We start from the raw sequence: 144,179 nt of genomic DNA, 5'->3' as shown, positions 1-144,179 counted from the left end.
GGAGATGCCAGGTCACTTTCAGGGGGTTCTGCAAGATATATTTTCATAATAGCACCAAGTTGCCTTTTGCTTATTAAAACACTCTGACTTTTCCAAACTACATAGCTGTCTGAGGCCAGATTTTTTTTCCACAGAAAGTTTGAACCATCTCTGAGAGCCTGGAATGACACAATACTCAATACCCAAAGAAGAAAACAACAAAATCCACACGACCATTCCTTCCAGAAGTATGCAGATCTTGGTCAAAGTCAGAAAGTAGGCTGGAAGGCTCTATCTGGTTTCTCCATCATCCCAGGTTGCCTTCTTTCTCTATCAGCCACTTTGACAGTGAAAATATCCAAGTGAGTAGCAGAAGTAAAGCATCCCCCATCACTGCCTAGTCTGACTATGGCTAAATCTCATTATCTCACTAACTCTCATTTTCTTCAACTGCTCTGAGTGCCTACTTTAAAGCATGATGTAAATATGAGCTCACTTTGGTCTTACAAGCCCTTCCTTTAGATGGGAAAGAGAGTCTGTTATATCAAAATCTCTTGTCAAGCAAGGGAGTCCTCCAGGGTGATAGGGGAGCTGTCCCAAGGGCTTCTGCATCCTGTTCTCAGACATATTTGCAGCTGTTTCTGCTGACTCAGTATTTCAGCCTATAAAATCCTGGACACCTTAGATGTCCTTGGATAAAAGGAAAATATTATTTTTTTAGTGGATTCAAAGCTCTGCATCCATTCCTCCACCCCCTCTCCACAATTCTTTGACACTTTTATTTGTTTATATGCTTCTTAGATTCTTAAAAAATGCAGCAGTCATTGCCAAAAGGCCCTCCAAAGAAAAATCACACAAATGCCCTGTAGAATTTTTACTTAGAGCTTTTATAGGTGGGGAATTTATCATTTTCAAATGTTGGCAGGTGTGTTACCATCCGTTCTACACAGCCAGCATTATACTTATAAATGATTCTGCATTTATAAGGGCTTCCCTCCCTTTTTTCTGTTGCTGTTATCAAATACTTTTCCACATTCCTCAGGAAATGCTAGATTCCCCAGATTACAAAAGTTCTTGCTATTTCCTAAACAGCCTGCAAAGTTGTTTCATAATCTTTGAGGGTAGTGGGGTGGGGAGGTGGAAAGATAGACAGTACAGACCTTACAAGTATATCTTAAAATACTGAAATGCAGACAAGGATATGGAAATTCAAAGTAAATTTATTTTAGTAAACTGGAGAGAAGGGGGAAAAAAGAAATTGGGCCATATGTTACCATCAGCCTCATTTTACATATTTTTGGGGAAAAATCTGAAACCAGGTCTTTACAGTCCACAAAATGTATTCCAGAGCCACAAGTTTGTAGAAAATTGATAAAAGGTAAGTGTCTCCACTTCTGAATTCAGATAATATTTGAAGATGTGTTTAGAGGGTAGAAGAATGTTATGCAGAGAAAAAAATCTTTCCCAAGAGGAGAGAATTCTCCCTCATGAGAGCAATGATAGCTCCAATCCACAGATCCTGTCAAGTGACAAATCAAACAGTAGAGGTCAGAAGAAGAGTTGATTAACAAATAATGGTGGTGGGAGCCTCTTATCTGAAAGGTACTGAGGTAGAGATTTATTGACCCCATACATTAACTCATTTAATCCTCCTAATAACCTAGGGAGGGAAAGGAAGAAGGAAATAAGCATTTATATAATGCCTAACATGTTCCAGGATCTCTGCTAAGGGTGAAGAGCAATCATTTCATCCTCACAACAACCCTGGGAGATAATTACACCTGAGGAAATTGAGGCAAACAGAAGTTAAGTGACTTGCACAGGATCACAAAGTTATTAAGTTTCAGCAGTCAGATATAAATTCAGGTCTTCCTAATTTCAGACCCAGCATTTTATTCATTGCCCATCTAACTGCCCTATTTGCTGGGTCCAATTAAGAGGAGCAAAATGCTTGTCCATCCACAATGATTCACAAATTGTGTCCAGTCCTGTGAGAGGTGCCTTAGAGTTTCTCAATTGCCTCTGCTTCAAAAAAAGTATTCTGAAGGCACCTGGATGGCATGAATGTGTCATTATGCCAGTACAGACCAAGAAGTGATTGGACTCACTGGGTAAGTGCCTTGGGGGCGAGTCAGATAAGTTGAACTAAAGGTTAAATGAACTAGTGTTCAGATGAAGATCTTTACTCACGTGCCCTTAACAGCTGGAGAATTCTCAAACCTAAAATCCCTCATTGCATTTTAGAATTGGTACCCTATAGACTTTTACCATGAAAAAGCACTTTATTTCCTTGAATAGCAGAATCTATGCTTCTTTTTTAGGACTTTAATCATTATTCAGATAAGCTGGGCAGGCATGATAACAGATCTGTCTATCATAACACCCCCTTATCAAATCCATTACTAAAGGTGGATGACTGAGACTTTGCCCCAGAGTTCCAAATTTAGAGATACTGATAGCACTTACTGTCCTTTAGCAGTGTCAAAATAAGAGAGCTTAGAACTCAGCAAGAATATTTGGCATAGGAAGATAAAAGATGTCAAATGAGGGAGTTCCTCTCCCTCCACACTTTGCTCCCCACCCCAGAAAGAGCACTCCCATGCAGCAGCCTTCAGAAAAGTAGCTTCTCATACTCAGGGTCCTTTGTTCTCTATTTCTCTGCCAGTGGGTTATGTTCCATTTTTCTTATTCCATTAAGGACATCTTTGCTCTGGTTAAAAACAACAACAACAACAATCAACTGTGGTTTGCTAGATGAAATAATATTTCTATTAAGTTCAATTCATTAAAAAAAACTTTTTTTTTCAACAACCTACTATGTGCACAACACTGTGATAGGAATTGGAGATAAAAGGATATATGTGAAATGGAAGCTATTTTCAAAGAGTTAACAATCTACTGAGGCTGGTGTGAGAGAAATGTGTTCATGAAAAAAGTATGAGAGCAATAGGAAGGAAGAGGAAAAGTCCAGAAAAAATGCTCTGAGCAATTTCAAGAGTGAGAAATGATGGATCATGGATGGATCATGAAAGATTTCATATGGAAAGTCTCATTTGAATCAAATCTTGAAGGATGAGATGAAACTTAATTTAATAAACAATTTTCAAGTATACCTTCTAGGCTATGTGATATACATACAATATACAAATGAACCAGACCCTCTCCTCAAGGAACTTATATTCTACTTTATAGAATTAAGATAAAAGGGCATCTAAGACATAAGGGATGATGTGAAGAAATCAGGGAAATAAAAAATGAAAAGATTTGCCTACAAAGAATAAAAGACAAATATGTCTCTGTGAATGTATAATATTTTAATTAATTTATTTAGTCAATTTAGAACATTATTCCTTAGTTACAATAATCACATTATTTCCCTCCCTCCCCATACCCCACCCTCTCCGCAGACAATGCGTAGTTTCATTGGGTATTACATGTGTCCTTGATCAAAATCTATTTCCATGTTGTAGGTGTTTGCATGGGTATGTTCATTTAGAGTCTAGATCCCCAACCATATCCCCATCAACCCATGTAAACAAGCAGTTGGTTTTCTTCTGTGTTTCTACTCCCACAGGTTTTCCTCTGAATGTGGATAGTGGTTTTTCTCATAGATCCCTACAAGTTGTTCAGGATCACTGCATTGCCACTAATGTAGAAGTTCATTACATTCGATTGTACCACAGTGTATCAGTCTCTGTGTACAATGTTCTCCTGGTTCTGCTCCTCTCACTCTGCATCACTTCCTGGAGGTTGTTCCAGACTCCATAGAATTCCTCCACTTTATTATTCCTTTTAGCACAATAGTATTCCATCACCAACATATACCACAATTTGTTTAGCCATTCCCCAATTGAAGGGCATCCCCTCATTTTCCAATTTTTCATCACCACAAAGTGTGCAGCTATGAATATTTTTTTTCTTTTGAAATTCTTGGAAGAGTTTATTGAAGACACAGAAATAAATGTATCCATTTTTGAGTCTTTTTCACTTTCCTTAGAATATTATTATTATTATTATTATTTTAGAGACAAAGATCATTTTCTTCTCCTCTCCCCCCACCCCCCATAGCTGACACGTGATTCCAATGGGTATCACATGTGTTCTTGATTCGAACCCATTGCCATGTTGTTAGTATTTGCATTAGAGTTTCCTTTAGAGTCTCTCCTCTGACCTGTCCCCTCAACCACTGTAGTCAGGCAGTTGCTTTTCCTCGGTGTTTGTCCTCTGCTTATGGATAGTGTTTTTCTCCTGGATCCCTGCAGATTGTTCAGGGACATTACACCACCATTAACGGAGAAGTCCATTATGATCGATTGTACCACAGTGTATTAGTCTCTGTGTACAATGTTCTCCTGGTTCTGGTCCTCTCGCTCTGCATCACTTCCTGGAGGTTGTTCCAGTCTCCATGGAATTCCTCCACTTTATTATTCCTTTTAGCACAATAGTATTCCATCACCAACATATACAACAATTTGTTCAGCCATTCCCCAATTGATGGGCATCCCCTCATTTTCCAATTTTTGGCCACCACAAAGAGCACAGCTATGAATATTTTTGTACAAGACTTTTTCCCCATTATCTCTTTGGGGTACAAACCCAGTAGTGCTATAGCTGGATCAAAGGGTAAACATTCTTTTATTGCCCTTTGGGCATAGTTCCAAATTGCCCTCCAGAATGGTTGGATCAGCAATGAATTAATGTCCCTACTTTGCTACATCCCCTCCAGCATTCAATGCTTTCCTCTGCTGTCATGTTAGCCAATCTGCTAGGTGTAAGGTGATACCTCAGAGTTGTTTTGATTTGTATCTCTCTGATTATAAGAGATTTAGAACACTTTACATGTGCTTATTAATAGATCTGATTTCTTTATCTAAAAACTGCCTATCCATGTCCCTTGCCCATTTATCAATTAGAGAATGGCTTGATTTTTTGTACAATTGATTTAGCTCTTTATAAATTTGAGTAATTAAACCTTTGTCAGAGGTTTCTATGAAGATTTTTTCCCAATTTGTTGTTTCCCTTCTGATTTTAGTTACATTGATTTTCTTTGTACAAAAGCTTTTTAATTTGATGTAGTCGAAATTATTTATTTTGCAGTTTGTGATTCTTTCTATGTCTTGCTTGGTTTTAAAGTCTTTCCCCTCCCAAAGGTCTGACATGTATACTATTCTGTGTTTACCCAATTTACTTATGGTTTCCTTCTTTATGTTTAAGTCACTCACCCATTTTGAATTTATCTTGGTGTAGGGTGTGAGGTGTTGATCAATTCCTAGTCTCTCCAACACTGTCTTCCAATGTTCCCAGCAGTTTTTATTGAATAGTGGATTTTTGTCCCCAAAGCTGGGATCTTTGGGTTTATCGTATACTGTCTTGCTGAGGTCGCTTGCCTCCTGTCTGTTCCACTGATCCTCCTTTCTGTCTCTTAGCCAGTACCAAATTGTTTTGATGACTGCTGCTTTGTAATATAGTTTGAGGTCTGGAACTGCAAGGCCACCATCATTTGTGTTGTTTTTTTTTTCCATTATTTCCCTGGATATCCTTGATCCTTTGTTATTCCAAATGAACTTTGTTATGGTTTTTTCTAAATCAGTGAAGAAGTATTTTGGGAGTTCAATGGGTATGGCACTAAATAGATAGATAAGTTTGGGTAGGATGTTCATTTTTATTATATTGGCTCGTCCTATCCGTGAGCAGTTAATGTTTTTCCAATCGCTCAAGTCTAGTTTTAGTTGTGTGGCGAGTGTTTTGTAGTTGTGTTCATATAGTTCCTGTGTTTCTCTCGGGAGGTAGATTCCTAGGTATTTTATTTTGTCTAAGGTGATTTTGAATGGGATTTCTCTTTCTAGTTTTTGCTGCTGAGCTGTGTTGGAAATATATAGAAATGCTGATGACTTATGCGGGTTTATTTTGTATCCTGCAACTTTGCTAAAGTTGTTGATTATTTCAATTAGCTTTTTGGTTGAATCTCTAGGATTCTTTAAGTAGACCATCATGTCATCTGCAAAGAGGGATAACTTGGTCTCCTCCTTGCCTATTTTGATGCCTTCAATTTCTTTTTCTTCTCTAATTGCTACTGCTACTGTTTCCAGTACAATATCAAATAGTAGAGGTGATAATGGGCATTCTTGTTTCACTCCTGATCTTATTGGGAATGCATCTAGTTTATCCCCATTGTAGATGATATTAGCTGATGGTTTTAGATATATACTGTTTATTATTTTTAGGAACGACCCTTCTATTCCTATGCTTTCTAGTGTTTTTAATAGGAATGGATGTTGTATTTTATCAAAGGCTTTTTCTGCATCTATTGAGATAATCATGTGGTGCTTGTTGGTTTGTTTGTTGATGTGGTCAATTATGTAGATGGTTTTTCTAATATTGAACCAGCCCTGCATCCCTGGTATAAATCCTTCTTGATCATGGTGGATGATCCTTCTGATCACTTGCTGGAGTCTTTTTGCTAGTATCCTATTTAAGATTTTTGCATCTATATTCATTAGGGAGATTTGTCTATAGTTTTCTTTCTCTGTTTTTGACCTGCCTGGTTTTGGAATCAGTACCATGTTTGTGTCATAAAAGGAGTTTGGTAGAACTCCCTCTTTGCTTATTATGTCAAATAGTTTGTATAGTATTGGGATTAACTGTTCTCTGAATGTTTGAGAGAATTTACTTGTGAATCCATGGGGCCATGGGGATTTTTCCTTAGGGAGTTCTTTGATGACCTGTTGGATTTCATTTTCTGATATGGGATTATTTAAGAATTCTATTTCTTCTTCTGTTAGTCTAGGCAGTTTGTATTTTTGTATATATTCACCCATATCACCTAAATTGGTGTATTTATTGCCATATAATTGGGCAAAGTAATTTTTAATGATTGCCTTAATTTCCTTTTCATCGGAGGTGCTGTCCCCCTTTTCATCTTTGATGCAGTTAATTTGCTTTTCTTCTTTCCTTTTTTTAATTAGACTGACCAGTACTTTGTCTATTTTGTTTGTTTTTTCAAAGTACCAGATTCTTGTCTTATTCATTAAATCAATAGTTCTATCACTTTCGATTTTATTAATTTCTCCTTTAATTTTTAGGATTTCTAGTTTGGTTTTCTGCTCGGGGTTTTTAATTTGATCGCTTTTGAGTTTTTTTATTTGCATTTCCAATTGATTGATCTCTGTTCTCCCTAGTTTGTTAATATATGCACTCAGGGATATGAATTTACCTCTGATTACTGCTTTGGCTGCATCCCAAAAGGTTTGAAAGGATGTCTCCCCATTGTCATTTTCCTAGGTGAAATTATTTTTTCTATGATTTCTTCTCTAACTAAATGATTTTGGAGTATCATATTGTTTAATTTCCAATTAGTTTTTGATTTGGTTTCCATGTACCATTACTGATCGTTATTTTTATTGCCTTGTGATCTGAAAAGTCTGCATTTATTATTTCTGCTTTTCTGCATTTGTATGCCATGTTTCTGTGACCTAGTGTATGGTCAATCTTTGTGAATGTGCCATGTGGTGCTGAGAAGAAGGTGTATTCCGTTTTGTCCCTATTTATTTTTCTCCATATGTCTATTAATTCTAATTTTTTCTAAGATTTCATTCACTTCTTTTAACTCAGCTATGAATATTCTTGTACATGGCTTTTTCCTTATTGTCTCTTTGGGATACAAACCCAGCAGTGCTATGGCTGGGTCAAAGGGCAGACAGTCTTTTAAAACCCTTTGGGCATAGTTTCAAATTGTCCTCCAGAATGGTTGGATCAATTCACAACTCCACCAGCAATGCATTAATGTCCCAACTTTGCTACATCCCCTCCAGCATTCATTACTTCCCTTTGCTGTCATATTAGCCAATCTACTGGGTGTGAGGTGATACCTCAGAGTTGTTTTGTTTTGCATATCTCTGATTATAAGAGATTTAGAACACTTTTTCATGTGCATATTAATAGTTTTGTTTTCTTTAACTGAAAATTACCTATTCATGTCCCTTGCCCATTTATCAATTGGAGAATGGCTTGATTTTTTGAACAATTGGTTTAGTTCTTTATAAATTTGAGTAATTAGACCTTTGTCAGAGGTTTTGTTATGAAGATTGTTTCCCAATTTGTTGCTTTCCTTCTAATTTTGAATGCATTAGTTTTGTTTGTACAAAACTTTTTTAATTTGATGTAATCAAAATTATTGATTTTACATTTGGTGATTTTTTCTAGCTGTTGCTTGGTTTTAAAGACTTTCTTTTCCCAAAGATCTGACATGTATACTATTCTGTGTTCACCTAATTTACTTATAGTTTCCTTTTTTATATTCAGGTCATTCACCCATTCTGAGTTTATCTTGGTGTAGGGTGAGAGATGTTGATCCAAACCTAATCTCTCCCATACTGTGTTCCAATTTTCCCTGCAGTTTTTATCAAATAGTGGATTTTGGTCCCAAAAGCTGGGATCTTTGGGTTTATCATAGACTGTCTTGCTGAGGTCATTTACCCCAAGTCTATTCCACTGATCCTCCTTTCTGCCTCTTAGCCAGTACTAAATGTTTTGATGACCACTTCTTTATAGTATAGTTTGAGATCTTATACTGCAAGTTCTCCTTCCTTTGCATTTTTTTTTCATGATTTCCCTGGGTGTATATATATATATATATATATTTTTTTTTAATGGGACCCTACAACACAATAAGGTGAAGCTATTTCTCTCCTAATGGAAACCACATGTCCAGTGGAAAGTCCACTGACTCTAGAGTTAAAAAAAAAATTGGTCTCTGTCTCTAAAATTTCCTAACCACGTGACATTAGACAAATCATTTCCCCTCCCTTGGTCTTCATTTCATCTTCTGTGAAATGAGTGTGTTGGACCAGCTCTCAGTCTATGATCACATAAAGTTTATCTCTACTCTTACTCAATCTATACTGTAAGATTTTAAAAGTTATCTGGGCAGACCATCTCATTTTACAAATGAGAAAACTGAGCTGCAAAGAATTTAAGTGATTTTCTCAATATCACACCAGGTGCAAGTGTCAACGGCAGATACAAGCAAGGGAAATGTCCAAAGTCTGGAAGGATGTCATCAAAAGATCACTATTGAAGGGAAAAGAAGGGAGGGGAAGAACTTTAAAAGAATCTCAAATTTTCAAAGGAAGATTTTTAGAAATAGCTGAAAAATGACAGTGAACAAAATTATCTACTGTTGGCTGATTGTAGAGGCTAAAGTGAAAGGAGGTCAGGAGTATGGTGCTTCAGAACCTTTAAGACAAATTCCAGTTCATGATACCACTTCTCTCTTAGTCTTCAGTTAGCTGAGCTGTGGTATTGTGGCAAAAGAAAAGATGTAAACTGTCCTAGGTTCAAAATGCTGACAGGTTCTAGCACCAACAATCTGAGGCAAGATTTATATAATTTTCTGCAATGCATGACTTTGTTGTCAATGATAGCATTTATAATGATTTAATGGAGTAGAATTACCCAAAACTGAGAAGAGCGCGAAAAGGGGCATGGCACCATAAGCCTTCTCATAGTGAAAGCCAGCTCTTTGACTCCATTAAAGATATACTTGAGAGTACTTGCCAACAAGTGCCATCTAACAGGAGACCAAGGTTTCATTAGTATGCAGCAGTGTCTCACGAGTAAAGGGGCTTTTAGGCAAAGGCTGAAACTATCCCTTTATTTAGAGGGTTGCTGTGATTAATGTGGATGAAGAGCCAACCTTCAGATAGGCCTTAAAATCTCAAATTGGGTGATATAAATTCGATAATTATTCGTTTTTCCTTTCATTTTCAATTTATATAGAAGACTTGGACACAACAGAGAGATGGCAGAGAAAATGCTAGCATATTAAGTCACCAGAGGCAGCCTTTGTATCAGGAATATATTTTTGTCTTTAAATGTAATATTAGAAAATCAATTCTAACTGCAACCCCCTCCTTTCGTGAATTTGTGAATTTTGGCAGTCACCTCTTTAAGGCTCCAGGTGGAAGGAGGTTTAATCCCTTTAAGCAAGGACGGGATACAAAATGCACTAGAGGAAATTAAGGCATCTGGAGTATAATCATTTGACATAAAGTCATTTCCAGAAGCAGAATTTGAACCCTACCCGTGCTTCCCATTGCATTGTGGAATTTTATTTTAAGAGGTCTTCTCTGAGATCCCTTCCCAACTACAAATCCATGATTCTATAATCTTCTATCCAATCAACCAACAAACATTTATTAAATTCCTGATACATGACATGCTGTGACAATGGGAGATATAATCATTAATGATCAGATAGCTTGGTCAGTGGAGGATCAGACTTTTAATCTGGAGGTCTAGATTTTAGGTCCCTGGACAGTCAAATATCTCTTCTTTGAGGCAGCATAGATTGGGCATTGGACGTGGATTCAGGAAAGTCCAAGTTCAATTCCCATTTCAGACACTTACTAGCTGTGTGACTATGGGCAAGTCATTTACTCTGTTTACCTCAGTTTCATGTTCTGAAGAAAGAATGGGTTAGAATACAAGGCTGACAAGGTCCCTTCTGGTCCTAAATACATGGTGTCTGTACTAAAATAAATGGTGTTTGGACTCAAAGAAATATTTGCAAATAAGCTTATGAATTAGATACACAGAGATGGCAGAGGACATTAAGTATCAGAGAGATCAGAAAAGGGCTTTTGAATGAGGAACCATTTGATGTGAGCCTTTAAATTTCCAAGAGGGATAGATGAGGAAGGAAAGCATCCCAGGCTTAGGGATGACATGGAAAGACACAGGTTGTAAATGGAACATGGTATTGTATATTATTATACATTTACATACATAATATTTTTATATTCTGTATTTATACCTTTACATTTTAATTATTTTAAATATTTGCTTATATCAATTTTATTATATATTTTAAATATCTTATATAATTTTAAATATATAACAAAATAAAATATATATTATTTTAAATATTTATATTTATCATTATATATTCATACAATATTATATATTACACAAACATTAAGACTTTCTTGGCTAAAATATAAAGTGCATGAAGGGGGATAATGCCTAATTAGCCTGGAAAAATAGTTTGGAGCTATATTGTAAAGAACTTTAAATGACAAATTAATTTGCATTTTATCTTAAGGGCAATTAATTGCTTTTGATCTTCTTGAAAAAGAAATGGCATGGTCAGAGCTACCTTTTAGGAATAGCAATACATAGAGGATAGATTGAAGAAGGAAGAAGCTGGATACAGGGAGACAATCAGGAGATTCTTTTTTTTATTTTTTTTGAAAAATGTAATTAGTCAATTTAGAATATTATTTCTTGGTTACAAGAATCATATTCTTTCCCTGCCTCCCCTCTGCAACCCCTTCCCATAGCTGACATGCAAGTCCACTGGGTTTTGCATGTGTCCTTGATCAGAACCTATCTCCATTTGGTTGGTACTTGCACTAGGATGTTCATTTAGAGTCTGCATCCCCAATCATAGGCCCATTGACCCATGTGATAAAGCAGTTGTTTTTCTTCGGTGTTTTTACTCCCACAGTGTTTCCTCTGAATGTGGATAGCGGTTTTTCTCGTAAATCCCTCCAAGTTGTTCTGGATCACTACATTCTCACTAATGGAGAAGTCCATTACGTTCGATTATACCACAGTGTATTAGTCTCTGTGTACAATGTTCTCCTGGTTCTGCTCCTCTCGCTCTGCATCACTTCCTGCAGGTTGTTCCAGTTCACATGGAATTCCTCCAGTTTATTATTCCTTTGAGCACAATAGTATTCCATCACCAAATTATACAACAATTTGTTCAGCCATTCCCCAATTGAAGGGCATCCCCTCGTTTTCCAATTTTTGGCCACCACAAAGAGCGCAGCTATGAATATTTTTGTACAAGTCTTTTTCCTTATTATCTCTTTGGGGTATAAACCCAGCAGTGCTATGGCTGGATCTAAGAGCAGATAGTCTTTTAGTGCCCTTTGGGCATAGTTCCAAATTGCCCTCCAGAATGGTTGGATCAATTCACAATTGGTTGGATCAATCCAAAAGCAATGCATTAATATCCCCACTTTGCCACATCGCCTCCAGCATTCATTACTTTCCTCTGCTGTCATGTTAGCCAATCTGCTTTGTGTGAGGTCATACTCAGAGTTGTTTTCATTTGCATTTCTCCTGTAATAAGAGATTTAGAGCACTTTTTCATGTGTTTATTAATAGTTTTGATTTCTTTATCTGAAAATTGCCTATTCATGTCCCTTGACTATTTATAAATTGGGGAATGGCTTGATTTTTTGTACAATTGATATAGCTCTTTCTAAATTTGAGTAATTAGACCTTTGTCAGAAGTTTTTGTTATAAAGATTTTTTCTCAATTTGTTGATTCTCTTCTAATTTTAGTTGCATTGGTTTTGTTTGTACAAAAACTTTTAATTTAGTGTAATCAAAATTATTTATTTTACATTTTGTGATTTTTTCTAACTCTCACTTGGTCTTAAAATCTTTCCTTTCCCAAAGATCTGACATGTATTCCATTCTGTGTTCACCTAATTTACTTACAGTCTCCTTCTTTATGTTCAAGTCATTCACCCATCCTGAGTTCATCTTGGTGTAGGGTGTGAGATGTTGATCCAAACCTAATCCCTCCCATACTGTCCTCCAATATTCCCAGAAGTTTCATTTTTTAAAAATCAAAAATAGTGGATTTTGGTCCCAAAAGCTGGGATCTTTGGGCTTATCATAGTGAGGTCACTTAGCCCAAGTCTATTCCACTGGTCCTCCTTTCTGTCTCTTAGACAGTACCATATTGTTTTGATGACCACTGTTTTATAGTATAGTTTGAGATCTGGGACTGCAAGGCCACCTTCTTCGCATTTTGTTTTTCATGATTTCCCTGGATATCCTTGATCTCTTGGTCTTCCAAATGAACTTTGTTATATTTTTTAAATTCAGTAAGTAAATTAATTTGGATAGGATTGTCATTCGTATTATGTTAGGTTTTCCTACCCATGAGCAGTTAATGTTTTTCCAATTGTTCAGATCTAGTTTTAATTGTGTGGAGAGTGTTTTGTGGTTGTGTTCATACAGTTCCTGTGTTTGTCTCAGCAGATAGATCACCAAGTATTTTATATATTGTCTAGGGTGATTTGAAATGTAATTTCACTTTCTAGTTCTTGCTGCTGAGATGTGTTGGATATATATATATATATATATATATATATAAATGCTGATGACTTATGTGGTTTTATTTTGTATCCTGCAACTTTGCTAAAGTTATTGATTATTTCAGCTAGCCTTTTGGTTGATTCTCTAGAATTCTTTAAGTAGACCATCATATCATCCACAAAGAGTGATAGCTTGGTATCCTCATTGCCACTTTTAATACCTTCAATTTCTTTTTCTTCTCTAATCATTACAGGTAGTGTTTCTAGTGCAATGTTAAATAATAGCAGTGATAACAGGCATCCTTGTTTGACTCCTGACCTTATTGGGGAGGTTTCACTCCTGATCTTATTTGGAGGGCAATCAGGAGATTCCTGCAGTGATTCAGGCAAGAAGTGATGAGGACTTGGACTAAAGCCCTACACTTGAGTACTTCCTTAATGAAGCTAGTCTGTTTGTAGAAAGTTTAGTTATGAAAGACAGATTTCCTAGTATATCCATGTACTGCTCTTAGACTACTAGGTTTCATGTGTATAATACAGGAAAAGAGAGTGAAATATTCTATCTGAAATATCCAAGTCTCAGAAAATTAAAGATGATTTCAAATCACAAAATATAAAAGCACCTCACTTAATGAAATCAATATGGTGTTAGCATTATTTCTATATGTCAAATATTTATGTTTCTAATTTTCCTGATTAACCTCAATTTCAAAATTAAAGAAGTTTTCCTAAAACAAATTTTGATTCCAACACTTAATAAAATTGTATGTTCAGATATGCTAAAACTTTTAAAAATCCCATATTTTCAAAAATAATAATATTCTCATTAAATATTAATGACAATGTTCAAAATAGATTGCAAGTTATCATTTCTATTCAGTATAGTTTATTTTTAGGTTTGTTTAAAGATCTAAATTTAAAAAAAAAAAACAAACAAGATTGTTTGGGCCAAATTTTTTTTAATTGGACCAAAAATAGTATACCTATAAGGGCAGTTAGGTGGCTCAGTGAATAGAGAGGTGAGACTACAGTCAGGAAGACTCATCTTCCTGAGTTCAATTTGGCCTTAGACACTTACTAGCTGTGTGAACCTCATTAAGGATTTTAAAACTGTTTGTCCCAGTTTTCTCACATGTAAAATGAACTGGAGTGAAAAAAATCCTGAATCTTGGCCAAGAAAACCCTAAATGAAATCACAAAGTGTTTGAAATAACTGAAAAGGATTGAATAACAAGTTCATCCAATGTTTAACAAACCTTAAATGCTTCCCTGGTCCCTTGACTTGGGGCAACTTAACCCCTATCTGCTAGCCTGAGCCCTTGTTTAGGGAGAGGTTGAGAAGTCTCAGGATAATAGCTCTTGTTCTAATGCCTTATCCTAGTATGCACATCCTCAAGGGACCTCCTGCTAAGAAGGTCCAAAGTCTGAGAAGTTTTCCTCTGTTGGAAAGACTTTGAGGACTAGTCCAACAAACACTATGCCTGCTGCCTCAAGAGCATCCTCACTTATTACAGTTACCTATTGCTTCCCCAAATGTGAGATTCTTATCTAGTGATCAATAAACAGATATTCCATTGGATGTGCTGATTCTTATTACTCTTGACATTATCACTAGAGATGAGATGAGAAGACAAAAAGAAGCTGTAGCTAAATTGAAAGGACATTTAATAGGTTCGCCCTGGAGAGGCAAATAAATTAATTGGCAGGGTTGGTGTTTTCCTGCATACAGATTAAAAAATATATATATTATTTTATGGGGGCTTTGGCCTTCTTGGACTGAAGTTCTTATGACTTACATCATCAAAATTGATACAATGGAAGGAATTGCAATTGATGCCCCAACATCTGTCAGAGATAAATGAAGCCAAAGAAAATGGATGAAAAGTTGACATTTTTTCCAAATTAAATCACAATATATTTTACTATTCAATAATGGCAATGGAAAAGCAAAGGATGACAAAAATATTTTGCAAAAAAAATTCAATAATAAGAATTGTGACATGCCAAAAATTTGTAGATTACATAGAAGGTTCATACTTAGAGCACTCACTTTGGCAACACATATACTAAAAAAAAATGGTTTGCACCTATATATCATAAATGCTTTCTTTAAAAAGGGAATCATGAGACCTTGGTTCTAGTGAGCATCAAAAACATTTTCCTTCTCTCTCTCTCTCTTTCTCTGTGACTGTGTCTCTGTCTCCTTCCCTTCACACATGCACATGTTCACACATCTTCACAAACAAATGAATTATATTTCAAAAGATAGGAAATATCTACCTACCAATGTGAGAGCTATTTCAGATAAAATGGCCACATTTAGTTGAACCCCAAAATTCTTAGAACAAGGATAAAAAATAAAATTCAATGATAAAAATGAAAGTTTGTTGACACCTAAACAATCATCATTTTCTAAGAACATCGCTTCAATTTATATTTTTCAGCACAGGGAGGAAACTACTTCAGCTGATAAATACATGAAGAGACCAAGCAGAGAGAGATGGCAAGGAGGGAAATTTATATTCACATGATCTTGACCCAAATCATACAAGAAATCTACTTTGTTTTCTTTTCCCTTCCCTTTCTTCCTTTCTCTTCCCCTCCCAAAGGAGTCTCCTGTTCACCAAACTTCAAGATTTCCTGAGTCCCTGAGTCCATACCAATTGTCCAGGGGGTGAAGATTCCCACAACATCACACTCCTCAGAGAAGGAAAACTGCCATGGTTAGTAGGAGAATGTAACTAAATGAACAAGTAAACTCGACTTGTGCATGAAGACCTGGGACCTGATGAGCTAATGAGACAATGCAGATTTGAGATGAAAATCAAATGTATTTTGTATCTTGTAATTTTCTGGGACTGTATTTGCCTGATAGGTTGTTGTTTTATGTTTTTGTACTTCTGAATATATATCTGTGAGTCTTTCATGTTTCAAGTATTTTCTGTAGTGGGAGAAATAAACTACTGCCCTGTGCCTCATGTCCATACTTCACATTTAGAAGGCTCTCTCACATATTTTTAGTCATATCTTACATATACGCCATAATTAAGCAATTTTTAAAAGTTTTCATGAATTTCTACTCCAACCATTATATAATTGGCAAATGAGGAAAAAGAGGACTCTTGTTTTGAGTTTGGTTTCTCTACCCCAAACCCATAACCTATGATTACATTCAGAAAGTATGAATCCAGAGCTGAAGATTATTGGGGGAGAATGGATCCCCACATAACATTCTTTAGGTTATGTATGGTTTTGATCTGAAGAACTGAAATGGAGAATCACCCAAAGGGCAATAGAGATGTGTATGATGGGTATGAACAGGTTACAAAATATTACAGATGAGAATTTGCACAGGTGAAGTTATATAAAGGATATTTTCAAATGACCAGAAAAATGATGGGCCAGTCAGACAGCTAGAATGAGGCATGACAGATGACCAACTCATTTGCTCTATTAATATTCACATAATGCCAATAGATGCACAGGAAGGTCCCCTAATATGTTGTGAGTTTGTGGAAGAATGTTTTGCATTACTGGTTTTTAATTTGGATCACTGAGGGGATATATACTTCAATAATAATAGCCAGACTTTTTATTGAACTTTCAGGTTTGTGAAAGATTTTTGAACAATTATTTTGTTCCTCTTAGAAATCCTGGGAGGCTAGTATTATACCCATATTACAGATGAGGGAAGTGAGGCAAATATGAGATTCTTAAGTGATTTGCCCAGAGTCACATGGCTAGTGAGAGGCTAGATTTAAACTCAGATCTTCCTGATTTTTAAGACTTGTGCCCTATACACTTTGCCACTTTGGAACACTTTATATCATGTTTAAAGAAGAATGCAAGTCTTTTTTTTCAATTAAACCCTTACCTCCTGTCTTGGAGTTAATACCATGTATTGTTTCTAAGGCAGAAGAGTGGTAAGGGCTAGGCAATGGGGGTCAAGTGACTTGCCCAGGGTCACACAGCTGGAAAGTATCTGAGGCCATATTTGAACCTAGGACCTCCCATCTCTGGGCCTGACTCTTAATCCACTGAGCTACCTAGCTGTCCCCAAGAATGGAAGTTAGTTTTAAAGAGAGCTGAAGAACTTCATAGCTTGAAATATATTGCCAGCTGGTCTTGCTCTAGTTCCAGTGACCAAATTTGGTCTTTGTAACCAAAGCCTTTGACTTATCCCTATAACTCACTGGCTGCCTAAACTCCCACTGGCGTTAGCTGACCCACTTGAATATACCAATTGGATTCTCTTCCCTGATACTGACTTCCTACCTGATGTTACTTGAATTTGTTTGCTAGTGAAGACTGCCCTGCCAAAGTAGACTTATAGAGTGTTGGGAAATGTGTGAAGGTCAATGAGAAAAGAGTTTATGTGAAATAAGTCTGGAGTCCACACCATAAAAGGATCAGGTGAAAAAGTTGGGGTTGTTCCATCTAAAGTTGAGGAGATTGAGAGATGATCACTACTTTCAAGTATGTGAAAAACTGTTATGTGGAACAGAAATTAGACTTGACCCTGAAGCCATAAGCAGGAGTGAGTGGTAGATGGGAAAGGAATAGTAGAATATGCAGAGAACTTATTTTTTTTTCTTTCTATTGAAATCTTTGTTACAAAGGAAATCTCACTAGGGAGGAAAAAGAAGATGATGGCATATTTTTATAAACTAAGGAGTTGCCCACCAATTAGAGAATGGCTGAAATTATTACAGTGAATGAATGGAATGAAATACCAGGAGAATGATATGTCATGATAAGCCAGTCATCCAATCCATTCCAGACTGTCACCAGTGGTCTTGATTTTTGTCTCACCACTGGACTTCAAGAATGAGACTGATTTTGTATGACTCTGATTCACTTAAATACAACTTTTGTGTGAGTCAAAAGATTCATTTTGGTCCTTGAGTATGAAGGATAACAACCATGCCATGAGAAATTATAAAAGAGGTAGTTTCAGAGAAACCAGTGGAAACTTGAATAAACTGAAGCAAAATAAAGTGAATACTACTGGAAGAATAGTTTCTACATTTAAATCAAGATTGTAAGAATGAACATATTTGAAAGATTTAGGAATTCTCCTTAATACAATGACCAACCCTGATTCTAGAGAACTGTTATGCCAAACTCCAAAGATAATGAATTAAATTTGCAGAATAAGACATATTTCTGGTAATAGACTCATTTAATCTGGAAAGTGAGGAAAAGGGAAAGGCTTGTTTGCATTTTGTTATTTTTAAATTACCCTGAAGTTGAAAATCTAAGCCACTTGACTTGTCATGTCATTAACAGAAAACAAGAAGCTTAGAGGAAGGAGAGGTTTAGGAGAAAAGATAATGAACTCAATTTTGGATTTTTTGTTAATGGGACAACTAAGAGATGATAAAGTAAATCAGGACAAAACCTCAGAGGATACCTAGTAATAGAATATTGGAGATAGATTATAATCCAGCATAGAAGATTGACAGTGTTTAGGTGAGTAGGATAATGAGGAGAAGACAGTGTCACAAAATCCAAGGAAGAAAGAGAATATATAGGAACAAAATTAGCCATATTAACCAAAGAAAGAGAGGAAAAATATTAAGAGGATGAAGACTAAGTGAGGAGCATTGGATTTACCAGTTAAAAGATTTGGTTTGAAAAAGAGAAGTTTCATTAAGTGAATGGAAGGGGGAAACCAGATAGTTCAGTAAATAGAGAACTAGAAAGCATGGATTCTGGGAGATCTGGGTTTAAATCTGGTCTCAGGGCAAGTCTCTGGACTCTGGGCAAGTCACTTAACCCCAACTGCCTATTCTTCACACTGATGCTTAGTATTGATTTTAAGACAGAGGGAAAGGGTTTAAAAACAAATGTGTGTGTGTGTGTGTGTGTGTGTGTGCAGAAATGAAAGATAGAATTCTGAGTCTTTAGTTCTGTAAAGTTTTAGAAACTTCTCATTTTTAGTAATAAAAAAGTTGATCTGAACTGTGGTGAGGAGACACAGGAAAAATGATTCAAAATGAAATTGTTATTGAATAAGTAGGATAAGAAACAACCTGGAGTAATGGGAAGAGAAGAAGCCAGAAAAGCTATATGATCCTAGGAAAGTCATGTAATTTCTCATTGTTCTAGGTAACTCTTAAAGACTAAAATTCAGAGAAAGACTCAACCTACTTTGACAAAGTGTGTTTCATATTCCAGGAAATTTCCTATATGAATGAAATTACATGTCTGGTCTCTCTTTGAATGAAAAGTTTAAAGAAAATACATAACAAAGACATACCAAGATGTCTAATGGCCCCTGAAAAACTCAGCTGAGAGTCCTAAAAATGCTATAAATCAAGCCAAACAAATTTGTTTCCTAATTTAAGAATCCTAAACATTTGCAATGAGACACATCAAATATATTTCTAATAATGCATATCAATGCATTATCTGACTTCAGCTTGGTGGTTTAAAAGCTCCTTTGTCCTTTCAATGCCAGGACTAGGTAGGGAAAGGAAGTTTAGCACTTTTTATTCATTCCTAATTATGAAGCCAAGTAGTTTTGTTTTGCTTTTTTCTCCTAGGACCAGATGTATTGCCTAAACTGCCCTACCTGACAATTTAACAATTCACTTGTCAATTAGTGACTTTCTAAATGAATTAGGACATAAAAAAAAGCAAATGCCATAGCATTTCAAGCATTTCAGATTACTGACAACCCCTATTTTGCCTCTGAATTTTTCAAAATCCAATATTCCTTACTAAATCTATTGTTATACAGGGTAGGAAAGTCAAGTGATAGTCTCTCTTGGATTGTCTATTTCACCTCCTAGCACCATGGCAGAATTGACTTTATTATTTCTAATTTATCTCTGTTGGATGGATGTCAAGTGCTACCCTGAGTAGCATCAGCAAAGGTGATTTCCCGATTTCCCCTGACAATTTACACCATTGCTAAATTGTTCTCAGAGTCATACAATTTTCCTTATACTTAACCAAAAATTTTCCCCAGTGCTTTTTAAGTGAGCCCATTACTTCCTTCTCTTCTCTCATTGACTAATGAAAATTGGTCCCTGTTCTCTTTATTACATCCCTTAACATATTTGTAGGAAGTTATCACATCTCCCCTCAGCCTTCTTTTCTCTAGACTTAAAATTCCCAGCTCTTCTAACCTTTTGTCTTGCATCTTACCATCCCCACCTTTGTCATTTTTGTAGGTTCCCTCTGAACTCACATTAATTTGTCCTTTCTCTTTTTAAGAAAATGTCATAGCAAGCTGAAACTTCAGCACTTGCCCAAGTAATAGCAGAAACACAAAATGGCAGGCAGCATTAAGTGTGCTGTGATTGTTTTCTGTATAATCCAATAGATTTTACTTCTTGAGGCTCAGAGGGGGCCAGGTTCACTTCCAAATCTATGTACTTGAACACTGTATACCAATAGATTGTCCTCATTTGGAGTGCCCCTAAATCAATGAAAATACATATTTACTTCTAAAAAACACCTACCCAACTGAGAGGTTTATATTATTTCATGATTCTAGGTGTCCTTTATTCTAACTTCATATATTTTAAAATCCAGGGGGCAGCTGGGTGGCTCAGTGGATTGAGAAACAGGCCTAGAGACGGGAGGTCCTGGGTTCAAATCTGGCCTCAGACACTTCCCAGCTGTTTGACCCTCGGCAAGTCACTTGACCCCCATTGCCTAGCCCTTACCACTCTTCTGCCTTGGAGCCAATATTGGCTCTAAGATAGAAGGTAAGGGTTTAAAAAAATCCAATATTCTCTATTCTATAAACTGTTGCACAGAATGCTAATATAGTAGATAACACTTATATGATTCATTAAGTTCTATGAAGCACCTTATCTCATTTGATCCTTACAACGACCTTGTAAAGTAAGTACTATTATTGATCCCATTTTAAAGATGAAGAAATTGAGGTTCATAGAGGTTAAGTTTCAGAGGTGGTATTTGAACTGAGGTCTTCCTGACTCCAATTCTATTTCTCTATCTACTATACTATCTAGTTGCCTCTAGAATAATGGCTAGAGGGCTGACTCTGGAATTGAAAAGATCTGAGTTCAAGTCCTGCCCTGATCCACACTAACTATAAATAAATTATTTACCTCAGTCATCCATTTATGCATCTAAAAATTTGTTTTTAAGTTACAATTTCCAATATGAATAGATGGAGGAAAGTTTCTTATGAGAGTTCTCTATATTGATAAAAATCACAGATCTCATTCCTCCCCCCAAAAAACTAAAATGTTGACATATTGAAACACATTTTTATTCCTTGTGCTGTTCAGCAAAGTGTTTTGCACATAGAAAGCTTGTTGAATTGAATTATACTTCAAGGATCTATGATTCCATTACTGTGGGAACACTTTCTAGTGGCTCAAGTCTACAACTTACTCTACAATCCTTGTGAGTTATTGGAGGAGGAAAAACACATGCGCACACACACACACACAAATCCCCTGGTAGTCTTTAGGTGGAATTCTGTAGCCTGTAATTAGACTGGTGCTCAGCCAAAAAAAAAGTCTTATTGAGCTCATAACAGAAGTTCCTTTATCTCTGCATAATAATTTTCAAGAATCCATATCATCCCCACACACCAGAATGAGGTAGTAGAGGCATGTGAGTCATTCAACAGATATTTTTTAGAATGAATTCACTTGAAAGAAAGGATCTCTGTCTATGAATTCCCTAATGAACACACTCCACAACTCACAAGTTGGTCACAAAGCTGCACCTAATTAAAGATATCCTGTGGGTTGACATCTTAGAACCACAAGACCCCACAAATGTTTTTATTTTTACCAATCATCCTGAAGTTACATTTAGTTCAAAGCTAATGAATAAATAAACCAATGAATAAAAAAAAGGTTACTGAGTGATTACTGTGAAAAAAGTTCTAAACCATGGAGATACAAATAGAAAAGGAAAACAATTCCTACTTTCAAGGAGTTCACATTTTAATAGGGAAGGATAATATATATATATATATAAGGATAATATAATATATATATATGAACTGAAAGTCAGGCATAGTCCTCAGGGTATGGTAATAAAGCAGATGATAGAATATCTGCTTTCCCATTTCCATTGGGGTTGGGAGAACATTTCCATCTTTGATGTTGAACCATTTGGCAGAACCAAGGATTCTGGGCAAGAACTTCCTTTTCCAGGTCTTCCTTAGCTGTAACTGTTGAGAAGACCAGAGCTGAAGCACCTAGAAAATAGTTGCTGGTTGTACCTCCACAAGGGATGATTCTCTAAACAATGGCTGTGCGGGGCTGGGCAGTGGTCTAGGGAAATTTTATTATTCCTGAGGCTCTTGGTCAGAGTCAGAGTGCTGGACTATCTCCATTTGAGTGTGAGGGGAGGTAGTTGGCAGCATTTGACTGGCCTCCTTACATCTCTCCTTCAGGGTCATTTCATGCTTCATCTAATCTGCCCTGCTTGCCCAGCAGTTGATCAGCAGTTGATGGGGATGGCAGACTCCATCACCAAAGGAATTGCTCTCCTTTATGGTTAGACAATTAATGAAATGGCAGGAAAACCTTTCCCTCATAAACTTGGGCTACACTTTCTCACAAATCTCACAACTACCTATATGACCTTGAGCAAGTGACCTGTCATTGAGCCCTGTGAATTTTAAAATTACTCCACCCTACTCAGACAGTACTTTAGGGGAAGATAAAGTTGTAAACTCCAGATTGAACAATGGAGGTACTTAACTCATACCTTATAGTGAAGCTAGAACCTTAAGCTGTCTATTTTTAGATCTAATACAAAAAAGATGTTAAGTACCTATAACGGTTAAATAAATCATAAAAGGTCAAGTAACTCACAAAAGGTAAGCTTAACAAAGAAGTGTGAAGTACCTCAGAAGATATAATCTAACCAGAGAAGGTGAGAACTAAAAGAGTGGACAGTCCTGGAGAAAATCTAATCAAAGAAGGTGAGAACTAAAGAATGGGCAGTCCTGGAGAAAAGCATCTATTGTGATTGGTAGACATGAAAATTTAGGAGAGGTGACATAAAATAAAATTTCTTTAAAAGGAGGCTAAAAAGTCAGTTCAGGCAATTGGATTCAGTTCAGATTGAATTCAGTTTGGAGTCCAATTAGATTCGGTGTTCAGTTTAGGAACTCAACCTGGAGGATCCCCCTCAGACAACTTCCTTGGAGATGGTCTAGTGGTGAGTGATAAGACTGACTCCCTTTCCCTTAGGCTCAGGGAGGCCACTTTGGCCAAGGCCTCTAACTACTGCCTGGTTCAGCCTGAGCCAGAGCAGTTTAAATTAATTCTCCTCTCTCTCTCTCTCTCTCTCTCTCTCTCTCTCTCTCTCTCTCTCTCTCTCTCTCTCTCTCTCTCTCTCTCTCTCTCTCTCTCTCTCTCTCTCTCTCTTTCTCTCTGTCTCTCTCTCTGTCTCTCTCATTTCCTTCTCTCTATATTAATTTAAATCACCATAATTCCCAGCTGATTTGGGTATTTTATTATTGGGGAATTTTCCTTGGTGACCAATTATTTAGATTTCAAGTCACAAGGCTAAAATTATCTTACAGCCCTAAACATTACAGTGTATGCATTTGGATCACGAACATCAACAATCAAATGGCATTGTGATAGACTACTCTATTAATAGAATTAGGGGCTTCCATCTATAGTTATTATGAAATACATGATTCCATTGGAATTAGCTTTGTTGTGAGGAGAACTGATCTGGGACCTAGCAATGGGCTATCTGGACAAGGAGGATATAAAGACATTTAGAGGTTTATCAAGAGCTCCTGAAACTCCAAAGAGTTTCTAATTTCTTTGATGGATGCTTATAATTAATTTGCATGAAGCTTTGACTTTCTGAAACCATTTTGTCTTTGGAGAATTTTGACCTGAGGATTGTTAAAAATGTTTTATTTTTTAATCCAAGGAATCATTTATCTGGATCCCAAGGCTCTGAGCTTGTGTTCCATTATAAAAGACATGTAACCATAATGGTGACATGTGGACAAAGAGAACATATGTAACTACAGAGCATACATAGATGGGTTACAACTCACGCCTATGACACAGAAAGGTTGCTGATGTATTCTGGGTATATCATTGTGCTGTTTTCTTTAGGCTACTTCTGGTAGCCTTGTAGTCTCCACTGGACACCCAGTCTCTAATGAGCAAACCTGTTATATACTTTGGTCCTTATTGTCTGAAAATCTCCCAGGGATACTATTTGATGCTGACACTGTGGTTGTTATTTTGTTGCTGCCAGATGCAGATATGCTAGGTGTACAAGTGGATTATCTTCTTTCTCCTTCCACCTGATAGATTTAGCTAGATTTCTTAGCTAGACAACCATGGTTTTCCCTAAGAAAATTGTTTTATAATCTTTCAGCTTAAATTACAAATGTTTTCTGTTCTATTTGAGCTTTTAGAATGTAGAAGCCCATAGTACACACAATCTTCCAATTAGAGAATTGGAGTTTTTTTTTTTTAAAGGAAAAAATAAACCCATCTTCCCAGCTTTTCTTGAGAGGCTCTTCTACTTCTTTCAGAGAAGGAGATTATTTTTCTCGGATATCTTTAGAATGTAGGACAGGGCCACTCCTCCCTAGGTAATGCCCTCAGATCTAAATCCATTTTTTTTCAATTGTATTTCCTACTCACTAGACTTTGTCTCTCTATTAGAATCCCACTTGTACCCTAAGGTCAGCAATTCCTTACGGTACCCTGTTTACTTCCTCATTTTGAACTCTCAGATTCATTTCAGAAAAGTCCTGTCACATAACTCCACAGAGCTGATAGGTTTGATTCATTGTAACATTTTGGGGAAAACACATCGTTCTTTTGTCTGCCCCTCAAACAGATCTAAAAAATACAAAAGCCAAGCCCAGGTTACAAAGTCACTATTTCTCCTTTCCAGTTAGATTCCTAGTCTGTCATATTTATTTGTGCAGCATGGCTTTTTCCATCATTTAACTCATTCTTACATAAAAACAAACAAACTACTAGATAAGGAATAATGAGATTGATTTTATTTGGATTTCACTAATATCTTATTTTAAGCTAATTGGTTAACTCAAGTGCTTCCATTTTCCTATCTCTAAAGAATCAATAATATTTATCACTACTAAAGTTGGAGGAATAATGTTGATAAATAAAATAATAGGTCATAAGATTTCAGATTTAGATCAAGAAGGGACCTCAGAAAGCTTCCAGTTCAATTTCCGTATTTATAGCTATGAAAAATAAGGCACAGAGAATCAATCAATAAATAAACAAAAAAAGAAACAAATGGATGAATAATGAGTGCTTACGCTATACCAAACACTTTGGGGACACACAAAGACAGCCCCCCTCCACAAGGTATTTATAGTCTAATGAGGAAGTAACTTACTTAGGATCGAATAGGTAATAAGTGGCAAAGTCTGACTTTCAATTGCTGGTACACTGACTGAAATTAGAATCATCTTTTTTTGTTTTTTTGCAATGCTTAAAATGAGAATTTGGAGGGAAAATTCACTATATATTTTTGTTGTCCAGTCATTTCAGTCTAGTCTTGACTCTTCATGACTCCATTTGTGGTTTTTTTGACAAGAATCTTTCGGTCTGCAACTCTTTTTACAGATGAGGAAACTAAGGCAAACAAGTGACTTACTCAGAGTCATACAGGTCGAAAGTGTCTGAGACTGAGTTTGAACTCAGGAACATGAGTTTTCCTAAATCCAGGTCCAGAACTGTATCCACTGAGTCACCTAGCCCAGATATATTAGTTGACCCCATAACCTATGAGCTGCCATCATAATTTTAGACAGTTTATTTCAAATTAGAAGTAATTAGAAGAGTTAAGTATGGCAACTACATGATCATAAAATGAATACTTTACCAATACTAAATATATATGAACTTAATAGAATAACAATTTTAAAGGTTTTTTTAGATTAATCAATAGCCAAGAATTAGTTTGCTTACTAGGTGTTAGGTACTGTGCTAGTCATTAGAAATATAAATTAAAAAATGGGGAAAAAACAAACTTTTCTCGATTTAAAAAATACCTCTAAAAACTCTCAATATGGAATAGTGAATAGAAAATAACCTCAGGGTCAGGCAGTGGGTTCAGGTTTTCCTTCTGTGATATGCTTGCTGAAATCATTCCATCTATTCAGTGACCCACTAAGTCAATGTTTTTCAGTCCGGTCATTTTTCTGCCCTTGTTGAAAACTGTGTTCTTTCTATTGCACTATAAAAGTACACAGACAATACTTGAGGTTGTCCCAAGGAAGGTAGAAGTATCACATATCAGAGGTTTTTTCCCAATCAATGTATTTGCTTCCCCACCTGTGTGCCACACCCTGATCAATGTTCACAACCCCTTTGCATAACTGCTTGGTTTCCAATTCACTTTAGGACCCATGATGATTCATGGCAGCTAATTAGCCAGCTGTTCTCCCCTGTGCCGTGCTCAGGAGTGCATAATAAAGCTCTCACACAGGAGAGCTTGTCTAAAGTAGAAGAAGGAATAAACAATCTTCTTTGCCCCCCCCCCATACACACACACACACTCTGCCCCAGTTTGCTAGGAATGCCTCTGAAGAAAACCTCAGGGCTCGGCTTTTAGAATGGGCTGTCAAGCCCCAGTTCAAAATTCAAAGAAGGGACCTGTCCAACAATATTGAGCCTTCTAAGAAGTGGCTTTTGTACTTGGTGGGAAAGTCTGGTGGGCAAATGACTTCAGCTGAACAAAGTTCTGATTTTCAAAAAAGAATCTAGAGCGGGACTTTTTTTTTTAATTTTATTTTTATTGTCATTTAAAACACACTTCCATGTTGGTCATTGCTTTGAAAGCAAAGTCATACATAATCAAAACCCCCAAATAAAAACATAAATGCACTAATGTGAACGATGACTCCAACAGTTCTTTCTCTGGGGGTGGATAGCATCCCCAGTAATAAGTCTTTTAGGATTATCCTAGTTCATTGCATTGCTGAGAGTGGCTAGATAACCATCATCTAATATTGCTGTTATTGTGTACAATGTGCTCCCAGTTCTGCTTATTTTGCTCTGTCTCTGTCAGTTCCTACAGCTTTTTCTGAAATCACCTTGCTTATCATTTCTTATAGCACAATAGTATTCCATCATCAACACATACCACAATTTGTTCAGTCATTCCCCAACTGATAGACAACCCCTTAATTACCAATTCTTTGCCACTACCAAAAGAGCTTTTCTAAATATTTTTTTACAAGTAAGTGTTTCCCCCTTTTTTATTATCTCTTTAGGATAAAGACCCAGTAGTGGTGTTACTGGATCAAAGGATATGCACAGTTTCATAGCCCTTTGAGCATAGTTCCAAATTGCCCTCCAGGATGATTGGATCAGTTCAGAACTCCACCAACAATGTATTAGTACCCTGATTTTGCCACATCTCTTCCAACATTTATGGTGGAACTTTCAAACCAGAGAGACTGGTAGAATTATTTTTTGCTCTTGAAAATGAACTCATGAGAGGTATATTTTATGAACCTAAAAGTCAACCTGACTTCATCAAGAACTGTTAATGGCAGATGAACTTTTTTTCACATTCTAGTAAACATATTGCCCTAGTAATTAAGGGAAATACAATAGACAAAATAGACCTTAATTTCAGCAAGGCTTTTGGCAAAGTTTTACATAGTATCTTTGTGGACAAGAAAAGTAGATAAGGTTTTATATTGAAACAATGGATGAAAAGAATAGCTAAAAGAGGTAGGAAGGAAATAAAGAAAAGTGGAAAAAAGAAAGGAAGGAAAAAGAAAAAAATGGAGGGTGGTATGGCTAGGCAAATAATTTGAAGACATTAGCAGGAAACTCAGTATAAGTAGTCAAGAGTGAAAAATGGTCACTGAAAAAAATTAATGCAATTTTACCTTACAGAATATCAAAAATGAGGTGACAATTCCATTGTACTTTGAACCCTGAGTAGATTACAACTTAAGAATTGGGTTTTATGCTGGGCATAATATTTTAGTAAAACATTTAGGTAGAGATGCTGAGCCCTAAACTGGGTTCAGAATTATGGAAAGCTTTCCTTCCTTCCTTACATACTTACTTTCTTACACACTTACATACTTAATTACATACTTACTTTTTTACATACGTACATACTTTCTTACATACTTACATACTTACTTACTAAGTTGAGTTGTATATGAACATATAGTTCCTGACTTTATTGTACTCCAACTCTGGAACCTCCCAGGAATATTTACTTATACATAAGATTTCTATGATGTCTAATATCTCCTCCAAGAGGCAGTTGGAGAAGTGTTCAATACAATGTGAATCAGATATAGGACACATAGTTATATCTTCCCCCTCTACCCCCAACAAAACGCCAAGTAGAAAACAGTCACAAGCACACACACACACACACACACACACACACACACACACACACAAGACTTAAAATAGAATCAGTAACTTGGCTCTACTGTTGCTATATATAGTCTTCCAGGAATTTGAGATTTAAACCTCATCATAGTATGAAGCCATTTGCAGGACTGCTGAATAAGCATTCCTGTATTTCATTTTGGCTTCATACTATGTTTTAAAATCCCTGTCTACTGGCCATCCAGGTAAGTGCTTGGGTTTCTCCTCTGGATGGGGGCCATTTTCTCCAATGTGGAAACTCCTCTTGATTCTAATCAGCTATAGCCAAGGGATTCAAGCCCTCTCCAACTTTCTAATCATAAGGTAACTTCTAAACCTGGACATGCCATCCTTTTGAAGTCAAAGTTTACTCACCTAAATACCCAGAAAAGAAAAAATATATATAATAAAAGGAATCAACTAGGTTTCTGAGGTCTACTCTCAAGCTTACCTGGGCTGATTTGGCAAGGAAACTCAGGTGGGAAATTATTCTTCCCAACCTGGTTTCTCATGGGAAGTACTTGAGTTAACTTGACATCACCATTATAGCCAAAAAGAAGTCAAAGCCACAGAAGTCACTTCTTTTTTTTCTTTAGAGTTTCACTGAGTCATTTGTTCTCTTCAAATTCCAGTAAGGGAATTGCTTCATCCCAAAGCACCCAAACACTGATACTTGGTCAGCTATAAACAGGCAAGGAAGCTCTATGTATTTTCTGTGCAATCCACAGGAATATAAGGAATGCAGAGTTGAAAAAGTTTCTATGAAAGGGGAGCAGTGATGACAAGGGACCTGGAGGTCATTCATTCCATGACAGAAACAAGTGGAAGAACTAGGACTGTTTAACCTAAAGAAAAGAAGACTGAAATGGGAATATGATGGAGGGTAATCTTTATGAAGTTAAATCAACAAGTATTTATTCATCTTCTGCTAGATATCCATGATTGTACCAAGCTCTGTGCATTTATGTATAGAAGGTACAATCATATAAACAAGAGATTAGACTAGCTCTGTTTAAGCCCAGAGAGAAGAATTATCTTTTGTAGGTCAGAGTTGTCAAAAGGAAAATATATTCTCTGTGGAAGGAAAAATTCTTAATAGACAATGCTGTTAAAACACAAAATCTGATTCAGGAAATAAATAGCTCCCCTTCACTGGAGACCCATAAGCAGAAGTTGATCAACATCTTATCATTTATAGGAGATGTTGTAGAGAAGTGGTTCTCAAACTTTTTGGTCTCAGACTCCCTTTGTACTATTAAAAATTATTGAAGCATCTTCTCCCCTAAGAGCTTTTGTTCATGTGGATTATATCTACTGATATTTTTTCTAATTATCATTTAAAATATCTTAATTTTTAAAAATGAAAATAGTCTTGATTTTTCAGACCCTTTGAAAAAGTCTCAGGGATGCCCAAGGGTCTTTAAGAAACACTATTTTCAAGGAAATTCCTATTTGGGTTCAGATTAGACTAATTGGTCTTTGAGGTCACTTCTAACTGAAATTCTGGTTCTTTGACTTCATCCTGAATGGTATGAGAGAAAAAGTCAAGACAACTAGATAACCCTAAGTCCCCAGAGAAAAATAAATACAAATTCAGAAAAGGTAATATCCTCTCAAATCACCTCCTTAATCTTTCTTAATAACAGAGGGAAATGGGCTGATAAAATGCTATTTCTAAAGTATTAAAGTTTTGCTTCTCCAGTTTTAACTCCAACTAATTTGTTGGATCCAGGAAATCCAAATTAGAATTGTAGAATAATGGAAGGGGTAATAGAGGTCCCATGCTTATTTGAAATGTGGATTTCCTCTATATTGTCTGGTACAAATAGTTGCTCCTCTCTAATGACAAGGAGATTGCTATGTTTTAAGACAGTTCATTTCATTTTAAGAATATCTGTTTTACTTTCAGAAGTATCTAGGGAAGATCATTTGACCCTTACTCTTTGACTTTTTCCTCTTTCCTCATTGCCAGGACTTAATTCCTAATGTCACCAAGGATATACATCCTGATTCATGAACTCCTCATCAATGTTTGATCATGAACTCCTCATCAATGTTTGATCAGGCATGATCCATTGACTCCAGGTAAGAGACCCTATGAGGGCTATCCACAACATGTATAGTCCCTGCTATTGGGGAGTCTGAGGCTGGTAGATCATTTCAGTTTTGGAACTCTGAACTACAACAGAACTAGAAACTATTTGGTATTTTCATTAAGTCTAGAACCAATATGGCTAGCCCACAGGAGCAGGGGCAGGAGGGGAATACCAGTCTGCCTAAAGTGAGAAGAAATAGCTATTTATTATTTTATTATTTATGCATTTACTTTATAAATTTCTATGTCATTTAGATTTATATCTATTTTACTCTATTGTTAGGAGCAAAGTAAATAACATACATCAGGCATTTTATCAACTGTAAGGCATTGTACAAATGCCATCATTCATTTATATTTTTTAGCCCTTACCTTCTATCTTAGTAGCAATTCTAAAACAAAAGAACAGGAAGGGCAAAGCCTTATCCAGAAATGTCTGAGGTAAGATTTGAGCCCAGATTCTACCAATTCCAGGCATGGCACTATATATTGTGCTATATAACTTTTATCAATAACATTATATTGCAACTAGGCATCTTAGAAAATAAAATCCTAGACCTGAAGGGAGGAAACCTTATTTCAAATCCATCCTCAGATGCTTCCAAACTATGTGACTCTTTACTTTTCATCTATGGATATATAAGCTTTATTAATAAAATGATTATTTTAAAATATATGAAATTTTCCTTTTGGAAATTTTTTTTGGAGAACAAGAGTTGCTACCCGTATATAACAATTAAACAGATTTCATTTTTAAAAAAGCAGACATGCAAAAAAATTAGTTCAAATCCATCCTCAGACACTTCCAAGCTATGTGACTCTTGGCAAGGTATTCAACTTCCATCTCCCTTCATTTTATCATCTATAAAATGGGGGCACCTACCTCCCAAGGTTCCTGCCAGGATAAAATGAGATAATATCTAGAAAGTGCTTTGGAAACCATCATTATCATCATCATCATTTGAACTCTCTGAACTTTGTTTCCTCAATTTTAAATGAAATGGTTGATCTTTAAATTCCCTTCGAGTTCTAAACCTAAGTCATATATATGTATATGCATTAAATATAAAATTATTATAGTTATATAATATATTTTATATTATATATAATCTTTGCATCCTTTACATCAATATGTCTAATATATTATGCATTATATAAATGTATATACATATATACATATATTTAATCTGCTTTCTGATCACTTTTACCTGTTGGACCTAATTCTGTCCTCTGGGTCCAAATGGAATTAAGCCAATCTCTTTTCCATGGAATAGCTCTTCAAATAATAGAGAAGAGTCATCATCATTCTGCTAAGCCTTCCCTGCTCCAGGCGACGCATCTTGATTATTTTGAGCAATGCTCACATAAAATTGCTTTGAGTCCTCTCACGAGCCTTGTGGTTATCCTTCTCTAGATGTACTTCAGTTTATTAATGTCCCTCCTACGGTGGGGCATCAGAAACAAAACATAATATTCCAAATGTCATCTGAGCAGAGTCCACTTGTTCCGGACAATATGTTTCTACCAAGGTAGCCTAATTTGAAATTTCTTTTGGTTTTATATATCATACTCACGCTCTGCTTCAAGACACTAAAAGCTCCATTATTTTTCACATTAACTTCTACGTAGACACAACTCTTCATCCAGGACTTATGCAGTTGATTTAAGGAAAAAAAATGATAAAACCCAAGACTTTACATTTATTCCTATTAAAACTTATTTCATTTGACTGGGACTATTTTTGCTGCCTGTCATTTTTTTTTCTGTTCCAGTCCTGTCACGCAACCTATTAGCTGTCCTTTACAGCTTCATGCCATCTGACAATTTGACAAGCATGCCATCAATGCCTTTATCCAAGACGCTGATAAAAATGTTGAACCCCACAAGGCTGAGGACAGAGACCTGCAGCATAATGCCTTCTGCAGGTTGACCCATGTCATGATGGAGTCAGAGGTAAGACCCAAGGTGACATTGACGAGACATGTGGGCAACTTATCATAAATAATTTCAATATGATTATTATTGTAAACATAAATCACTTCTACTATTATTGTCCTCAGTATGCTATAGTCAGTTATCAGCAATAAGAATAACACTTGGCTATTTTTATGCAATGATTTTTTTTTTCATTTTCTACTGTGGCTAGGTTCAAATCCTGCCTCTGACATTACCCAAGGTAATTAATTTAATTTCTTTCAGGATCCAAAGAACTCTCTTATGGCTTTTGTTGTTCAATTATTTTAGTCATATCCAATTCTTTGTAATCCCATTTGGGATTTTCTTGGCAAAAATTCTGGGATTGTTTGTCATTTGTTTCTCCTGCTTATTTTACAGATGAGGAAACCAAGGCAAACAGGTTTAAGTGACTTCTCTAGGGTCACACAGCTGGTAAGAGCTTGAGGCCAGATTTGAATTCACGAAGACTCTATACCTGACTCTATGTCTGGCACTCGATCCACTATACCACTTAGTTGTCCCCTAAATTCATGTAATTTTTTAAGGGTCTCAAAGAACCCTTTATGTCTACAAGTTGCATAGTCTGTTTTTATGGTGGTAGCTTCATTATTCATAGTTCCCTTTATCAGTGGAATCAAAATTATATTCCCAAATGATAATAATAATTACTAGACAATAATGTATAGTGATTTAAAGTTTACAAAGTAAATTCATTTGGTCTTCACAATCACACTATAAAGTCTTTATGTATTATTACTATCTTTGTTATACAGATGAGGAAACCGAGATTAAGAAAAGTTAAGTGACTTGATTAGTATCACACAGCTTGAAAGTCAGGATTCAAACAGGTTTTCCCAACTCCAGCTTTGACTTCAACTATTTTGATACCAAGCCACCTAGAAAGAGCTTTATATACATTATCCCACAGGGAAGTGGAGCTCAAAAATATTATTTAACAACAGCAAAAATAGATCATTTATATGCTAGTTTGAACTCTGTAAAGTACTTTTCTTAACAGGAAATCTATAAGTAATGCCTAATTCTTGGGTTCATTTTACAGATGAGAAAACTGAAATCTAGAGATTTAATATTATTCATTCTATATCATATGGCTACTAAGTGGCAGAACTAGGACCCAAACTGAAGCCTCCTGAATTTGACTCTGTCATTCTCTCTAGTAAAATCATACTGGCATAATCTTCAATATTGTTGTTATTATCATTGATAAAAGGGCAATTCAGAGACACAAAGGATGCAAAGTACGAGTAAGAATCAAATATTGCAGAATTGGGGTAATTGGAGTTTTGAAGGGGCAAAAAAAAACTTCTCTGTGCATGACAGGAAGCTGAAAAAGTCAGTGGAATTAGAAAAAGTAGACAGAATTTTCAGGGGTAGAGAATTCCTCTGGGATGCCGGAGATGAATGGGAGGCAAGGAAAATATTCCCTTCTGCCTTCTTCATCTAATATGCGTGGATTTGAAGTCAAGAAGACTATATTTGGAATTGCAGCTCTGCTCTTTCCAAGGTCTATGAACATGGATAAATCATTGGCTCTTTCTAAGCCTCATTTTCTTCATCTAAAAATCTACAAAAATAATGACAAGCATGTATTAAAGGTTTCAAGTGTTTCAGCCCCGGAAAAATTCTTTTAGTTCTGAGGACATGATCTTAACCACCCAATGGTGAAAGCACTGATAAAGTAAGAAGACTTGGTTTAGTCTATTACTTACAAAATGTGTGGCCTTAGACAGTCCTCATAAACCCTCTGAGACATAAATATAAAAATAAAAAAAGAGGAGATAATACTACCCTTGCTACTTAATAGGACACTTGAAAGGAAAGTTTACCTGTCATTTTCAAAGCCAACCTACATAAATACTAATTCTAACAGATTATTTTTACGAACATGTACTGGGGAAAAGGGAAACACTGACTCGTATGTCTCAAGATATGAGTCATAGAGAAAAGGGTGTTCTGCATGCTGTAAAGATTAAAATTTAGGGGAGAGGGGGAGACTGAGGCAGGTAGAAATTAGTTTCTCTCTGCAAGGAATATATATTTTTTAGAGGTTTATTAAAGGTTAAAGATTAAGAATATACAAGTAAGAAACATGTGCCTAGGCCAGAGGCCTAGACAAAATAACCTCACATCATGGAAGAGACGCTTCTGCTCCAAAAACGGAAGTCCAAAAAGGGCCGAGCCCTTCAAAAGCCTTTGCTTAAATATCTTCTCGATCTCGGCCCAGGTGAGATTACAAGGCATTCTGGGGAAGTGGAGCAAAGGCTCATGGGGATTGTAGTCCTGTATTCGAGTCTATTTTTTACATCCCCCCCGTGTGATCATTTGTGGAAAAATTAATTTTTCCCCAAAAGGATCATAAAAACATAATAAACTTAAAAGATTACAATAGTATGAGGATAAGAGAAAAAAGAATAAAACCAATAATATCTGAACACATTGACAAAAAGCCGTTAGGGGGCAGTCCCCTTTGGCATAAAAATATACATACAAATAAATGTTCAATCAACCACACCCAAAGTTCAATTTTGTGCAACTTGTGGTCTGGAGGCTTCTTCATGGTGGCTTCTCCAACAGTTCAGTTCTGGATTCAGAGAGGTAGCATCTTCTTCACCTAAAATTCTTCTCAAAAAGAATTTAAACTTTGCAATTTAAATAATGATTTTTTTTTACATTCCCCCGTGTTGTGGGTGATTGAAAGATTCAGAATCAGTTAGGGATGCATGGCTGAGGTATATGAATCAATTGGCAAGAGATATTAAAAAAGACATCAGAAAATCCAAAAGAAAAGAAAAATTTCTGGATGAAAATATAGACTATCAAAGTCTTTTGTGTAAAAATTCCAAGTAGAAGAAAAATAAATCTATGACAGGTCCTTCAATCAGGGCCCAATCAAAATGATCTAAGTAATGATGCATTTACCCAGTCATTGCCAGGACTACAAAAAGGTACCACACTATGAGGCAGAAAAGGGGACCAGATTATAGAAGCCAAGTAGGAGCCAAGGTTTTGGGGATACTCATTTGTGAGTATTTTCAGAGTGAGTGTAGATACAAGGAAAGCCTATGTCTTAACACATGTTAAACATAGTAACCTTGAGTCTTCACACTAGGTTCAAGACCTTTGTATTGGCCTAGAAGTGCATCAATCCATCCTAGATTGGCCTTTCTTTGGCCCTATGAAATGGCTCTTGTGTGTATCTCTTGTCCTGAAATCAGACAGAATCATTAAGCAAAGTCCCATAATTTATTTAAATAATTAGTGGCATCATTTTTATAGTCACAAGCTTTTTAGGGCATGCATTAGCAAATGTATCTTAAACTTATAGCACTGAAAATCAAAAGGTTAAAGAAAATCTTAATACTGGTGACATGTGCTTCAAATATAAAAAGGAAAGGAAAAAATAATAAAAAAAACTGAAAAAGTATATTGCACATGCAAGAAAAATATAATAATAAAAGAGCTTTAAAAATTCAAAAATATAGCTTATAACCATTGACACTCTGTGTCAGTTAAGAAAATATAAAATACAAGGCTTTCTCACCAAAAAATGAGATCCATTTCCTCTTTGTATCTGGCCATGATCACTGTGAGTAGAAGGCAAATGAATTGAACAAGGTTAACAATTTTTTCATCTTTAAAAATACAGTAGTACAAATATGTAGATATCAAAATCCCCAAAATTCCCAATAGCCCAATTAATTACAATAGCAAACAAACACACTTTCATATTTCACATAAGTTGCTGTGTGACATTTTTAAAACCTATGAATTGATGGACATTTGTCACAATTTTTACAAACATAGCAATCCTTCAACCTTGGTAATAAACATATTTTTTTTAAAACAAAGTAAAACTCATCTTGGGTTAAGAACATAATCAAGAAATCTATATATCATTCTGGTGCAAGTAAAGTAGTGAGCTGCAGAGTATAAATAAAGGGTGCTCCTTTTGGAGGCTTTTCCCAAGGGTACAAATGCCCTGAAATTAACTGCCCAACTTCCATTCACATGTGGGAAGGTTGGGGGTTATAAAATACATTTCACTTCAGCTACTAGAATGGGCCTTACCTCGTGGTAGGGGCAGGCAAAAATAACCAGACTGTTAAAAAAAATTCCAAAATCATATTTAAAAACCCTTAAAATCAAATCATTTGAGGTATTTAGCACATTACATTTTCCAAAGGTTGTTAATACAATTATAACCAGTTCTGAAGTCCATCTATCCTCAGCAAAATAGAAAAAAGCTGTTTTTTCATATATGGGCTTATTCACAACAATATTTGTTCAACACAGTTATAGGGGGAAAACAACAGAATTTCAAAACTCAGTACATTCAAAATAAATTCAATCAACCTTCAGTTCAAGCAGAATAATATTGAATCCAGTAATATATGAACTTAAAATCACAAAGTTAAACCTTAAACAAAACAATGCAATAGAATAGAGAGATTTTTTTTTTTTTATAAACCATTGGAGTCTGAAATGCCTTAGAGCCTTTAGTCTCTTCAAAAATTCCTTGGGTTGTTTTTTCTTGTTTGTTTGTTTTTAATTATCCATTTAAATGTCTATTGTCCAAAGGTAGAGTAGTAAAGGCTAGGCTACGGGGTTCAAGGGATCCGTCCAGGGCCCCATAGCTGGGAAGCATCGGAGGCCAGATTTTAACTAGAGACCTCCCGTCTCTGGGCCTGGCTTCCAGTTCGAGGGGCCACCCATTTTCCTCCCCAAAGTTAAAGTTGAATCTTTGGGCTGAGTCTGCTCCCAGACAGGCAGGTAAAATCAATGAAATTGCCAGAAGAGTCAAAAATCCTTTTAAACAGCCCATTGCTTTTTAGGTTTCTGTTTGAAAAGTCTGTTTCTTCTCTCTAGTCTTTTCTCTCTTTCCCCTCTCTGATACCCCTGCAGCCAATACCCCCAGCCACGTGGAGGCTTAGCCTAAGGGAAAATCTCCTTTCCCTCTGGTCTCTCCCCTCCGCCCACGTGGCCAATACTGTTACCAGCTGGTCGCAATGAGTCCTGAGCCATCTGCTCCAAGGATCTGGGTGATGAGCTGGCTGGGTCGGGCTCCTGGGTCTGGGGCACAGAAATAGGCAGGCAGTGGGCCGGTGAGAGGCCAGGAGCAGGAGCGGCTTCAGGGGTGGGCAAGGCCGGGACCAGGTACCAGGTGAGGATGATCAGGGCTGCAGGCTGCAGGCAGGAAGCGGCGGGGCCGCTTTCTAGGTACTAGCTATTAAAACTGAATTTAAGATCAGAAAAGAAATCAGAAGACTGAAAGTTCTTTTTCCCGTAGTGGTTAGCCAAACTGTAAAGATTAAAATTTAGGGGAGAGGGGGAGACTGAGGCAGGTAGAAATTAGTTTCTCTCTGCAAGGAATATATATTTTTTAGAGGTTTATTAAAGGTTAAAGATTAAGAATATACAAGTAAGAAACATGTGCCTAGGCCAGAGGCCTAGACAAAATAACCTCACATCATGGAAGAGACGCTTCTGCTCCAAAAACGGAAGTCCAAAAAGGGCCGAGCCCTTCAAAAGCCTTTGCTTAAATATCTTCTAGATCTCGGCCCAGGTGAGATTACAAGGCATTCTGGGGAAGTGGAGCAAAGGCTCATGGGGATTGTAGTCCTGTATTCGAGTCTATTTTTTACAATGCTCAACATTAGAAGAGGGCTTTGCTTATTGAAAGGGTTGGAGGGTGTACACATTAGAAATAATATTTCTGATCACCACAATAGGAAGGAGTCATACAGAACTTTTAACACTGTATATGTATAGGCAGGGAAGAGCTTTGGTTGAGAATATCTGATTTCCTGTATTGAAAGGAAACATAAGCCAGATCTGCAACTTCAGTGATGTTTCAAACTTTAAAAATATATTGTCAAAAGAACTACCTTAGTTCAACTTATTTTATATTTCTACAAAAATATTAATTTATTTCTAGTTAATGAAGTGAAATACTTTATCTCAAAACAGAATTTTCATGTAGAATGCAATCATGATGATGATAGCCCTTTAAGACCCATTCTAGTCTTCCCAATCACATTGACTTAAATAGAATTAGACCATTGGAAATCTAATTGGAGAAAATAAGTATTAATAATCAGAACTAAATTGCTAATAAGAAGTCATAGAAATAACAGAATAGAATACAGTGTCAGAACTGCTCATTTGTTCCAATCCCTTTGTTTTGTAGTTAATTGCTAGATGACTCAATTTCCAGCCAATAGTATAAAATACTGTTAATAGGAATCAAGAGGTATATGTAGAATACAACATTACACTTATATTTATTAATTTCCAACTGTGAATTCTTCTTGATGTTGGACTGATTCCAGTAATTGCAATACCAGAAATATACATGGCAAAAAAAAAACCAATTATGCCATCCATAAACTAGATAACTAACTAAAAACCACATAGATAATCATGCAAGAATACATTGGCAGAAGAGCTACCATATTGGTTCAATTTCTTTTGTAGTTGCTCTAAATTTCTATTTCTAACCAAATGAATGAAATAATAGGACATGGAAAGAAAACCCTCAAGTACAATTCAGTCATAAAATAACTCTTCATAAAATCACTCTAGAGTTTCTATTGCCTTGAGACTATTGGAAACCTACTTTGGAGAAACCCAATATTATTATTTGGAAGTTAACTAATGAAAAATGCTGCATTTTGGTGGAATTTCTGTTTATTATCAGAGAATTTGGAGACCATGAAAGAAGAATCTTTCCCATTCCCAGTTAAACATTTGAAAATGAAAACTTTGATATAGGAAAATACCTTGGAAATCCTGTAGTATGTGAGTGTGTTTGTGTTGTGTATGTGTGTGCGTGAAATGAAGCAAGTTGAGAAGAGTCAAAAATGGAAAAGAGAGGGAGAAGAAAATAGAGGACTTTGAGGAAAGAGGAAATAGAGGCAAGAAAACTAAGCAGAAGTAGGTACCCTAAGAGGAAATGGTAAGAAACAGTGGACAAATTGCTTGTCCACTATTTTGAAAGTATAAAATGTGGATATATTTTATATAGATATAGATATATATGCTACTTAATCCCATTCTATCAATATTTAAAGATATATTGCAGTAGATAAAAATGTTCTGTCAATTTAACATAACTGGTTTTCCTATTCAACAACTTTATCAATACAGTTCAATGATCTCAAAAAAAGAGTATATTAAATGATCTCATGGAAATGATTTCTAAGTATTTCCAATGATTTACATAGCTTTTAATTTATTTCCCAAAAGTTCAGGCTTTTGAATTTTATCTTTTTTTTTCTTTTTAGAAAGATTTTTATTAAAAATTTTTTATTTTTCTATGGCCTATATTTGCTTTTATATCCTTTACTATACCCAGAATGCAATCCTTTATAAATTTTTAAAATAAAAAGATAAAAAATTTAGTAATATTTATCTATATATTGAAAAAATTTAACATATAAATTGTTCTAAAGTTATCAACTTCCCCACACTCAACTCTTTATAGCACTTTTACTATTTAAAATATTATAGTATTCATCTTTATGATTGTTGTTCTTTATATTTTCACTGTTAAAATCATTGTATATACTATTTTTATCACTCTCTTTGTATCCATTCCTGTAAGGATTGTAGAGCTTCTCTAGATTCATTATATTCCATTATTTTTGTGTGTCATAATTTGTTTAGTCAATCTTCAACCTAATAAATTAAAGGCTCATATTTAAAATAAAGAGCTAGCATCATCTATAGTAAAGAAACATTAAAAATGTTTCCAGTACAAATAGAGGCAAAATAAGGATAGCACCCCAGAACCCCTGCTTCTACAGTCCCCATTATTGTTTGGTTTTATAGTTGTAAAATTAGAGGACACAATTAATGACTTAAGTTAAAGAGAAACAAAATCATCTCTCTTTGCAGGTGACATGATAGTGAAATCCATAAAAATCATCAGTATTTCCATATTATACTAACAAAAATATTGAAGAAATCACAATAGAAATTAAATTTAAAATAATTATAAAATATGTGAGTATTAACTGAACAAGGGGTAAGATTTAAATAATGGAGAAATATTCACTCTATGTGGCTGGCTGTACCAATACAATTAAATTTTATAGGTGTAAATGTACTGCCATTCTAATCAAATGTATTATATTATAATACATTTCATTATATTATATTATATTATATTATATTATATTATATTATATTAATTATATTATATTATATTCTATTAATTATATTATGTTAATTATATTATATTACATTACATTACATTATATTACATTACATTATATCATATCATATCATATTATATTGTTATATATTATAGAGTCAGTTAAAAGATTAATAAAATTCATTTCAAGGTACAAAAGGTCTAAAATCTCAAGGGAATTAGTGGAAAAGGTATATATAAAATGGACATAACATTACCAAATCACACCATATTATAAAGCAGTAGTCATCAAAACAATTTCATGCTAGTTAAATTGTATTACAGTAGATCAGTGTAACAGAAAAGGAAAAAAGAAACAGATAAAATTACAAATAATAAGGCAGTGTTTGGTAAAAAAAAAAAACAAGAACATTGCTTGTGTAGAAACTCTTTTCTTTGACAAGATCTGCTGCGAAAATTGAAAAGCAATTTGGAGAAAAATTAGATTTAGGCTAATACCCAATACACAAATGTAAATTCAAAGTATATAAGTAATTTGAATACAAAAGGTCACACCTTTTTAATTTTTTTCAAAGCAAGAGACTTTTTTATGTTATGTGTTTAGCCTATCACTATGGGACTCTGCCAGCTTTCCCTTAGACTTCTGTCAGGAGGTGGACGGATTTTTTTCTTCCTTCCTAATATTCAGTGACAACAGAAACCCAAAACTTGAACACATAGCAATGTTAAAAAATGCTATGCTAAAAATGTAAAAGCCCTCAACAATTTTTAAAAATAAAAATTTAATAATTAATAAATACAATATGAACATTAGAAGAATAAAAAGTAAAATATATTCAAAACATATTGCACTGACACAAACATCTAATATCAAGTTCTGTTTCCTGATAAATAAACATCCAAAAGGAAAAGAATAATTTTGGAAAAAATGACAAAATATAAATGACCAGCTACACATCACTAGTATAAAGAGAAAGGCAAATTAAAACACTTCTGCTATTTTAATTCATATCCTACAAATTGGCAAAGAAGACAATCCCTTCCTTTCTCCTCCCCAACCTCCCTGCCCCCTCTCCCCCCCCTCCCAAAGTCAAAGACAGAAACAAAGGTTCAAAGTACTCCTAAAAGCCTTTTTTTTTGTGTGTGGTAGCAAACAATTGGAAACAAAGTAGATACACAGTAATTTAGAAATAGAAAAATAAAATAAACTATGATATAGATGTAAGGAAACAGTATTATAGGAAATAATAAATATGAGGAAATTAAAAATCATGGGAAAATATATAACAATTAATTGAGTGAAAAAAGCAGAATGAGAACAATATGTATAGTGATTATGAAGTTTGTAAAATATCACTAAAAGGGAGCCATATTCTGAGTAACTAAGAAGTAAATGATGGTTCCAGGGAAAAGAAAATGATACTTAACCTCCGTCATTATGGTCAACAGTTGGGAATATCTAGGGCAGAATATTGAATTGTGCAAACATAGACTAACCTAGTAGTTGTTGACAATTAACTAGTTAAAGTTAGAAACTGCTTGACTACAGTCTTTTTGTTGTTAGTTACTTGGTTTTTATGTATTTCTGCTTGTTTTAGTCACATATATTTATATTTCGTGTATGCTATATATTTATGTTTTAGTCAGTATATATGATCAAAACTTATTTTTAAAGGAACAAATCAATTATATTGGTTTTAAATAAAAATAGCTTTTAAAAATATTTCATGATAATAGAATTAGAGCTTGAAGGAATCTCAATTCAAATTCCTTTCTTTATAGATGAGAAACAAAAAGCTCTGAGAGTTAACTAATTTGGCCATGGAAAAATAGTTCTTAGAATTGAGAAGTGGGACTGAAGCCCAAAGTCACCTAATTCCAATCCCCATATGTATTCCATTACCTTATCTGGCTTAGAAAGGCTCCTTCTATCCCTACTCTGGGGTATGGAGAGGCAGGGCTCAATACAACGCAAAAGAATTCTAAAACCCCTACTCCATGGAAAACAGTATTGATTAAGAAATATATCATTCCTAGCTACTAGCTAGAATATCAATTTTTCAATGATTGAAAATTAGAGGAGCCCAGGTAATAATGTATAGTGACTAGATTGATTATAGGGGCAGATCTTCAACGGAGTGGATAGAGCACTAGACCTGGAGTCAAGAAGACTCATCTTCCTAAGTTCAAATACAGCCTCAACTTCGTATGAGCTATGTGACCCTGAGCAAATAATTGAACCCTATCTGCCTCTGTTTCCTCCTCAATGAGTTAGAAAAGGAAATGAGAAACTACTCCAGTATCTTTGACAAGAAAATCCCAAAAGGGATCATGAAGAGTCAGACCCAATTGAAAAATGACTGAACAACATATTGACAATAAAATGAGGTTTTATAAATACAGAATTCTTTAAATATCACAGTCCTGGCTCAGTGTTTGTTGTCTTTTCTGCTCTCTTCTATTTTGCCTACTCAGGGAGCTCTGACAGTTAATAGAAGTTTTATATTCAGAAAGGACACAGGAAGAGTAGATAGAAATAAGAGTTGAGTTGTCAGTTTGCAAACACAGGGAGGAAATTAAACTAAGAAATAATAGGCAGCATGAAATTGTCAAAATGACTAACTTCCTTCTTTCTCCACATTCAATTCAAGCAGATGTCATGAATTTTCCTAGAGATATATTATATATCCAACCTTTAAGAAAGTAATTGAGATATTTATTACCCACAATGTCACCTACATTGGGAAATTCAATAACTATAAAGGGAAAGAATATTTCTATAAATAGAATTTTTACAAAATCCAAAGGAGAAAATAATATATAAAAATATCTGATTAGAAAAAATGTTTTTGTTATTTTTGATGTGTAAAGCTATCTGTTTTCTAAATGACTTATTTTTCAGGGTTGAGTTGGAAAGAAGTCAAGGAAGATCCAAAAGAAACATGGAAAACAGCATTGAGCATACTCTTCAAGAGTAGTTAATATTCACAAAATGTTGCTCACTGTGAACTTAGGTCTCTGCTACCTATCCCACTTTCCTAATCATCCAAAATGTCATTCTCTTGTTATTCCATTTTCATAGAGCCATTTTGTGTAAGAAAATACACATAAATAATATATATGCTAATTAAAATCTAACACAATATGTAAATGCAAATATAAAGTCCCATGTCAGTGTTTTGGCAATAAACCAGAAATGGGAATCAAATTTATTGAGATCAACTTTTATACTTTCATTCCAGATGAAATCTTTTTCTTAAAAAAGATAACTGGATATCTCCCATTATTATTATTTGTTGATTCCATAATACTATCACATTTCTCTTTGTTTAGGCAGATGACCAAGAGTAGTTGTCCTTGCTTGGCAGATATTGTTGGGAGCTGGGAACCAAGAGCAGAGGTAGATAGTAATGTTTAATGTCCAAATCTGAAGGTCCAATGAAAAATGATCAAGGAAGATGAGGATAATTTTGTGTCATTTAAAGAATAACTAAATTTTGAGGTTGAAGGGTTATAAGGAAATTCAGAGGAAATCTGAGTGATAATTCATTTCTATTTTATTCATTTCAGTTGAATAGACCATAATTAAGAGACATGTAAGAAAACCTATTGGAGAATTAAAAAAAAAATAGATCTTCCCTCAAGGAGCTTACAGTACCCTGGCTTTATCTAAATAGGAATCCCCTCTACAGTATCCCCAAGAAATATTTAATCTCATTTAGATATTCACTAAAGATCTGTGATTGGGCATTTTAGCCCAAGATGTATGGGCATTTATCATCTGTCCTGCTACAGTTTCCTCTTTATCCTATTAGAGAAACTCTCTGGAGAGGAGTTCTAAAGACTTTGTGTTGAGGTGGAAAGGGAAAGAGGTAAGAATTAATCAATTCCATTTTGAGACTCAACCTTAGGCTTGATCTCCTTCATTGTTTGATAAAGAAGGTGATAAATCACCTGAACCCACAATATTGTATAAATGGAGATTTTGAACCTTTGACTTCATTCCCCAGAAGTCCTTAGTATTTCCCAAAATTCCCTATAATCTCTCCTGTGTCTCCACGTTAGGGAGATCACATTATTGGTATTTAAGTATATGTAGGCTCCTCCCATATTCTCTTTTTGATCTGCGGCCAGGCTGAATTCAGGCAGTTCTTTTGATTTAGTTATTATTAATAAAACTTTGTAAAATATAATATTTAAATATTTTATATTAATTTTAATCTTCACAATATTTATCAGCCCTAAATAATGCTTCATAACCACCCAACAGGACCCCAGAGTCCACTTTTGGTGTATTTTCCTTGCCTTGGTGATAACAATCAAATTGATAACTACCATAGTCTTTTGAAAGGACATAACAATCTGCACAAATAATAAATTGATTTTTTTTCTGCAGAACTCTAAACTTTTGTGACAAGGGAAGGAAGGTGGACTATGCAAACTTTTTATAAGGGTTACTCATTGGGTGGAAAGTGGGTACAATCCTACATTATTATAGATATGAGGACAAAAAGCATCAATTAAATATTTTTAAATATTCATAAACAAAAGTAAGATAGAAGGAAACATTTGATTAGAGCTATTTATTACTTATAAAATGTCATATTTAACATGCATGTAGTATATTCACATACCATGAATAAGTATAAACAACAAAGGTTCATAGTTTTTTTGATAGAAATCTCCTCCTGTTCATCTTTGTTCACCTTATCTTAAAATTTTATTTAGCAAATCCTTAGTTTTGGTCACTCATCTTGAGCTAAAGCATTATACACACATTTCAAATGGCCAAAATCAGGCTTTGAAATTGAGCATGACATCTGCACTGGAAAATTTGTCCTATATGATGGAAAAGTGCCAGGCATGTGGCAGTTAGATAGGTATAATAAGAGCATTGAATTTAATGGGAGTTAGGGTATCTGGGGTTATCAGCTATTACATTTTCTCAAACAAGTCAAAGTTTTCAGTTAAAAATAGTTGGGCTCTGTGTGTGTTTCTGTATGTCTGTGTGTGTGTGTGTGTAAAGTGTATATATATATATATATATATATATATATATATATATATAGGCACTCAAGTTGACCATGAATCAAGTAATTTGTGTTTCAATCATAGAATGCCACATTTATACTCAAAGATCTAGATGAAAAGGATGGAGAAGGGAATCAATATTTGTATAGAACCAACTGTATGCCAAACATTGTGCTAATTTTTACAATTTATTTTACAATTAGAAATATATTATATTTCCAACCTTTAGGAAAATAATTGAGATATTTATTACCCAATGTCACCCACAGTGGGAAATCCAATAAATATAAATGGAAAGAATATTTCTATAAATAGAAATTTTGCAAAATTCAAAGGAGAAAATTTACAATTTATTATCTCATTTGATCCTCACAACAACCCTGGAAAGTAGGTGCTATTGTTTATCCTTATTTTATAATTGAAAAAGCAGGCAAAAAGAAGTTAAGTGACACGTCCAGGATCACATAGCTAGTAAGTGTCAAAGGACAAATTTAAATTGAGGTTTTCCTGAATCTAGGGCCAGCACTCTATCTACCACACCACCTACTAGCAATAATAATAGTAGTTAATAATAATAATAATAATAATAATAATAAATCTAACTGTAGCACCCAACTCATCTCCACATGAAGATGTGGGTTCATATCTCACTTCTGACATCAAATTTTTGAAGACTCAGCTTCTTCACCATAGTGGTTAGAATTCTGGATTTGTAGTTAGGAAGACATTCAAATCCAATTTCCAACTCACATTTACAAGCAGTATGACAGTATGCAAGGCACTTTCATTTGAAACTTCTTTATAACATGAAAGAGATGTACTCAGTGACTTCTAAGGTTTCTTCCCACTATACATACATGATTTTATGCTCTTCCTCTGTTCCTTTATTTATTATTTCTATATTTTTTATTATTTCAATAGTTTGCTGAGACAATCTCAGCAAACTATTGAAATAATAAAAAAGAGATAGAAGATCCAGTCTTTAAGGTAGATGAGAGTGCAAATTCATAGTGATTTACCAAAGTATTATAACTTTGAACTAATTCTACCAAGTAGCCATGGGACTAAAATTGCCTTTGTTAATCATTCTTAAGACACCTCATCACTGAGGTGATTCCTGCTACATTGGTATTTTGCTTAAATTTTCTGTCATTCCCATAGATTAAATTCTAGGACTAGAAGGAAGCATAAATATAAAGGAAATTTTATATATCCCTTAATTTATAAATATTTCTTAGATGGATATTTTTCATGCCACAATAGATATAAAATCTTAACAAAAAAAAAGAATAAGTTGTTTGTAGATAGGCAACATGGTATAATAGATGAAAGTATGGCCTTGAAACCAGAAAGAGCTGAGTTCAAGTCTTATCTCTGATGTGAATCGATTGTGTAACTCAAAGCAAATCGGTAATCTTTCAGGACTTTTTGGCAACTCACTTAGAAAATTTATAGAGAAGGTACTTATGTTGGTAGAGGGCATTTCCTGAGAGTTCCTTTTAATCAATTAAATCTCAAGGTGATTATCTTTTCCTATATTATATGTGCTCTTGTTATCACTGAGTTGGCTCCCAGGGAAATTTCAAAGGAGATCTTATTCTGAATATTTTACCAGGACATAAGTGAAATGAATTATAGTAGGTGATTACAGAACTTCCTAATCTTATGCCCTGAGGCACCCTTCATAGAGGCAGGTATATAGGCTCAAGCTCCATGCATAGGCATGTGCACTGGTTCAATGGATCACCCTAATTAAAGAAAAGTCCAAGGGGAAATATCTACTCCCAATTTTCAAGTCCATAAAAGATTTCAGGGTTCCATATAGAAATAGAATTCTTTAGTAATTCCCAAATGGCATATGATTATGATGGTATACTACTGCACTGTAAGGAATGACAAACAGATTAATTTTGGAAAAACATAAATAATCTACATCAAAGGATGAAGAATGAAATGAACAAAACCAAGAGAACATTATATATAGCAATGGAAATATTGATTGAAGAATGACTTGTGTATGTCCATTTCCAAAGAAGGAATTGATAAACAGGAATAAGTGAAATAGAGAATATAAACTAAGGAAACTATTTCTTCTTGCAATGACTGCTGTCCTCTGACTTATGACTAGAGAACTGCTAGAGGGGAACCTGAAAATGCTTGGTTGTAATGGAGGTAGGAATGAGAAATGCTGAGGGATGCTAGTACAGGGATGCTGCCACACAGGGGAACTGCTCTGGGGGATGCTCTAGGGTTTGCCTATTGATCCTTACTGATGGCTGATGGATCAGTATATCTTTCTAACCTCCTCCTCCCTTTCACTTCCTCCCTTCTCCAACCCTCTCCTTCTTGCCTCCCTCACCTCCCAGTTCTTCTTGAAGACTTTGGCTCCTTCTCCCCCTCCTTGAGTAAACTATAAAGATACTCTTTTATTTTCCTTTTTCAAGTCAAGGGGTTTATTGGGATAACAGGATAGGAAACTGAGGTAAGAGGGATGGGGATGTCCCTAATCTAAAATGAGGGAGAATTTGAGGGTTTGAGAAAGTAGTCTAGTCACAAACTGTGACTCTAAGACAGTTAGAGAGATGGAGGACAACAGCTTTTTAAAATCTTCCTTCTTCTTCTTCTTCAAAGTCAGAAAAGTCTCTCAGCTTAACCCCAGAGAGAAAACAAAGTCCAAAGTCTCTCAGTTTCTCCTGCCAGATCAACTCTGAAAGAGATAACCAACTCCAAAAGCCAAGTTTCTGCTTCTTCTCCTCTCTGTGGCCAGAAAACCCCAACTGCCACTCCTGGGAACCTTCTATTTGGAACCTTCCTCTTGATTGACAGTCAGGTCACCAACTTGTTTCTTGCATCTTGGCTTACAAGTCCTCTCTCTCTCCATGCCTCTACCACATAAGTAAGACATAGTTTTAAAAAACATATGTAGTTTTGTCGTCATGTTTTCTTTAATGGGGAAGGGAGAGGAGGAGAAAGTTAACTGGGTATTAAATGTAACAAACAAAAGAATAATTAAATATTTTATGGGGGGAAAGTATATAGTATGAGATAGGGTAGAATGGAAGCTCTTTACTTAACAATTATAAAGAACATCTTTATATGGAAAAAAAATAATTCCTGAATGTAGAGGCAATTAGGTAGCTTAGTGGATAGAGAGCATCAGGCCTGGAATTGGGAAGATCAGGGTTCAAATATGACCTCAGATTCTTACTACCTATGTGACCTTGGGCAAGTCACTTAACCCAAATTGTCTAGCCCTTGCCACTCTTCTGTCTTGGAATTTATACTAAACAGAAGATGAGGGTTTAAATAATTATTATTATTATTATATAACTATATATATATGTTTTATACATAATCATACATAATACATAATCACATAATCACAAATACATAATCACAAAACAATAATAATTTCTGAATAGAATATTATACAAATCATCACACTAACTTCTTTACGTTTAATTTAAATGAACACGTTAAGAGTCTATACTATGTTCATAGCCACATAAGTAGATACTAGAGCTATTTATGGCCTTAGATTCAACAAGAATACACTAATCACCAGAATGAAACTAGAAGGCCAGATAAATGCCACAACTGCTAGAGATCAAAGCCTGAGGTCAGGAAGAGTCATTTTCCTGAGTTCAAATCTGGTCTCAGATACCCTTTATGCTTCAGTTTTCTTATATGGAAAATCAGCAGGAGAAAGAAATACCAAGAAAATCCCAAAAAGAAATCAAGAAGAGTTGGACACAACTGAAAGAGTACCAGGTATTGTACTGGGCACTAAAGCTACAAAGACAAGCCCATACTCTTTCCCACTGGGCCATACTGTCCTTCATGTGTTTTATTTATTTATTATGTATATTCACTTATTTATTCACAATATGCCCAAAGTTAGTTAATGAAAAAAACTAGGATAGAACCCAGATCCCCTGGCACTCAATGCTCTGCCCTGGGGGGAAGAGTTCCCTCTTTCTTCCAATTTTGTTTATTTTTCACTGGGTTTCTCCAATGTTTGGAACTCTCTCCCTTTTTCCCTCTGCCTCTTAACTTACCTGGCTGCTTTTAAGTCTCAGTCAAAATCTCTCCCTCTACAAGGAGCCTTTTCTGATCCCTTTACATCTTGTATCTTCTTTCTGAGATTATCTCAAATTTATCCTGCACATATCTTGTTTGTAACTAAATATATAGAAACTATATTTGTACATAGCTATATATAAACAACTGTTTGCACGTTTTCTCTCCTAATTAGATTTGAGAATTTTCCTGAACATAGCTTGTTTGTACATAATTGTTTGCATGTTGTCTGTCGCTCCCATTAGACTGTGATCTATTCAAGGACAGAGATTATTTTTGTCTTCCTTTGTAATCTCAACAGTTAGCACAGTGCCTGTCACATGGAAAGAGCTTAATAAATGTCTGTTGATCTGAAAGCTTGGTGTTCCATCTATCCCACCATATTGACTCCTATAAATATTGCAGTGATGTTAGGTTTATCAAAGTGAATGTTGGTATCAGCAGCTAGTCCTGTTTTTTTCTGAAAAAAAAATCTTTGAAAGTTTGAGAAGCCAAGATTCTTTTCCTCAAATTTACTCACATTTTCAGAACAAAGTACCAAATGATTCCATTTCTTTGATTAAGCTCCAGGTTTTAAGGAGACCTACCCTATTGTATTTCCTGGGTACCTACCACATTCTTTTCAAATCCTAACTTAGCTAGTGCTTGTCTCTGATATACTCATTAATATCCAAGATCAGTAAACACAAGTTTCCATTCAGCCATCATATGGAGATTCATTCTATCCTACAAGTTAGTTTGACATAAAAAATTAGAAAAAATTATTTGTATCGAGCTGTAGTTGCAGAGGAATCCAAATGGACAGGGGGAGGGGGGAGATGAAGAGGGACACAATGAATCAAAATTCCTAACTATGTAACTGTACTAGCAACCAATTAATAATTATTTATTAAATGGTTAATATATGTCAGGTACATATAAAAATTATTTTATGTTTGGATATATACGAACTAAATAATGGTGCCTGTGGCTGTCATAGCAATGACAGAGATGGTATATTGCAGAATGGGCATTCGGTCAGATCTAGGTTTGAGTCTTAATTGTAACCAACATTGTAAAGTTTAAAAGAAAATCCAGGTGTCCCAGTGGACAGAGTTGAAGCTGGGTCTAAAGTCAGGAAGACTTGAATTCAAATTCAGCCTCAACTATTTGAGCCTGGGCAAGTCACTTTACCTCTCTTTGCTTCAGTTTCCTCATTTGTAAATTGGAAGTAATATTAAGATCTTTCACCCAGAGTTCTTGTGAGGACAAAAAAAAGGAGATAATAATTGTAAAGATTTAGCACAGTACTCAGAATATAGCAAGCATCTCATAAATGTTAGAAAGATTAAGAAAAAAAAAAAGAATGCTGGGCAATACCATGATCTAGGACAATTTTGAAGGACTTCTGAAAAAGAATGCTATCCTCCACCAGAAAAAGAACTGATAGCCTTGAAATACAGATCAAAATATAAAATTTCTCATTTTAGTTTATTTTTACTTTTATTGGGGAGATTGGTTTTATATAATTATTCTCTTATAAAAATGAACAATATTGAAATATGTTTTGCATAATAATACATATATAATCCAGATCAAATTTCTTACTTGCTCTGGGAAGGGGGAGGGAAGGAGAGAGGTAGACAATTTGGATCATGCAACTTCAGAAAACTTATGTGCAAAAGTGCTATGACATGTAAATGGTAAAATTAAGTACCTTTACAAGAAAAAGAATGCTGGGTTTGGAGCTAAGAGTATTGCCATCTCTGCCACTTAATATCTCTCTAACCTTAGGTTAGGTATCTAAATTTTTTCTTTGAGTCTCAGTTTCCTTAGATGTAATAAGAAAGACTTGAAAGAGATGACATATTTTCTCTTTCAGTTATAAATCAATGATCCTATGAAGTTGTCCACATATCATTTATTTATTTTTATTTTTTCCATTTGAATTAGTTTATTTAGTCAATTTAGAAAATTATTACTTGGTTACAATAATCACATTATTTCCCTCCCTCCCTTCCACCCATCTTTCCTTCAGCCAATGTGTGATTTCATTGGGTATAACTTCTGTCCTGGATCAGAACTGATTTTCATGTTGTTGATGTTTGCACTAGGATGATCATTTAGAGTCTACATCCCCAATCATATTCCCCTCAACCCATCTATTCAAGCACTTGTTTTTCTTCAGTTTTTCTACTCCCACAGTTTTCCCTCTGAATGTGGATAGTGATTTTTCTCATAGATCCTCTGGGTTGTTCAGGATCACTGCCTTGCCACTAATGGAGAAGTCCATTACGTTCTATCGTACCACAGTGTATCAGTCTCTGTGTATAATCTTTTCCAGGTTCTGCTCCTCTCACTTTGCATCAATTCCTGGAGGTTGTTCCAGTCCCCATGGAATTCCTCCACTTTATTATTCCTCTGAGCAAAATAATATTCCATCACCAACATATACCACAATTTGTTCAGCCATTCTCCAATTGAAGGGCATCCCCTCATTTTCCAATTTTTTGCCACCACAAAGAGTGTAGCAATGAATATTTTTGTACATGTCTTTTTCCTTATTATCTCTTTGGGATATAAACTCAGCAGAGCTTTGGTTGGATCAAAGGGCAGACAGTCTTTTAGCACCCTTTTGGCATAGTTCCAAATTGCCCTCCAGAATAGTTGTATCAATTCACAGCTCCACCAGCAATACATTAATGTCCCCACTTTGCCACATCACCTCGAGCATTTATTACTTTCCATTGCTGTCATGTTAGCCAATCTGTTAGGTGTGAGGTGATACCTCAGAGTTGTTTTGATTTGCATTTCTTTGACTATAAGAGATTTAGAACATGTTTTCATGTGCTTATTAATAGTTTTGATTTCTATAACTAAAAATTCCCTTTTCATGTCCCTTGCCCATTTATTAATTGGAGAATGGTTTGATTTTTTGTATAATTGGTTTAGCTCTTTATAAATTTGAGTAATTAGACCTTTGTCAGAGGTTTTTGTAATGAAGATTGTTTCCCAATTTGTTGCTTCCCTTCTAATTTTGGTTGAATTGGTTTACTTTGTACAAAACCTTTTTAATTTAATATAATAAAAATTATTGATTTTACATTTGTGACTTTTATAACTCTTGCTTGGTTTTGAAGTCTTTGCTTTCCCAAAGATCTGACATGTATACTATGCTGTGTTGACCTATTTTGCCTATATTTTCCTCCTTTATATACAGGCCATTCACCCATTCTGAGTTTATCTTGGTGTAGGGTGTGAGATGTTGATCCAAACCTAATCTCTCCCATACTATCTTCCAATTTCCCAGCAGTTTTTATCAAATACTGGGTTTTGGTCCCCAAAACTGTGATCTTTGGGCTTATCATAAACTGTTTTGCTGAGGTCATTTACCCCAAGTCTATTCCACAGATCCTCCTTTCTGTCTCTTAGCCAGTATCAAATTGTTTTGATGACCACTGTTTTATAGTATAATTTGAGATCTGGTACTTCAAGTCCTCCTTCCTTTGCATTTTTTCATGATTTCCCTGGATATCCTTGATCTTTTGTTCTTCCAAATGAACTTTGTTAATTTTTTTCTAATTCAGTAAAAATGTTTTTTTGGTAGTTCAATGGATATGGCACTAAATAAGTAAATTAATTTGGGTAGGATTGTGATTTTTATTATGTTAGCTCATCCCACCCATGAGCAATAAATATTTTTCCAATTGTTTAGATCTAGTTTTAATTGTGTGGAGAATATTTTGTAGTTGTGTTCATATAGTTCCTGTGTTTGTCTCAGCATAGATTCCTATGTATTTTATATTGTCTAGGATGATTTTAAATGAAATTTCTCTTTCTAATTATTGCTGCTGAAATGGGTTGGAGATATATAGAAATATTGATGACTTATGCAGGCTTATTTTGTATGCTGCAACTTTGCTAAGGTTATTGAATATTTTGACTAGCTTTTTGGTTGATTCTCTAGGATTCTTTAAGTAGACCATCATATCATCCGCAAAGAGTAATAGCTTGGTCTCCTCATTGCCAATTATAATAACTTCAATTTCTTTTTCTTCTCTAATTGCTACTGCTAGTGTTTCTAGTACAATGTTAAATAAAGAGATGTTAATGGGCATCTTTGTTTCACTCCTGATCTTATTGTGAAGGAATCTAGTTTATCCCCATTGCAGATGATGTTTGCTGATTGTTTTAGATAAATAGTGTTTATTATTTTTAGGAAAGGCCCTGCTGTTCCTATACTTTCTAGTGTTTTAAATAAGAATAGATGTTTTATTTTATCAAAGGCTTTGTCTGCATCTATTGATTTATCTACTTCAGATAGTGGAAGTTTCAGGTCTCCCACTAGTATAATTTTTCTATCTGTTTCATTCTTGAGCTACAGTATTTTCTCCTTTAGAAATTTGGATGCTATGCCATTTGGTACATATATGTTGAGTACTGATATTTCCTCATTGTCTATACTGCCTTTTCTCAGGATGTAATTACCTTCCCTATCTCTTTTAACTGGATTTATTTTTACTTTGGCTTTGTCAGATATCATGCTTCTGCCTTCTTTTACTCAGTTGATGCCCAATAGATTTGGCTCCATCCTCTTACTTTCACCATATGTGTATCTACCTTCCTCATGTATGTTTCTTGTAGACAGCATATGGTAGGGTTTTGGATTCTAATCCACTCTTCTATTCCCTTGCATTTTGTGGGTGAATTCATTCCATTCACATTCAGAGTTATGATTACTAGCTTTGTATTTCCCAGCATTTTGATTTCTACTCCTGGTCCTGCCTTTTCTTCTTTTACTATTTCCTTCTACACCAATGTTTGTTTTTAATCAGTCCCCCTAGTTCCCACCCTTATTTTACTTCCCATTCTACCCCCCTCCCTTCTTATTCCCCCCTTATTTTCCTTGCAGTCTTTCTAAAACTACCCCCACCCTCTCTTTTCCTTGTACTGCTTCCCTCCCTACCAGTCCATTTGTTACCCTTCTACTCCCCTATAGGGCGCAAATCTATTCTGTGCCCCAATGGATTGGATTGTTCTTCCCTCTTTGGGTCAATTTCAATGCATGTAAGAGTTGAGTATTTCTTATCTCCAACCTCTTTACCCTTCCAGTGTATTGATGTTTTCACCCCTCCAGCCATGAGCTTTTTTGTGACATATAAATTTACCCCTTTTGTTTCTTTTCCCATTTCTTTTAGTATTAATCTCTTTTATTAGCTCTAGTTGTGTATATATATATATATACATATGTACACATGTTTATGCATTTATGCATACATATATCTATATACCTATTTCTGTATTGTCATTTCATCCTATACAGTTTGCCACTATTCCCTCTACATGTAATGCTTCTAGCTGCCCAGGTAATAATAACAATTTTTAAGAGTTACCAATGACCTCTTTTCTTATAGGGATACATATCATTTTAACTTATTGAGTCTCTTTAAAAAAGGTTTTTGTTTTGTTTGGTTTTGTTTTTCTTTTTTCCCTCTTTTTAAATTACCTTTTGATGATTCTCTTGAGTTCCGTGTTTGGGCATCAAATTTTCTGTTCAGGTCTGGTTTTTTCTTTTCAAATTCTCAGAATTTTTCTATTTTCTTGAATGACCATACTTTCCCCTATAAGAATATAGTCAGTTTTGCTTGGTAGTTGATTCTTGGTTGTATACCTAGTTCCCTTGCTTTCCAGAATATCATATTCCATGCCTTTTGGTCCATCAGTGTGGATACACCCAGATCCTATGTTATCCTCACTGTGATTCCATGGTATCTGAATGACTTCTTCTTGGCAGCTTGTAATATCTTTTCTTTGGTTTGATAGTTCTTGAATTTGGGTATAACATTCCTAGGTGTTGTCAGTTGGGGATTAAGTACAGGAGATGATCTGTGGATTCTTTCAATCTCCACTTTTCCCTCTTGTTATAGAATATTGGGGCAGTTTTCTTGGATAATTTCCTGTAGTATTATGTCCAGGATTTCTCTTTTGTCATGGTCTTCTGTAGACTAATGATTCTTAAATTGTCTCTCCTTGAATAGTTTCCTAAATTCTCTATTTTTTGAATGAGATGCTTCATATTTTCCTCAATTTTTTCATTCTTTTTGTTTTGTTTTATAGTGTCCTTCTGCCTTGTGAGGTCCCTTGATTCTAGTTGTTTTATTCTGCTTCTTAAAGACTGGATTTCATCCCTGGCTTTTTGGTCATCCTTCTCCTTCTGGTCTGATTTTCTTTGGAGGTCATCTTTCATTCTCTTTACCTCATATCTCATCTCATTTGCTTCATCTTTCATCTCCTTTGCCTCATTTTCAAGTTGGTTGATTTTGGCTTTCAAGACACAATTTTTTCTGTTTCCAGATGACTTATCTTAGTTTTTAAAGTATTTTCCCAATTGTCTTCAGCCTCTCTTAATTGTGTTTTGAATAGCATTTTGAGTTCTTCCAAAGCCTGTATCCAATTTGCTGGGATTTCTGTTTTATTGCTTGCCTCCCCCTCTCTTTCATTTGCTCTTTGTTCATTGCCTGTACAGAAATTGTTGATTGGATTTTCTTTCTTCTTTTTCTGTTGTTTGCTCATATTTACCCCTTCTTTACTCCCCACAGTTGTCTGTGCTCTTGCTCCTTTCATTTTATTTTTTTGGTTTTGGGACTTTCTGTCAGTCTCCCCTCTTGGAGCTTTGTCAGATCTCTCAGTGCAGTCTGTGGGTGAAGGGTATTGGAGTTTGAGCTTCCCTATCCTCTGGATGCTTTTGATTGGATTGAAGTCCAGCAGTCCGTGGGGGAGGGGTGTTGGAGCTTGGGCTTCCCTGACCTCTGAAGACTTTTGATGGGATTAAGTTAAGCTGGGATGGACTAGATATGCTCTGAGGCCAAAACCTCCTGGAAGATTAGAGCAATATGTAAGGTCTCTGCCACGGTGACTAGACTGCCTGCTCTGCGCTCCCTCTCCAGCTCATTCCCCACCACCTTTGTTCAATGCTCTGAGCCTGGCACAGCCCTGCCCGCAAGGTACACCCTCCAGACCAGTGCCTTTGCCTGCCCAGAGGTTCCCACTGTTGCTGGAGGCTTAGTGCTCTAGGTGGGTCTGGGGGAGAGGGAGGGGTCCTGGGTCCTTCCTTCTACCTTCCCCTTAAACCCAAGTGTTCTTGGATTCCCATTTTTGGGGGTGTACCTTTTAAATTGAGTACAGCAAGAGGGTTCCTTGGCTCTGTCTTGTTGTGAAGTTTGATTTTCAGTCCCCTTAGAGCATTCGGTTTGTGATGGGTAAGAAAGGGTTTTCAGAGGCCTGAACTTTTGCTTCTTCTACACTGCCATCTTGACTCCCCCTCCTGCTGTTATGATCAACATATCATTTATTAAGGAAAGAATTACTGTGCATCATACACTTTGCCAAGTGTTGAGAATATAAGGAAAAAAATAAAAACAAAACTTCAATATTTTCTCTCAACCTTCTAATGGGGAAACAGCATAAGTCTAGGTATGCACAAGATACACAGAGACAATGAAGGCAATCTGAGCAGGAAAAGCATTAACCATAGAAGATAGAATTTGAGAGGAGGCTTGATGGAAGCCAAGGAAAATGGAAAGTTGGAGGTGAGGGAACAGAACATTCTGGGCATGGTAAATAGCTAATACAAAGGCAGAGAACATTCTGGGCATGGTAAATAGCTAATACAAAGGCAGAAATGGGCGAGGTAGTAATAGGGTTGAGAAACTGCAGATAGACCAGTGTAGAAGGATTATAAACTGTAGTGCAAGAGTTGTTGTATGAAGTATTTGTGGAATTTTATGAAAGCTACAATGTTGGGAAGGGACCGGGATTTAGAGATTTATATGTCAGAACAAAGCTCTTTGAATTTGTTCCTAGAAATAATAGGGCATCCCTACAGTTTTTTTTTAATTGGATAGAGAGTCAGTCTAGATAAGAAAGGATCTGGGTTCTAAAATGACCTCAGCTATTTCCCAGCTGTGTGACCTGGGAAAGTTACTTAACTCCCTTTGCTAAATTAACTCGTATTGCTCTTGTCCTTTGGAACCAGTATGTATTATTGCTCCTCAGAGAGAAAGTGGAATTAAAAAAAAAAGAAAGAATATGGAATCTCTACAGCTCCTTGAAGGGGGCAGAGACAAGGTGACATGGTCATATACTTTAGAAAAACCACCTTGTGAAGTGAGTGTAGGATGAACTGGAGTTATTGTTGCTGTTGATATTTTTTCAGTTGTATTCAATCCTTCAGTACTTTTTTGGGGGGCTTTCTTGCCAAAAAATCCAGAATTTTCTCTTTCATCTCATTTTACAAATAAAAAATTGAGGTAAACAGGGTGAAGTGACTTGTCTAGGTTCACACACCTAGTAAATGTCTGAGGACAGAGGACTCTTCCTAAATCCAGGCCATGTATTCTTTGCATTGCACCACTTAATTGGGATAAGGAAAGAATTAAGGCAGGGAAATCAGTTAGAAGGTTATCACAGAAGTCTTGGATAATGATGACAGGGACTAAATTAAGATGGTGATTGAATGCATGGTCAATAGTTCATTTACTCTAAATCTATTTCCTCATCTGTAATCTCTCTGTGAGCAAGATTTCTTATATCATCTGTTCTCATAGATCCAGAAACTGAAACAGTGCCTAACACATAGTAGGGCCTAATAAATACTTGTGGATCAATGAAATGATTGCTCTATAAAATGAAAGTAATAACTTATACCTTATACTTCATAAGTTTATTGAGAAGAAAGAATTATAAAAATGTTAAAAGCATTACAGAAATCTTAACTTCTGTTGTTAAACAAATGATTTTCAATGGTTTCTCACTATAAATTTGGAATTAAGAGTGTTACTCCCAAATATCAGGGTGGACCAATAAGACAGCTGAATAAGAGATTTCTTCCAGGTCCAAGTCCCCTTCAGAAAGCAAAAGATGTACCAAATAAAATAAAAGAACAGCATCCAAAAAAAGGGAAGAGATATCCAGTCTTACAAGGAATTCTCCACAGGGAAAATTAAAAAACAGGAGAGGGACTAAAGAAAAGAATAGAGACAAAAGTTCCTACAACATGGAATAAATAGGATAGAGGAAAATAATGAATGGATTCCATGAACCACAAACTGGTCAAGGGAAGTTTTTAAAATGATAAAGTAGTAAAAATAGAATTGTAGCTAACCAGGAACTGAGAGGAGAGGAAGATGGGGAAGTTGGATGTCTGAGTCAGTTCAGATAATCCATGATCCACAATAATTCACAAATAATCTACTATTTTCTAGTCACTGTGCTAGGTACTTGGAATACACGCAGATAGAATTAAAATAATTCATGTGTTCAACAAGTTTACAGTCCATTGGGGAAGACATGCATATAAGTGTGTGTTTTCATACACAACTACACCCATATATATATATATTTATATAAGAAAATGAAAGAATTACCAGCTAAAAGACCAGGACAAACTTGATGAACAATATGATGTTGCTGTTGTATCTTGAAGGAAGAAAGGGATTTTTTAGTAAAAGGGAAGAAGGAATATATTCACAGTATGGGGAAGAGTTAGTAAACTTCAGAGATAGGAGACAAAATGTTATATGAAAATAATAGAGATAAGGTAAGTTTAACTAGATTATAGAGTCCTACAGTAGAGTTGAGGAAGGATTGCCTATAAATCTTATATCTATTGATAGGCTGATGGGGAGGGAAGCAATACAAGGGTAGGAAAGGTTGGGGGTTGTTTAAAAGGCACTAAAGTAAGAGGGAAATAATAAGAAGGTAGGGGTGGAAAGTGGAGTAACATTAGGGAAGAGAAAAGGGGGACACTGAGTAAAAGCAAAAAGTTGGAGGGGAGGGTAAGAGGGATAAGAGAAAAAGCAGAATCAAAGGAGAAAATCAAAATGGAGGGGAATGCACAGATAGTAATCATAACTGTGAATGTGGATGAGATGAACTAACTTATAAAAAGGAAGCTGATAGCAAAATGGATTAAAAACCAGAATCCTACCATGTATTATCTATAAGGAACACACTTGGGACAGGTAGATATACCCAAAGTAAAGGTAAGAAGGTGGAGCAGGATTTACTGGGCTGCAGCTGAGACAAAGAAGACAGGAGTAACAATCATGATCTCAGACAAAACTAAAGCAAAAAATAGATTTCATTAAAAGAGATAAAGAAGGCAATCACATCTTGATGAAAGGCATATAAATTTTTAAGAAATATTAGTACTCAGCACACATGCATCAAATGGTATAGCATTCAGATTTCTAAAGGAGAAACTAAAGCAGCTTAAGGAGGAAATAGATAATAAAACCATACTAGTGGGGGACCTTAATCTTTTCCTATCAGAACTAGATAAATCAAACCAAAAAATAAATATGAAGAGGAAGTGAATGAAATGTTAGACAAATTAAAGTTAATAGATATCTGGAGAAAAGTAAATGGGGATAAAAAGGAATATACCTTCTTTTCAGAAGAACATGGCACATATACAAAGATTAAGCATGTTTCAAATAAATGTAGGGAAGCAGAAATAATAAATGTAATTTAAAGACTATAGTGCAATAAAAATCATATTCAATAAAGGCTTATGGAAATGAAAATTTAAAATTAATTGGAAACTAAATAAACCAACTCTACAAAACTGATGGGTCAAAGAACAAATCAAAGAAACAATTACTGATTTCATTGAAGATTGACAATGAGGAAACAACATAACAAAATCTATAGGATGCCATCAAAGCAGTATTCAAGAGAAAATGTATATTTATTTTCCTAAAAATAATAAATACTATATATTTAAATAGTAAAACGTTCGGCAAGTATCATCTGCAATGGGGATAAGTTAGAAGCCTTCCCAATAAGATCAGGAGTGAAGCAAGGATGCCCATTATCAGCTCTCTTATTTAAGATTGTACTAGAAACACTAGTAGTAACAATAAGAGAAGAAAAATAAATTGAAGAGATTAAAGTAGGCAACGAGGAGACGAAACTATCACTCTTTGCAGATAATATGATGGTCTACTTAAATAATTCCAGAAAAATGGACTAAAAAGCTAGTGGAAATAATTAACAACTTTTGCAATGTTGCATGATACAAGATAAAACCACAGAAACCATAAGCATTTCTATATATTTCCCCCCCCCCAAAAAAAAACACAGCAGCAAGAGTTAGAAAGAGAAATTCCATTTAAAATCACCCTAGAAAATATAAAATATTTAGGAATCTATTTGCCAAGATTAAACACAGGCATTATATGAACACAACTATAAAACACTATCCACACAATTAAAACTAGATCTAAACAAAAAAAAATATTAATTGCTCATGGGTAGGATAAGCTAATATGATAAAATTTACAATCCTACTCAAACTAATTCCTTATTCAGTGCCATACCTATCAAACTACTAAAAAACATTTTTATAGCATTTGAAAAAAATTATAACAAAGTTCATTTGGATCAGTGGTTCTCAACTTTTCTAATGCCGTGACCCCACAACACAGTTCCTCATGTTGCAGTGACCTCAAACCAAAACATTATTTTGGTGGCTACTTCAAAACTGTAATTTTGCTACAGTTATGATTCAGAATGTAAATACCTGATATGCATCATGTATTCTCATTGCTACAAATTGAGAGGTTGAGAACCGCTGATTTGGTTGATTAAAAAATCAAGAATATCAAGAGAACTAATAAAAAAAGTTAAGGATGGATATCAGATCTTAAACTGCACTATAAAGCAGTGATCATCAAAATAATATGGTACTGGCTAAGGGACAGGAAGGACTATCAGAGGGATAGACTTAGAGTAAATGACCACAGCAAGACAGTGTACAATAAACCCAAAGAGTCTAGCTTTTGGGACAAGAACTCAATATTTGACAAAAACTGCAAGAAAAATTAGAAGATAGTATGGGAGAGATTAGGTTTAGATCAACATCTCACACTCTATACCAAGATAAATTCAGAATGGGTGAATACCTTTTTAAAGAGGGAAATTATAAGTAAATTAGGTGAATATAGAATAGTATACCCATCAGAGTTATGGGAAAGGAAAAAATTCATGAAAGTAAAAGATAGAGAATTTTACAAAATGTAAAATGAATAATTTTATTACATTAAATTAAAAAAGATTTTGTACAAACAAAATCAATGCAACCAAAAGTAGAAGGGAAACAACAATTTTGGGAAAAAATCTTTATAACAAAAACTTCTGACAAAGGTCAAATTTCTCATATTTATAAGGAGCTACATCAATTGTACAAAAAATCAAGCCATTCCCCAATTGACAAATGGCAAAGGGACACAAAAAGAAAGTTTTCAGATAAAGAAATAAAAACTTTCAATAATCACATGAAAGTGTGTTCTAATTCTCTCATAATTAGAGAAATGCAAATCAAAACAATTCTGAGGGACCATATGACACCTAGTAGATTAGCCAATATGATAGTAAAGGAAAATAATAAATGTTGGAGGGGTTGTGGCAACATTGGGACACTAATGCATTGCTGGTGGAATTGTGAAAGGGAATTTGGAATTATGCCCAAAGGGCTTTAAAAGACTGCCTGCCTTTTGATCCAGCCATATCACTTCCAGGTTTGTACCCCAAAGAGATAATAAGGAAAAAGACTTGTAAAAAATATTTATAGTTGAGCTCTTTGTGATGGCAAAAATTTGGAAAATGAGGGGGTGTACATCAATTGGGGAATGGTTCAACAAACTGTGGTATCTGATTGTTATGGAATCTATTGTGCTGAAAGGAATAACGAACTGGAAGAATTCCATGTGAACTGGAACGACGTCCAGGAATTGATGAAGAGCAAAATGAGCAGAACCAGGAGAACATTGTACACAGAGATTGACACATTGTGGCACAATCAAATGTAATGGACTTCTCTACTAGTAGCAATGCAATGATCCAGGATAATGCAGAGGGGCTTATGAGAAAGAATGCTGTCTACATCCAGAGAAAGAACTGTGTGAGTAAAAATGCAGAAGAAAAGCATATGACTGATCACATGGTTTGATGGGGATATGATTGGGGATTGTAACTTTAAATGATCATTCTATTGCAAATATTAATAATATGGAAATAAATATTTTACAATGATACATGTATAATCCAGTGGAATTGCTTGTCAGCTCAGGGTTGTTAGAGAGGGAAAAGGGGAGAGAAAGAACATGAATCGTGTAACCATGGAAAATATTCTAAATTAATTAATTTAAATTAAAAAAACATTATATAAAATTAAAAACCTTTTGCAGAAATAAAATCATCAGGATGAATCAGAACAAAAGGTATGGAAAAGGGGGGGAATCATTATATCAAATTCTTTACATATAAATATGGTACCTAAGATATATAGAAAATAGATATCAATTTATATTATTGTCATTTCACACAGGTCATCAAAGAATGAAAAGTTTAAAAATAAGAAATATAAATATCTATAAACACTTGAAAATATATATTACAAATAATCCAGAAAAATGAAAATTGAAATAATCTTTTGGTATTACTTCACAACCAGAAATCTAGTAAAACTACTGGATGATGGCAAAACACATTGTTTAGAGGGTTGTTGGAGGGCAGATACATTAATTCATTCCTTATGGAATTGGTTCAGCTATTTGAGGGAAAAAATTGTGTTGTTGTTGTTCATCCTTTGTTTCTGAAGAACACCAGTCTCATCATAATGAGTGATGTCTTTACTTCTGAGTTCTAGATTGTTCATTCCCTTTGACTACTACTACTGGACTATCCCAAGGAGGTGAAAGATAGTAAGGAAAAGTCTTAGGTAAAAATATATTCATTGCAATATGATTTGTAATAACAAAGAAGCTAGAGAGAAAATATGTGTACAATTACTAGAGAATTGATAAACAATAGAATATTAATGAAATATTCTTATGCCATAAATCTGAATTTAAAGAATGTAGAAACATAGGATGCAAAGTAAAGAAAGAGAGTCAAAAGCACATTTTTTGCAAGATATGTAAATTTGATTTCACCAAAACTCTGATCAGCTGAAATGATCAAGGATGTTAAATGTTATTAAAATTAGACTATTTTAATGGAATATGCCTTGAAAGAAAATGTATTTGAATGTTTATTGAAAATTGTCTTTTGTACTCAAACAAAATGTGTCATTTTGAGGTGAAAAAATAAAGTAGATATTGATATTAAATCTATGGCCTATAAATTTCCAAATGAATTTTTCTTTCATGAAATCATCCCAAAGAAATAATAGCAGTAGACTCTAGAATGGAAAGCATTGGTTTTGAATGCAGAGATCCTCATTTCAAAGCCAACCTCTGCTACTTGCTGCCCATGGGAACATAAGTGGAGTGTGCTTAAGTAGCTGAGACATCTCAGCTACTCAACTATAAAATGAGTTGGACAAAATGACCTCCAAAGTCTGTTCTAGTTATATAATCATATGAACTTTGATGCTAGTTGTAACATATAACAATAAAAAGACATACTATTGTGTTTGTTACATTTTTAAAATTAATTATATTAATTGGGAGTCTTTATTCAGGTCCAAAATGCTAGATATCTCAGGTTCCTTACATATATCCTTCAAAATTTTTCTACCAAACACTGACTCAATGAAACACTATTTAATATTCAAAAAGAAAGTGTAAAGATAAGGGTTGGGAGGCTCTCAGGATGATCAATGCTCTAAAGCTTTTAAATTTTAGTAATCTTTCAGATACTGACTTTCATAATGCCAATGACAGAGAAGTTGTCATTATTTCCAGCATATGGCTGAAATCATATCCCATCTTCAGGGTAGGATGTAGGAAATAACATCTTATTTTTCTGAATCTCCATATTTAATATTTATGAATGAGGCCACACACACACACACACACACACACACACAAACAATAGAATAGATAGTCCAATCTCCACACATTCTGTACAACCTATCTAGCAGGGTTAAAAAAAGAAAGAAAAACATATTGAAAACATCCTTCAATTGTTAGAACCCATTAGGAATTGTTATTGACTTTTGGCATATGGGGAATAAGCAGAGATCTGTAAGATTCCTCTGATGTCTTTGCCTTCTGGTATTATTTTATGTCTCACATGAGACCAGCTCCAATAAGGTCTAGGAGCATGAGGATGATACTGGTAAAAATATAGTATATCACAGTTAGTGCTTAAAACCACAAAGTCTTATATTTGGAAGAAATTTCAGAGGCTGTCTTGTTTAGTACATAAGTAGTGAAGAACCCCTTCTTTGACCTCCACAGCTGATCAATCAGTCTTTATTTGTAGACCTCCAGGAAATGGGAGCCAACTACCTTCCAAGGCACACATAGAATTATTGCATGTTAGTAAGAGAAAGAATTTAAAAGACCAATTAGCCTACTCCTTGCTTTTGTCATTGGGGAAACAGAAACTCAGAAATTTTAGAACTGTAGAATAAGAATTTGAAAAGACCTCAGAGATCATTTATTTTAAGACTCTCACTTTACATAATGAGGGAATTAGAGCTCAAAGAAGTTAATTGACTTGTCCAAGATCACAGCAGCAGAGGTGAGATTGCAATCCAAGTACTCCAACTACTAAAACCAGTTCTCTTTGCACCACACTATTATCACATTAAGTGACATGCTGTAGTCATTATGTATGAAATGATCTCCTCAACTTAATGATAATTGTAGGATTAATGGGGAGGGCAGGGAAGGAAGTCACATGTGGGTGAAGTTTTCTCTGTTGGTCAGAGAAAAAAAAATACTCTCTCAGCTAAAAGGAAAATAACAACCAAAACATGACATCTTTAGATCAGCGACAACTGCCTTAGTTAGATTATGCCATATTTAGGAAAATCCATCTGATCTTGTATCTCAGTGTTTAAAGGACGTGCTTATAGTATGTGATGAAAATTTTAGCATCTGTGCAAAGTGCTCTGATGTATACGTTCATATGTTTTCTTGAAATATACTGGTAGAGGACCTTAATTTTGAAAGACCTCAAACATTTCAAGGGCTGGTTGGAGAATAGTGATGACTCCCAGCTTTTCTTCCCTTTCCCCTTTTCTGTCAGCCCTTAGAGGTTCCCTAGAATAGACATCCAAACACTGCTGGATACTGTTACTATGTAGGGTGCATATCTTTTGCTGGGCCACAAGAAAAAGGGGGGAGAGATGGCCAAAGCTTACAATTGTGATAAAATATTCTATCATTCTGAAAAAATATTTTTATCATTACCAATTTTAATTATATAATTACTTATGTCTAGATCATTTATCCATACAAAAATCTTGGGGAAAAAAGATTTCCTTCTAAGATTTTTCAGTACTAAGTTAAAAACTTAAAAGAATAATATATGGGCTAAACTCAAAGGCCATGACAGCCTTCATCACTATTAGAATCATTTTAGGGGGCAATAGTCATTGTCTGAAAGTATCAAGGAAAAGTTATTTAAAGAAATTATGAAAATGTAAAATTTATACATAAAATCACCAGAATAAAGCATTAATAAAGCTTCAATAACTTCAAAAAGTCAAAAAAATTAAGATGTACCTATAAGTACATATTCTATTAACATATGAAAATTCAGAGCTGGGAATGATTTCAAATACCATCTAGTCTAACCCTCTCATTTTACAGATTAGGAAAATGTGGTCCTTAAAAGTTCAAGGTCACACAGGAAAAGAGAAATCAATTTTGAACCTAGGGCCTCTGACATCAAAGCCAGTATGAACATTTTCCATATTATCATATTTGTTCAAACATAGTCATCTGGAGCTCTATTAATTAGTTATATTACACAGGTATTCCACAAATTATATGTCTGTTGGTGGAGAATTTGGCTAGTTTATTCAAACTCAGACTGACAGCAAGATTTTCAAAACAAGGTTGATGTGTATAAAGATATTCTTGTTGATCAGTCATGTCCTACTCTTCATGATCCCATGGACCTTATTGACCTTACTGGGGTTTTCTAGACAAAACACTGGAGTGGTTTCCCATTTCCTTCTACAATGGTGTGAAATAACAGAGATTAAGAGACTTGGGCAGGGCCACAAAGCTAATAAGTGTGTAAGATGGGATTTGGACTCAGGTCTTCCTGACACCAAGCCCAGCTCTCTAACCAGTGCTTGCTACCCCAGAAGATATAGCCAAAAACACAAATATAAATATTGCTATAGATATACTTTTTTAAAGAGGTAGGTCTATATAAAGGCAATGTATCAGTACACAGATTAACACAAGTCTGAGGGACCATCTCATATCTATTAGATTGCCTAATATGATAGAAAAGGAAAATGATAAATGCTGGAGGAGATGTGGGAAAATTGGGACACTAATGCACTGTTGGAGGAGTTGTGAACTGATCCAACTATCCTGAAGAACAATTTGTACTATGCCCAAAGGGCTATAAAACTGTGCCTACCCTTTGGTCCAGTAATACCACTAGGAGTCTGGGTCCCAAATAGATTAAAAAAGGAGCAGGGGGAGGACTTTTTTGAACAAAAATACTTAAAGCAGGTCTTTTTGAAGTGGCAAAGAATTGGAATTTGAGAGGATGTCCACTAATTAGAGAAGGGCTAAACAAGTTCTGGTATATGAATGTGATGAAATCCTCTTATGCTAAAATGAAATGATGAGCAGGATGGTTTCAGAAAAATCCAGAAAGACTTATATAGACCGATACAGAGAGAAGTGAGCAAACCCAAAAGAATATCATAAATAGTTGTAGCAATACTGTACAATGATCAACTATGAATGATGTAGCTATTATCAGCAATACAACAATCCAAGAAAACTCCAAAGAATTCACAATGAAAAATGCTATTATCTCCAGAGAAGGAACTGAAAGAATCTGTATGCAGATGGAAACATATCATTTTTCACTTTCTTCATGTTTTTTTGTGTCTTCTTCTACAACATGGCAAACATAGACAGATGTTTTTCATGATAACACATGTATAATCTATCAAACTGTGTACTGTCTCACTGTCTCAGGGATGTAGGGAGAGAATTTGGAACTCAAAATGATAGAAAATAATTGTTAAATTTTGCTTTTACATGTAATAGAAAAAAATAAAATATTAATAACCTAAAAAGTGCTCTGAAGACCCCAAAGTTGTGATATTGACATGATTAATTATTATTATTATTATGGCTAGATGCACAGAGAGGGTACATAGCACTGAATAGCTTATTGATACCTTTTTTTCTTTATTAAGAACTTTTAAATCTTTCCCCACATGAGGTCAAATAAGATTCACTAAAAAGGAAGTAATGGGAAACTGAATTCCACTTCCAAGTTATACCTAGGAGGAGTGAATCTCTGTGTAGTACAATAGATTTAAATGCAGAATAAACTCTGCAGATGAAATAAACCACAATTTGGTGTGATAGTCATTTTCGTTGATTACATCATAGCCTGCATTTAGAAAACCTCCCATGTTACCATGGCAACTGTTTTTGCTTAAATGTAGTTGTCGATGTACCTTAAGTACAAACTAAATTAACTGTAGAAGGAGAACGAGGTTGGAAGCATTTAGATGCCTAAAGAACAATTTATTCTGCTAATCTATGAGGACTGGAAAAGGAGTAGTGACAAAGGAGAGAGTCATGAACACATCCCTCTTGTACTGCAGTACATGCTGAACCATATTAAGTGATCTAGGTCACCAGTTAGGAAAAATATGTATTTGGGATACCATCAAAGCCATCGTCATGATGTTCCTTTTCTAAGTGGGATTCAGTCTCCTCCAATGAGCATGCTTAACAGAATTTAGAGAAAAAGATGCTTTTTTTCTAATTATCTTGTGTTCTTGACAATTTCCTTGGATCCTATGTCTATTGAGCTGTTTGAAGTGGTTTGTTTTAAACTTCATAAGGATGCAGTACTAGAATTCCACACTAAGGGTGATCTCTGCAAAGATCAAGGGCCAGAGGAGAAAACTCTCCCCTCTGGGACATGATCACCAAAAGGCTATGGAGGAAGATTGATGAGCCAGAGGATTGAACTGGTGCTGAAAGGGGTTGCAGGGAAAGACTTGAAACTTTAAGCATCTCTTTTCCAGAAGAGAGCTATTCACACAGATCCCCTGTGTTCTCCTCCTTGTTCTGATGCACTGCTGCCTATTCAGAGTAGAATAATGAACACAAAGAAACTGGTGTGAACATCTTATTTAAGTAACAAAATAAAGAACATATTTTTAAGGAAATTCCAGACTTGGTTCTTCAATTTATGGAATACAAAATCAATCATAAATTTCCCAAAAGTATATAATAATAAATTATGGACAGGGTATAGAATAGGGAAGTGGGAAAACCAATAGGTATCTGTGTGCTTCCTTGGCAATCATACAGTGTCAAGAAGAGAACTGCAATGAGATAGTTGAGTGCAAACTTTGTGGTTAAGCAATGAAAGCAAATGAATGCTATTTTCAGAGGATGATCAAGCATGAATGGATTACAATTAATATCCTTGGAGGGAATCAAAAGACAGCAGATTTGGATTTAAGAGGACCCGAGTTAAAGTCCCAATTCTACCAGATAACACCTTTGTGACCCTGGGCAAAAGACATACATTCTTTCAGCCTCAGTTTCCACATATGGAAAATAATAATGTTTGACCAGATGACCCCTGAGTCCCAACTCCAAATCTTTAGTCCTGGAGATACTCATATTAATGAAATCAGGGATCCAGAAGCATCAGAACTTCTTCAAGGCACAGATAAAATCTTTGACACCTCTGGCAAAATTTTGAACACCTTTCTGAACAACTTACCACTTAGGTATTAACTCTACCCAAGCAATCTCTGAACTTCAACAAAGCTTGGAAATATTTAGGGTACTTGCTGAGTGCCAGGTTTAGAATCAGATGACTAGAATTCAAATATTGTCTCTGTCACTTACTAACTCTATAACTTTGTACAAGTTTCTTATACCCCTTCATATAAAATGAAAGGGATGAACTAGAGGTCTGAAGCCCCTTCCTTCCCCATTCCTTCTCCAAATCCTTTGATCTTATGAATACTTTGCATAAGCTTATGTGAGGAAAATAGAGATTTATTAAACCGAGTAAAGGTTTCTTAAGATTTCTTGGCCTTATTACAAATGTCTTTCTTTGTACTCTTCCCACCCCCATCAATCATTTCTTTTCAACAATGAACAAGTGCAAATCAGTGGTCAGCTTGAATTCTTTGGTGTTAACAATGCCCTCTAGGTTATGCATTTAAAGTTCAGTTTTGTTTTTATCCAATAATGTAGGATTATCCTTTACAAGTCCAATTTTCTCATAGACTATTCCTGAAGCAATTTTAAATAATTCTAAAATTTTCAAAACTTTATGCTGATTTGAGCCTTTTCCCCTCCCCTGCTGGTTAAGATTACTAGAAACCTTTGGCAGCAAGAGCTTTTTCTTACTTTTTTAACCTTCAGATCAAATCATGGAATTATAGAATTTGAGCTAGAAAAAATCTCAAAAGCTACATGATCCAATTTTCTTATTTCACAGATGCCCTCGTATGCCTAAAATCACATAAACAGTAAGTGACAGAGGCAAGAGGAAAGAATAGATTTGATCTCAGATCTTATGATTCTAGAACCATTTCTCTTTCTACTACATCATACTATCTCATTAGATTGTAAACTCCTTGAGGGCAGGGACTATCTTTGCTTCTTTTTTGTATCCCTAACCCTTAACATGGAGCCTGACACATAATAGTTCTTAATAAATGCTTGTTGATTGATCTATTGATCTCATGGTATAGGAAAGATTGGTGGGAAATTTCCACAATTTTACATGTAAAAACCTTGAGATTAGGATCGTTTCACTTTTGTCTTTGTATACTTGGCATAAAGTAGGCATTTACAAGTGTGTATTAATTGCATGGTTGATTGGTTTTATAAAGCTTATTTTTAAAATTGCTTTTATGCCTCAAATAAGTATAGGACTTTTAAAATCAGTAGAAGCAATCTGAGGAATGTTTCAGAATGCCAAAAGAAAAATTCCCGAATTGTATCAAATAAAAGACATCAGTTATTATCACAGCTGTTAAATAATGCATAAGGTTTCATAGAAATCATGACCACATCATACTCCCTTCCCTCCAGGAGTTTATATGTTGAGAAGATATAAAATACATTACATATAAACGGACCTTCATTATCCTGCCAATACATAATAGGCATACATTGCTTTTTTTTCCAAAAATTCATTTTACAATTTAATTTTTGTTGGTTTTAGAGTTGGGATTTTTTTAGTCTATTTAATGGTAGTAGAGACAGTAAACACTGTTATAGTCTGATGGACATAAAACCAGAAAACTGAAAATGGGTATCCATTCCATTCATTCATTTAGTTGGGCATGTAGGGAATGCAGTGGTCAGAGTGTTGGGCATTGGATTAGGAAGACCTGAATTCCAATCCAATCTCAGATACTTACTAGTTGAGTGACTTAATTTTTGTCTCGAGTTTCCTAATTTGTTAAAAAAAAAATAAGAGAACCAACCTTCCAGGGTTGTTGTAGGGAACAGATGTAAAGCACTTAACTTTAGAATTCTTCCTGGCAAGTAGTAAGCAATATGTAAATATTAATTATTATTATTATTCATTATGTTTTGGGTTTAATCGAAAATTTTGTATTTATTTACAAACAACGGGGTCTACCAAAATAGCCACCTACCATGTTGGGGATCTTGGGTTTTAGCCCTATTTCTTCCACAGAGAAGATGAATGTCCCTGGGCAAAATGCTCAACTATCAGTTTCTTCATCTATAAAATGAAGAGTCTGACACAGGTGACCTTGAAGATCCCTTTCAGCTCAAATACTGTGATTTAAAAAAAATTAGTCTAATTTTACTGGGCTCTTAGCACACTCCCTTTTTTCATGGCTGATTTGGTCCTTTGGGAGAAATCCTCATTTCAATATCTTCAGGCTTCCTGGGAAATGGAGATTTGTGTATTAATATTTTACTTTTCTTTTTATTATATCCTTTCAAGAATAAATGTTGGGTTTTTTCTTCTTCTTCTTCCAGGTTTGTTGTGGCTCATAAATGTGAAATGTTACTAGCATTTGACTTCTTGATTACTCCTGACAACCCGACCCAGAAAGTAGAGAAATTTCAAGCATCTTCTGACTGGTTGATGGATTCTGGTAGGCTCCCAAGGGAGCACTCTTGCACATGTGTACAGACAACTCTGCACCTAAGGTTGGTCAAGAATAAATGATAACTGAGTAGTCTAGGAAGAAAAAAAAAACAAAATGCTGATCCAAAAAAAGAGTAGAATAAGAAATCACAAGCTAAATTCAACATCAGGGAATAGTTAAAGCATTTTGACAGTTTAACACTCAATCAACAAACATTTATTGAGAAACAATAGTATAGACCTTAGCTAATGACATTTTGTCTACTTACTATGTTCTAGAAACTATAAAAGAAATTCAAAAGAAATATTTCAATATTTAAAGGATCTATGATTTCATTAGCATGCTTATTCCCCAAATAGTTAAGTGGCACAGTTGATAGAGATCTAGACCTGCAATCATCAAGACCTGATTTCAAATCAGGATTCAGACAATTACTAGGTATGTGATTCTAGGCAACTCACTGAAACCTGTATCTAATTTAGTTTCCTCATCTGTAAAATGGGAATAATAATAACACATACCTCCAAGGCTTATTGTGAGGATCAAAAAAGATATTATTTGGAAAGCATCTGGCAAACTTTAAAGTACTGTAAAAATGACAGTTATTATTAGTGTTAAAACACTCTGGGTTCCAGACAGGCTGGTGTAATTGTTGTCTCCTGTGCATGGTCCTTCTTCTCTAGCCTCTATGTTGTCATTCTCTTCTTTTTTCAATTTTCCTAGAATTTTTTTTGTCAGTTATGGTACAAGTATGTATTTTGTGCACACAAAGAAAATGCTAAACTACAAAATACTCTCACAAGTACAGAGTGATGCGCAAGGTGAGATCAACAAGCAGAGGTGTCTGCAACTCCAATCTCTCTCCTAGAATTCTTAACTTTAGTCAAAGCATAGTTCAGTTTCTCCCTCCTGCATCAGTTCTCTCTGAAACTCCCCTGCATTAGTGTGCTTGCCATTAAAGAAAAAAAATCAGTCGTGCTTATAAGTATTATAGTTTAAAAATTGGGGAAAAGGACCTACTTGTTCAAAAACATTTATAGCAGCTCTTTTTTGTGGTGTCAAAGAACTGGAAACTAATGGGATGACCATCAATCAGAGAATGGCAAAGAAGTTGTGGTGTATGACTGTAATGGCATACTATTGTGCCATGAGAAATGACATGATGATCACCAAAAACCTGGAAAGATATATAGGACGTGAGCAGAACCAGGAGAATATACACAATTAACAACAGAAGTGCATGATACTTGGCTATGAGTGACTTCATTATTATCAGCAAAGAAAAGATCCAAGATGACTCCATGGAAGTCATGATGAAAAAGGCTCTGCACCACCACAGAAGAAACTGACAGAGTCTGAATGCAAATTGAAGCATACTATTCATCACTTTATTTCTTCTGTGAATTTTTCTCTAGTGTAAGTAAAATGTATCTTCTTTTGCAACGTGATGAACATGGAAATATATATTGTATTATAATTACACATATTCAACTTACATCACATTACCTGTCTTCTTGGGGAAGAGGGAGGGGTGTGAAGGAAAGAATATGGATTGCAAAATTTCAGAAAAAAATTATTATAAATTGTACCAACATGAAATCTGTGAAAAAGAAATTTAAGCTCATTACAAAAAAATAATTTCTTGTTTTCTTCCTTTTAAAAAAACAAGCAGAAAACAACACTGTGTATTGGTTCCAAGGCAGAAGAATGATAAGGGCTAGGCAATAGGGGTCAAGTGACTTGCCCAGGGTCACACAGCTGGGAAGTGTCTGAGGTCAGATTTGAACCTAGGACCGCCCATCTCTAGGCCTGACTCTCAATCCACTGAGCTACCCAGCTGTCCCTGTTGTTTTCTTCCAATAGAAGGTAAGTTCCTTGTAGTCAGAGACTATCTCATTATCATCTTTGTATCACTATTTCTTGGCACAACACTGAGTAAATAGAAGGGGCTTAACAAAGCTGGTTGCATTGAATTGAATTAATAATTTTAGGGTGTGACTTTCTGTGGCCTCCAAAATTTATCTGTATAGCTAATGAACTGATGGTAAGCAACTTGGGCTGATTCTTTCTTGATAAATATATAGAACAGCCCTATACTTTATTATATATGTGTATATACATATATAAACATACATGTATATTATATGGGTATCTTTCATTTTTACCTCACTTTAATTTCTCCCTTTTTTATTTCTCCTTTTCCATCTCAGAGAAATATCCCTAAAAACAAAACAAAAAAAATTTGAACCTGTTTTGGTGACACAGTTTGGTGGAAGTAATGGATATAATGTGAAATTTGGAGTCAGGAAGATCTGAGGTCAAATCTTATCTTAGGAATAAAGGGACATTGGAGCCTGTTTAAGATTATGTAATCCCTTATGCCTTGGAAACTGGCAAATGTTATAAATCAGGGCTTGATTTATTATTTTGATGATTTTTCAGACAAAATAAGTTATAGAGTAAATATTGATAATGAAAATAAGACTAAAAATTGCATCATGTATATTTTTTTTTCTTTTTGGGTGCCTATTATTAAATATTTGTCAGACTATCCCTATTTGGGCATCAATACATACCAGTTGTATGATTCTAGGCAAGTTATTGAAAATCTCTACCTGAGTTTCTGAATTGATAAAATGAGCAGATGGACTTAATATTCTCTTACATCCTTTCTTATCTCAGGATCTATTATTTTATGTTAATAGGCAGGCTCTGGCTCATTGTCTCAGAGCTAGGCTACCAATAAATCCACTTCAGGGTTCTAGAGTATATGTTTTTTTACCGGTACCTATTTATGTGATATAATTTACCCAATTTTATTTCTCTTGCCCCATTTTTCTAAATGCAATCCTCTTTTTTACTCTCTATGACTACTTCTCACTACTATGATAATGATAACATATTTTTTTTTACATTACAAGTATCATCTTTCCATCTAGGAATAAAAACAATTTTACCTTATTGAAACACTTAATTTTTTCTTTCTTATTTAACTTTTTATGCTTCTCTTGATTTTTGCATTTGGATATCATATTTTGCATTTAAACCTGGTTATTTCTTCAGGAATACATGGAAATCTTCTATTTTATTTTATATATAGTCAGTTTTGATGTGTAGGTGATTCTTGGTTATAAACACAGTTTCCTTGCCTTCTGAAATATCATTCCAAGTCTTCCAGTTCTTCAATGTGGAAGCTGACCAACACTGTGTAAACCTGAATGGGACTGCATGATATTTGAATTGTTTCTTTCTGGTGTTTGAAGTATTTTCTGCTTGTCTAGGAGCTCTTGAACTTGACTATAACATTCCAGGGAATTGTCATTTGGTGACTTATTAGAGGAGGTAAATCTGTGAATTTCTTTAATTTCTTTTTTTTAAAGTCTTACCTTCCATCTTGGAGTCAATACTGTGTATTGGCTCCAAGGCAGAAGAGTGGTAAGAGCTAGGCAATGGGGGTCAAGTGACTTGCCAGGGTCACACAGCTGGGAAGTGTCTGAGGCCAGATTTGAACCTATGATCTCCAGTCTCTAGGCCTGGCTCTCAATCCACTGAGCTACCCAGCTTCCCCCAATTTCTTCAATTTCTATTTTAGCGTCTTGTTCAAGAATATCAGAGCAGTTTTCTCTGATGATTTCTTCTAATATGATGTCTAGGTTTTTTTTTTTTTTAATCATGACTTTTGAGTAGTACAATAATTCTTAAATTGTCTCTCCTAGATCTATTTTTAAGGTTAGTTGATTTTTCAAATGAGATATTTCATATATTTTTCTTTTTTTGTATTTTTAAATTGTTTCTTGATGTCTGGTGAAGTCATTAGTTTCTATTTGCCCAATTCTAATTTTTAAAGAATGAATTTCTTCTGTGACCTTTTGATCTTCCTTTTCCATTCGATTCATTCTACTTTTCATGGAACTCTTTGCTTCATTTGTTTTGTTTTGTTTTTTTGGTTTTGTTTTGTTTTGTTTTGTTTTGCCTTTTCCTAGTAGGTCAATTCTATTTTTTTAAGCTATTTTCTTTTTGCACTACTTTCATTTCTTCCTCCTATTTTTATTCAACCTCTCTTATTTGATTTCTTAATTGGTTTTTGAGTTCTTTCAGTACCTGAGACCAATTTCCATTTTTCTTTGAAGTTTTGCATGTAGTTGCTTGGATCTCACTGACCACTATTTGACTCTGGGCCTTGCTTTCTGTCTCAATAGAAACTGTCTATGGTTAGGTGTTTCTTTTGTTATTTGCTCATTATCCTGGTCTTTTTTTCCATGGACTGGGAGTTCTGAAAGCTGCTGATTCTGTGTCCTCTGCTGATGGTTTTCAAGACTCAGCACTCTAAGATATTTTGTCCTGGTGCTAAGGGCTTCATCACAACACAGACTTGAAAGGGCCAAACACTATGGACTTTCAGGCCTAACTGTAGGATGGTGCCAGGGATTAGGACTTTAAGGGTTAGATACAGGGTCTGGGGTGTGGAGTGCTCTGGTTTTTGGTATAAGCAGGGTCCTGGAGTCCTTAAATGAGTTTATGCTGAGATTCAGAACTTGGTTGCATCAGGTGGGGTGGGGGAGTGGTTGGACAGCACTCCTCTATCTTTTGCTTCTGGGATGCATGCTTTGAAAGTATAACAAAAATAAATATATAAATATGTTCTCTAAATATCTCAGGGGGATAATCTCCCAGAACACTTCCATCATATGTTGTTAGGGTCCAGTGCGTCTCCCACCATCATCACAACTACCTCAGAACTAATCAATTAATAAACAATTATTAAGCACATACTATGTACAAGTCATTATGATTACTGCTGTGAATACCAAAAGAATGTTCCCTAGTATTTCCACTTGGAGAAGTTCCATACTTCCACTGACTAAGCTAGCCAGGATGTGGCAAAGGTATGCATGTGCTATATATCCCCATTAGACTTTGAAGTCTTTCCAGTTTGGTTGTACTTGGCAGGACCTTTGCTGTAATGGCATTACATTAAAGAATGTTGAGACACTCCTAGGTCATGTTAAGTCATCAGAGTTGGGTTTTAGTGAAAAATACAAGCAAAACAGAACTGCCCTTCTTGACTATGAGGATGTTGCTATTTAGTTGGAAAGAAATAACATAAACATGAAGTTGGAAACCCAGTTTAGGAGCACATGCATGAAGTCCAAATCAGTGTAATATAATCCTTTTTTACATATAATATTGATTCTAGAGGACAGTCTTGGTGCCCTTGAATAAACAACTTTGGGGTGCTTTTTCTGGCTTTTTAAAATGCAATTCTATGTTTCAAGGCAAATAATTTTATTTGGGGTATATCCAAATCTATGTAAGGACAGAGAAGGCTTTCTAAAAGAGATGAATTTGGATTCAAATTTTAAAGACACAGGAACTGGTAAATGGAAAAAGGGGAATTTAAAGATGAGACTAGAGAATGCAGCATTTGGAAAGGCAATGAAGCAAGAAGTAAGTCAGGCCTAAACATATGTGTTGGGCTGGAGCAGAGGGTCAACATAGAATTTTAATGAAAAATGTGATGAGGATATGGGATGGAAGCAGTTGGTGGGAAGTCTGGAACTTATTTAATTTCCTAGATTCCTTGGAGAGTTTTATAGTTGTTAAATATTTTAGACGAGTTATATAGCTGGGAGAAGTGAGGGAAGGGGGCAAATACTAGGACACCAGTACCTAATCCAATAGTTATATGGTGATGGCACATATATGTTTCTACAGTAAAATCTTATTAATTAGGTTCTGTCCTCTTTCTTCAGACTCATCTCACACTCTTTTCCTTTATGTTTTATAATATAGACATAGGTTATAAACCATTCATCAAACGTCTGTCCTTTCTAGCCTTAGTTCCATGTTTAGGGATCAAAATTCCATCTCTGGCTACCTCTTTCCTATTTGTGTCTTCTACTCTAGTTAGAGGGAAACAGTTTTTAGATTTTTATTCTGAACATTTAACATTGTGCTAGAGAAACCATAAGCTCCTAAATTATTTTTGTTGATTCATTCATTTATTGTAGTTTTCTAAGTGGTCTCCATAATTCCAAAACCTTTCCCCTTCAAATTATCTTACATATCATTGTCATTTTGATCTTAATACATGGCTCTGAGGACATCATAGGATCATAGTCTTAGAGCAGGAAAGAATCTTATAGTCCATTGATTTAAGCCTTCTCATTTTACAAAAACAAATCAGTAAAGATTAAGTGATGCCCAGGGTGACAAAGTTAGTGAGTGATGCAGGATTTGAACAATCTTCCTGGCTCCAAGTCCAATGCTCTATCCACTACACCAAGCTGCCTTTCATCATCAGAAGCTTGCAATGGTCCTCCATTGCCCAGTGAATGGAACCCAAATTTCTTAGTCTATATTAAAAACAACATTAAATTATCCAGCATCATTCAACCTTGCACAATGGGCAAAATATTGGATTAAAAATCAAGAAGTCTAGATTTGGATACTTCCATAACAACTACTTACCTGTGGGCCTCATTTTCTTTGTCTATGGAGGGGTGGGAGGGAGAAGGGATAGAGAGAGAGGGAGAGAGAGACAGAGAGAATAGATGAAGTCCATCTCTCCTTCCTTCCCTAGGCAGAGAAGCAATCTAAGCAGGAGAGTTGCTTTCTGTTAATGTATTCAGAAACTCCTGGCTTTGGCCACTATATAATCTAATAAACTACATCCTTTCACCCTGCTGCTGTCCACATCATGCACACCCTGTTATTGTATTGTCTATTTCCCTTTGTATAAAAGAAATTCATGGTCACCAAAGGAAAAAAAGAACCTCTTTGACTAGATTGGTCCATTCATTATCCAGTTTTGCTGACCCTCACTTTTAGCTTTGAACTATTGATTCTACCTGCCTTAGCTTTGCCCTATGCAGACCCTTCCTGCTCTATCCTGTCCCACTCGGTCCTACACTGCCTTTCATGGAGACATGCAGCTTTGCCTCCAGATTTTTCTTAACCTTCTTTTTAACCACCAGATCTTTCATTTCATTATTATGTAAGCCATTTGCATCTGTCACTAACTCCTTAGGAACTCATATTGTCTCAATGTAGAGTTCTTTTTCTAGGAATTCCTGGCTCCCGTGGCAATCAATCAACAAAAGCATTTATTAACCTCTCACTATATATCAAGTCCTGTGCTAAGTTTTAGGAATATAATGGAAAAAAAAGCAAAACTGGCTTCTGCCTTACAGGAGCTTCTAGGCTAACGGGAAAGTAGGCATATATAAATAGCTATAAACAATGGTAGATACAAGGTAAACAGAGAAAGGCACTAGCATGGCAAGAAAAGGACTCTTGCAGAAAGTAGGAATCTAAAGAAACCTGGAAGGAATCCAGGGATTCTAAGAAGCAAAGGGAATATGGGAAAGCATTCTAAGTGTGGGGGACAATCAAAACAAAGGCACCAAGACAAGAGGTCTGGAGCATCCTATACGAGGAAGGGCAAACATGAAGCAGAGTAATGTCTAAGAAGACTAGAAAGATAAGAAGGGACCATTTGTAGGTGTAATAAAAAGCAAATGGAGTTTATCGTGTTGGGAGGGTGGGTTGACATGGTCCAATCTCTGAAATCATGATAGCACCTGTAGAGAAGATTGATTAGTCTTAATACAGAGATTAATTAAGAGGCTATTGCAGGGGCAGCTAGGTGGCTCAGTGGATTGAGAGCCAGGCCTAGAGATGGGAAGTCCTGGATTCAAATATGATCACAGATACTTCCTAGCTGGGTGACCCTGGGCAAGTCACTTAACTTAGTCTTTACCACTCTTCTGTCTTGAAACCAATGCACAGGTATCCATTCTAAGAAGGAAGGTAAAGATTTTTAAAAAGGTAATTGCAATAGTTTAGATAAAAGGATCATAGGGTTCTGAACTAGGGTGGTGACTGTAGGAATAGAAACAAAAGGACATACTTGAGAGATTGTTTTGAGATTAAAAAAATGGCAATTGATTGGATATATGGGGTAAGGGTGAGTCTAAGAGAGCACTTAAATTAGGGACCTGGCAACACACTAACATCTCCCCTGGAACCTTGGAAGATTCATGGATACTCTATGCCTATACTACCATCTCAGATCCTAATCAGGAATGCCTACTGTTTTTCCGATTATAGGATATTTCAATGGATCTATGATATTACTAATGCGTATATTTCCTCTGCAGTGCAGAAAATATTCAATTTGGTTCTAAGTCCTGTCTATTGTTCAAGTGAAATAATTTGTCCATCAAGCTATGTATCAAAATCTGGAAAATGGTCAGTTTTTATCCATTTGGTTTTCCTGTGTTGCTAGGGTGATTTATTTTGAGTGATCCCAGCACCACAATACAATGGGGTCAAAGCAATCAGTTCCATAGCATCCACAAAGAGAAACAACTTAGGGAACTCAAAATCTTTCAGAAGACCCTATTACATTGGATCTCCCTTTCAAATACCCTTTATTATGATGGCAAACACCTAAAACAGGATAGAATCTGTTTTATGCCTTGACTCATTAACAGTCATAGCATAATAAATAAAATTACCTTGTTATTAAATCTTTTAAATAATCTTATGTGACTATGACAAATGCAAAGGAAGCACTTGGTTGAAGTAAAAAACTTAAAAAGCTACATGCATTTTTCACTAAATCAATTTTTATAATAAACACAAAAAGCTCATATTTCCTAGATTAGTGAATGCAAACTTCTATCATTAAAAAAATAAATGTTAATCACACTTTTAGTATACATTTGTTTAATTAGTTATAATGAAAACTGGCATGTATTGACATTCTACATCCATATAAAATATATGTTTAAAACCTAAATGCTAAGGTAAAATTAAAACAAAATATTAAAGATATTGTTTCATTTCCTAAGATACAAAAATCTCTTTTCACCAATCATACTCTTAGTGAAAGCAATGAAATTGAATATTTTTAATTGTTCTTGAAACTATTGGTTTAATACTTTGTAATACAGTAATCCAAATGAATAATCCCAAAGTTTAGTTTTCTTACTTATTTCTAATGATTGTCACACCTGAAAAACATGACCCACAAAGATACAAAGATCCAAAAGAAAGTGCAGCATAAGTTTCACTAAATTATAATTCTTTTTTTACAAACCTACCAATCAACCATTTACTTAAATTTGGCTAGTAAATTTCCATATTCCCTAATGTCAGGGATTTCTTCTGTCCAAATGGGACTATTCCAAGTGGGGAAAGGGGACTCCGGCAAGATAGATGGAAAATTACCCAGGTAAGTCTTGTCCTTCTGAGAATTTCTTCATTTCCTTTTAATCAATCAAATCATTTGAGTGTCTTGGGAACAGAGTTGCAGAACTAGCAACCTTCTGTATTTAGTCATTTGAATCTTGGCCAAGCCCACTGGCAATACTTCCTCTCACCTCTCTCCTGTCTCTTTGCTATTATACTTGCTCTTCTCAGGACTTCTTCGCTTCATTTCCTCCTGGACTAGTGCAACCCTCACTTATTTTCTTGGAGAAAGAGAGGGAGAACAAAGTCAGCAAAGAGTTTGGACTCTGTGTTAGGTACCCAGGACACAAGACAAACTTATATCACATTGGAATCCACCACTCTAGACTTTTCAATCAATTGTAGTCTCTACTATATGGCTTAAACAAAAGTCCGTCTCTTCCCTTCACAAACTTTCATCAAGAATACCCTCAAGGTACGTAGACTAGGCCAAAAATGATTTTGCAAATATAGGGAAATAGGCCTGTGTGTTGGTAGTTGTTGACATTTTCTCATTTGCCCTTTTGAGCATAACTGTGAGAACTGATTTTTTTTTCCCCCAAAGACCTTTTGTACAAAATTTTAAAAGATAATTTTATAACTGGTCCTTCAGTACCTTAAGAACTATGTCACTTGAATCGTAGGCCTTACACCAGTATATACTTATTTAATGTAGTTCTTCTTTCCATCCAAGATTTCTTGTGTTCTATTTTCATTTCCTTGACACCTCATTCTCCTCACCCTTCATATCTAAGCATTTGCTATGTCTCAAAGGTCCTCCCTCAAAAACAACTCTGAATTCTCTCTCCTCTTGATTTGCAGGGAAGGAATCTAAGTTAGAAAAGTGTAATGTAAAAGTCCTTAACCAGCCTATTTTTATGGTTGTTTGTTTATGTAACTAAGACATAAGTATACATGTTATAGTCTGAAAACCTTTTTTTAATATTCTTCCCAACTTCTAGAAAATTTATCTAATCCACCATCCCCATTCAGTAAATGGCAACCTCTGTTAATGGCCTCCTCATTGGCTTCCTCAACTCACTTCTCCCATCTCCAATACATCTACCACATAGCTGCCTAAGTAATGTTCCTAAAGTATAGGCCTGATCACATCATTTCTCTACTCAATACATTTCAGTTGTCTTCTTTGAAATCAAATATAAATTCCCTTGCTTTGAATTTTTAAGAGCTATTCACAATCTAATACCAATATAGATGTAACTTAATTATACATGACTCCCCTTTATATATATGATCTAATCTAACTGATATTCCTACTATTCCTTACACAAACACTCCATTTTCCATCTTGGCTTTTGCATTATTGAGAAACCATGCCTGGAATGCACTGCCTCCTAATCTTAACATTGTACAATCCTTATATTTTATTTTTAAAATTTAATTGTATTGATTAATTTAAAATATTTTCCTTGGTTACATGTACTTTCCCTTCCCTCCTCCCACCCACTCTTCCAACACGTAATTCCACTGGGTTTTACATGTGTCCTGGATCAAGCCCCATTTCCGTATTATTAATGTTTGCACTAGGGTGATCGTTTAGAGTCTACATCTTCAATCATAACCCCATTGACCCATGTGATCAGGCAGTTGTTTTTCTTCTGTGTTTCTGCTCCCACAGTTCTTTCTCTGGATGTGGATGGCGTCTTTCTCATAAGTCCCTCAGAATTGTCCTGGATCATTGCATTGCTGCCAATAGAGAAGTTCATTACATTCTATTGTGCCACAGTCTTATAATCCTTTTAGAGGAATCTTGTTGCCTTCAAAACCCAAAACAAGGATCATTTTCTATATGAAGGCTTTCTCTTCCCACCATTCTCATTTCTTTGAATTTACACAGAGCCAACTTGGTGTAGTGGATAGACAGACTATCTCAGAGTCAGGAAGATCCAGGTCCAAGGCCCACTTTCTGATCAAAATGGCCTGTGTGACCCTAATCAGGTTGTCAAACCTATGTGTTCCCATCAATTCTCTAACACTACTAGTAGCAGAAAAGATGCCAATCAACATTATTAGAGTTATTTCTTAGATTCAAGTTGCCTCCACCAATAAAATCTCAGAGAGCTAAAGGATGGCTCTATGATTCCAAAGTTCAGGAAAAGGTCAGCATTTCATTTGTTGGTTTGAGGTGACTTTTGCTATGTTCTTTCTCTCTGTGATGCATTTAAATTTTTTTAAATGTCTTCATATTTTTTCATTACATTTTTAGTTATAGGAATGATAAAGAACAACAGAGAAGGTTTACAAAAGTCAAAGGCTTGGCTTTGGTTCTGAAGGGTGTCAGGAGCCTATTTAAGTGGAGAACCAGAGTTCTTTGGGGGGAGGGGCAGTTGTTCCTGTCTCTTGAGGAGCTGGGAGAGAGCACTTCCTGCCAAGGGGAAATAACGGACTTTATGTTGGAAGCCATTTACCCTGAACCTGAGACTTTTCCCATCATCTATCTCATCTCCAGTATACAGATTTATCCACCTGAGTTTCATCTGTTCCCACTGACCTTGTTCCGGTGTTCCACTTGACTACTTTACATCATAGTTATTAAGAAGAAGTCAACCTGAGCCAGGAAGATGTGTCTGACAACAAAGTGAAGCTGCAGCCATCTGGCTGGACCCTTTAGGGTGACTTTGCCATTCACCTTCCCCCTATCCAACCAACCTGAACTATAATTCATCTACCAACAATATTTTGGGGGGTCAATAGTCAGGGAAGCCAGATAGAGTTTGGGGGTTCAAAGGCAGTCAGAGTTGAGGGAGGCAGCTGGAAGACCAGAAGGCAGATTCGAAAGGATCTCTTAGCTTGGTGGGAGGAGAATGAGAGAATTAGTGTTAGGGAAATCTCCTTTGGCCCTCCTCCCTTTCCCTGTGGAACCTTTTTTGTAAAGAATAGAGCAGTCAGATCTCATTGTCAGCATCCTACAGCACTAAGACCTATATCTGGGCTTCAGCCTGTACTCAAAATACCGTCGAGTCCAGCACGGGTTAAAACAGAACTCAGTGACTTTTATCAGGTCCTCTGCTCCCTTTGTTCACAGTAAACTGTACAGCCAGTAACATCTATTTTTATTTTATTTAAGACTGTGAGATTGGGGAATTTGAAATTGAAGGAGAGAAGAAGAAAAGCCTATGGAAAAATTACCTCATCTATTTAAAAAAAGTGGATGTGGGCTCAAAGCCAATTGAATATTTTTTAAACCCTTATCTTCTGTCACAGAATCGATACTGTGTATTGATCCCAAGGCAGAAGAGTGGTAAGGACTAGGCAAAGGGGGTTAAGTGTCTTACTCAGGGTCACACAGCTAGGAAGTGTCTGAAGACAGATTTGAACCCAGGATCTCCCTACTCTAGACATGACTCTCAATCCACTGAGCCACTTAGCTACCCCCAATTGATTATTTAATGAGATTTTACATTTCTATTAATCTATGAGGAAATATAAAAACATATTCTTAGATTGCCTTAGAAATAAGAATGAGAATTAATAATGAAATAAGTCAAAAAGCAAGCTAAATAGTAGGGTTTTGGTGTGGTTTTCAGCTAGTGCAGTACACCACACAGCTAACTCAATACCCGATATAAGACATTTTCTCTAAATCTCTCTATATCTCCATAACAAAATCTTCTTGACCAGTAAAAATGGAGCCATTACATTTAGATTCTGCTTTTCTTTTTTATCAAATTTTATTTTATTTTCAGTTCCAAATTCTTTCCTACTTCCCCTCTCTCCCTCCTCGTACCTATGGAAATGGCAAGCAAAACAAAACCAATTACTTATATATACATACATATATATACATACCTATATATATGAATAAAAATCAAATCCCCATATTCAGAGAGACAGACAGGCAGAGGAAGGAAGGAAAAAGTGAAGGAAGGAAGGAAGAGAGAAGAAAGGAAGGAAAAAAGGGAGGGAGGGAAGAGAAAAGAAATAAAATGTGCTTCATCTACACTCTTGGTTCATCAATTTTCCATATGGTGGTGATTAGCATTTTTCATCATGACTCCTTTAGAACTATTGTTGTTCATTGTATTGATCAAAGTTACTAAGTTTTTTCAAAATTTATTATCTTTACAATAGTGTTATCATATAAGTAATTCTCCTGGTTCTTATTATTTCACTTTACATTAAAATTCATATAAATCTTCCCAAGTTTTTCTGAAACCATTTCTCTCATACATTCTTATAACATAATTATATTCTATGCATTCATATGCCACAATTTGTTCAGCCATTCCTCAATTAATGGCCATCTTTTACATTTTTAATTCATTGCTGCCACATTAAAAAAAAAAAAGCTGCTATAGTTTTCTACATATGGGTCCTTTTCATCTTCTTAGACTTCTTTGTAGAATAAGCCTAATAATAGTATTATGGGGTCAAAGGGCAAGCACAGTCAGATTTCTTTTTGTCTTTTTAGTTTTTTAATTTTATTTTTTCCAGATTATATGTTGAATTTGTTTTTAAAAATAATTTTATGACATTTTGCTATCCACATTTTCTCCTATCCTTCCCATCCCTTCCACCTCCCCAAAACAGCAGGTAATAAATAGGTCATATATGTGTTATCTTAAAAAATATATTTTTATGTTCCCATGGTGTGAAAGAAAACACACATCACTTACACTAGAGAAAAATTCATGAAGAAAATAAAGTGAAGATAGATAGGCTTCAATCTTGCATTTAGACTCTGCCAATTCCTTCCATGGGGGTATATAGACTTTTCTGTCATGAGTCCCTGGTATTTATACTGGATCTTTGCACTGTTTATAATAGTTAAGTCATTCACAATTTATTATTGTTCATTGTTGCTGTTACTATACACAATATTCTCTGGTTCTGCTCACTTCACTTATATCACACCATACAAATCTTTCCAGGTTTTTTTGTGATCATCTTTTTCATCTTTTCTTTTAACACAATAGCATTCCCACTGTGCAGTGTAATAGCTTCAAAGGAATAATTATAAACTGCTTTTCAGATAGGCTAAATTACCTTCCACCTCTACCAACAATTAGAGTACCTGTTTTCTCATAGTTCCTCCACAATTATATTCCAATGCCACAATCCCAGATATGCTACATCAATCAATCAATCAGGATGCATTCATTTAGTGCCTGCTATATTCCAAGCACTATGCTAGGTTCTGAGGGGACAAAACCATAAAATTAAGGAACCTCTGATAGCCAAGAAAAATAAATTTGTTTATTTATAACCAAGAAATATCCTAGCATAAAACTACTTTAAAAGTTTGGAGATTTTTTGGCAGAGGAGGAGTTTGTTTGTTTTGTTGTTGGAATTCCTAGTAAGAAACAGTTGAGATCAGTAATGGCAAAAACAGGAACATCAGGAATGTCTAAGTTAAACACATCAAGGAAAATTTTCAGTCTTTTAAACTCTGAATTCAGCCTAGAAAGCAATCAATCTACCTTTGACTCTTTCACCTCTTACAGAACAGATATCCTAATCACTGCTGTGACTTCATAACCCCCAGATCACACTACACACTACCAGAGCTCAGTCAATGAACAAATATCTACCAAGAATCTAGTTTTGAAATATTTTAGTGCCAAATAATAGTGAATGTTGCCCTGCGAACAGTTGGCCAGGGTTTTTCTACAGACTAAAGTTACCATGTTGGAGGGTGAGTATATTGGTAGTAATGAAGTGGGTTGAATTAGAGTCCATTTGCAAATAAAAGTGACTAGAAATTCCTTGTGTGTCCTAATGATTTTATTTGTTACGGTTCCAACCCAGCATAAGGTTGGTGACCAACAAAGATGGCTGTTTATTAAAATATGAGCTCATCAGTTATTTAGATTTGTCTATCTCCCCCCCCCAAGTATCAAGGCCAAGCAATCCATTCAAGGTTGATTGGTAGCACAAAGAAGTTGAGGAATTAGACTTCCCAAAACCACATTTCCAAAATATAACTTAAGCTGCTGAGCTATGACAACTGCTTGAAATAACGGGTTCTAATGTGGAATGGTAACAAAATTTTGCTTTTACCCTCAATCAAACTTAGCAGAGGTGGAAAGAATGATATGGGGTAGAATAACATTACTTGAGAAAAAAATACATCTGTTTCAAGCAAATAAAAAAAATTCAAGGTTGTCAACCATGATAATTTCCTAAAAATAATTATTTTCTTGGACATTTATTTTTGGCATTCCAAGAAAAATCAGACCTGGCCAGATCTTCAAAGACTCTAATATGCTCTGATCCTTTATTTTTTTTAATTTTTATGTTTTATTTATAACTTTTAAACCTCTTATAGTGTCCCAAAAAATCAACAGGCATGAAGGCAGCATGAAGAGAAATATTCAGCTGCTGCTAAATCCCTGATTGCTCATCAAAACATCTAGGAGGTCTTGCAAAACTCAAAAAGAGCCCTTAAGAGAGAGAATGCTGCTTCCCCAGGCTTTTCGTGTTCTCTCCATTTGTTGTGAGAAGAGGGATGCTTGATAGCCCTAATTAAGCCTTGGAATTGCCAGGCTGCTTCTGGAAAAAGCGTATTCTTATTCACAGGACCACTGTACAATGCAAGAGAACCTCAAGCTTTTATGGCACCACACAAAAGAAGATTTCACAATGCCTTTCGAACACCCAATAAGGTCTCACAGGCACCCTCTTAGGTGTCACTGGGGATTATGTGAAAATGGGGAGCCTGAAAAACTGGTGAACGAGATTCATCAGTTTGGGAGCATTCTATAATTAAAGACGGGGGTGGGGGGGGTGGGGGGGTACTGGCAATAGAACTCAGGTCTTTACTCCCAGGGGGAGACAGAAAGTAGAAGAGTAATAGGATAAGCCAAAGTAGTGGAGTGGGGAAAAGGCTAGTGTCCCCTCCTGGATTCTCTTATTCTCATCTTCCAAAACAAATACTGTGTTAGGGTTAAGTGCTTCTCCAGAGCCAAATGCACCTGCCATAGGGGGTTAGTGTAGACCTAAGGAAGGGGAGGGGGATGCTCTGCTCTGTCAGCTCATATAGAATCCTCTGGCATTCTGAAAACACAAGCATATATTTGATTTACAACTTCGTGATTGATTGCCAAGATGCCATTGTTTTGTTATTAATGGTTGGGGTCCAACTTTGTATCTAATTAGAGTAGTCTTCAATGAATAAAGTAAAGGAAATTATGAGACTCTTAATCACTTGTTGATTCTGTTTTAGGTGGGATCTAATGCTCAATAATGTACTACAGATGAGCTAAAAAAGGTTTAGAGCAAAGATTCTTTTTTAAAAAATTAATTTTGCATGTTTTTTCAGATGCACAAAACTATTGAAATAATTTACAAAATATTTTTTTTGAAACTTTTATTTAATTAATTAATTTAGAATATTTTTCCATGGTTACAAGATTCATGTTCTTTCTCGGTCCTACCCCAGCCCTCCTCCTATAGCTGATGCACAATTCTTCTGGGTTTTACATGTGTCATACATATTTTTTTAAAGAAAATGTATTGGTAGCGCAGTAGATAGAGAGTCAATCAGGAGGACTTAGATTCAAATCTGGTCTTAGAAATATTTTAACTATGTAACCTTGATCAAGTAAGTTAACGCTTATTGCCTAGCCTTAGAACTGATGGTTTCTATCAATTCAAGGGGAAGGTAAGGGTTTAAAGAAAAGAAAGGCACAGACCCTAGAAGAGGAATTATTTGGTTTAAAGGCTTTAAATCATTTGGAATTCATCCACCCATCAATAAATATTAAGCACTTACTAAGTGCCAGGAACTGTACTAGATGCTAGGGATACAGCTACATACAAAGAATAAAATAATCTCTCCCCTCAAGAAGTTTACATCCTAATGGAGAGACAAATGGAAGTATGTATTATAGTAAGGAAATTAGGAATATAATGATTAGACTTGATAGGATATAGAATTTTGTAAGGTTTTCCCAGAGACCAGAGAGTGGCAGAGGCAAGGAAGAAAGAATTCTGGGCATGAACTCCATCCTATCAAACCTAATCAATATATTCCTAATTTCCTTACTATGGCATGCGTATATGAATAATGTAATTTATTCATAAAATAAATACAGAATAAATGCAAGATAGCCAGCAGTTGGGGAATATAGGGATGGTCTGGAAAGCTTTACTGGCAAAGGAGGTATTTTCCTTGGAGGAAAAGAGAGATTCTAGGAGGTGGTGCTGAAGATGAGAGAAGAACACAGATTTCAGGAATGAGGGCATTATCAGTGAAATGACAGTAAGAAGGGAGATGGATTCTCAGCTGGAAGAAGCGAAAATACGACCAGTTTCTCTGGATCACAATGATTGAGGGAAGAGTAATGCCCAATGAGGTAGAAAGATGTAGTTTAGGAACATATTGTGAAAGACTTAAAAAACTAAACAAAGGAATTTGTATTTTATGCTAGTGGTTGTGGAGTCATTTGTTGGGGTGTTGTAGTTGAGAGGTTTTATTGTTGTTAAATCTTGTTTTGTTTAGTTTTGTTTTAGTAGGATCATGATCTGTTTCAAAGGCAATGAGTGATTCTCTTTCAAGAACTTCTTCCATAGTTTGACTTTTTTCTAGACTGTCATGGATCACTCACCTTCCTTTAGTTCCTCTGCCTTGGCTGACTGTATAGGAGCATGAAAAATCTAACATCCATATGAAAGAGGTACTGGAGTGGGGAAAGAATTGAGTAGGGGCCACTAAATGATGTATAAGGAATCCTGTGGGACACATATTGACTTAGTTTTAAAATATATTATATATATATTGTATTTTTTTAAATATTTACCACTTAATATTTTCATCTAGTTTCAGGCCACGCTTGAGAGTGTTGTGGGTTCCATGTGGTCTGTAGGCTGCTTGTTTGACCACTCTGTATTATATCTCCTGCCTCCCCATTTCATAGGCTGTCCCCATAGCTTAAGACGTTCTTCTCCCTCCCTTCCACCTTTGGGAATTCCCAACTCCCTTTAAGACACAGCTCAGATACTATTGTCTACCCGAGGCCTTTTTACCTTTCTTCATATTCTTAATTTTTTTTAATTTATTTTGAGGAGTTCCCCCTTAAGATAAATTCCTTTTGTTTGATACTTGTGGGTTGCAGGGGGTTCTATATATTGGGCTCAAGGTAATTTGTGGTTTTGGACTCTAAAAAGGATAACTCACGAGCCCACTGTTAAGCATTTACTATTTTTAATCATTCTTTTCTGTTTTAGAATAGATATTAAATGTTAAATGTAAGGCAGAAAAGCAGCAAGGGCTAGACAATTGGGATTAAGTGACTTGCCCAGAATTACACAGCTAGGAAATGTCTGAGTCCAGTTTTGAACAACAGGTCCTCCCAATTCTGGCCTGGAGCTCTATCCACTGTGCTACCTAGCTTCCCCCTATGCATTACTTTTATTAGCTGATAGACCCAAATAAAAGTAAAATAATTTTCTAACATTTAACAGTAGGAAAAATAGCTACAAAATATTACCTCCTATAAAGCTGGCCATATTCTCTCACTAATGCACAAAGTATCAATGCTAAAAGTAAACATAAAGGGGGGATATTAGTAACAAAGGACCAAGACAATTCATTTCTTTGGCATTACAGAGCCCACCCTGTCCTATCTCCTCCAAGACTGTCCAACACTACTCTCCCCTGGGTGCAGTATCTATGCTGGGTTTGTACCACCGAGTTCCCTGGACTCCATATTCTCAAGGAATTCTTGAATCCACAACTAAATCTTCTCTATGGCCAGGAGTAATACTCCTTAGCATTCCTCTGCTCCTTCTTGGGTACTGTCTCCCACTGGGCAAAAGGTTCTGATGAAAAGAGCAGAGTGGTCAGTGATAGAGAATAGAAGAAAGAAATCTCCCTACTCCCATGGGTAGAGGTTCAAGGTCAAAGGCAATGAGTGAATTCCCTTTCAAGAACTTCTATAGTTTGACTTTTTTCTACTGTCATGGGTTACTCACACTCCTTTAGTTCTTCTGCCTTAACTGATTGTATAGGAGTTAGCTAATTTTTTAAGTCAATCTGGCTGCTCTTAAACCAATGGCAAGATGACTTTTCATCAAGCTTGACTGGACTTTTTTCATATTTATCCAAAGTGAGTTATGCCAACGTGGGTAAATCCTCCTTTATATTCCATTTAAAGCATTAAAATCATATTGTCTATGTTATCTGACACATCCTGTGATTACATCATCTGGGCAAAGAGGTAGAAGTCATTTGATTTGGGTGTCCTAACATATCACATTTGTGGATAGTTGGGATTTACTTACTTATATAACTGTTCTGTCTCACCCCTAGTAATTTAAAAGGTCCTTGAGGAAAGGAACTGTTTTATTTTTGTTTTTGTATCACCAAAGAGGGACTTACCACAGTTTTTGGCCCATTGAAAGTACTCAGGAAACTTTTGTCCAATTGAATGGAATTGAACTAAACCTAAACCTAGACTCGACTTTGAATATTCTCTGTATTTTGAGAGTAGATATCATCATTCTATAGGTACCTATGAGAACGGGAAATAACTGTACTGAGTTATCATGAGCTCCTACAAAGGAGACAGAAGTCATGCAACTCTGGAATCATCTATCTAGGAATCATTTTGGTCAAATTGGTGAAAACAGGCAAAATACAAACTGAAAGGCATTCATTCGTTAGCTAAGCTTTTCACATAGATTCTGTTGCAATTTCGCTTCATAAACAGTTTTATCTCACTCAAATGCCCATGGTTCACCCTTCAGCTATATTTTTCCTCCTTCATACATATACATTAGGATACACTTTTAAAAAATTATTTTACTTTAGGATGCATTTTAAAATGTACTGTGAACTATGCAATGTTAGGAAGTAAAACATAAAGCATAGCTTAACCTTTTCCTACCATCACCCCCATAGTGTCCATGCAGGTGATGGTACTAGCTTCCATTTGCAGTTATCTCCTTAAATTTTTGGTGTGATAATATGCAAGGGATCCCAAAGAAACTGGCTCATTTTCAGGGGCATACTGGAGGCAGCTCAAACTTACTCAGAAAAGTTCAATTTTCAGAGTGAGAATTTATGCCTCAGATCATTAAATGTCACAAATCACAGCTTGATTTATTGTTTTGCTGATGTCCTAGACTTGAGGGGAAAAATGGAGAAAATGTTAATAATGTAAATTAAGCTTAAAAGTATATTATGCCTACATTTTTTGGAAATCTCATTGTTTAACATAACTGACTTATTAAACCTGATATATATAAAAATATGGAATGTTGGAAGATAGATTCCACCTCATAACCACTTGGATTCACCATCCTAAGCAAAGCCTTACTTGTAATCCCTTCACTTATCTTCTCCCATCTTTTCTTTCCACTTGAAAAATAAAGGAAATATCAACTTGAATCAAAAACCAAGTATAAATTCCAGCTGTCTTTATAATATCCACAAGATAGGTAGGCTAGTGGCACAATAGAGAGTCAGGAAGAACTGAATTTAAATCCAACCTTGGAAATTTAACAGTTCTGTGACCTTAGGCAAGTCATATAAACTTGGTTTGCCTCAGTTTCTTCATCTTTAAAACCAGAATAATAAAAGTACCTACTTCCCAGGGTTGTTATGAGGATCACATTTGATATTAATTCTAATGTATTTAGCAAAGTACCTGGCACAAAATGCTATATAAATATTAGTTACTACCACTACCATAGAATTATTCTAATTTTCATGCAATAGTAGCTGACCTCAGCTTGATTCAATCCCTGCCTCTTATATCTATTGTTTTGTGACATTAGACAAGTCACTTAATGTCTAAGGGTTCCTAGGCCAGAGCCTGGGATTGTAAATTACTGAATAGTCACTAATATGCATTGGTTAAGGGAGTTTCTTAATTAGATTTTCCTTTGCCAATGAAATTGAAAGTCTAGGCAAGAAAAATATTAATCATGATTTGAAGCATTATTTCATACTGGTCATTAAGTTTGTCAATCTTCTGTTCTAAACATTTTGATCATATCTTTTGAGCTGAGCATTTGCCTATAGTAGAATAATGATCTTTGACCTTAATACATTTATGTAAAGTCTATATATATATCTTGAATATCAGGCTTTTATTGGACATATTTCCTGCAATTATTTTTCCATTCAACAATTTATCTTTGTATTTTAGTGACAATGATTTTGTTTGTACAAAAAGATTTCTCACTTTATATAATCAGAAATTGTCACCTTTATTCTTTGCTTTGTTAAGAATTTTCCCCCTGGTCACAACTGTGGAAAGTATTTCTTTTCTCTTTTCACAAAAACTATTTTTATCATATGACTTTTTATATTTAGTTCATATACCCATTTGGAACTTATTATGGTCCAACATGTGAAATGATCATTTAATCTTAATTATACCAAACTACATTTCAGTTTTTTCTTTTAATTCTCAACAAGTAGGGAGTCCTTCCCCTAGGAATTTTTATTCTTGAATGTCTTGAATACTGGAATGTTATGTTCTTAGGCAGTGAGTAATGGAGCATCACATTTAACTCTAAAGAAACTGTTCTGAGGTTCTCTTTTGATCTTTTAGAAAATCTCCTCCATTATAGCAAGTGATTACTCAAAATGTAACACAAATCCACATCTGGAGACACAACTCCTTATAAAAATATAGATTGCAAGTCAGCTGACTCTCAAAGGTAGCAAGACAGTTGACCAGGGAGTAATAAGACAAAAGTGAATAGAAAGAGAATAATTTCACTTTTTTCCACTATTCATCACACATGTATATCCAAGCAAAAATCAAATTCTGTCCACATGTATTACTCCTTAAGTGACTCAATTAAGTAGACAAGGCTCCATCAATTATTATATTGTGTTTGGGGTAACAGTGCCCTTGACTTGCCATCAGCTCCCCATAGGTGCAGTTATGACCTGGACCAGTACCATTTCCACGGAAAGTTAAAATTTCTTGTCTTCCCCTTTCCTGTGTGGCTTTTATCTTCCAAGATCTTTCAATCCCTCCTTCAATCTGGGAAAAGCTGTACTTCCCAGAAGCTTTTTTGTTTGTATTGGGCTATGTCTTTCCAGTCTATTCCACAGCATATAAGATTCCTATAAAATGCAAATGAGGAATTATAATAACAGAGATATAAAGTCCATTGAGTATCATCAAAGGATTTTATCATCAGCTTCCAATTCAGTTTCCCAAATAATTATTGAATCCCTACAATGGATAGTAATTATTCAGGACATATAGAGGAGTTGTGGTCTGCACTGGTTGAAAAAGAGAATTGGTTCTAAGCATCTAAATACTTACAAAGATCAAGACACTATGCAAAGCACTGTAGCTTACAAAAAAGAATGGTCTAGTCCTTGCCCTAATGGAACTTTGTTAGGTCTAGAAATTTAAAGAAAGACTTGCCAGAGATAAAAAGGACAACTTCATTTTCCCTACCAATTAAACTTACCAATTTACCAACCTTTAATTTTCTTAACAAAGTTTCCTACCAATTTATTAAAAAACCTCACTATGCCTATCTGAAAAAAAAAAGATATGAAATGCTTTTCTATAAAAATAGTTCCTTGAAATCCTACACAGAGGGATGAGAAAATATCCAATTATAAGGTCCTTCCACTGCCAAGATATGGCATCCTCAATCCCATCCAAAAGCCTTTGTCTATTGATTTTCAATTTACAGAATTTAACTTTCACCTGCTCAGGACTTAGAATGAGACTTTAGAAACCATCTAGTGCAAATCTTCATTTACAGAGGAGGAAACTGAGTCATGGAGTAATGCAGTTCATCATCTCCCAGGGAGCATAGCCCCCTCTGAACTCAAACATTCTTATCTCAAAGTCAACTCGGATCTTTCAATTGCATGTCATTGTCTTGCTTACTAGACTTTTTATTTCCTCCTAAATTAAGCCTTTCCCTCTCTTTGCAAGTGAGGATGCAAAAGAGGGCTTTCTAGAGAGAGCAGCATCTGATATGCCTTTTGATCCATCCTCCTTCTGGCAACTTCAGCAGCACACAAGCAGTTAAATGCTTTCTAAATGTCCTGGTAATGCCTTCCTGTTGGAGCTGACTCTCTTAAGAAACACCCCCCAGCTTTCCAGAATTGGATTTCTGAAAATGTCTCTACGCGGAGACATTCACCCTCCTGAACAACAAAAAGGGCTCCAGTCAGGGCCAGGGAGAGCCAAAATGAGCTTACAAATGTGGGATGGGGTTCAGGATTTTTCCTTTGAGCCCAGAGAGAGAGAGAGAGGGAGAGAGCTTCCAGATGACAGCTTCAGACTCAGGCAGCAAACAGGCCTTAATATTTCACAGGAACAATGACGATGGGGTGTGTGTATACTATTGCCAGGCAGTGCCTCTGAACAAATGATTAGAAGGGAGGGGAAGAGGAAAAAAAAGAGAAAAGAGGAAAAAAGGAAAAAAACAACTTTTGACTTAGCCATTAACCATTTGGAAGCTGCAGCCGAGCAATTAGAAATTGATTTTTCCCTCTCTTGCTTGCATTTCTCTAGATCTGGGAAGGCTTGATGGTCTGAACTGGAGTGACGGTGCCAATTAGGCTAGTGAACACGATCCGAGGGAGATCTTCGACAGAAGCCGTCTACCTGCTCTTTGTGCTAAGCCGGGGAGGCAGGGAAGGAAGGGATTGTGTTGGGGAAGAACACATTAGACCAAAATAACCACTTGCACTGCCCATCCTGAGTAGTGTGTCTCCATAATTAGGAGGAGGAGTGCCCTTCTGTGGGGTAGAGAAGCCTGTAAGAAGAAGCTTTACGTTAAGCTAGCATACATCAAAAATAATTGACAATGGTTAGGCTTCATTGTAGAGACGGCTGCTCTGGCATTGCAACCACCAGCCCACCACCCACCTAAGAATTATTATTTGAAAAGGATGTCAGAGGATTATAGAAGATCCTTGTGTCTGCTCCAATTACGATCAACACTTCTGCTTCTGCTCACTGAGAATTCCATTTGGAATGATGAAAACATATTGACCCCTGCTGGAACTGGTGGGAACTACCGTTTATTTCCTTCTCCAAAATCTTACCAAATGCAAAATTCAGTTAGTTCGTTGAAGAAGGCAGTTATCTCTTGTGTGGGGTTTCTTTCACCTGGTGTCTTCAACTCAACCCCCTTTGTAGAGCAGAAATGCTGCATCCGCTTAAACATGATCCAGATCTGAGCTTTTCAAAAAGAATCTACAATTCATTAATCAGAGTATAAAGTAGAAAAAAAAAAGTTTCTTCCAAGAATCTGTCAAGGAGGATCCATACTATCCTAGCAAACAAGGCAGAATTTTAAATTGGAGCAATCTTTACAGAATTATTGGAATAGGAGATGATTAAAAGTGTTTCCTACTTCAAAACTATCCCACTCAGGAGGGGAAGTCTATAAAGTTCTGATTTTTCCAGCCAGAAAGCCCTGAATTAAAATCTTGTCTCCACCATTTACTAGGTGGGTGACTCTATGTAAGTTATTTAAACTCTTTTAGACTTAGTTTCCTCATTTATCAAATGAAGGAATTGGACTTTATCATCTCTAAAATCTCTTCCAGCTCTTAGTCTAGGATGATGTGCTCAGATACACATCACAACAACCTATCATAATCATTGGTTCTCAATGAAGATCTCATGGAATTATTACACCTACAGCATAGGATCAGAGATGCAGAGATGGAATGTACCTCAGAGATCTAGTCTAACTCCAATTTATAAATGAAAATAGTAAGATTCCAGAGAAGCTAATTGAGTTATTTGCCCAAGGTCACCTGGGTAGTAACTGGAAGAGCAATGATTTTAGCCTCATTCCTCAGACTCCAAAAATCAGTTCTCCTCTCACAAAGAGTTTCACAATCAGAAGATAATAGTAATATGCTAGAACAGATGCTCTATGTTATGTGCTGAAGACTGAAATGCAATGATACTTACCTGGTGATCTTATCACCAAATCATTGATCATATATTTGAACATCCTGAACCTCCTTCTGTATAAAAAATCTGGGGAAAGAGAGCAGCTCATCCTTTCCCATTTTATGGCCTCATAAAGAAGCTGGGGCAAACCAAATAAACTCATTTCCTTTTTGTAAGCCCTTAACTTCTGTCTTAGAATTGATAACAAGTTATTGGATCTAGAAAGAGGTAGGGAAGAGGGGGACGAAAGAAAATGAAATATGTAAACATCAAAAAATATATAAAAATTAAAAATTAAAAAAAGAATTGATAGCAATATTAATTTCAAGGCAAAAAAAGTGGCAAGCGCTAGGCAATTGGAGTTAAGTGACTTGTTTTAGGGTCACACTGCTTTCTGTTCATACAGAAGCTTAGCCAGATTCACCTGGGATGCAAGAATTTCCCTGACTTCAACCCAAGTCTCATAGATTCCAGGAAGAAGAAGCAAATCCTGAAAAAACTTCAAATATCTTCTCCTACACATTTTAGGAACCTTTTTGTCTTGGTCTATAAAGAAAAAAAAATTGGTGATAAGTATACCAGACGTTTATCACTAATTCAAAGAGTCTAAAGTGCACAAGACATCACAAAATGATATATAACAAAGATTTACTGTTCCTACTATGTGCCAGGCACTGTGCTAAGCACAGGGGATAGAATAAGAAAAAGAATACAGTCCCTGCCCTCAAGGAGCTTACAATCCAATAACAGAAGGCAACACACAAAAGGAAGTTGGAAGGAAAGGACATCAGGGGGTACCCAGTCCCAGGATGCCAAGGCATCTTGTTCTTTGGAGTAAAACTAGTAAGAGTTGCAGATGCAGAACAAATCTGCAAGTTCAGTTTTTGTCCGCTACCAAGGAAAGCTTTGGGACCCATTTGGTACTCCCCCATCCAGTTTTCTAGTCAGAAAGGAAAGGAGGCTGAGGGAGGTGGTGGTATCCAGCTTGAGTTAGCAGCATGGTGATGAAATTAGAAATGATGAGTTTATCCTGGGAGGGGCATCTTGTTCCATGTAGTTGAAACCAGGCAGAATAGCAGATGCAAGGCAAAGTGAATAAAAATATATATGCTGAACTTAGTACTTGAAATAAACTTATATTTTCTTCTGAGAGGTACACAAATGCCATAGGCAGTAAGGCAGTACAGTGGATAGAGTTTCTGACCTGTAGATTGGAAGATCTGAGTTCAAATCTGATCTTAGACACTTACTATCTCTGTCACTTGACTTCTGTTTGTCTAAATTTCCTCATCTGCAAAATGAGGCTAATTATAACACCTACCTTACAAGGTTGTTGTAAGGATTAAATAAGTTAAAAATTTTAAAGTTCCTTACATATAAGTGCTATATAAATACTTTTTCTTCCTCTCCCATATATTTTACTAAACTTTTTCTCCTTTGGATAACACTACATCATGAAATATATATAAATCAGCAGAATGCTTAACCTAAATAATATTCAGGGCAATCACTATGAATATCTTAGGATCACTTGATAGCACTGAAAATTGCTCTTGGTGAATTGGGGCATGCTTTCTGGATCTGCAACATTAGCTGGCTATCTCACTTAGAGAATGATCAAGATCAGGAGTTTAGTCTGAGTTTAGTTCACTCTGGTCCATGATTTCAGGCAAGACCCTTAAAAACTAATTACCTTGAAAATGATTTCAGGCCAACTAAGTGGCTCAGTGGATTGAAAACCAGGCTCAGAATCAGGAGGTCCTGGCTTCATATCTGGCCTCAGACACTACCTAGCTGCATGACCCTGGGCAAGTCACTTAATCCCAATTGCTTAGCCCTTACCACTCCTAGAAAAATGTACACAATATTGATTCTAAGGCAAAAAATTCTAAGGCAAAAAAAAAAAGCCTTACGGCTTTTTTAAATAGCTGTCTTTAGTCATGAGAACAACTTGGTAAGAATATAAAAGGATGAGTGTATGATGTATGGAAAGAGCACAGACTAGAGCAAAATGACCAAATTTTAGTCTTGTCTATGATGCTTAATCACCATGTGACCTTGGGTAAATCACTTGACATCTCCAGACTTCGTTTTTCTCACTTTTAAAATGAGGAGGTAAGATCAGATGGTTCTTATATCTTTTCTATGCTATAGAGATCTTTAAATCTAGAATCTTCTGAAATTTATCCCTGCTACTAGGAAAAAGGAAAATTCCAAGTTCACATGCTACTGATAGCATTTCACTTGCTATCACATGAATTACAAAAATCTTTTTTAGGATCATTATGGATATGGCAAATTATGTCATTTCTATCACTCAACAAATTACATATCTATAAAATCTCCAGAGTGATTGTATCTCTCGTTCTTGTACAGGAAAATGACAAGACAAAGACAGCAAAGACTAAAGAAAAACAAATTTGGAGGAAGGGAAATTATCTGATCTAATTGTTGGGACATGGAAAGGATGAGACAAAATTTGATGCCAGTTATAAAAGAGAGGAAACGCATGAGGACAAAACAATATAAAATATCATTAAAGATAAGCTCAGAGATGGGGATCCAATAGAGTGGCACAGTAGAAGAAAAGGAGCAAGATGATAAATCTCTGTTCCAAATGTCTCCCTGATTTTCATAAGAAATAGTCAGGTGATGATTCCCTTTTGAGGACAAGCAACAGCCAATGAGATAACAGGTTTTAGAGTATAATTAGGATCAAGTACATATGTAGATGTGATCATAGATGATGTCACCTTAGCAAAACTAATGCTGCCTGAACATGTACCTGACCTCTATTAAAGAAGCAATTAAGATTGTAGGTATCAGCAAATATTCTTTTACATGGGGCAGAGAAACAGATGTGCAATTGATGTGTATATAGGAGAAAAGTCGAGAGATTCCAGTGCAGTGAAAGAGAGCATAAAGGGATCAACAAATAGAAACTACTCCAGTTAAAATGGCTACTGTTCATGGAATCAGCCACTTGGGGAAATTACAACTCACATCTTATTTTAATTTGTGTGCTTGTCCTAGTTCCAATACAACTAAAACATATTCATAGTCAAGCTAAATATAATTAGCAATACATGCCAATTGCCAAATTTACCAAATAGTAAAGAAACATCAATTAGAAATAGCTATTTTCAGTATCATGTGAAAGAATGTATAAACTTTAAGAGAAAGACAAAATTTCCTTCAGACTTTTTTGACCTTTAATCCAACTTCTAACAGCCCTTTTTTTCCAGAAATGGATATTTAAGTAAATATCTTAAAATGTCAAATATGTGATAAAACACTGGCAATGTATTCTTATAGTCAGTCCCACTGTTAGCAATGTTGAGTAATTCAGTATTTAATGGGTGATTCACTGGCTTAACTTTGAACCTTGAAATCTTAATAACAAACTTTTGAAAAATATAGTTCTAAAAAAAATGCCAAACCACTTATCACACATGACATAATTAGAATACATCTTAAAATAAAATTCTCCTCATCATTACTACTACTACTTCTACTACTACTACTACTACTAGTACTACTACTACTACATATATGAGTGTTCAAGGAGGACTAGCACCTCTGGCATGAAGACTTGTCAAGCCTTTTTCAGGACTGTTTACTCACCTTTGGTGTCCATTTGGCACACAATTTTTACCTGTAGCTCCAAGACACAAAGTTGGCCATTCCTTGGTAAACTGTCTTGGCAAATGGGTTAAACTAGGTTCAGAGTAACTGATGGACCACAAACCCATTAGTAAGTTAGAGAAGTGTCTACACCAACTATGTAAAGACTTCTCCCAGTGGAATAGGCAGATGAGAATAATTTGTTCCAATAAATTGTGAAGAGCTTAGAACTTAGTCAGACATGGAAGACATCATGGTTATCTATTGCTTCCCAGATCAACACCAATCATTATGACTATTTGTTTTTGGACTTTGATGATTCTGAAAGAGAAAATGAGACTAATGTTTGGTGCAACTCTGCCTTACCTAATTCTAATGCATGAACAAGTGAAGATAACAATCAGTGATGTCATTAGTCTTCTTACACAACAAAGGACACAATAATGACTACTACTACTACTATTCCTATTACTTCTATCGATAACTACAATGATAATAATAACAATAACAATTGGCATTTATATGGCATTCTAAATTTTACATTGTATCTTATAGATATTTCCTCATCTGAATCCTTACAACATTGGTGTGATTTCTTATAATACCTTAGATGGGGCTATTATTATTATTCATATTTTATATATGAGGGAAATGAGGTATGGAGAAGTTGAGTGATCACACAGCTAATAAATGATGGATCTGAACCTAGTTCTTTCTGACTCCAAGTCCAGCACTAGAATAGTCTCACCAAATTAGGACTTACTTCTAGGTCTTCTTTGAAGAGTTAATGTACGACCAAAAGAGACTGCTTACTTATCACAAAGGAAGAACCCACTTTCATGGACTTCCTAACTTTTGTTTTTCCATTCCATTCTCCTTGGTTCTCTGCCAGAGTGGCCTATCCTTCCACCCACTCTCCAATTACTCAGCAAGCAGAAAGTGACAACCACCACCACAGTGATATAAATCCCCAGGAAAGTTTTTCTTAGATAAAATCTCCAAGGCAGAGGCTATACAGATGACTAGGCTATTAAAGTTGTATTTATAGGGTAATCACTTATTTTAACTGCTGGCCACATAAAATTTATAACAGGGTGGGGGAAAATGTGTGGAATTTTATAATTATAATTTACACTTTTTTTAACTGCTTCAACAAATCAAAATCACAAAACCTGCAAAATTCACCAAAAAGAATAGTGTGGTCATTACAGAAGTGAATAAAACAAAGAAATCCAGTTACTCTGAACTTGGACTCTGGTACCCAGACACCTATCAGATTTTATCCTTAGGCTACCCTGAAAGTATGACAGTTTCACCTGGTCATTAAAGTTCAAGTCTTCTTTGTTATATCTCTCTTCTATTGTTAGAATCTTTGCATCCTATGTTGAATTCTTTTTCCTCTCTTTTGATTTTGGCTGTAATGAAGAATATTTTGAAAAAGTTGAAGTTGGTGTTCAGCATCCTTCCATTTATGAGCAGATTTCTCTTTCCCTATCCAATGAAATATCCCATATGCTCTCCTTAGTCAGGAAGGTAGCTAGAAATGAAAGGCTCAATCATATCCAGCAAGTGGAGTAAAAGATAAGAGTTAAAAATCTGCTTGATGACAGAGAAATTGACCTTAAGGATCACCTCTATTTGAATATCCTTTGTCGATGAAAATTTTTGAGATTTTACTTTGTAGCATGCCAGCCTTTTGCCTACTATAATACCTTATAAAAACCATAAAAGGAAAATTGAGGGGTTTTCCCCTTTGGTAGAATTATTTTTTCCATATTCTAATCAGTAAGTAAAACTAGTTTGATTTTCACCATCTCTTGAGTCTCAAAGGAAGACATTTTGCCTGATGAAATGATCATCATATATCCAGATTCTTGTTTTCCTGTTGTCCTTCTCAAGGTGGGCAGCTAGGTGGTGTGAGACTTAAGAAGACTCATTTATATGAGTTAAAATCTGACCTCAGATATTTACTAGCTGTGTGATCCTGGACAAGTCACTTAACCCTGTTTGCCTCAGTTTTCTCATCTCTAAAATAATCCGGAGGAGGAAATGGTGAACCATTCCAATATCTTTGCCAAGAAAACCCCACATGGGGACACAAAAAGTTGGACATGACTGAAAAATGACTGAATGACAACAACAGTGACTTTCTCTTAAGATTTCAGAGGCCAGACTTTCACTAAACTAGCAAGCAGTAAGGCAGATTATTTTGGAGCATTGACTATATAAACTTCCCTCACTGAATAGAAAAGCTAGAAAGGGTTGGCCTCAGAGCTGTTGACCATAATACCTACAGGGTATGTCTCCATCCTGATTGTTTCATTTGAAATTTTATTAAATGTTCTGAATATGTGTAATGTGCACATGTCTATGTTGTATATTACTTATCTTTTTTTGTTGTTGAAGAAAACCAGTGACTTCAGAGTGTGACATCTTGACTTGCACCTGAATTGGATTTAAGCCAGGCAGAGTTGCACACCTTATTCTTTCTTCCAGAGTCATCCAAGCCCAATGGTAAGACCAAAGTCACGATGGCTAGTGATGACCTGAGAGACAGTGGATGACTTTGGCATATTCCATGAATGACCAAGCTCTGAGCACTCTACTGAATTCATTTTGGTCATCTCCATGGTCATTGGAATTGTTCTCAAATGTCCATTCCACCGGGGGAAGTATTTATGTGCCACTGTGGTCTTCTTTTTAGTTCAAGCGTGAGTGCTGATTGTTTACTGAGAGCCTTTGTCATGCTCTGTTCTTCATCATATTTCCAGCACTTTGCCTCAAGAACTTCTCTGCACCTATCCTACATTAGTATGCATCAAACTTATGTCATATCCCCTGTCCACTACTTGCTCCTTTCCACAAGACTAGTTAGCTCTTTGAAGACTAGGATAGGGTTATTTTCATTCCTGTTTCCCCAGTGCCTAGCACAGTGTCTTATGCATGCTTGCTTAAGAAGTATTTGAATTAAATTAAATATAATAGGAAATGAGGAAACACAATAAAATCAAAGGATTAGACAGAATGTTCTTAGCCTAGAGGAACATAATTATGTTTAGTGAAATGATTTAACTGAACATTTTGGATTATTTCATAGATATTTAACACCTAGAATGTCCAATGAGCTCTACCAGATGCCTTCTCTCCACTTACCAAGAATTAGCATATTCTTACTATACAATCCTGCCAAATGATAAGAATTTCCAGATACAATAGGCCCTATATGTGTTACAGACATTAATCCTTTTTTGAGCACCAAGTACATAGCAATGGAATTTTTTGGTTGCTTTTAAAAGTACTACTGTTTTCTTTTTTTTTCAATTTATATTCAATTTTAATGCTTTTTTCTACTTAATATGATTCCAAACATGACTACCAGGATCAAAGAAGGCCATTAACAGAGAACTACAAAATACTGTACCTTAAAGAGACCTTAGAAATTATCTAGTCCAGCTCCTTTATTTTGCAAACAAGGCAATCAGTGTTCAGAAAAGCTAAGTGACTTCCTCTAGGCCACACAGCTATTAGGTAGCAAAGCCAAGATTTTATGCTTCAGGGAAAGGGATTGCCACTTAGAAGCATCTTCATTTTGCTTGGTTGCCCCCTATTCACCAATCCTAAATTTTAAAACATATCACTAATCTAAAGTATTTTGAAAGGCCAATCTTGCTACTTTCTTTGCGTAGATTTTTTTTTTTCAAATAAAATAAGTAGGGTGGACACTCACTGATATTCCATTAACTTGTCACACACACAATATTCAAGTATTTGCTTATGGCATTCCCTGGCTCTGTGAACAGCATATTAATGCTAATTAGAATATTTTGCTTTTTTTGTCAATCAAAATCCTTAAAGATATCCTTTATTCAAATGTTAGTATTAAAACTAAAAATTATCCCAAACCATGTGGCCCATTTTAAGTTATTCTTTAAATTCATTTTTTTCTTTTCAGTTATCTATAGTTAAATGGAGCCAAGATATGGTAACTATTCTCAGGAGAAATCTGGGCATATATAACAAAGAGATTTTATGATAGTAGAATATCCTTGATGATAAAGACTGTACCATTATTGACAAGAATACAAGACACTCTGAGGCATCTATAGAAAGGTTTTTTCATCATTTTCATCAGAAAAGAAAGAGGGGGAGGAGAGAGACAGAGAATGAAAGAGAGAGAGAGAGAAAATGAGAGAGACAGAGAGAGAGGCAGAGACAGAGACAGAGAGACAGAGAGAATGAGAGAGACAGAGAGACAGAGACAGAGACAGAGAGACAGAGAGAATGAGAGAGACAGAGAGACAGAGACAGAGACAGAGAGACAGAGAGAATGAGAGAGACAGAGAGAGAGACAGAGAGAGAGAGAGAGAGAGAGAGAGAGAGAGAGAGAGAGAGAGAGAGAGAGAGAGAGGGAGGGAGGGAGGGAGAGGGAGACTGAGGAAATTCAAAAGATATTTAAGTACTTGACAAACAAGTCAACACTTTAGAGAAAATTTTTTGGAATAAACATACATGACTTTAGTGAGAAAGAGTAAAGCTGACAACAGATAAATGGTTAGGATACTGCCATGTATACAAAAGGCCCTCCATGAGTATGAATTCAATCAATATTGTTAAATGAATGAATGAAGAATGAATGAAAAAATCATTTATTAATTATATACACTATATTAAGCACTGAGAATATATTTTATTTTTCTTTTAAAGAGAGTCCTTGCCCTCGAGGACCTTTCTCATTCTTATCAAAGAAAATAAGGTAAATGGGGGAGTGATAAATTTTATTCTGGGGAATTAGAATCCCAGGAACCAGCAGAAGAATGCACAAAATGGAAAGCAAGTGGTTGACTAGCTAATTGGAATAGGAAATATAAATATCTTTTGATATCTAGGGCCATCCAATGAATAAGTGGCAATAGTCAGCTGGTTTGCTAGCTGGGTAGGACTGAAGGGTGGAACTGTAGAGGCAGCTGGATTAATTTCCCAAATGATGATGGAGATCTTCTATTCTGGAAGAATCAATTGTGAAGGGCTAAATCTCATGTACAGATTGGAGGATGCTAATCCAAGTAGCAGAGGAAGGCTGGCCTGAGCAGATGGCTGGATTAGATGAATAACTGAAGCAGAGTCAACAAGGAAGCACCAAATAAATGCCTATATACATTTGTTCAGAGCAGTTAGTATAGAGGAGTTTGGTATGGCAGTTCCAAATCATTCATACCATAAATCATAGAAAGATGATCTGGACTTGTTTATGAATGTATAATATACAAGTAAGTGGTAGAAACTGTGCAACACCTCACTGTAGGATGCAAAAATTTAGCACATGCCAAATACCTAGAAAAACACAATTTTGTGGCTAAAACTACATATCAGAGGCTTCTTTATCGTTGACAAACTAATACAGGACAAATCTCCATATTACAGATATAGATCTCAAAACATCCTTGAAAATTAGTCAAATAAATCATGCAATATATCATGGATAAATTTTTTCTACAGTGGTACAATCATGATATTAACCAATAAAATTGAAGAATGTTTTAATAGATGTCACTGTATCAAATAATATTCATAGTTAAGTGCCTCAATTTATCTGTGTGGTCTAGAGCAAGTCAGGTTTTTTTTTTAATTTATAGTGAAGGAGTTTGAATGAATGACTTCTGAGATCTCTTAAAACTAGTATCAAATCCTATGACTTTATATATGTTATTCTAGATATCTATGATAGAAAAATAAAAAAAAATACTAACATAGTTCCCTCCCACATATTATTATTTTTTTTATTTTTGAATATGCATTACAAGATTGTACATTGTTAGATTTTAAATTAAAACAATATTTTTTTTTGCATGAGGTCAAAAGTTGACACGTTTCCAGAAGTATTTCTTGCCACAAGTAAATTCTCTCAAAGAAGCATACACATGATCTGAATTCTTGAGAATATAGAAAAAGAACTAGAAAGGAGAAATAGAAGCTTCCTTTTTGCCAATAAAGTCAGCATGATAAATATTTTTAGTTATGCTTTTTGAAAGCAAAAAAGACTTCATTTTTGCAAGTTTCTGGCATATAATGGGTACTTATTAACTGAGTGGTTGAGTGGACCAACTACAAGCTTTATGTTATGATAGAGGACTAATAGTTTTCCTATCTGCCCTATCCATGCCTTATCATCTTTCTCTATGCCCTTCAGATCCTAGGCGCTGTTGATATGCCAATTCATCTGAAGGTTGCCCATTTTCATAAGTACCCTGAACCCTTAGGAGTTCTGGGCTTTTTGATCTGCTCTACATTCGAATCTTTCTTATGGAATTGTCTCACTTTCCTTCTTATATCTCTAGTACTTAGCACAGGGTTTGACAAATAACAAGCATTTAATTTTTTTTTTCATTCACAAACAGTAAGGAGAAAGCCTCCTTGACAGGTAAGGATTAAAACGGTTTGCAACCCTGGTCATGAAATATAGACACCAACCTAGAAAGAGAAATAAATCATTTTCCTTTTGAAACAAGAAATTCCATTTTTTTGTTTCCATAATCCATTTTTGATTCCATAATCATATGTGGTATTGAGGATATGTGGAGGATCCAGTATGTGCTGGAACAAGGTCATACTGTTTCATGAGGAATCAATCACTAAATTTTTAATGTTTGAATTTATACCTCAGAAATAAGCAAAGATTAAGGGAAAGGAGAAGTGAAAGGAGGGAGGAAAGGAGGGAAAGAGAGGAAGAGGGAGAAAGTTAAGATAAATATTCTTTGGAGACTGTCTCTTAATTTATAAATATTTATTACATAAATTAAAAGAGCTGGTGGCTAGAGGAAGAAAAGGCACCAACCACAATGTGGCCAGTTATTTCCCTTCCCCAAGCTCAATGAAAGTAGTTCCTGCTCCCTGTAGTTCATAGTCCAGAAAGAGAAAGAGAGCTTCCTCCATCCAAAATGTATACCTTAAAGTGGTGTCACTGTTGTGGGTCTCTCTCACTGACTAGACTTGTCCTCAATCCGGGTCAGAGGCCAGTCTTCAGGATGTGAGATAAGATGCAAGCATCTTCTGGGTGCCAGGGAGATATGAGGTTTGGGGCATCCTTCAAGTACACATGGATACCCCTTATATAGGAAAGCCTACTTCTTAATCTAATCAAGGCATGAGTGCTGAATCAAAACCCAATTTGCTAGAGAAATGGTTTTCAATTTCAATTTCAGTATAAAACTTTCATTTTAAAACCCAAAGACTAATCTTAGGGTGCCAAGAAAAAGGGGTGCAAATGTGTTAAATCCTCACAATATGCATATCTGTCTATGTATCCATTCATCTATCCATCCATCCACCCATCCATTCATCCATCTATCTTAATAGCTATCACACATTTACTGGGGGGTTCCTTCCCTTGAGTGTCTATTAGTATGGTAGAGTTCAAATAGTGTCCTTTTATCAAGACTTTTCCAGGACAATCCTGATCAAGCTATATATCTGGGTTGAAGTCCATCCTGACCTTTTGTAGGTTCTTAGTCTGCAAATCATAGGAAATGTTATATTTGAAAGTACCTTGATTACAAACTACATAAATGGCAGGTGATAGTGCCATTGTGATTTATCTAAAAGCATAGTTCCAAATGTAAGAAGAAGAATATTAAACGAACATGGTTTGTTCTCTTTCATACATTGTTTCAAAGACCTGCTTAAATTCCTCTGCTCCAGGACTGGTCCTCAGTTCAGATGACCTGTCTTTGAGATCTCCTCAATTCTCGATTTCATTACTTCACCAGTGACCAGATCTATGATCTCATCAGTTGGAGGACCTTTACCACTTATACAGGGCAATATCCTTCCATACTTTAATAAGCAGCTTGAGTGTTATATTGCTTTTTCCTCTCTTCTCTCCTACCTCCCCCACAAAAAAAAAAAATTTGGTGGCTAGTCTTCTTGCTGTGATGTTCTCTAAATTTAATAATAGTGAGTCTTTGAAAACAGACACATGAACCATCAGGATCCATATACAAAGCCTTTCCAACTTGATTCCAGAGTTTGCCAAAGTCCAGTGGCATGCTTTCTAATATCCTCTGAACCATAAAGTATTATATGCAATGGACTATCAGCTCCTTAGGGCAGGGGCTGTTTCAAATTTGTCTTTGTATTCTTAGTAGTTAGCCAAATACCTGACTCACAGTAGGCACTTATTGCTTGCTGATTGAAGAATTGAGCCACTGAGGTAGGATTTTAATGGAAGTCACAGCTAATTATGACAATCTATATGCATTAATATTAATTTATAGTTTGTTTTTTAATTTGTTTTTAGATTCTGTCTCCTAAGCTACACTACATATTCTTTGAGAGCACAGTTGTGTTGTTGTTGCTGATTTTTGGCTTCTATATTTTCCTTCTCTTTTCTGATTTCCACCCACAGCACTAGGGTGCTCAGTATTCAGTAGGTGCTCACTAAATATTATTTTTGGATGAAAATGAATAAAAATGAAAAGTCTGAAGCATGTAAAATTATTATTGACAATATACTTTAGTGAATCAAGTACTGGGCAAGAGATCATAGTGTGACTGTAGGCAAGTATTTATCTTCTTTATATTTCTGTTTCCTTATCTGAAAATGAGGGTGGGATAGGGGATGTACTTTCTCCCTCATTTTAAGAAGATTAATGAAATTGTGTTTCTAAAGTGTTTTGAGCTCATTCCTCATTTCTTATTGATATGCATATTGAAAAGTGAGGCTGAGGAGCTACTCTGTAAAGCCCTATAGAAACCCAAGCAGGATTTCAGAAGATCACACTTCAATTTATTGAAAATTTTAAGGATTTGTGGTATTTTGCTTTTGTTTTGTCCCAGAATATTTGTGTATAGGTTTATGTAGTGTTATTTTATTTTAATGGAGCAGGCAAATGAATGTAACAACTTGAGATTGAATAAATCTCTGGGCACAGAGCTACAAAAAGCAAGGTTTCTTTCTTGGTGCTTCTGACTTCCTACTGGACACAGAAAGTTTCTCTGCTCCATAGCAGTTCAGTGATAGGACCAAGAATTGGAAAAGAGAAGTAATGCAAAGAATGTCATTGGAGGAATGGAAAAGAAAGTGAACCAGGCATGTGTCAAGATCAAGAAATTAAAGATGGATAGTATGTTCCACTGGTATCTATGCAATGTCAAGACTGGCCCCATCAAATTGGAGAAGAAACTATGTGATGTGGGAGCGTGAATCAGTCTCAATCTACACTTTTGGAGAGAGAGCCAACATAGATGAAATAATTGATTTATCAAGGTATTAATTTACTTGACTCCAGGGAAGAAACTAAGAATGGTAATGGGATTCCTAATGGATGTGTCTCATTCCTTCAGTTCTGAAAGCAAAGATTAGGGTCTCAAAAGAAGTATGACATAATTAAAGTCTTAGGAACAAGTGGGAATTACTGCACCATAATTCAGTACATAAAAGTTACCCGCACAGCTTTGCCCATTGAAGAGCATTAGCCCAAGGATGGGGAAGCTGCTTTTGGGAGCTGGTTTTGGAATGTCATCTGGGTGGAGAAGAAATTTTTTGATTAAGTAGCCAGAAGGGAAAACCTCTGAGGACAAGGTTTCTCATAGAAAAATCACTGCACTGTCTTGTTCCAGCCAGACCAGAATTTTAAGATAACAGGTCTCTTGCCATATTTTCTTTTCCCTTTTCCTTCCCCATTAGACTGAAATTAATTCACTGAAAGGTTTTGGGGTTTTTTTAAGCATCAAGTCTTTGCCAACCTAAAGGGGAAATAGAATTTTGGCTAAAGGTTTAAATCTTCTCCTCCCATTCCGTCATTTGCAATTGTTTATAGTATCCAGTTTCTACATATTTCAGATGTTTTCCCATTTGCTGTCTCCTAAAATATGCCTTTTAAGCTAAGTCAAAGGCCACATTCAGCCACCTGTTGCAGATAAACAGGCTTTACTGGGAAGCCTTGTGCACAGACTGAGGCCTGGATTTAGCCCAGTGCTGAGGGATAATGAAATAGCTTGGGGGTGGGGGAGGATACTCTACATTTCTAGAGTTAGACACTGTCTCAAGAACAGTTCTGAGAGAGTCCTGGGGCAGCCCAAATTCTATTGCATTCCTAGCCTTGAGCCATTCACCAGCCAAACTTGGTGACTTGGTGTGGCTCTAGGCAGGAGCAAGCTACCAGAAGGACCCTAAAACCAGCCTGGACTTCAAGACTGAGACTCATCATTCTCACAACCCAACTTAAATCTGACTGAAGTAAAATAAATAATGTAGTCACTATAATTTCAGCATATGCACAAGGAAGAATGATCAGGGTAAATTCTCTGAGTATTATACTCTCCAGCTCCAATGCTTTCTTTGTTCTTTAATAACAAAAGCAATAGGGATTTTTCCTTGGACCAGGGGACCAAGGTGATGGCACTTAACTTGCCCCCCTAGAATGTGCTCATGAATAATAAGACTCTGCCTCCCTATCCCTCCTTTTTTATCAAGACATTTTTCACATTCAGTATTTCATTTTATGTTCATGATAATTCCTTGGGAGGTGGGATGGATTTTAATATCTCCATTTTATAGCAGAAGAAACTATGGAGATCTTAAGGCTTACAAATTAGTGTCTTTTCAGGATATATTTTTTTCCTATTCCTATTTTTTTTTCGTAATGGAAAGAGCAAAATAGGGTAGTAGTTACCTAAGCTTGCATCTCCAACCTTTCAACCAGTTTGAAGATCTGCTAGGTTTAATCAATCAAAAAGCAACATTTATTAAACACCAGGCAGTGGATTAGGTCCTGGGGAAACAAACAGTTCTTTCTCTCCAGGAGTATCAGGATATAGACACTGAGAAAAATTAATGTTGATTTGCATTATCTATTAGCAATATTTATATGTGAATCCATTCATTTTTTTAAAAAATTCTCCAACATCTGAAAGTCAGGAAGTTCAGCTTTCAAGTTGAGGTAATTATTCCCATGCCCCAAAATATCTAACTAGGCTGAAACCTTTATCTTTTGTTAAGGCAGGATACATACCTCTACTCTGTCTTTTTCTATAAACAAGAATCCACCCTCCATAAGGCATTTGAAACCACAAGTCCTTTTGTCCCTGCTAGATATATCATCTAGATTTGGGGTGACCAGGTCTTCAATATGGGAAAGATCCACTGAAAACATGGTTGGGACAACTTGTGATTTTCTAGCCAAAGATTGCTAGAAGAAGAGGGGTTTCATAAACTACTTAACATTCCATTTCTTAAAGTATCAGAGAAGAATGGGTTGGCCATGTTACCCTAGCTTAGAGAAGCAATAGGGATCTATCCACCTGGGGAATAATCCTTTCTTACTATGAAGCAAGAGTTGAGAGCTTCATCGTTAAAATATCCGCTCAATGGAACTACTAAGGGAAATCCAATGCTTTACTGTCAGGCCAGTAAGAAAGAAGATATACCTCCTTTGTAAAAAATAGAGTCAGATCTCTAACAGTCTTTCTATGCAGAGTCACATGTGATTGATCCATCCTTTATTAATAGATCTTATGTCCCTATTATTAAGCAATGTTATTGAAATGGCCTTATTTTATTTATTGGTTGAAATTTCAGATCCTATAACTTTTACAACATGGATGAAAAATAAATACCAGGTAATTTTGTGGTTAGGACACTAGCAGCAGAAGGAATAACTTGGCACAGTCTCTTTGATTTCTCATGGCCTCTCGATGAAGGAAAGAAGAAAATAGTGGTAAGTATTTTACAGTGATTGTTATGCATCAGGTTCTGTGCTAAGCATTTTTAAAAAAAATATTATCTTTTGCACCTCACAATAATCCTAATAGATAAATGATATTATCCCCATTTTACAGTTAAGGAAACCGAGGCAGTCAAAGGCTAAGGGACTTGCCCAGGGTCACAAAGACTTCCTGACTCAAGTGCTCTATCCACTCTGCCACCAGCTGGTGAAACTTATCTTCTTTCCTTCTTAATTCTTTTTTTTTTCTTGACTCAAAGTCAAATAATCTAAATGTCAGAAAGAACTTTAACTAACCCAACCTGTAACTGAACAGGATATCTTCAGTCCAGTACTGGGGTGTTCATGACTTACTTAGGCAGCCCACTACATTTTGGGAAAGCTTCAATTATTAAGAAAACTTTGTCTTTGGAAGAGGACCTACTAGCACAGAAATATTTTTAGCAGCTCTCTTTGTGGTGGCAGAGAACTGAATACTGAGGGGATGTCCATCAATTGAGTAATGACTGAACAAGTTGTAGTACAGGATTGGAATAGAATACTATTATGCCATAAGAAATGACAAACAAGATGATGACAAAAAAAGCCCTGGAAAGACCTATATGAAGTGCAGTGAAGTGAGCAGACAGAAGAACAGCATTTACAGTAACAGAAATATACAATGGTCATTTGTGAAGGACAAACCTATTATCAGCAAAACAAGGTCCAAAGATAGCACCAAGGAACTCCCATGAAAAGAATGCTATCCAAAGTCAATGAAAGAACTGTTAGAATCTGACTAAAGATCACAGCCTGCCATCTTTTGCTTATTTCCTTCATGAGTTTTTTAATTGTGTGTGTGATATGCATTCTGTTATGCATGGAGAATATGGAAATACATATTCCATGAAAGCACTGATCTAATCTCTAACAGACCATTTACCATCTCAGGGAGAGGAGTAAGGGAGAAAATTTAAACTGCAAAATGTCAGGAAATAATTGCAAAAAATAGTTTCTGTATGTAATTAAAAAAAAGGAAAGAAAGAAAAATTCGTGGGGAGGGGGAATGACTTCCCTTTTATGATATGAACATTTACTACTCAGAAAATGTCACATCAATGAAAATATATAAATGAATATGTAAAATATAAAAATGAAATAAAACATTTTAAAAATCCTTTTTTGTTTTGCCCTCTGGAACCAGAACAAGTCTAATTTCTTTTCAAAGTCATAGACATTTAAATGCTTATAGTTGGGTTATCAAATAGTTTCCTTTTCTCCAGACAACACTTTCCCAGACTTCATGGAAGACTATAAACCTAGGAATGGCCCATTCCTCTTTTTAAGTGCTTTGAATTTGTAAATATTAATGTTCCTCTAAGTAGACCCCTGAAAGCTACAGCCAGGTTAAGGTATGTATTAGATTAGCACCTATTGTTGGTTAATGGTATCCAACTCTTCCTGACTCCATGGACTAGATAGTACACATGCCTTTCTATCTTTCACTGTTTCCTGGTCTGAGCAAGCTCATGTTTATTGTTTCCATGACACTAACCATATCATCTTCTGCAGTCTCCTCGTTTTGCCTTCAATCTTTCCCAATATCAAGGTCTTTCCAATAAATCCTGTCTTCTCATTCTGTGATCAAATTATTTAAGCTTTGGCTTAGTATTTGACCTTCTGTTGAATAGCCAGGATTGATTTCTTTAAGTATTGACTAATTTGATCTCCTTACTGTCCAAGGATCTCGCAAAAACCTTCTCCCACACCATAATCTAAAAGCATTATTCCTACAGCATTCAGCTTTCCTTATAATTCAGCTCTTATGGCTTTACAATTGTATGCTACTGGAAAAGTCATAGTTTTGACTATACAGATCTTTGTTGGCAAGGTGATAGATTAGCATCTACTCATCTTTAGAGCTTCCATGCCTTTGCTGATGCTTCCTTTATGTCATATTAATGAAAATTATACATTCAAAATAAAGAGCATTTAATTAAAACAATAACAAAGTCATTCCCTCATTCACACAAAAGCACACTTTCCCACCAATTCCTTCACCATTGGTAGGAGAAGAATCCTCTCAAACCAGTCAATTCATGTTCTTCATGTTGGAGTTTGGAGGAATTAGTTCCACACCTCTGAAGGTGCCTCCTGCTGCTTCCCCTGCAGAACTGCTGATGTCATCTACTGGTAGGTCTTACCACTCTGGGAAGGCTTCAAGTGGATGGACCCAAAGACCAAAATATAAGTCCAACATTAGAGGATAAGCCTAGCTGCATTTGAAGAGGGTCATTGCAGGGTTGGCCACAATAACGCATTAGGCATGTCTATCTCCTTGGTTGTGATCTTTGGAGGGAATATCTATGCTGATGGAAACACAGGTCCTTGGAATTATTGAAGATAAAAAATGTTAGTTCTTCAGTAGTTATACATTTTAATTAAATTAGATCTTTTGAAAAATTAGCTCTTACTAAGAATTCAGTTATTTTGTTAATCCTTTTAGGCAAGAGTAACGTTGGGAAAAGGAAGTGATATTGTTGTCAAGAATAGATAAGACTGGGTAGAGAGAGGTTAGGAGCATGCAGTAAGAAGGGCATGGGGCCCAGGGCAGACAGGGGCCAGCAGAGGGCACTGGATGCTAGGCATCAGAGATAGAGGAATGAAAAGAGCATGAGACAGCAAGGCAAGAGTGGAAGGGCATCATAGTTAAGTCCCCTGCTTTACCATTTTGCCCATACCTAACCCTCCTCATAAAACATAACCAAATAGGTACAACAAATCCTACCTTTCCAAGGTCTACAATGTCCTAGAAAGCCTTGTAAATTTGTACAACAAAACTGGACTCACTGGGTACCTGATCAATCATTTTAAGTCTTGCCCTAAGTCATAGCACAACCATCACTGTGTTTGTCTGTCAGTAGCATGTTCCTCTTCTGGAATAGTGGTAGCACTTCAGGGGAAATCTAGGTGGCTTTTGGGCTGCCTTGACTGCAATCAGGGCAAGCCAGTGATTTCATTATAAAAGCACCTTAATAACTCAGTCCCTCATTAAAATGTGCTGCAGGCTAAAACTAGGGAGCTTTCTTTAATTTGTCATACTCTAAAAAAAAATTATGCAGATTGCTAGCTCAGAAATTAATTTTGTTTTTAAATATTCCTTTTTGAAAATGATATTTCAGATTAGGAAGCATCCAATTTGGCCTGAGCCATTATTTCCTCTTTTCTCCCAAACATCATGTAAAGGGCATAAATGCATTGTGCTCCGTGTCACCAAGGGCCTGCTGTGAAGCCTTTCAGTATTCCTAGGAACCTCCCAGCATTTTCATTGTACACTGTCCACAATAGCAGAGGCATCCTCGTGATTTCTGTGGGCATCAGCACAGCCTGCTTGATTGAGTCTGGATTCTCTTTCAGATTCTGCAGCTGAATTCCTTTACAGCCCAGAGCAATTCCATTATCATTTCATTGCACAGGTTCCCCATATGTAAAATGGACACCACAGCTCTCCCATATGTCCTTAGGTCTAGAAAAGAGCTGAATATTTTGACCTGGGAATTAAAAAAAAAACATTCTTAATATTTCCTTTGGGGACCTGATTATTTTAAAAAATGTATTTATAGGTGACTCTCATGATAAGAATCAAGTTAGCCACAAATCATGTTTTCATATCCATTCCTCTGCACAACATCTTGGAACATCTTGCCATCCATCCTGCCTCTGTCCCCTCTCTAAACACCCAGAATAGACCCATCCTGACCAAAGACCGTGCCTCCATCCTTCAGTGAGTTAATCTACTACATGTACAGCTCTGCCCTGGACCTGGGACGGAGCGCAAACTCACCCCCAGATTAGCTGGCACAGATTATGGCTTATATACACTCAACCTAGATGTCTTGCTCTCTGCTCTAATTATGTATCACTTTACCCCCTATGGACATAATCAAATAATACATAATATAAAATCAAATCAATATCAGTATGGATACCGGGAAAAGCTGCCCCATGGCTCCACTCATCATTCTTTTGACTCCCTTCACTGGCTAATATATCTGTCCCCTATGTAATATCCTTAAGGGTAGGAACTAGCTCATTTTTATCTTCATATCCCCTGTACCTAGCACAAAGCCTGCCACATAGTAGCCACTTAATAAATGTGTCGTTTTTTCTAACTCACTCCATTTCAAAAAATATTTAAAACTGAATTTTTTTTTTATCAAAATGTATTTCCTCTACCCAAATAATACTTGAAACCTGAATATAAGGCAATCCATTTTTAGGCAAGTCAATTCTTTTCCCTTATTCTCAATAGTACCTTTCTTGTCATCTATTGCTAGATATTAATTAGTTCATCAGTAGAAAGCAATGCTTCATAAGCTAAAAAAGGAGACAGCATAATATAGTGAAAGGAATAGCCAACACAGGACTCTACTGTGTCCTCTGCTAACTAGCTGTGAAACCTTACTCGAATGAATTCATCTCATTATGCTACCATTTTCTTGTCTGTAAAATGGAAATAAAAATTGTCATGAAGAGGCAGTGAGAAAATGGCTACGTAAGACCTTTGAATAAAAACATAAAAACACCACACAAGTATAAGATATTATATTTTTATATATAATATATATAAAACCAGATTATGAAGGGGCTCTGGCAAACATTGAATTCTATGTAATATTAATATTTTACATTATAGTTGAATATGGGTGGCACAATGGAGAGAGTGCTGGACCTGAAATGAAAGTCTCCTCTCTGTAAGTTCAAATCTGGTCTCAGACACTTATTAGTTGTGTGATTCTGAAGAAGTCACTTAACCCCTTTTGCCTCCGTTTTTTTCACCTCTAAAATAAACTGGAGAAGGAAATGGCAAACCACCCCAGTTTCTTTGCCAAGAAAACCCCAAATGGGGTCAGGAAGAGTCAGAAAGAACAAAAAACAGTTCCTGATGTTAATACTAGTATTTCAACCTCCATACCTCCAAAGAAAGAACTAGTAAATAAGAAATAAGCAAGGTAGATAGATAAATATATATTTATATGGTCAAACCATGCCTTCTCCAGTAGAAGGAAGGGAGAGAGGAAAGGAGTTACCTGAGAAGTTTAATGCAACAAAAATTTAATTATTTTTATAAAGTCAACTTCAAGAGCTCAAAGAGGACTCTGTTTCTTTGCAGTACTATAGTCATCACTAAATAAACTCCATTCTTTAATAATTGCTTAGGATTCTAAGATCATAGATTTAGAGAGGAAAGAGATTTTAGAAGCCATCTAATATATATATATATATTCTTCTTTGGCACATGTATATCAAATTGAAATACTTTTTTAAAAATAATATTTTATTTAATCATTTCCAAGCATTATTCATTAAAGACAAAGATCATTTTCTTTTCCTACCCCCCAACCCCCATAGCCGACGCGTGATTCCACTGGGTATCACATGTGTTCTTGATTCGAACCCATTGCCATGTTGTTAATATTTGCATTAGAGTGTTCATTTAGAGTCTCTCCTCTGTCATGTCCCCTCAACCACTGTAGTCAGGCAGTTGCTTTTCCTTGATGTTTCTACTCCCACAGTTTATCCTCTGCTTATGAATGGTGTTTTTTCTGCTGGATACATGCAGATTGTTCAGGATCACTGCATTGCCACTAATGGAGAAGTCCATCACCTATTGTACCACAGTGTATCAGTCTCTGTGTACAATGTTCTCCTGGTTCTGCTCCTCTCACTCTGCATCACTTCCTGGAGGTTGTTCCAGTCTCCATGGAATTCCTCCACTTTATTATTCCTTTTAGCACAATGGTATTCCATCACCAACATATACCACAATTTGTTCAGCCATTCCCCAATTGATGGGCATCCCCTCGTTTTCCAATTTTTGGCCACCACAAAGAGCACAGCTATGAATATTCTTGCACAAGTCTTTTTGTCCATTATCTCTTTGGGGTACAGACCCAGCAGTGCTATGGCTGGATCAAAGGGTAGACATTCTTTTATTGTCCTTTGTGCATAGTTCCAAATTGCCCTCCAGAATGGTTGGATCAGTTCACAACTTCACCAGCAATGAATTAATGTCCCTACTTTGCCACATCCCCTACAGCTTTTGAAATACTTTTTTTTTTTAAGGCAATGGGGGTCAAGTGACTTGCCAGGGTCACATAGCTGGGAAGTGTCAAAAATTGGGAAGAGGCCAAATTTGAACCTAGGACCTCCTGTCTCTAGGCCTGGCTCTCAATCCACTGAGCTACCCAGCTGCCCCTTTGAAATACTTTTTTAATTGAGAGTTGAAACATTGCAATAAAATGTTGCAAACATCAATTGGGAGTCCACAAAATGGTACTCATATTGAGCTCATTTCAATAGAAATAGTGTCATTAACATGCCAGCTGCTACAAATGCAGGAGACCAGCCATGTCCAGATTGCCTCAAGGAAAGACCACCACTCCCTACAGTTTCACTAAAATTATTCTTATTTAAATGTTTCACAGTAATTCTAGCAGGGACAGAAACACACAATATCCTTTCTTGTCCTCTTTTACTATACATTCACAAACACACAGATATACAGATGCTTCTCTCCACATAGCATCTAGCTATCAAAGCACACTATGTTCCTCAACTAGGTGGTACAGTGGGTAGTTTTGGACTTGGAGTCAGAAAGACCCAAGTTCAAATCCTAACTCAGACACTTATTGTCTGTTTGACCCTGGACAAGTCACTTCACCTCATTTGCTTCAGTTTCCTCAGCTATAAAACAAATTGGAGAAGAAAATGGCAACCACATCATTATCTTTGCTAAGAAAACCTAGAGTCTGAGAAGACTGAAAAACAAACATTTTAAACCATTAGCATTCTGTTTTCAAAATTACTAATTAATTTCACCATTATTATCAGGCATAAAGAGACCTCCTAAATTATAGGGTTAGGGTTATGACCCCCAGGGGCATATCCCCCATACATTAATCTTAGGATTCTTTTTAGATTATTATCTTGAAAGGAATGGGGGGAAGGTGGTAGGAGGGGGAGTTTGGGAGTTTCTTCTCATATAAATTCTTTGTTCTTACAGGTACCTGCTTACCTTAAGGTACAACTAGACGCAGGGCTTAATCTTTGTGTATCTGGTAATTTGAGGCAGTGGGAGGTAGAGAGGAAAGCATCACAAAAACTATTTCTCAGTCAAAGTAATTTCCGTAAATTTGGTTTATCCCATAATGGTAGTTCACACTGCACGAGGAACAATTTTCAAAATGAAAGGCTAAATCCAATATCAAATCTTGCATTTTGGCATTTAAATCATAGGTCCTCCTCCGTGTATCCACTGGGTACCTGTGCTAGGGAGAAAGGGAAAGCAGAGAGAGGAGAGAAGGAAGGAAAAGGAGGAGGGAGGAAGTGGGGGCAGGGAGAGAGAAAATAATTTAATTACACTTTAAAATTAAAATGCCAGAAAAATCCTTCCTATTTCCCAGTTTCCCTAAATAATAAATGCCATTGGGTAACATTTCAAAATATAAAACAGTTACTGCTTCCCCTTGGAAAAACCTACTGTGAGTACAGCTGAAAGCTTTTTGACAAATTCTCTAAAAGTAATTAGTGCTCCCCCCCCCCCTTCTGTCAGCTCTAATGTGTCTCTTAGACTTGTGAGAATTCACAGAAAGTTTTTGAGGCTTTTGCTGCTGTCTTCACTTTGGTGCCTCCAATTTAGTTGGCACATTCATGGAGATCCAGGGGCTTTTTACAGAGGTATGTGGTCCACTGACATTCAGCACTTGTTCTTTTGGACAGTCTCTAATATGGTACACAATGGAAACAAAGCTCAAGGATTTTTGAGTTGCCTCAAAAGACATGGGTTTGAATCCAACATCTGCGTTATTACCTGAGTGACCTTGACCAAGTAACTTAACATTATTCTCTGGGTCACAGTTTCTTTATTTGCAAAAGGAAGGAGGAGAACTCGATGACCTGTGAGATCTCTTCCAGCCCTGCATCTATGATCTGAAGACCCTAAGCAATGATTGTAGAAGGGAGATTGTTTGAGGAAGATATAACTAAGCAATACTATATAACACTGGGAGGAAAGAAAGCCACTTTTCAGTTCTTAACCCTTGGCACTTTTCCCCTTTGGAGGGGGTGGGATGGAAGAATAAGAGAAGGAAAGGAGGAGGGGAGGGAAATGAAGGGAAAGAAGGGAAAGACTCCATAATCTATTTTCTTTCTCTTCTTTTCTTCCATCTCCTTCCTCTCTCCCTTCCTCTCCCTCTCCTTCTCCCTTCTTCTCTTTCTTCCCTCCTCCCCCTCCTCCCACAGTCCAGGTTTCTCCAATCTTAGACCCATCCTTCCCAGACCTTTGCCCTTCTCGAATGATTTTATTCTCACAGATTACTCATGCATTTCCGCTTTGCCTGAGTATTCTTGTACATGTGTGTTCAGTTGGCATCATACCTGCTTACAAGCTGTACAGACAGTTTGTCTGTGGCACTGGTGCCAAGTACTAATGGTGCTACCTGGAGAGCGCATATTGCTTTATGAGGTCTTATTTCCCCCTCCCTCTCTCTATTCCCTCAATTTTTTAGGCCCTTCTTTCCAAGTAAATGATTAACACCATCATATCAGCTTTGCTTATACACCGAGTTTTACGTCCTCATCACAGAGTCCAGAGCAGTTCCACTGAGTGTTGAGACCTTTCACACTATTTATTTCCCATGGAAAGACCTGCCAATTGCATTAGTGAAACATGAAAGGAAGAGAGCCAAAGCGAGCAGCTGTGGTTTACAGGACTGGGCTGGATTCTGGGAAACTGGAGGAGCCCAGTCATGATCCTGAAAATGACACCTGCCAGAGCTGCAACAGGGTGTGAGTTGATACCCCAAGGATGCCAGGTTATCAGCAATGCATGTAGTGGTTTTCTTGGCAGCATCTCACTTTGTTGCAAGCTAGCTGCTCTCATCCATGTGGAAAAAAGTTTCATGTCTAGACAAGAATCTTGCACAGGATTCCTGAAGGGCCCTTAACGTTAGCATTTGACTCCCCATCAACCCAGAGAGGATCTCAGCCAATTAAGCAGTGACTGAGTAGCCAATTGCTGAAATAGATCCAATTCTGGATCAGTCCTTTGAGTTTGGGCAGACTTGGATTAACTAGGGATGCTTTCAGAAGAATCTATTACAGTGACAGCAGGTAGCACCTTCGGCCCCTTTATGCCTACCATTTTTCTGTCAATGTAAGGACTATATACCAGGAAGTTCAACCAATCAGTATTTAAATGATCACAATATGCCAGGCCCTGTACTAGATACTGGGGGTTCAAAGACAAAAATGAAACAGTTCCTGCCTTCAAAGGGCTGACTTTCAATGAGAGGAGACAGCATTTAATAACATAAGTATATGTAAAATGTATATGTATAAAATATAAGGTAATTTCTCAAGGGGAGAGCATTGGGGGAAAACCTCATGTAGGTGAAAATATCTGAAATGTCCTTTGAAGAAAACTAGAAATTTTAAAAGGCCTAGGTGAGGAGGTAATGCATTCCAGATATGGGGTAACAATCTACACAAAGACAAGAAAGGAAGGAAGGAAGGAAGGAAGGAAGGAAGGAAGGAAGGAAGGAAGGAAGGAAGGAAGGAAGGAAGGAAGGAAGGAAGGAAGGAAGGAAGGAAGGAAGGAAGGAAGGAGGGAGGGAAAGAAGGAGGAAAGGAAGGAGGGAAGGAAGGAAGGAAGGAAGGTGGGAAAGAGGGAAGGAAGGAAGGAAGGAAGGGAGGGAGGGAGGGAGGGAGGAAGGAAGGGAGGGAGGAAGGAAGGAAGGAAGGAAGGAAGGAAGGAAGGAAGGAAGGAAGGAAGGAGGGAAGGAAGGAAGGAAGGAAGGAAGGAAGGAAGGAAGGAGGGAAGGAAGGAAGGAAGGAAGGAAGGAAGGAAGGAAGGAAGGAAGGAAGGAAGGAAGGAAGGAAGGAAGGAGGGAAGGAAGGAAGGAAGGAAGGAAGGAAGGAAGGAAGGAAGGAAGGAAGGAAGGAAGGAAGGAAGGAAGGAAGGAAGGAAGGAAGGAAGGAAGGAAGGAAGGAAGGAAGCAAGAAAGGAAGCATCTGCTACTTGTCTAAAATTATGCTAAGCACTTTTCAAATATCTCATTTTATCTTCATATCTTCACACTAACTCTGGGATATAGATGCTATTGTTATCCTTGCTTTATAGTTGATGAAACTGAGGCAAAAAGAAGTTAAGTGTTTTGTCCAGGACACACAGAAGATAAGTGTTTGAGCTGGGATTTGAACCCAGGTGTTCCCTGTTGCAGTCACAGCACTCCATTCACTTCATTACCTAGTTATCACAGAAAGGAATGAGAGAATCATATATATGAAGAATCCTATGAGGGTCTATAGTTTCTGGTTACAAAGGGACACAAGTGCCAAAGGAGACTGCATCCTCAATACTTAGCACTTAATAGGTAATTAAATCAATCAACAAGCATTTACCAAGTTCTTACTATGTTAGGCACTAGAGAAACAAACTACCCTGCTCTCAAGGTGTTTACATTTGAATGAGAGACGTACCCATGCTTATAGATATCTATATACAACATACATAGGAGATAGGAGGCAGTCTTAGAAGGAAAAGCAGTAGGAGCAGCTGGGTGACTCAGTGGATAGAGAGCGAGTTCTGGAGACAGCAGTCCTCAGAACAAATCTAGTCTTGGACACTTCCTAGTTGTGTGATCCCAGGCAAGTCACTTAACCGCAATTGTCTAGTCTTTATCTCTCTTTTATCTTGGAACCAATACTTAGTATTGATTTAAGCATCTAGTGGAAGATTCTAAAAGTTGAAGCAGGAAGAAGAGGAATTTTCCCTAGCACTTTAGTTCTTGCAGTATTCACCTGAGAAAAGGTCTTCCTTGACCTATCAGGAATTTCAATGAATGGTCCTTCTATGGGCTTTACATCTATTCTTCTCTGTCTTGGGCAAACTTTATTGCCTAACCCATACCACCCTTCTTTCTTAGAACTAATATTAATACAGAAGGAAAGAGTTTTTAAAAAAATACTATTACTGCAAGCCCATTTCAGAATTCTTAACTAGACAGGAATAATGCATACTTTTTAACCAACAATAAAGGAAAAGTCAGTTCTTTACATTTGCAGTCCCCTGTGTAATATTTATAGGGAAATACTGTAGGGGATTGAAGAACAGGGGATTCGGAAGGTTTCGTAACAGGGAATGGAGGAGTTGAAGGGATAAAGGGAATATGGCTGCAGGTGAGGTAAAAGGAGAGAGATGACCCCTGCTGAGAGGCTATCTTTGAAAAATGGGGTTCCTGAGAAATGGGCCACTCATGATAGCCTGAGGGGACATCTTCTCTATGGATTGATGTGGAAGATACCCAAGAGCAGGTAAGCATAGACCCCCCCTGAGGGACAAACCTCCCCCCAGACCAAGGTCTCCCAGCAGGGGTCCAATAAGGACTGTCTATGGTTGAATGGCTGTCCTTGGGTTCAGCTCCCTATATGTCCCCTGAAATAATAGTCCTCTTATCTGACTGTGGTTATTTGAATAAAGATAACATTTAATTGAATTGGGGAGGTATCAGGGAAGAGGGAATAAGGATTTCCCTAGATGGGGTTTGAGTTTCTCTCAACTTTTGAGCTGAAGTCGGGCCTCACAGGCTGGTGGGGGGTTTCTTTTATTCCTGTCTATGTTAATGCTAGCTTTCTTAAGTTCAAAGTCTTTAGCAGTAGACAGCAAGAGAAAGAAAAAGTTCCGACCTTCAGAGTTGTTTGGGCCTGTCTATTCAGACTAACACCCCTAAAGACCAGCCTTACAGTTCAAACCACTTCCCTTAAGTCCTTTTATTCGATGACATGATCACAGGAATCCAGGTAGAGCACACAGTTCAGAAAATCAGGAATAGAGGAACTTCTATCCCGAGACAGGGAGAGAGGCTTCTTCCAGTCTGAGGGCCAGGAGAGAGAGAGAGCCTCAAGAGATCAACTGCCACTTCCAATTGCCCCTCCCCCCACCAACTGTCATTCTTGTCAATATCTTCTCTCTAATATTCCCACTGCTGTTTGTTCCACCTGATTGGCAGAAAGTCCAAAACTTGCTTCAGTTTTCCTTTCCACACCTGCTAAAAGTCAACTATTGCCATGGAAAATAACGAAGCATGTCTATGATATTCATTCTCCATTCTCTTCACTAAAGGAATTTTGGAAGACAATGGAGGGCAGGACCCGCCACACATAGTTTGGTATGAAACCTGGTTATAGCCCAGAAGTGTTATGAAGGTTTGAATAAAATAATGGATATAAAAAAAAAGTCATGCCAACCTTAAAGTACTTAAAGTACTATATTATCACTATAATTATCATTATTATTAGGCTACAATCACCAAGTGTTCTCTATGTGATGATCCCATTCCCCGAACTTCTTCCTTCAATCTTGCTGAACTCAAGTTATATTTATAGGCTAATACAGGGGAGGTAACAACTAGGGTTTCAGAAAAAAATATGCATATCTTTAAAGTTTAATATGCATTAATAATACTTTGTTAGGTCTAGACAATCAAGAAAGCAATTAAATGAAATCCTGATTTGGAGTGATTGCAGATTTCTGATATAGAAGTGCTTACACTGAAAATTTAGCATTTTTTAGATTAGAACTAGCTCCAATATATCCCCAATGTGGTCTCAGAAAACTATCTGGCAAATTAAAATAATAAACAGTACATATTGCACATACATCATTTTTTTTTATTTTTAAACTTGATATATTTATTAGAATTAGAGATTAAATTTGTTAGATTTTGAAAATAAAATGGTTAAAAGGATACAATTTTTTAGGTACCATATACATAGTTGTCTTACAATATATTCTGTAATTGGATTAGGAGGAAGATAAATCTGATGAACATTAATGACTTGATCCATTGGTGACATCCAATCCATATAATGCATATCATGTTTATTGTTTTATTTTTCAAGACAGTTTTAAAATGTATATAATTATGTAACATATCTATAGTGCTTTAAGGCTTATAAAATTCCTTACATACTTCATTTGATGCTCAGAGTTACCTTTTGAAATAGATATTATTATTATCCCCATTTCACAGATGAAGAAACTAAGGCTGAGAGCAACCACAGTGTTCTTTCCAGAATCAAATAGCATTTATGAGTCACGATTCAAATGTGGGTCTTCTTTACTCTCATTCTAGTTTGCTACATCACAATTCTTTGTCTCTCTAGGCATTCTAATATTTTTCTGGTACTGAATTACTGAAACCCAATGTCTGACACTCACCCATCTCATTGCCTTCCTCAGACATTATTTATTTTTTCCTTTTTTTTAAATTTAGAAAAATTTTCCATGGTTACATGATTCATGATCCCCTCTACCTTTACCTCCCTCATCCGGAAGTTGATGAGCAGTTCCACTGGGTTATCCATGTATTATTGTTCCCAACCTACTTCCATGTTATTCATATTTACAGTAGAGTGATCTTTTAACATCAAAACCCTCATCATATCCATATCGATCTACATAATCGATCATGTGTTTTTCCTCTGCATTCTCAGGCATTGTTTAGATTCATCCTTTGACCTTGCTTCCATCTTAGCCACTGCCTTTGGTCTCAGATGCTTTCAGCTTCAAGGCCAAGCATACTGGTCATGGGATCATTAGATCAAAGATTTGGAATTGAACAGCAACTTAGAGATCATTCAGTCCAACTCCCTCCTTTTACAAATGATGATATTAGGGACCATAGAGCCTAAGGAACTTGTTCAAGGTCACACAGAAAGCAAGTCCTTTTGACTTCTGCTTTAGTCCCCTTTCCACTAGGTTTTTTATGCCCATCTCTTCATGGAATTGGGGCTCTATGATGAATCACAATTCTTGCCCAATCCACAGCTGGGGATAGAAGTGGGGAAGTTTTTGATCTCTATCATCTAAAGGGACAGGACCAGTGGACATTATTGATCGAGGGCAATTGATGAGACAAGGCAAGAGAGCTTGAGCCCAGCCATTTGCAGAAAGAATAAACCATATATTCTAATGGAGAAATAAAACCTAAGGATCTTTTGAATTATTTTTGTTTTCTCTCTTGCTTATTTTTTATCATGGGAAATAAGGGTGGGACTTTAAGACAGAGAGCAAGACCAGACAAGAAACAATCTCTTTGCTTTGATTTTGTTATTGTCAGAATAGTTTCTTGCTATAGCAGTTTTAAAAACCATTACATTCAAAGCCTTCACAGATGGCTTTTCAATTATAAGATATCTTTTTGAAAACAAACAAAATAAAAAAGAGTAAACCAAAAGTCTTAGAGATTAGTGTCAGAATATCCAAAGTCCTACACAGAAGGCAGAGAACAGTATACAGAAATTTCATACCTATACAGTTAGGATAAAATCTGTCAGGATAAATATGCCATAAAATGGGGATTGGGCAAGAGAATGGTTAGTCCCAAGTAGGAGTATGATACCTTAGAAAAACTGCTAATACTGGTGTCATTAAATGAAATTTGATATTTATTACTTGCACATCTTTGGGCTGTCACTGGGCCTCAATTTCCTCATCTCTAAAAAAAGGAGTTTTGTTTAAAACTTTTAAGTTCATTCCTTCTCTACATCGATGATCATTCCTGATCCAAAATTACTTCCTTTTATGGGAGAAGTCTGCTAGCCATGCCCCCTCCTCCTCTTTCTGTACAAGCGTTGCCATGGGATTGAGCAAACATGACATCTTCAGCTCAAGCAGTTTATAGCCTAAATTGTAAATAGAAATCTGGGCTTTAATTCTTTGAAAGACTTCTTATATTTATACTGGTTCTGATCTAGACACTGAATTGAAATCATGCTGGATATTTGGGTGCTAATGGCTTCCAGTGTTTTTTTTTAATTAAATATTTGCCAGAGTAAAATTTGCCATTGTTTGCTTTTTATTGGACTGTTTTTGTTTTTGTTTGGCATATTTTGCTGAGAAAGCTGTAGTTACTGTGTTGTTACTCTTTGAAACACTGGATTAAAACTTTTCTTTTTACTTTTTTTAAAGCCCATCTTAGAATCAATACTAAATATTAGGGCATAAAAACAGGATGACCTAGGCAATGAGGGTTAAGTGACTTACCTAGGATCATACAGCCAGGGAGTGTTTGAGACCATATTTGAACCCAGGAACTTCCATTTCTAGGGCTAGCAGTCTATCTACTTCACTACTTAGCTGCCCCTTTTAGTCACTTTTTAAGGAAAGGGGGAAGTGAGAGAACAGAACATGAAATCCAATGTGTACTATCTTCATAAAGTACCTCTCAATGAGAATCTCCCAGAGTATCATAATGAAACCCTAGAGTTAAACAGCCTTAGTTATCCATTTAAATGAAGACCATTGTTCCTTGGTTAGTTTATTAAGAGGGGGGGAGAAAAACAAGGGGATTTTATGAAAAAAAATGGAAAGGGCTCTGAATGTGAAATGTTGAGTTCAAAAAGATGCAACCCTGTCCTTATCCTTGCTTCTTGTGTGATATTTGTTGTTTGTTTCTTTTAATCTCAGCATTTATTTCCATTCATCTCAGTGAAGTTGTTGACCTTAAATAAGTCACTTATCTTCATTTTCCTCATCTGTGAAATAAGAGGGTATGCTAGATGGTCTCTATCATTGCTTTGAGCTCTAAAACTATGATTACTCTATAACCCATATCTGGAAATGGGCAAGTCTTAGGTATAAGAGAAGCATTTGGAGAGTCTTATTCCTACATGTATACAGTTTTCTAAGTCTATAACTAGGGATGTGTTGTCAAATATTTAACAACCAGCTCTCTGGGAAGAAAAAAAGGCACACCTGGCACACTTTTAGCATTTTCTTTATAAGAAAATCAACAAAGCAATAACACATCAACAAAATAATAACTCAGACTTGGATTTGTAGCATTTGCCAATTTCCAAAATACAAATACACCAAAAAATTGAATCATTAGCTCTCTCCTTACAAAAGCTAGCTCCATTGCATTCCCACCTAGAGTCAACATTAATTAACATTACTTAAGTTTCATCTTTGCTATAGTGTATTAAATAGCATAATGGATGCAGGGAGAGATCAGTATCCTTAATATAATTCCCACATGCCATACTTTCTTTTTAATGGACTTATAGGAAAAACTCAATGAGGTAATTCCCTTTACCAGTGGAGACCATCCTCTTCTTTGTAATTTCTCATCTTAAGAGATGCTAAATACTAGAAGGATACCAGTGAAACACTGAGACATTCTCTTCTCTCAAGGAGTTCATGTTATAACTGAGAGAGATGCAACCCATAGAGGAAGTCTCCCTTTCAAGGGCAGTTCATGGATGATGGAAAGGCCAAGTAGTAGTTAGGTCCAGGCAGAAAAAGCTTCCCGGCAGATGGCAAAGCCCAAGGATAATCATTGTTAATCTGGGCTCTGAATGTTTAAACATATCTTCTAATCTAAATAAGAAGGCAAGAAATAAGCAAACATTTACTAAATATCTACTATGGGCCAGGTATGAGCACCTTATAAATATTATCTCATATGATTTTCACAACAACCCTGGGAAGATAGTTCCTATTGTTATCCCTGTTTTACAGATGAGAAAACTGAGGCAGCAAATTGTTAAAAGACTTGCCCAGAATCACACAGTTAGTTAGATCTGAGGTCAAATTTGAACTCTGGTCTTTCTGACTCCAGAATCAGGGTGATACCTATTGAGACAGCTAATGGCCTCTATAATAATCCTTATGTTCTTTTGATCTGTATTCAAGGATTGCTGGTTGCAATCTTATTATGAATATTCCTAACAGCCATCTAGATTGACCTTTGAGACAACAAATATACTGAGTCCATCCTTACTCCCAAACTGGCAACTTTTCCAACTTGGTAGTACTTGTGGGCACTTTAATTCTGTTGGTAGAGATTTGGAATGCTAGCACTGCCTCCTGCCCTAAAGAGATATCATAATATGACTTTGGAGAAGAAAACATTCTGTAGATGAGACAAAGACTGATTTCTCTGGGTCTGGATATCTTTGTTTATTCTCTTTTCTCAACCAAGTCTAGTCTGTTCTTAGACCAGATGCTACCCTGATTAACTGATATTTCTCCTTGTTTGTCATAGACTATCATGACACTAAGGGTCTGAGCACATTTTGGGGAGGGAAAGGGGTGGATTCACTCTCTTGGCTCTTGACTCCAACCCAAGAAACCTGGGAAATGCAGGCACACTTTCGAAATATTAAAACTGGTTCCCAACTTGCAATCATGCCATTTACAACACTACAAAAGAAAGATTTTAATAAAATAAAAAGAAATGAAAATCCTTATATAAAGAGACACTAGTCCCCAAAGATGTATTGAAACTTAGAGTCACTTAGATTCATTTATAAATGAATAAATATGATGGTTCCACTGACAGGGTTCTCTATTCCTACTTCCCCCTCAACCCCCCCTCCAAATTCCCTCCAAAAGTTTTCCCATGATCTTATGGAAGAAGAGATGAAGCATATTTTTCTCCTGGATCTATTCAGCATTCAGCCAACCCTCATGGAACTCATGGTTCTGCATGATGACCAGCTGATATATAGATTTTTCTGACAAAGTGAGAATGATAGCAATATTTGAACACCATCTCAAAAGTGAAAGATTGAAGGAGAAGAATTTCCAGAGTCCTCATCTCCCTTGGTTTATGTCATGAGCCCAGTAGCTTCCCCACTTAACTAACCAAAGAAACCTCAGGGAGACTCCTCACATGGAAACTGAATCAAAGTGATTGGTCAGAGTAAGACCAGAAGTAATGACAAAAAAGCTCCTTTCCTTGAGTGGAGAGTTTAAATAACAAATAGACTTCAGTTTCCCAAATGTCTTCCTACCTCCATGAGTGTTAATACTAGCCCTCAGGTTCAGAGTCCTCACATCCTCTAATGCCCCAGCATCCTGTTAGATCCACATAATAACTCTATAAAAAAAACACTAGAATTTTGCTTTAGGGCTCATTCAGTACAAACGAGATGAACCTAATCCCATCAGGAGCCCTAAGAACCCAGGGAGGCCACGACCCTCCCCACTTAGAGAGCAGAGTCTTCTGAAAGAACCAGCTGAATCTAATCCTATCAAAAGTCTCCAGAACAGAGGGAAGCCCAGGCTCCCCACCCATCCTCATTGACTGCTGGACTTTAAGTCAATCAAAAGCCTCCAGAGGACAGGGAAACTCAAACCCCCAAAAACCCTCCCCCAGAGACTACACCTAGAGATCTTCTGTTAAAGCTCCAAGAGGGGAGACTGATAGAAGTACCCAAAAAAACAAAGAAAATGAGAGGAACAAGAGCACAGACAAGTATGGGGAGTAAAGAAGGGGTGAATTTGAGCAAACAACAGAAAAAGAAGAAAGAAACCACAATATACAGCTACTACTCAGCAAATGGAACAGAGGGGGAGAGATCAGCAAACAATAAACCAGAAATCCCAGCAAATTGGATACAGGCTGTGGAAGAACTCAAAACACAACTAAGAGAGGCTGAAGACAATTGGGAAAAGAACTTAAAAATTAAGATAAGTCATCTGGAAACAGAGGCACTTGAACTAAAATAAGAAAATAGTGTCTTGAAAGCCAAAATCAACCAGCTGGAAAATGAGGCAAAGGAGGTGAAAGATGAGGCAAAGGAAATGAAAGATGAGGTAAAGAGGATGAAAGACGATCTACAAAGAAAATCAGACCAGAAGGATAAAGACGACCGAAAAGCCAGAGATGAAATCCAATCTTTAAGAACCAGAATACAACAACTAGAATCAAGTGACCTCACAAGGCAGCAGGACACTATGAAACAAAACAAAAAGAATGAAAAATTGAGGAAAATGTGAAGCATCTCATTCACAAAACAGATGATCTAGAAAATTGTTCAAGAAGAAACAATTTAAGAATAATTGGACTACCAGAAGACCACAACAAAAGAAAAAGCCTGGACATAATACTAGAAGAAATTATCCAGGAAAACTGTCCCGAGATCCTAGAATAAGAGGGGAAAGTGGAGATTGAAAGAATCAACAGATCACCCCCTGTATTTAATCCCCAACTGACAACACCAAGAAATGTTATAGCCAAATTCAAAAACAATCAGATGAAAGAAAAGATATTACAAGCTGCCAAGAAGAAGCCATTCAGATACCATGGAAACATGGTGAAGTTAACACAGGATCTAGCTGCATCCACACTGAAGGACCGAAAGGTATGGAATACAATATTCCAGAAAGCAAGGGAACTAGGTCTACAACCAAGAATAAAATACCCATCAAAACTGACTATATTCTTACAGGGGAAAGTATGGTCATTCAAAACAACAGAAGAGTTCCAAGCATTCATAAAGAAAAGACCAGACCTGAACAGAAAATTTGATGTCCAAGAACAGAACTCAAGAGAATCATCAAAAGGTAATTAAAAAAGGGGAAATAAACAAACAAAACAACAACAAAAATTTTATGAGAGACTCAATAAGTTAAAATGATATGTATCCCTATAAGAAAAGAGGTCATTGGTAACTCTTAAAAACTGTTGCTATCACCTGAGCAGCTAGAGGAATTACACTCAGAGGGAACAGTGACAAACTGTATAGGATGAAAGGACAACACATAAATAGGTATATAGATATATACATACATAAATACACATACATGTGTATGTATATATATATATATATACATGACTAGAGCTAAAAAAGAAAAGAGGTTATGACTAAAAGAAATGGGAAAAGAAACAAATGGGGGTAAATTTATATGTCACAAAGAATCTCATGGCAGGAGGGGGGAGAACATCGATACACTGGAAGGGTAAAGAGGTTGGAGATAGGAAATACTCAACTCTTACATACTTTGAAACTGACCCAAAGAGAGAGGAACAACCCAATCCATTGGGGAAGAGAATAGATTTTCACCCTATAGGGGAGTAGAAGGGTAAAAAACAGATTGGTGGGGAGGGAAGCAGTACAAGGGAGGGAGAGGGTGGGGGGGAATTTTAAAAAGACTGCAGGGGAAAATAAGGGAGGAAATAAGAAGGGAGGGGGGTAGAAAGGGAAGTAAAATAAGGGAGGAAATGGGGGGGGAAACTGACTATAAACAAACATTGGTATAGAAGGAAATAGAGAAAGAAGAAAAGGCAGGACCAGGAGTAGAAATCAAAATGCTGGGAAATACACAGCTAGTAATCACAACTCTGAATGTGAATGGAATGAACTAACCCATAAAATGCAAGCAAATAGCAGAGTGAATTAGAATCCAAAACCCTACCATATGCTGTCTGCAAAAAACACACATGAGGAAGGTAGATACGCATAGGGTGAAAGTAAGAGGATGGAGCCAAACCTATTGGGCATCAAATGATAAAAAGAAGGCAGGAGCAGCAATCATAATATCGGACAAAGCCAAAGTAAAATTAATCTAGTTAAAAGAGATAGGTAAGGTAATTACATCCTGATAAAAGGGAGTATAGACAACGAGGAAATATCTGTACTCAATATGTATGCACCAAATGGCAGAGCATCCAAATGTTTAAAGGAGAAACTAGAGGAGCTCAAGGATGAAATAGATAGAAAAACTATACTAGTGGGAGATCTGAGCCTTCCCCTATCCAAACTAGATAAATCAAATAAAAAAATAAATAAAAAAGAGGTGAGAGAAGCAAATGAAATCTTAGAAAAATTAGAGTTAGTAGACATATGGAGAAAAATAAATAGGGACAAAAAGGAATACACCTTCTTTTCAGCAGTACATGATACATTCACAAAAATTGACCATGAACTAGGGCACAAAATCATTGCAAACAAGTGCAAAAGGGCAGAAATAATAAATGCAACCTTCTCAGACCACAGTACAATAAAAATAATAATTAGTAAGGGTACATGGATAGATAAATAAAAAATTAATTGGAAATTAAACAATATGATACTCCAAAACCAGCTAGTTAAAGAACAAATCATAGAAACAATTAATAACTTCATTGAAGAAAATGACAATGGTGAGACATCCTTTCAAAACCTATGGGATGCAGCCAAAGCAGTACTCAGGGGGAAATTTATATCCTTGAGTTCATATATAAACAAATTAAGAAGGGCAGAGGTCATTGAATTGGGCATGCAAATTAAAAAACTAGAAAGTGAACAAATTGAAAATCCTCAGATGAAGACTAAATTAGAGATCCTAAAAATCAAAGGAGAAATTAATAAAATTGAAAGTCAAAGAACTATTGATTTAATAAATAAGACTAGAAGCTGGTACTTTGAAAAAACAAACAAAATTGACAAAGTACTAGGCAGTCTAATTAAAAAAAGGAAAGAAAAAAACCAAATTGACAGTATCCAAGATGAAAAGGGAGACCTCACCTCTAATGAAGAGGAATCAAGGCAATCATTAAAAACTACTATGCCCAATTATATGGCAAAAAATATGGCAATCTAAGTGCTATGGATGAATACTTACAAAAATATAAATTACCTAGACTAAAAGAATAAGAAATAAATTACCTAAACAACCCCATATCAGAAAAAGAAATTGAAGAAGCCATCAAAGAACTCCCTAAGAAAAAATCCCCAGGTCCAGACGGATTCACAAATTAATTCTATCAAACATTCAAAGAACAGCTAACCCCAATACTATACAAACTATTTGACAGATTAAGCCAAGAAGGGGCTCTACCAAATTCTTTTTATGACACAAACATGGTACTGATCCCAAAGCCAGGCAGATTAAAAACAGAGAAAGAAAACTATAGGCCAATCTCCCTAATGAAATGAATATAGATACAAAAATCTTAAATAGGATACTAGCAAAAAGACTCCAGCAAGTCATCACAAGGGTTATTCACTACGATCAGGTAGGATTCATTCCAGGAATGCAAGGATGATTCAATATTAGGAAAACCATCCACATAATTGACCACATAAACAAGCAAACCGACAAAAACCACATTTGATTATTTCAATAAATGCAGAGAAAGCCTTTGACAAAATATAACACCTATACCTATTGAAAACACTAGAAAGTATAGGAATAGAAGGGCCTTTCCTAAAAATAATAAACAGTAAATACTTAAAACCATCAGCAAACATCATCTGCAATGGGGAAAAACTCAAAGCCTTCCCAATAAGATCAGGAGTCAAACAAGGATGCCCATTATCACCTTTATTATTTAATATTGTACTAGAAACACTAGCAGTAGCAATTAGAGAAGAAAAAGAAATTGAAGGTATTAAAATTGGCAATGAGGAGACCAAGCTGTCACTCTTTGTGGATGATATGATGATTTACTTAAAGAATCCCAGGGAATCAACCAAAAAGCTAATCGAAATAATCAACAACTTTAGCAAAGTTGCAGGATACAAAATAAACCCACATAAGTCATCAGCATTTCTATGTATCTCCAACCCAGTTCAGCAGCAAGAATTAGAAAGAGAAATTCCATTTAAAATCACCTTTAACAATATAAAATACTTAGGAATCTATCTGCTGAGACAAACACAGGAACTATATGAACACAACTACAAAACACTCTCCACACAATTAAAACTAGATCTAAACAATTGGAAAAACATTGATTGCTCATGGGTGGGATGAGCTAACATAATAAAAATGACCATCCTACCCAAACTTATCTATCTATTTAGTGCCATACCCATTGAACTCCCAAAATACTATTTTATTGAATTAGAGAAAACCATAACAAAGTTCATTTAGAAGAATAAAGGATCAAGGATATCCAGGGAAATAATGAAAAAAAATACAAAGGAAGGTGGCCTTGCAGTCCCAGATCTCAAACTATATTACAAACAGCTGTCATCAAAACAATTTGGTACTGGCTAAGAGACAGAAAGGAGGATCAGTGGAATAGACTTGGAGTAAATGACCTCAGTAAGACTGTCTTTGACAAACCCAAAGACCCCAATTTTGGGACAAATATCCAGTATTTGATAAAAACTGCTGGGAAAATTGGAAGACAGTGTGGGAGAGATTAGGTTTGGATCAACACCTCACACACTACACCAAGATAAACTCAGAATGGATGAATGACTTGAATATAAAGAAGGAAACTATAAGTAAATTAAGTGAACACTGAATAGTATACATGTCAGAACTTTGGGAAGGGAAAGATTTTAAAACCAAGCAAGACTTAGAAAGAGTCACAAAATGCAAAATAAATAATTTTGACTACATCAAATTAAAAAGTTTTTGTACAAATAAAACCAATGTAACTAAAATTAGAAGGAAAGCAATAAATTGGGAAACTATCTTCATAACAAAAACCTCTGACAAAGGTCTAATTACTCAAATCTATAAAGAGCTAAACCAGTTGTACAAAAAATCAAGCCATTCTCCAGTTGATAAATGGGCAAGGGACATAAATAGGCAATTTTCAGTTAAAGAAATCAAGACTATCAATAAGCACATTAAAAAGTGTTTTAGATCTATTATAATCAGAGAGATGAAAATCAAAACAACTTTGAGGTATCACCTCAAACATGACAGCAAAGGAAAGTAATGAATGCTGGAGGGGATGTGGCAAAGTAGGGACATTAATGCATTGCTGGTGGAGTTGTGAATTGATCCAACCGTTCTGGAGGGCAATTTGGAACTATGTGTACACAGAGACTGACAAATTGTGGTACAAGAGAATGTAATGGACTTCTCCAGTAATGGCTTTACAATGTCCCAGAACAACCTGCAGTGATCTAGGAGAAAAAAAAAAAACTATCCTCAAGCAGAGGACAAACTGAGGGAGTAAAAACACTGAGGAAAAGCAACTGCTTGACTACAGAGGTTGAGGGGACATGATGGAGGAGAGATGCTAAATGATGCCCTAATGAAAATACCAACAACGAGGAAATGGGTTCAGAGCAAGGACACATGTGATACCCAGACGAATCACGCGTCGGCTAGGGAAGGGGTGGGGCGGTATTGGGGGGGGGAGGAAAAGAAAATGATCTGTTTCCAATGAACAATGTACAAAAATAACCAAATAAAATAATGTTTAAAAAAAAAAAGAATTTACTGGCAAAAAAAAAGTGCCTGGCACATAATTTATTTGTTGATTGTTTGATTAATTGATAGGAGGTGCCCCATCAGGAACCAGAAGACAACTTATTTCCATTATCTTCACTGGTCTCTCCTTCATTTTGTCAGTATCTTCCATCAATATATCTGGCTTGCTTTCATCTGTGGGGAGCTCTATGTTTCTTTGTACTAGGATTTTAGTGTTCTAAACCTTCCTGAGACTGTTAAGACAAGTTACTACAATTTTTTTCATATAGGCCTTTGCTTTCCCTGGGTAAAACTTGTTGCCACCTTTCTGGAAAAAAGTAAAAAAACACAACTGTTGCAGATTGGATCCACAGAGCTTTGGCTCTGGCCTAAATGTACCCAGAGTATTTAACAGGGAGTAATTTAAATGTTAGGACTGGAGGAATTTGATAATGGGAATATATGGTTCTCAATTTCTTAATTCCTTCCAGAACAAGTACCATTCTGAATAATTATCCTCAAAAGCAGATCAGAACAAATCTTGTCAAGGAAGCCATAGACTACAAAAGTTTTTTTTTTTTCCACAATACTTGGGTTACTGTGGCATCCCACTGAATTCAGTATGTGTACCAAGGTAAGCATGTATCAAACAAAGTGGTCAATCCCTAGTAAGACATTACTTATAGTCTAATCTCCTTCCAAAGATGAGAGCTTTTGATACCAACTCCAAAGTTGTGCTACCTCTTGTATTTTCTCTGGTATGTGCTTTCAGTCAACATTTCCCTTCTTTGAATATACCTGGTATATATACCTGAATATATCTTCTGCTTCTAATTATAAAGGGCCAGTAAAATCAATTGTTCATCAGATATAGAATTTTTTTCTCTTGACCTAGAAGATCATACTCTTCTTAGAGGGCTTTATAGATGTTTGTTTGGTATATTTTGAGTAATATTAATCACCTTTGTGAAACTTGTGTGGTTATTTCATTATTTGATCTGAAATCCCATGAAGAATCCCGGTTTTGGACCATTTACCTTACAGTAGTTTGAGTTCAAGAGACATAGGCTCATTTCCCCCACAATCATCATCTCTTCATGTTTGCCAGTTAAACATGGTTTATCTATCATGCGAGTCCACAGAGTTTGAAAGATTGTCTCAAAGCTTTTTTTTTTTTTACTTCCAATGATGACATAATTTTGGGGGAAACTCCTAAACTCTCTACCACATTTTCCTTGTCAGAGACTCTGTTCTCTTTAAAGTCTACATCATCTTCATTTTCTCTGGCCACCATAGTCTCAGATGCAAGAGGCATATAGGCTACATTATTTCCAACCACATTGCTTCTACATGACACTCAACTTCAGACATGTCCATTTCCAGTTGGTAATATTTCCAACTCATCACTTATTAGACCAAACCAAGATTATTGTCTCGAACCAAGATAATAAAAAGCAATCTAATTGATGCAGAATTGGGCCCAGCTCTACAATGGGTCAATGGATCATTTTCCATCTAATATCTAGAGCTATACTCAACACATAGCATTAAAACTCCTCAAAGGTAGCCCATGTCCGTTGCCTAAACTAGAACTTCTGAACAGTATAACACCCCTCTCTATTTCATGCATTTCTAGAAATAGGTATAGTTTATTCCCCCCAACTTTTAACCTACCACTTTTCCTTCTAACAAACCTTGAATTTGGACACAACTTTGTTGATGACAATGTGTTTTCCTGCCCCATTCCCCGAATAGTCAAACTCTCTACCCAAAGCCCAAAAGACTTCTTATGAATGAAAAGTTACTCTTATGTGATACCCCTGGAGGATAAAAGAGAATAATACAGTGGAAAAAAGGGGACTCGAGTCATTTATGACCTGTTCAAAACTCAAACTGAATTAGAGCTTATATCTGCTACTTATTTTTGTTGGGCACCTGAAGAAGAGAATGAGAAATGGTGCCCTTAGTTGACAATGGGAAGGAAGGAGGAATGGGATTTGGTGCCCTTTATTTCTGAGACCCTCATAAGAGACCTCCATTTTTACTTCTCCATCCTTCCCCCCCCCACCGGCCTGATGGCAAATGTTTATTTTGAGGTCAAAGCATATGGGAGCTTGCTGCCAGAAGGCCAAGTAGAAGTGAGACACCCAGAGGGAATATTTCCTCTTTCAGGTCAAGAGGGGCCCATTAGTGTACAGTCAGAGCAGCATCCCCAGACATTAGCAGAGGAAATTTCAGTCTCCCTCAAAGACTTAGAATGGAACACCTTATTGCCTTAGATTTGACTTTGCTAGTAGGGGTCATGTTCACCTTCTATTACTCAGTCTTTCCTTTCCTGTCATCTCCTCTGTTCCTTTTGATGCCCACTACAATAGTGATTTTCCACCAAGAAATAATATATGTGCTATAAAGAGGGGTGGGATAGTAGAATGGATAACAAGCTGGCCTCAGACTCAGGAAGACCTGGGTTTAGGTCAGTTCTCGGACACATATTGACTATAAAACCCTGGGTAAGTCATTTAATCTCTTGATATCCCCAGATAGCTCTCTAAAACTATATCCCCAAATATATGTCTGTCTGTTCTGATAGAGTTTCCTCACCAGAAGCGTCTTATACCAATGAAAGTATAGGTCTGTCCTAAAAGAGAGTTGGAAGTAGGAGAGAATAGAGGAGAAATGAGATATCTCAGTCCCTTTTATAAAGATTATATGTTATTATTATAATTATCAAGCTAGTGTTATTTCCTCATTTTGTAGAGGATTTAAATAGAATTGTTTTAACCAAACAAACCTACCCTGAAATCTTTAAAGAAATAAAATGAAATATTTTGAAGATTCAGGAACCTTTTTTTTCTTATTTTTCTATTTTTATAGAGATAAGCTTGGGCAAAGGGATTCTATAGAAGGAAGAAGTCTTTAGAAACTGCTCCTCACCCTAAAAGAATAAGAAGGTCAGTTCAGTGAAATGAATGGTGGGCCACCACAGGGCAAAGGAAAGCAGCCCAGCATGTGGAGCGGAGTAACCACAGCGGGTCTTACAGTTAAATACTGCAGATTGATGTACAAGGGGCTGGCTAATTTTATGACCTGTAATAACATTTGTAGCTATGCATGGGAAGGCAGGATAATCAAATCTCATGCTTCAAGGGGTAAAATGATCTCCCCCACAGGGTTCAGAAAGGAACTCGATCTGCCCTCCCCACCCCACTGTGTTCCCCTACCCCTGGCCCTCAGACACATCACAGGAATGTACTGTGCCTGGGCAATCCCCTAGGGATTTATCCTGAGAGTTTGTGGGGAAGGCAGTGGTGTTAGCTTTCCTTTCAGTGTCTAGTACTAAAAACAGAAGTGAGCTTGATCAGATGGGAAGGGATTCTGAATGGGAAAAGCTGATCTTTGTATATGGTGCAAAGGAAAGAGCCCTGGACCAGGAACATGGGGCTTTGTGTTCTAGACCTAATTAGCTGGAGAGTTCTAGATAGTCAGTCAATCAACCAATTAATAAGCATTTATTAAACATCTACTATTTGCCAACCACTATGTTGGAAAAAAAGGAAATAAAACAAAAATAAAATAGTACCTGCCCACAAGGAACTTGGATTCAATTGAGGGAGGCAGTATTTGCTAAATTCAGGGGTCACAGGGGAAAATTAGAAGATCTCTGATCTCAAAGAGCTCACTTTCCAAAGGAGGCAACAATGAGAACAATACTGGACATTCTAGAAGCATGGGGCAATGAAAGTGTCAGGCAATCTCACACAGAAGGCAGCAGTGGAAGAGAGGAAGAAAGGAAGAAGGTAGGATTTGAGCTGAGTCTTAAGAGAGCCTGACAAGCCAGATGGATGTGAAGGGGAGGAGAATTCTAGAAGAGGAAGACAACCTGGGAAAGGATAGGGATTCAGGAGATGGCATGCGCCAGGAATAGCAAGAAGACAACATTTTTGGATCCTGGAGGACTTGGAGGGGATTAACAATTAAAAAGTCTGGAAAGTTAGGAAAGGACTTTGTTGTAATGAAATTAAAAAAAAAAAAAAAACAGAGGGACAACATTTGAAATTAGTGGACGTGAGGTTAAACCCTAGCTCTGTTACTTGGTATCAATGTACGTAGCCAAGTGATGTTATTTCTGTTTACCTCCATTACTCATCTTTAAAGTGAAGAGCCTGGAACAGACTAATGGTGTCAAACTCAAATAGAAACGAGGGAAAAATAAACCACATCTAGGGATCTTTAAGGATAGGGTCACATATTCACTTAGAAAACCAACTTTAATTATCTGTGTTTTATTGTATTTTTATTTGTTTTGGCACTTCTGTTGTGAAACCAAGTGTTATGGTCTGGAGTGAATTCATTCATGAAGGATCCACCCTGGGGCCTATTTACTAATTTCTTATGTTTTGAGTCTTATTGCTAGGTTTCCTCAAAAGCGGGAGGTAGTAAGGTATTCAGCGTCCAAAATGATTCAGGTATGAAAAAGGTATTTTATTCCTACACAAAAAGAAAAATGCTAAACATAAACGACTCCCAGTGTATGTCAACAAGGATAAGAAGGAGACCTGTGATTTTTTGATGTCAAACCCAGAGATGAGGAAACTCTACCAATACAACTTACAATGTGAAGAGAGTTGTTTAGATGTTAACAAAGATGTTAAGCCACTTACCAACTATAATACTATCAATATGTGTCAGATATAGTACTTGAGACAGAACTTTTGAATTCTTAAACTGGCTATCTACTACACTATTTACTGTGCAGCCTTTCTAAAAGACTTAGAGTAAACATGACTAGAATGACTTAAAACAGGATTCTTTAACTATTGTCCCATTGTGCTGTGAGGCTGATACTTAAATCTAATGAAACCCAGTTTGTGGGATTCCTGATTAGGGTTTTTGTACTTTATCTTGGCTCTACACTGTCCAAACAATTCCTGGAATGGGTTTGCAGGTAAACTAGACTATGTTTGGGAGATCTCTCTTCTTGTCAGTGGTCATCTTCAGCAAATGAACCCATCTTGCTTCTAGGTGATTTTTACTCAGAGGACCCAAAAATCCCTTTCAAATTCATTAGTCACCTCCAATTAATTGAAAGTCAACTATTTAGAAAAGTAAAAACAAAGGAGAAAAGGAATTGATGGAGGAGGGAAGGAGGAAGATCCCAACTGTGTGAAGCTGGGCAAGTCACTTAACCCCTTACCACTCTTCTGCCTTGGAACCAATACACAGTATTGATTCCAAGATGGAAGGTAAGGGTTTACTTTTAAAAAAATGAATAAAAATAAAGTGATAGCAAGGAAGGGAAAAGGAGAAAGCCTAGCCACCCACTCCACCTCCAAAAACAAAATAAAATAATAAAATTAAAGAGAGTCTCGAGACAATTTGATTTACCTCATGGGAAAATCCAAGACAAAAGTCTAAGCTACTACCTGACTTTTAACCAACATAACCCTCTACCTGTTTGCTGTAGTCATGGATGAGGAAGGTGCACTTCTTAAATGAAGTTTTTGGGAAAAAACAAAGTTTATCCAATTAAAAGGAAAATATACCAAGGTAGAAGACTCTACCTTGTCTCTTTATATGTAATTCCTCTATATGTATAATAACTCTATGTAATTCCAGGGGAAAAGATTCTTCAGGATCAAGAACTGGAAGACATGGTGCATAGCCTAGAGAAGAATGGGAGGAAGACCACATGGCAGTAGCAAAAACAAGTTACAATTATTTCTAATTTAATAATTCAATTTATTCAAAATTCAAATGAACCTCAAAATCTTGACTTTAATTGTTTTCAGCATCACTAACACCTCCACTAGAGGGCAGGCAAGGGCATGTAGAGAAAACTGAAACATTCTTATGAATGTTTGGTAGGGCAGAATTTTTCAGACTTTGTTTATTTTTTTATTATTTTTAATAATTTGTTTATTATTTGTTTATTATTAATTTTGTTTGTTTATTTTGTTTGTTTATTATTAATTCCCTGTATGGAACAAGAAGATACTGAAAACACAAACACAAAGGCAGGGTTTTTTCTGAGATCTGAATGAATTTGACCAGATTCTTTGTTGGGGATCTTTGTTGTTACCTTTTTTGTAAAGAGATGGGAGACAGGAAATTTCTTTCTTCTGATTCCTTATCAAAAGGAGAAATGATATCTATGAATTTTTAAAAAAAATAAAGCAAAAACCATTGGATGAGAGGATAAATCCTGGAGAAAATGTTCAGTGAAGAACTAGAGAAGACAAAAAGAACTAGCTCCACATAGATGGAAAATTGCTAGCTTTTAAACCAGATTTTATACTATTCTAATGGTCTCCTTTCACTAATTTAATGTCAATGCCAGTTTCCCTGTACCTACCAGTAGTAAAGTAAAAAAAAAGTACCCTTATTTCAGAGAGAATGTGATTGAAAGGAATTTGGAGACCTCCATCCCCTTCTGCAGGAAGTTATGAATGAGAGGAAGCCTTGAGGAATAATAATACCTCATAGTTCTAGAGCACTTGAAAGTTTACAAAGCATTGTATCCCCAGTGACCTTCAAGAAAGTTAGTGCCAGTATTTTTCCCATTTGGAAGGTACAGAGAGGTTAGTATATAGGACAAGTATTACTGAATACAGAACAAGACAATGCTTCACAGCTGTACCAGGTACCCCTTGGAGGGTTCACTGTACGCCCCAGGGCAATGATTAGGGAGTAAGTGACCCATACCCCAACTTTTAGTTTGAATGGGACAGAAATGAGTTGCATGGGTTGAGCGGCCATTGTATAATCGAAAATCTGTTACCCTAAAAAAGAACTACATTTTGGCATGTGGTCTTTATTTTGTATCCCCTTTATTCCTTGATTTCTAATGATCATTGATAAATCTCTTAAATTTATTATTGACATAAATTTTAATTTTTACACCATGGTTGAGTTGTGAAATGCATCCGAGCTCATTAGATTGCTGTTTCGCCCAAATCTATCCCTTTTCTGAACTTCCCTATTTCTTTTGAAGGTGATTCAACAGTAGTAACTGTCATTGCTTCTAAAATCACCCAAGTTCAAAACCTCACCATCTCCCTCAGCTCCACATTCAGGCGCTACAACAAAGCAACAACCATATCTTTTCATTTCTGGCTCCATATCTTTGAAGTCCCCTTCTCTCCATGGACTGACTCACAGGCATTAACTTATTCCAATTCCTTATCATCTCTCCCCTGAACTATGGTCTTTGACTGGTCTCTCTGCCTCAAGTCTGTCCACAGAGCTATCTAATAAAGGGATTTACCTAAAGTACAAATCTGGCCATGTCACTCCTCTACTCAATAAACACCAGTTTAATGACAAACTCCTATGTTTGTTAGTTAAAGCCTTTCCCAACTAGGATCCAGCCTACCTTTGCAGATTTTTCCATTAATCCTTGTACCTGTACTTTGTAGTCTCATTGTTCTTCACTCATACCAAAAAGCAATGAAAATAACCAAACATGGTAGGACAATAATATGATAGTATCCATTAAAGAGAAGCTAGTAAAGAAAGAAGAATGATGACAACTTTCTAATGAGCTGAAATAGAGAGCCATTGATTTCATTTGTTGTTTTTGTATTGGGAATAGTGAATACGGGTATCCCGTCCACATAAAGGGGGTTAGGGATACAGAATTCCTGTGATCTGGAAAATCCCCATAAAATATTTTGGCCCTTCCTTCATATTAGAGATAAAAATCTGAATTATTTTTCTTTTTATTTATGGACTGTTTACAAGAAAAGAAATTATGTATATAAAGGGAAACAAAAGATAAAACATGGTGATATTATACAATACTATACACATATCTTATGCATTTCTAAGTTTCTAAACTATGTCATCTGCTGGTATTCATA

Source organism: Monodelphis domestica, chromosome 6, assembly GCF_027887165.1.
Source record: "Monodelphis domestica isolate mMonDom1 chromosome 6, mMonDom1.pri, whole genome shotgun sequence".
Classification (NCBI taxonomy): domain Eukaryota; kingdom Metazoa; phylum Chordata; class Mammalia; order Didelphimorphia; family Didelphidae; genus Monodelphis; species Monodelphis domestica.
This window is presented reverse-complemented; position numbering follows the sequence as displayed.